Consider the following 136,532-nt stretch of genomic DNA (forward strand, 5'->3'; position numbering starts at 1 on the left):
CCGCATCTATACAAATTCATCAGTTTGTATTTTAATTTAATTTGTAAACTGCACTCTTAAAACCTAACGAAGTATTTTGAGCATACATATAACAAACTAATATACTTTTGTTATACGGAGGAATAGTTAGTAAATTACGAAGTATTTTCTTTGTAAGCTTATATGCTCAAAATACTTTGTTATACAAACTTATTTTCTTTGTAAGGCCCAAAATAGTTTGTAAGGTTTTCTCAGTGTTGCCACAGGGGTGCGGCAAACCTCCAAACTGTTTTCTGGACTTCTAGTGCAAAAGTTGTCCCCTGCTGACTCACAGTTCCTACAATATGAATTTTCACACATTCGCAGCGCATTACTGACATTCCCCTTCATTGGTTATCGAAGCGATTTGTGCGAACCTCATGCCTCTTTTTGTTGTTTCTTGAAAGGCCACTTTTAATTTCTCACGCAATGTTACTCACAATTTATTTTCGTTAATAATTTTACAAAGCAAATTGGCCATACCGTAAGCCGAGGTAATATGAGACAATTTCGGAGTAATATGAGACGCATGATTTTTATCGTTGGAATTACAATGCTCGTGGCATTTGATGACTCATCCCTGTCAAACTTCACGGCGAAAAATGGTACCATCTGGAGTAATTCGTTTTTTTTTACAGCAGTGGCTCTCTTTGTGGCCGAATAGCAGGTTCAGAGTGAATCTTACGCGAACCAAACTCCGTCTCATATTACCCTGAAATTGTCTCATATTACCCCGGCTTACGGTACTGATACAGGATCGAAAGCGAAACGTATGAGTTAAAGTTCCCTTAACATTATCCATTGTAAGTTTTTAGAGGGTGCTCCCTTAGACATCTTACAAGGAAAAGCTGTGTGCTCCATATCTTGTGGAGCAGAAACGAAAAAAAAAACACGAATCCCTGATTAGAAGAGAAACTTGCTCTCAAGTTACGAGAAATTGAACGTTGTTAGTTGCAAATCGGGCTGGACAGCCCCACTGCAAAGGCTTTGCACCATCAGAATTTCCCTCTCAATTTGGGTGCACTGGTAAAACAAAGGCATAAAAATTACGCCCTTTAGGGCATAAATACTCTTTTACGCCCTGAAAGGGCGTAAATCGTCTTGTGCCCTTGGGAAGGACGTGAATGACTTTTCAGCAAAATTTTAATGCCCTTCCAAAAGGCATTAACGATTCACACAGCTCCTGGGGCTTAAATCGTTTACGCCCTTGAACGGCATAATTTTAATGCCATTGTTTCACCAATGTGTAATTTAGTATTGCAATACGACAAACATACCGTCTGCAATCTGAATGAAATCCGACTTCTGTCCAGCAAGCCTTCTGTTCGGAGTCCCCGCACTGTCACTACTGAAGGAAGGCACTTAAGGCATGCTGAACCTTATCTTCACAGTGGACATACTATATCGTGCCATCGATAAGCTACAGAACATTGACTATCGAGTGACGTTTCATTCAACGCGTGTTGAGAATCCGGTCGAGCTGGCCAAACAGACGGTTTTGTCGTTTGTAAACCACAACGCCACAGGAGGCAGTTGAGTTTTGCTTCGACCAAAGGACAGAATCTCGTCTCCTGGCTGCTGAGACATTAAATGAATCACCACGCTTGAAAATGTCCAGTTTTGAGGCTTGGTGAGAGTTAAGGACAGTAAGGGACCTGAAGAGTGTACGATCCTCAACACATCCCACAGCATGACTACTGAGTCACGAACAAGTGCAAGTATGTGGTGCGGATGGGCAAGGGTCAAGTTTGCCTAATCACAGTGTGGTCGCCTTCGTTTTGCCAACCCACCGTCGGGTGACGTATCCTGTCCTCTATAATAGAAGATGTCTCTCTCGTCTCGACGATGTTTGCGTTATCTTTGAGACAGGTGTGCTACTGTCGCGTGCGTCAGGCGACTTGACTTCAAAGTGTCTTGAATAACCACACCATGGTTCAATAGTGTGTATGTGATAGTGGCCCCATGCGTAACCGTAGTCTGACGGCTATGACGGTCGAAGAATGAAAATTGCTGCTTCTTTTCAAATTGTCCTAGATGACAGCGACGGACCCCTTGCAGGAATATCTCTAGACACCCCATCGCCCAAGCTCTAGAATGGTGTCCCTGTTGTACTATGGCAACTTCTTTTATTTGTCTATGCACGTTGTCCTAGAATCTGCTTCTCCCCCACCATGAATGGTTTGTGTATTAAAGATGAATGTGTGAGGATGTGAATCTGTAATGCTTTTTATCTGCACTCACAATTTCCTACCGAGAAATGCCGTGCCATCGTCATACTGAGCTAATTCTCAGTACTACATCATAATACAGAGAAATTTGTTTGTAATATGAAGAAACTTATCATGAACACTTGAACATAGGTTTAATAACCTCCGCTCTGCTGTCATAATGCTACACTCTCAAGACCTTGCGAACCGATGTGTTTTTGAGCTTGCGAAAGAACCTGACTTGTTTGCAATTCAAAGAACGCATCCGTATTGCAAATCAGTAATTCGCAACTTGCGAACAATCTGTTTGTATTGCGAACCCTTGCAAACACATTGTTCACAAAACTGCGAACTATCAGTTCGTAATACAATTAAGCCAAACTCTTCGCAAGCTGCAAACCAAATGGTTTGTAATGTGAACACATTCTTCGCAAGGTTTTGAAAGTGCAAAGCCAATTTTAGATACAATGTTTCCAACCGAAATTTCGAGATCTGTCTACTTTCGCAAGTCTCTCAACCTCTTCGAGCGGATTCAAAGAACTCGGAAAACAATGTAGGGAACGCTCCGCGCGGATTTTGCAAGTCCAGCTTACTCTAGAAAAATATATCTACGAATTATATGCTTTGAAACTGCGAAGATATTTTAGAATTGCTTCGTATTGCCTCGTGTTCAGTACTTTGCTTCATAAAGCGAAGCATTTCTTCGTACATTGCCTTCATTTTTCTTTGAATTATGAAGCTATATTTCGTAGAATTTTTTCTAAGCATCCTCTCACGCGAATCGTCCCGAAATCAAAGTCGTCCACTCGTCGTGCAAAGTAACCCAAAGCCTCTCTACTGATAATAGATTAGCTTGAAGGTCGGCGCCGCGTGGCCTTGCCGGCAGGTGTCCCAACGAACAGCCCACTGCGTTGGGCTGCCGACCTTCTGGGCGCAGTGGGCAGCCGATGCGCACACTCTCAAGATCCTACTGAGCTTTCTCTTCGTGACACGTAAACAAAGCTTCCTTCCTACTATGACAATTTTCACAAGGCGTAGTAACCCCACAGTAAAAATTTGAGCGTCACTTGAAAGCAAGGCCACTTTTTTCTTTTCAAGAATGTCATCTAACTCACTGTTAGAACTAAAGCGTAACTCTATGCTTGAGTCAAGCATTAAGTTTCGCTTGAAGACGTTACGCTTGAAATGAAGCATACCCAGAAAATTCCCCCATGCATTTAGATGGGGGGAATCTTGGCGGATGAGCCTCTTGAAAACAGAGGGTAATACTACGCTTTAGTTTTACCAGTGCTTGCTGATGACGTCACGCCCATTGCAATAAGTACAGGAACTTAAAAATGTCATACATTTGCGATGAAACTGCCATCATTTTCAAGTGACGACGATATCGTCCACGGTTGATTCATCAAGTGACAAGAAATTTCCACAGTGCTGGGTCCCCCGTCACTCATGAACCTCCTCAACGACCACATTTCTCTGTATTGTGATGGATTTGGGTCGCAGACTTTACAGAGTTTAGTCAGCTGCGCCATTACAACATGGAAGTCTTTTAGGGTGCATAGTACTCCATAGCACTTTTTGATCGGGAGGGAACGGGAAGGTGTTGTGGTCCGATGTTGTCACGAACTGTGCAAAACGATTTAACCAACAGGGTGTTAATAAAAAAATGACAAATTTACATAGTCTATGAATGTAATTGGAGCTCACACGGGTCAAAAGATTAACAGAGACAGCTTTAAGTTAGCCACAAGTTCTTAAAAAAAAGAAGAAAACACCTTAACAAGTCAAAAATTCTTTAAAAAAAGAAGAGATTTCGCGAGAGATTTACATGATGATGATCAAAATAAAGATATACACATACACGTCCACAAACATGACGACGTCAAAACAAACACATTGAAAAAGTTAACGTAGCACACACTGAACTCTCGTGGACTTATCTAACGTATCAATGAACACGCAAAGGTACTTAGGTAAGCTCTGTACAATGCAAAGTATACATCATTGCGTACATCCCACGAGTCTGAGTGAAAATTTGGAATACAAAGATGCGTAATTTTGTAGAGAGCGTGTGTCTGCATGATTTTGCATGAAAACATGTTCCCAAGAGTTAAATGTGAACTGGAATAAATCCCATGAGAGGACTGAAGACGAGGGGAAGTTCACAGAGCCGCACCCAGTCAACATCAGCACGTCCACCTGTGGCAGTCCTTGGGGCAGTCCTCGCCCCTACAGTGCGCCGCGTACGCCGCCCTGAGGTCCGTGTGGCACCCCAGCCGGCACCACTCACAGTCCGCCTCCTCGGAGCAGCCGCCGCTGTTGAGCACGCGGAGGTGGAGTCGCGGGTTCCTGCCCAGGAGGCCCTCGACGGCGGCGCCGTGCAGAAGGGCGTGTCGGCACACCTCGCCGGCCGTGAACAACACCAGCATGGAGAGGCTCGACGCGGTCGCGGGGCTCACCGCCTGCAGGAAGTCCTCCAAACGGCGCGAGTGCACGATCAGCGCGAGGTCCCGCAGGGACGGGAACTTCGGCAGGGCGGCGATCACGTGCTTGGAGACGTCCTTGGAGCGAGTCAGGATGCGGAGGGACTCCAGCTGGCGAGCCGAGGGCGACGCGGCCAGGGCGACCAGCGGGGCCGAGGGCTTCGGACCGGAGCAAGGCACCGACACCTTCCGGAGGTGCGGCGCCTCGCCCAGCAGTTCCAGCGCCCCGGGAGACCCGCTCACCTCCCACGAGAAGTCCAGCGAGGCGAGGCTGGGCAGGGCCTTCAGCCCGGACACGTCCTCGGTCGGCTGCAGCTCGCAGGTCAGCGAGCGCAGCTTGGGCAGCTCTTTGAGCGCCGACACTGGGACGTGCTCCGTGTCCAGGTGCAGGTGCTCCAGGGTGGACGCGTGGGTCTCAAGCAAAGCCTCCAGCAACGTGTCCTCCGTCGACGAGGTGTAGCTCAGCCTCTTCACCGAAGGACTGCCCTCCAAGTCGGCGCAAGAAGACAGCAGCGCGGCAGACTCGAACTCGTTCTGGATTTCCAAATGCGTCAAATGGCTCACGTTGTTGACCGCCGCCAGCAGCGGGTCCAGATCGAACACGGTCCCGTAGTAGTAGTCGTTGACGAACAGGCTGAACCCGGTGAGCCCGCCGAGGGCGGACATCTTCTCCACGATGGTCGCGGCCATGGCGACGTCCCTGTCGCTCGCCACGTTCAGCGAGAGCTTGGCGACGACGCAGGCGGTGGCGGCGACCTCGGCGGCCGCGTCCGCCAGGTCGTCCGTGTCGCAGAGGTCGAGCTCGCGGAGGCACGGCGCGAGGCGCAGCGCGGCGCGCCACAGGCAGCGGCGCCTCCACCGCGTCAGGCTGACGCGGCGCCACAGGTCCGCGTGCAGGCACAGGTCGCGCAGGCGGCGGCACAGCACGCGGCAGTCTAAAAGCTGTCTCGGCGGCAGGAACGCCAGCACGGCCAGCAGCGCGTCGTCCGGCAGGGCCAGCAGCAGCTGCGGGCAAGGGACACCGCCTTGACGTCTACGATCTGGGATGGAAACCCCGTGGCGAGGCACAGAGGGTCTGAAGACCGGTGGAGGCGGCCAAAAAATCACGGTAAAAGCGGTACCTGGTTTTCCCAGGAAGCCTATGGTAGAGACATAGGTGATTTCTAGGGAGTTCCTGGGAAAACCAGGTACCGTTTTTGACGTGAGTACAAAACGCGTTTCCCCAAACGCGTTTTGTATTCACGGTAAAAACGGTACCTCCAGAGTCGCTAAATGAGACGCCAACCGAGAGTCTGACCCCACCAATGGATTCCTCGTTCCGAGAGCAATCCAATGAACGGGTCACACGCTTGTTCAAGTCACTTAGCGACTCTAGAGCCCAGTAGGACTTTTACCACCTCTACCGGACTTAACCCACTGTGCAATGTAGAAGTCAAGCCTTCTCTAGAAGAAAATTGATAACGAGGTGGCGTAACCGAGGACAAAACGTGTGGTTCGGCTCCGGGTGGCTGGCCCCACCTCCCGCAAGAACACGTTGGAGGCCATCCGTTTATAACGTTACGCAGTGTAGGTAACTTATACCCCTCCCCCTAAATGACGCGGCGTTACGCTGGCCCCTCCCACGGCGTAACATAGCAGAAAATTTCCCCTGTAAACGCTATACACCTTTACACAGGAGAACACCCTCCTCCGCAATGCAAACTGGACGTCCCCGCTTCAACAACTAACCTCTGTTCGAATAAGGGTACCGACGTGGAACGCGGAACGGAAGTCAAAGGACACCATTGGGCAGAACCTTAACTGTCTTGAGATCTTTAAGTACATCCAAGCGGTACATTTGATGTCTGAGAACACTCATGCATTGCAGACTTGTTGTACGAAGAAAAGTTCCAGGGAAGGATTGTGACCTTCGTACTCGTTACATTTCCAAGTCCGGAAATAGACTTCTTCCGCCAACATGGTGACTATTGACTTCCGGTCCAGGATCCACGAAAGCATCCTATTCTTGGAATATTCCACTTATGCTCTGACGCGAAAGTACGAACAACAAAACCGTAAACGAAGGCAGGCCTTGTTATCATGCAGCCGAGCCAGCAAATCGTAGACCATGTACCAGGCGTTCACGAAATCGTACTTCGAATTTCTGCCGTCTATCATGAGCCCGAAAGCGCCCGCGTGACGTTCACCAAGCTTTCGACGCCTCCCGAATAAGGCTCTATCTTTCGTAGTCTCTAAAAGGCCTATCTTTTGACGTCCTAAACAGGATCTATCTTTTCGACGTCTCTGAAGGCGCTTACAATTTTCGTAAACGCCTAGGCTAACTTATCAGATTTGAAGTGAGGTTATTTCGAACTCTTCCTTTGGGTTCTGCTGGTCTCCTTGTCGATGGTTGAAGTGAGCCATACCGTCATACCGAATAAACCATCATGTTGATACTAATAAATCTTTAACTTAATTCTCATAAAAGCACCCGAAAGACGACCTCGTAGTGACGTCGAACGGTAGAGCCTTTAAACGTGCAAAGATAGGCTTGAGCGCTACAGAAAAAGGTATGAGCCTTATGAGACGAACGGAAAAAGGTTTATGCGAGCCTTCTACCAAACTACGATTCGATAGGCTTTGCCCAGAAGATATGCTATATTACTTGAAATCTGAACCGGAAGAAGCAGACCTCTGCGCATGGCCGGAAACTCCCTCTTCGTCCAAACTTAGCCGAGCGAAAATATGCTCGCGAAACACATATGCACTGCAAACAAGACAAACGACGTATTTCATGTGATCTTAGAATCTTTTCGTGTCAGTTTGACTACTTCCGCCAAGGCGTCTGTGTGCTTCCCTCAGGGATCTACGAAAGTACCCTATTAACCATCTATCATTCTTTTACATCCGATCAATACAGTATTGGGATGGCCTTTTGAGTTAGTGAAGGCAAGACTTACCGGTTCGTCCATTGTAACAGCAGCACTGCGGCACCTTCCCTCGAGACGCTGAGGCGGTTCTCCGGGTCCGGTGGTCAAACCCCTCCCTAAATGGCGAACAAGCAGTCCTAGCTTGGAGACGTCCTGCTCCGAGGCCCTAGCGGCGGCAACAATGGAGCCCGATGAGAACTGAACCGAGAGAGCAAAGTGTTTTAGTGAAACGACCTAAATTACCCATAAAACGGCAAATCCGAAACGGCCTCTCGTTTAGCTGCTCGTCGATTCAACGGATGAAGGATGATAAACGCCCTGCAATGTTTTGGAGGTCTGAGCGGCTCCAGGGTAAAAACGGTACCTCCTTTTCCCGCAGGAACCCCTGCAAATCGCCTGTGTCTTTACCGTAGGCTTCCTGGCGAAACCAGGTACCGTGTTTACCGTGTACATTCAAAGTGTCTTAATTGAAACCAGAGCCATCACACTAAATTACTATAGTAATTATAGTAACTTAGTGTGTATGTTGCACTGAATTCGGCGGAAGCGTAACACAAGGCAATATCCCTTCGTATTGCGATTCTTTTCTGTATTTTCTCCGTAAAATGCAAATAGAAACCATTGAGTTATGAAAAAAACTACCGACATGCATGTTATATATGGTTGCTCCATTGTCTTCGTATAATGGGGAATTTCTACGTGAGACGTGTACACAGACCGTATAACTTCCGAGAGAAGCAAATCCCGTCTCCGACTTCTTCCAAAGCTCATTTACTCGGAGCATCAAATTCAACTTCGGCGTTCTTTCCTACTTCCGGTGGCCATATGCGTTTCGTGGGAAAGATACATTCTCACCAACTATGTTATGTTCTATTTTCTGAAGCAATTAAATAAGTTTATATTTAGTAAATACATTTTCAATCGATTTACCAAAGCTTTTGAGCGTTTTAGGCTAAACCAGCATCAACATTCGCCTGTCTTAGGGTATTCTGTGTTCACAAACTTTAACTGCGCATGTATTACTGCAGTTGCGGGCCATAGTGGCACACAGTTAAGTATGCGCTCCACACTGGAAAGTTGGTAGATATCAAACAAACTACGTCTTAGCGTAACAGATAATCGTACAGTTTCAAACAGTTGTGAATCCTGCCTTGCTTTCATTATCCGGTTCAAGATTCACTGCAATTTATTTCCAGTGCATACAATTCAATACCTATACTCTTCTAGCAGAACCCACAGTGACGAGGATCAGAGTCGTACACGCCCCTGAAGGGAATAAGCCGGAAACAGATGCCAAATATCTCTTACTTGCTGATTGATGATGAATGTTCATTGCCCATCTTAAAAGCGTATCACTACGGTCAACTATAATTTAAACATGTGAAAACCCGCGAAATCTAAATTCTACAATAATACTGCAGCGTTCCGATGTTCTTCTCACTTCTGGCCCTGCTTACAGTGTTGCGTGCGCCCATTCCCGACATAGGTTCACATTCACTTCTACGAGATGAACGAAACGACGTAGGTCCGGACTCGAGAAGCAAAAGTTTATTGGCCGTTAAAAAAGTTATATTGACACCGTTTTGGCAGCTGCCGACATTTTAAAAATTGAAGCCTATACTTGTTGATTAAGGAAAAGGACATTGTAAGATGTCCTTGCCAAATATCCATCCGCTAGATATTCATTTTTACTGTGATGCTTGTTTTAAAATAAGTTGACAAAGAAGTGTTGCTGCATAATGCTTCGACCTTGGTTGCTACGGATGAGCAGAAGTGCCACAACAAGTTCGCTATCTGCACGAGGGTGCAGGTCAAGTGCTCTCTCTTTACAGCGTAGCGTCTCCATGCAGTGCTTCTAGTTTCCTCGCATGCATCGGAAAGTTACCTTTAAGCACTCCGATTTCCGAAATGAATTTTGACTTCAGATTATCCGGGGTGCACTCATTCCTTGGAAATCCTGATTTGTTTTCGAGTTCTACCGCTAGACAGAAAATCACTTCTGTTTCGTACTGAAATGTTCACTTGTCTCCGATTAAAATAGAAGCACTCCATTGTTTCTCCCACGTTTATTCCTGTTGTTCGTGATATCCCTGAATGACCTATGAATCACGAGATGACCCAGGAGTTTAATCGGAGGTTTTACGAATGCCTAACCTCAGTTCAAAGTTTTATTACTGTATGGTAGCCATTTCCTCTTTACCAATCCCTGCAATCGGGTTCAGAATGTGAGCACCCGACCAAATGAGATTAAAGAATGTTAAAGTAGTTACGTGTTTCCGTTTCGCAAAACCACGGTCAAGGGTCACCGCTTTATCTGCAGTTGGAAAGGTAGAAGGTAGAGAAGTGAGAGCTTAAACTTGACGTGTTCTTCCCAAGCCTCACCTCTTTACAATCAGCTCGTACTTCGTTTACTTTGAAACGTTACACCCATGTGTCCGTAAGGATTCAATACCGAAGCCGAATGTCCCTTTGCCCGGTCGAAATCTGCCTTCAATTCAGAGAGCAAAGTCAAAGTCTTTTTTTATTTTACATTTACATCACTTGAAAACTATGTCTCCTCTACTCAATCACATTCGATGTCCCCTACGCATTATGACAACATGTTGCCGCAACTACTTTATGATTACTGTAAAAAGCTTAAATTGTAAACTAATTATAATTGTGAATAACTAGAAATGAAAACAAAATACGGCTGTGGTAAAACTCAGATTGTAAAAAGCATTAAGATTGTTAAAAAATAAAATAAGATCGTTAAAAACATTAAACTGTAAGTTCCATTCTACAGTAATGCAAAATAAAACTTGTAAAAAACTTACGATTGCTAAAACGTTTCTTTAAGAAAAGTTATCCGTGAAAACTCGTCAAGTGACAACCGGAAACATAACAGTGTGCCGTGCTCGGCCCGGCAGTGCCCAGTTCGGCGTGGGAGAGACAGAGAGAGAGAGAGAAAGAGAGAGAGAGACAGGCCGCTCCTTGGCAGTCCTCAAGAAGGATGGCAGCCCAGCGCGGTGTGGGCGTGTGTACCCGTCATTCGCAGTCATGCCTCCGACCGCGCTGCTCGTCCTGCTGCTGCTGGCGCCGGCGTCGCTGGCGCAGCGCGAGCCGCAGATGGCGCCGGGCCGCAACGCCATCGTGCACTTGTTCGAGTGGAAGTGGAACGACATCGCCGACGAGTGCGAGAACTTCTTGGCGCCCAAAGGCTACGGCGCGGTCCAGGTCGGTTTAGAACTCGTGATCAAAGTCTGCTAAATGGACTCACAGTGGGCCAGAAGACCGGCGCCGGCGGCCAGAGTTCCTCTGGACGCGTTTTGGGCTTCAAGATGCTAAACAGGACAGGAACCGAGCGCGTGACCTCACCAATGGATTCCTCGCCTGGAGAGCAATCGATTGGTGGGGTCACACCTTCGGTTCGAGTCCCATTTAGCAACTCTATAGCTCTAAACCCGTCCGGGATTCTAACGGCCTCTACCGATCTTCTGGCCCACTGCGACCCTCCTGTTTCAATTAATGAAAAACTTGCAGATGGTATTTTTATCACTTACAAATGATGATAATTTCATCAGAAATTGATGACATTTTTTAATCAAAGCTCCTACACATATTGCATGGGCGTGACAACAAGGTCGTCATCCGTTGTTTTGATGACATTCTTGTAAGGAACATCTGCCTTGATATTATTAAATATCAAGTGACAACCAGCACAGTGTTTGGACCCAAAGAAGGACCCAAAGGACCAGGCATTTTATGACGTCATATTGATGTCACATCTTCTGCGTGACCTTGTGATTTCCTCGCGCAAACCAAAGTTTACCCAAACACTTCTCACCGTTAGTCGACGAATGTGACGCCATTCGTCGAAATGTGAATTTTGTCTCGTTTTTGTTTTTGCAATGATGTCACTTTTGCTTGAACGTGACACGGCCGTTGAGTAAAATGTCACATTCATTCGAACCTGAATCAACATTCAAACGAATGTCACATCACGCTCTAACGAACGTGACAAAATTAACATTTCAAACGGATGTGACACCCTATTCAGACGAACGTGACAAAATTAACTTTGTCACGAATGAGACGTCACATAACGACAGTGACGACACGAATAACGCCGCACGGATGCTCTCCAGGTGTCGCCCGTGACGGAGAACGTGATAGTGTACCAGAACGGGCAGCGGCCGTGGTACGAGCGCTACCAGCCCATCTCGTACGGGCTCAACACGCGGTCCGGCACCGAGGAGGAGTTCCGGCGGATGGTGCGGCGGTGCAACAACGTCGGTGTGCGGTAAGTGCGTTGCTGAATCAAAAAGTTTTGATCAATACCCAATCTTGGGGCGAGGTTTACAAAAAACACCTAATCACCCAAATTTGGGTGAGAATTATGCTCTCACTCAAATTTGGGCGAGGAAACCTTCTTCACCCAAATTTTGCTGATAAAAGGTGTATCAACTACCTCTAGGGCCAGGGGCAGATGGTTTTCATCCAAATTAGGGTGAGGATGGTTTCCTCGTGCAATGGGTGATCAAGTAATTCTCATCCAAATTTGGCGATAAAGAATATCTCACCCAAAGTTTTTCTCGTGTTAATGACCCTTGTATCAGTGGAACCTTTCCCCCGTGGTTAGGGTCCATTCAGTATATTACGCTGTTTGCGGTTTGTCTCGCACTCACTGGCACTAGCATTGTCAGCAGAAAGACCCTTTCTTTGCCCAAATTTGGGTGCAAAATAAATCTGAATCTTCCTCAATTTAGGTGACGAAGTATGTGCCCCAAAATATGGTACTGATCAAAACTCTTTATTCTCGGTGATGCAAAATGTATCTGATCAATTTTCGCACAAGGTCACCGAGAATAAGGAAGTCATCCGGATCAAACTTTTGTGAGATTAAAAACGCACTTCCCCTCTCTGGCCATCTCCTAATTGTGCACGCGGCACCTCTGCAGGGCACCTTGTTTTGATGCGCTGCAATCAGTGTGGCAACACTTCGGTGTGTTTGTCCATTCGATGATAGCGTGTTCGAGTGGCCGAGCCATTAAACTCTTGCACCGAGTAAACAGACACTTCAGAAGACGTTCAGAAATGGAAGCGTATCAGGGCGCCACATCAGGGGAGCTGGACTTTTTCACTTCGTCACTTCATCCAATAATAAATAGTCCTGTCGCTAACGGAGTTGACAACCCTACTCTACACTGTAAACATTTGTTGCCACTTTTCGATAAACAGTGAATTTATCGCTTTAAAATGATGACAGTTTCAACCCAAATAGATGACGTTCTCATCTTCTTTCATCAGTCTTACAGTGTGATTTAAACCAAGAGAGCTAGGTTACAATGAGCTCGGTGAAGGCAAAATAGGAAACAAAATTTCTCCAAAATACGAATATTTGCAGGATTTTCATTACAAGAGACATACACAGAGAATCCCCTGTAATACGAATAAAAGACTACGTTAGTATTATGCTTATGCACAATTTCCTTCGTATAACTGGAGATTTCTTTGCAAGACACTGCAAGAAAAACCCACAACAAAAGAACAAAAATTACTGGCAAATTTTTCATCAGGACTTTATTTTACTTTCAAAGTTCAACAGTTGTTGTACATAGTACAATGGAACCGGCATGACGAGCGCTGGGCAGTCCAGGCCTCGTTGTGGTTTGTACAATTCTCGTTGTACTTTATACAATCCCTGTTGTACTTTTATGGTACAGTTTTTGTTATACTTTCGTTGTACTATTCAAACTTTTTCTTGCAGTGTCGACGTTTATAGTGAAGTGACTACCAAAATTTAGAAATTGATAACAAGGTAATACATATGCCCGCAGGACGTACGTGGACATCGTGCTGAACCACATGACCGGCGACCACGACTCCGCCGTGGGCACTGGCGGCGCCACGGCCGAGACCCACAACAAGGACTACCCTGCGGTACCCTACCACATGAGCCACTTCCACCCCACCTGCTCGCTCGACAATTACCAGGACCCCAACCAGGTACGAAGAACCGTCGCGACGCGATACAGTGCATACCTTACCATCGCACCATATTTTTTTAAGACGGAGAATCAGTTAGTATAATACAAAATGTTTTCAAAGTCATACATAAATGTATGCCGAAAATGCTCTGTAGAAACAAATGATTATCTACGAAAGCTTTTGTATGCTGAAGATGCACTACAAGCACTCTTCAAATCAAGCGTACATTGTAGGCTCTACCTGGAGCATGCCTGCTAGCACGCTCAAGCTATAGCGCATGCCTGCCAAGCATGCACACTGGTAAAACTGAAGCGTACACACAAAATCTATGTGTGTACTCAGTACACACTTCTAGGTGCGTGCTTACAAGCATGCACTTCTAGGTGTGTACTTGCCTAAGCACGCACCTAGAAGTGTGTACTTGAATGAGTACGCACTTTAAAGTGTGTACTCAGTGAGTACACACTTGCGAGGTGCATGCGCGGCATAGGGAAAACGCATGCACTTCTATGTGTGTACTCAGTGAGTACACACTTTTAAGTGTGTAGATTTTTTGTGTAGTTGTATGCTTTATTCAAGCATGCAACTACGCTTGAAGACTTTACGCTTGGCGTCAAGCGTAGATTAGAAATCCTCCCTTGCATTTAGATAGGCGGGAAAGAGGCGAAATGGAGAACTACGCTTGAAGCCGAGCGTAGTTCTACTACGCTTGAAGAGGCATAAAAGTACGCTTGAGTTCTACCAGTGCACTTACTAGTGCATACATGCCAAGTACACGCTTACTGAAGCATGCATCTAGTGCATAAGGGAAAGGTAGTTGTCTGCATCAGGAAGCGTGTACATGGCATGCACTAGTAAGTGCATGCTCGGCAGGCATGCGCTAGCTAGAGCATGATTGCAGGCATGCTTTTGGTAGAGCATACAATGTGCGCTCTTTGATTTGTAGAGCAAACAGTATTCTTTGGAAAGTCTTGCAGGTCATACAAGTAGACTCTTCATCACCAGACGTTGGTATTCTGATGGCAGGTGAAAATTGTGTTGGCAGGTCAGAAACTGCGAGGTGGTTGGTCTCAAAGACTTGGACCAGTCGCAGCAGGAGGTGCGTGACCGGCAAGTGGAGCTGCTGGACCGACTCGTGACGATGGGGGTGGCTGGCTTCCGGTGAGTAATCACGTTGGTATGAGACAAAATGTCACGTTCCTTTGAGCATTCGACAAGCGTCTAAGACGTCTTCAAGCGTGATTGTACGCCCGCCTCAAAGAAGCTTACAACTACGTATCAATTTTAACAGTGCAGACTCTGGAGGAGAGGGACGGGATACTCTTGATGAATATTCGCCGTGAATCTCAGCGCCCTCTACTATTACAAACCGTTAACGGAGACAAACCCTCTTTCTTCTTCCCACAGTGTCGACGCTGCCAAGCACATGTGGCCTGAGGACCTGAAGGCCATCTTCGGGCGCGTCAGGAATTTGAATGAAGCTCACGGCTTCGCGCCAAATTCACGAGCCTTCGTCTATCAAGAGGTTATCGATTTGGGTAAGGTGTGCTCGGATTTAAGTTCGTCTCGTCTAAAACTATGCGTGCCGAGTTCATGAAGCAGTGAATTCGTTCTTCCTTCGGCCTTGGTCCTTAAATTGCACTCGGCAGTTTTTGAGTCAGTTCCATCAGAGAAGCAACGATTGTCAAGCAGCCGGCTGAACACCTGCACAGAAAGAAATTCTCTGGTAAATTACCTGGTCAAGTTACCTGCTCAACTTCTGGTAAATGATCTGGTAATTTATTTGGAAAAATATACATTTTAAGAAAACCGGTGACTCACCCTTAGCATCACTAGCTCTTTGATGGGAGTGAAGTACGTGCGTTCTGAGTCGTTCATTAAACTCCATGGACTCGTGATTTTGTTTAATTAAGATACACTTACGATCAATAATTGGCTGACATTAAAACTAAATTCCAGTAAATTTAATTGTTGTTATCTTCCAGGTAACGAGCCAGTCTCGTACAAGGAATACCTCGACAGCGGGCGCGTCCTGGATTTCCGCTACAGTGCTGAGATCGGACGCGTTTTCGGAGGAAACGATCAACTTCGTTGGCTGGTCAATTGGGGTAAGTGTGAAATACATGTTTGCTACTTGAGAGTTTAAGGCGAATAACGAGTTCATAACGGCAGTGCACTGTAACCGTTGTTCCAGTCTCTCACCTGAAATTAATAAAATTGTGATGCCTAAGAACACCTGGGGGATAATTATGTTCGGGGACGTGGGACTCTCAGTCTTTCGGTTTTCACACCGCGTCACTGTGCAGGCCCAGCCTGGAACTTCCCCGACGGCATGGAGTCGGTCGTGTTCGTCGACAACCACGACAACCAGCGTGGCCACGGCGCAGGGGGCAGTAACATCCTCACCTACAAGAACTCCAAGAAGTACAAGGTACACCGCAACACTTCCTCATTCACTGTAAAAAAAAAATTTCGTCATTTAATGACTAAGTTGTGCATGTAATTTTCATCACTTTCTGAAAATCACAGTGTCATCACGAATTGACGCTATTTTCATCAATGCTTGTATACTTATAGCTTTGGCCAGACAACTATAGCATTGGCATGACAACAAAGTCATAAACTCTAGCATTGACATGACATCAAAGTCATGAACTCTAGCATTGGCATGACAACAAAGTCATAAACTATAGCATACACGGTAAAAGCGGTTCCTGGTTTTCCCAGGAACACCCTGGAAATCGCCTATGTCTTCGCCATAGGGCTCCTGGGAAAACCAGGTACCGTTTTCGCCGTGCAGGCATGACAACTAAGTCATGAACTGATTTAATGGTATTCTTGGAAGGAAAAAGTTAGCCTTGAAAATGTCATCAAGTGACAACCAAAATTTTGACAGTGTACGTCGGAATATGCAAACGGCAACAGCATGATGCATCTGTCTGCCTCTCTCCTCCAGATGGCCGTCGGCTTCATGCTGGCCCACCCGCACTCGCTGAAGCGCGTCATGTCTTCGTTCGCGTTCGACGACAAGGACCAGGGGCCCCCGGCCAAGTCCAACGGGGAGCTCGTCAGCCCCACCGTGAACGCGGACGACTCGTGCGGCGCGGGCTGGATCTGCGAACACCGCTGGAGGCAGATCTACAACATGGTCGGCTTCGGCAACGTGGTGGCAAGTAAGTGACCACACTCTAAATTTCTTACAATGAAATTTGACCCATGTTATTCGTATGTTACAGTTAATTCGGCGTAAGCATAATACGAAGCAATATTCCTTCGTAATACGAATCTTTTTAGCCATTTCATTGTAAGATTCGAAGGAAAATCTTCGTAATACGAAGAAAAACTACCTTCGTATTATGCTTGCGCCATTTCCTTCGTATTATGGAAAACTTCTGCGTAAAACATTTAGGGTGCACACCAAAAATTTAAAAAAAATTGCTGTGGGAATCAATTTTATTTTCTAGGCTGAATTCGATAGCTGCAATTCTGGCCGAAAATGCGCGTAGCATTATCCTCTGTTTTCAAGTGATCTGTTTACACTTGGACTCAAGCGTGGCACAATAGGGTCATCCGCTCAGATTCGATTCCTCCCATCAAAATGAAAGGGGGATTCTCAAGAAGTCCTCGATTCGTGTTCACAGTGACCCCGCTGACCAACTGGTGGGACAACGGCAGCAACCAGATCGCGTTCTGCCGCGGCACCAAGGGCTTCGTGGCCTTCAACAACGACGGCTACGACCTGGACCAGTCCCTGCAGGTACACTGTTAAAAAAAATAATCTTAAAATTCAGACAAATTTTGTAAGACCTAGAGGTCTGATTTCCGAATTAAGGCCAGAAGTATGCAAACGAAGAATCTTCGGACGAAATTCAAGACTTTCGAAGACTTTCTGAACTCTGAACACCTAACGAACTATTTTAGTTCTTACAAAGAAAAGCAGCTTGTTATAACAAAGTATTTTGAGCAAAACACAAGCTGACAAAGAAAATACTTCGTAATTCATGAACTATTTCTTCGTTGAACGAAGTATATTGGTTTGTACTATGTATATATGCTCAAAATGCTTCGTAAGGTTTTAAGAGTGGAGTTGCCAGGCAGCCAACTCAACAGTGTGTTCTCGATGTACATTCTCTTTGACGTGCAATCAAGAGTAGACTCTCATCATTTTTGAGATCACTCCTGGGCGTGTATTTAGGTGAGGCTCACAGAAACGTGCACTCATTTGAGTACACTCCCAGGAGTGCGCTCATACACTTGTTTGAAAGTGTACTCCGATGAGCAATTTATGCAGAAGTATACTCTGTTGGGAATAAAGTCAATTAAGTCCTGATAGGACTTTCCAAATAAGTCCAGATAAGGATCCAAATAAGTCCTGATAGGATTTCCTGGTACTGCACCGGCATCTGGGAGCGTACTCAATCAAATGAATACACGCTGCTGAGAGCGTACTCGTGACGCTGCAGAGAGAGAGAGAGAGAGAGAGAGAGAGAGAGAGAGAGAGAGAGAGAGAGAGGAGTTTGCTGAGCTGTGCAGGGAACTGCGCAGACCGTAACGAACTTGAAGTCAGTGCGACGGAGCACGCCGCCAGATGGCTGTTGCCAACAAACTGTCGGTCAAACAAATGTGTAAGACTTCGTACTCGTCGTGAATGTGAATTTCATCGCGTTCATTTGACGTCATATTCGTTTTGAATGTTGGCCCCACGTTCAAACGAATGTGACACCTAATTAGAGGGCGGTGTCACACTAACGAACGTGACAACGAACGTGGGTTCCAACTAAAATGCACAGAGAAAACCTTTTAGGCCTCACAAAGAAAAGCAGTTTGTTATAACAACGTATTTTGAGCATACATAAGCTTTCAAAGAAAATAATTCGCAATTTACGAACTACAAAGTAAATTAGTTTGTATTATGTATGCTGAAAATACTTCGTAAGGTCTTAAGCGTGTGACGTCACCATCTTCGAATCACAGTGCGGTTTGTCTCTGTCTCTGCCAGACCTGCCTGCCCGCGGGCACGTACTGTGACGTCATCTCGGGGAACCTGAAGGGCGGCCGCTGCCTGGGCAAGGCAGTGCAGGTGCAGGCCGACGGCACGGCCAGGATCGTCATCCGCAGCAGCGAGGAGGACGGGCTGCTCGCCATCCACGTCGACGTGAGTGTCACACTGTGGGAAAGAATCACAGTAAATCCTGTAGTGATTAGTGCAGCTGTCACTGTAGTTCAGAGTTCAGGATTTACTGTACTTTAAAACATGATCTACTGTGCTTCGTGCGGGATTTACTGTACCACAGGAGTGGAGTACGGAATATCCTGTACCAGGTATAGTAAATACTGTAGCGAGGTACAGTAAATCCTGTGTTCTGAACTATAGTATATCCCGGCAAAAAAAAAATTAACGGGATTCACTGTGTTTTTTTCGCACAGTGCGCCGTGCCGCAGCACTTGGCCAGAAGACCGGCGGAGGCGGCCTAAAAATCCCGGACGCGTTTTGAGCTCCAGAGTCGCTAAACACGACTCGAACCGGACGTGTGACTCCACCTACGGATTGCTCTCCGGACGAGGAATCTATTGGTGGGGTCACACGGTCGCTCTGAGTCCCGTTTGACGACTCTAGAGCTCGAAATGCGTCTAGCATTTTGGCCGCCTCCACCGGTCTTCTGGTTCACAGTGTTTAGGGAGCCTTGAATGTTCAAACTGGACCAGGAGCATCTTGCGCCTTCAGTTCAGTCACGCTCGCTCTTGGTCTTAAACTTGTTTCCTTTACAAAGAGCTTCACGTGGATTTGACAACAATCCGTTTTAGTCAAGGAACATTTCATGACTCTTACCGAGAAGGCCTGTCCCCTAATATGCGTGTTCTGTTTCAGGCGAAGCTGCCCAGTGCAGCACCAGGAGCTTAAGGAAATGTCTGTGATACCGGTGGCTGTCGCTATGGAGATATAGTGTAAATAAATCATTCCTCTTGTTAGTTCTTTTATATTATAAAAATATCAAACGGCAGAAAATAATTTTTTCTCTGTTGGCGAGATCCGAATGCGGTAAAGAAACATTCTCTTCGTACGATTCAGTTATCGGATAGAAACAGTCAATATCTTAGGTCTTTAGTGCAGAACTTAAATTCCTAAATTTAATCGTAAGTCGTTCTGTAATCTGCAGTCTTCATCTTCTGAATAATGCGGTCGTAGAGGACACTGCGGCCGTCTGTTGCTGTGAGGAAATCGAAGTGGCTGAAGTGCTTCAGAGGAACGAGGTAGCTGTCTTCTAGGACCGGGAGGGCCCGCTCCAAGCGGACCATATCCTTGGAAAGCAATACTCGAATTAGGCATGTATCTTTAAACATCTCAACAATTTTTTTCATGTACACGGGTGAAACTAAAGCGCAGTATTACCCTCTGTTTTCAAGCGTAATTAGTTCATGCTTGAAATCAAGCGTAATTGGCCCATCCTTCTTTTCCGCACTTCGTTTGAACATTTTCCGTGCCAAAGTGCGGATTTTTTCAAACAGTGTTCAAAGTTATAAAGAAAACACATCATGGTTTGTGATGAATTTTTTCGAGTGTCTGTGCCTTACACATGCTCTAAGTACTTTGAATGGTTATAAGCGTGCCTCTTGCCGTTTCTGTGTTGCTCAATAGAATTTTGTTACCTTTACTGCCATGGTTGCGTCAGTGGCTCCATAGTAGAGTCCGACAGGTGTGGTGATTGCTGTGAGGTTGTAATCGGGAGGAGGTTGTGGATCTCTGATTCCCTTCCCTAGAGGTCGGAACCGGCCTGAAACAACCAAGCAAATGCTGAACAGTGACGTAAATGGTAGGATTATCACCTCTTTGTTTCAAGCAGTACTTGAATTTTAAAATCTGAAGCTGCAACGCTTCGCTTCAAGCGTAGAGGTTGTGACTCCGCTCCTCTCCTGCTACTTCAAATCCATCGGAGAATTTCTTTTCTACATTTAAATGAAGTGTGCAACAATTACACTTAAGTTTCATCAGAGAAATAATTTCGTACGGATACATGGTTTTACATAGCCATCGCCCAATCAAACAACACGGGTAAAACGGTTCCTCGTTGTCCCAGTATCTCCCTGGAAATTGCCTAAGCCTTTACCATAGACTCCCTGGGAAAACCAGGAAACGATTTTACGGTGCCCTCATTCCCCAAGCAGGTTCCATCACGAATGAGGTATTGTGCATAATGACCCACAAAAATTGATCTGAAGCCATTTATTGACACAGGTAGTTACCGGTTATGCTGAATACGGCGTACTGGGTTTGGATGTTGAAAGTAGACCCTGCTGGATGAGTGGCTAATACGGATGGAATAAATTCCTGGGCAAAAAGAAAGGGATGCCTTAAAAAATGTAATTTCTAATGCAGTATAACTAAAATATCACTCCACGGAGAACCTCTTACCTTCATACGCTGAGAAGGGTGCGACTTGCCGAATATCAGCTCAAATCCCCACCAACACGTTTCGATCAGCGGTGAATTGTCTCTGCACATCAAGTCTCCCAAGTTGTGGAAAAACGCCGATCTTGGAATCAGGTTCCAGAGCTTGGTTAGGTTCATAAACGCCTGAAATTAAACAAGAGGCAAAGACAACAATTGATGTGAATAGTGATGTAAAGAAGCTTTGTTTTTGTAAAAAAGAAATATTCTGAAGCACTTCTATGAAACTTCCTAAAAGTTCTTTCATCTTAATGGATCATATTGCAGCGCCTACCACGTAAGTTTGTTACGTACTTACCCGAAGCTCATTGGAAAACACGTCGAACAGGAGGGTAGCCAGTACTTGCAGCGTGTTGCGTGGCCAAATCACTGGAGCCATGAGTGCAGCAAAACGCACCTTGGCATTATACTCCGGACGCTGTAACGTTCAATAAAATGCATACAATTTGAACGTTTAATCAAAGGCCTCTTCATTCTGGCCGGTTAAACTTATGAAATAATCTGTGCTAGTGCACTATCCGCCCATCCTTACCGTTGACAGTGCGATGAGAGTGACAGGGCATCCCATGGAGTGACTTATGAGATGCAGGGAGGGCTGTCCTGTGCGGTCAAGGATGAAATCGATGAAGGTTGGTACGTCGATGCCGCCGATGTCCTGCATACTGCACAAAAACGAAATAATAGACATCCCAGACGGCTGTTTCTGGTTTTCCCAGGTAGCCTATCTTTACCACACTCTAAATGTTGTACAGTGAGGATTCTCCATATTATGGTGAAAATGTTCCATATTATGGTAGTGCTGCTGACTTCATAACATATTATTCAGAATTCACTGCACCTTATAGATATTTTGACGAATTTCGTTGGTATTATGGAGAAAATATCCACGGTGCATCCTTTCACTGTAAGACATTTACAGTGCATAGGCTACCTGGGAAAACTAGGAACCGCTTTCACCGCCGTACGCTTATAAATGCAGGAATTACCCTCAACCCATACCAGCGAAAATTGTGCATTATCTTTTTAAATATGGGTTGGCGTGAATATCACATTCAACACCTGCCCATTGGGATTGAGTAAACAAAAGTGCCAAAAATTCTTACAAAACCCAGGTGAAGACGCAACTTGCAACTTTATGATTCAGTTCGCACAACTTGCCTGAAGTTGTAGAATGCCGGGTCTGACGAGTTCAACCGCACATGCCTCTTGGAACGAAAAGAACCACGCCAGTTGCCGAGCCAGACATCATAGCCAGCCTCGTGCAGACTTGTAGCTTATCACAAAAAATAATTGATATAATATACACAAAAGCGGGTAACACAACACTCAAAAAAAAGTACGCTCCGGACCTGCTACGAAATACAGGTGTGCAGTGTCTGTATCGACGACCGTACAAGCTTTAACCATAAAATAACACTAAAATGGAAATAAACTAGTCAAATTGAAACAGTGAAAGCACACTGAACTTAAGTATGAACTGAGTGCTCACTCAGAGCACTAAAGTGTGTACTGTGCGGTGCCCAAGCAAATATCCCCGTTTACGCGACATGGGCTCCCATATTTCGTAGCAGGTCTGGAGTGGTACCTCTCCTTTAAGTTTGCAGCCACGGACATTACAAGCATGTTGTAGCCCTCGGTGCTGTTTTCTGACAGTTCGATTGTAATAAAACAATACTTCTTTGGAGTCTTTGACGATGTCTTCTTCAAATGGGTTGTCGTGAATATCACATTCAACCCTGCCCATTGGATTGAGTAAACAAAGTGCCAAAAATTCTTACAAACCCCGTGAAGACGCAACTTGCAACTTTATGATTCAGTTCGCACAACTTGCCTGAATTGTAGAATGCCGGGTCTGACGAGTTCAACCGCACATGCCTCTTGGAACGAAAAGAACCACGCCAGTTTGCCGAGCAGACATCATAGCCAGCCTGTGCAGACTTGTAGCTTATCACAAAAAAAATTGATATATATACAAAAAGCGGGTAACACAACACTCAAAAAAAGTACGCTCGACCTGCTACGAAATACAGGTGTGCAGTGTCTGTATCGACGACCGTACAAGCTTTAACCCTAAATACACAAATGGAATAAACTAGTCAATTGAAACAGTGAAAGCACACTGAACTTAAGTATGAACTGAGTGCTCACTCAGAGCACTAAAGTGTGTACTGTGCGGTGCCCAAGCAAATATCCCCGTTTACGCGACATGGGCTCCCATATTTCGTAGCAGGTCTGGAGTGGGTACCTCTCCTCTAAGCCGCCGGCCATCGGAAACACTCTACCAAGGTTGGGTTGGTCTGTGCGCATGAGGAAGCCGTCACTCGTGCCGAAGTTGCCGTGCAACACCAGCACCGGGATCGCACCGGCGGTGGCTGGAGGGATGTGATGTAATTCCAGAATGTAGCCGTCAGGTGTTTGGACAAAGTGCGTTTCGCACGATTGCAACCTGGCCAGGCGGCACTGCTCCAACTGCAAAGCGATTTTCATTTGTTTGGACCAACGCAACATTTGGGCTGCCTCCGCGGCGTCGTTCCAAACTCTCTCGAATTCCAAGTGAGTGCCTGGTTTGACTCCACCCACAAGGTGAAAAACTCTTCATACACACCACTACAGGTAAATACTCCTTACATTATACGGGATGGTGGGGCACGAACAAACTGAAACTTTTTGGAATTTCCGCATGGTCGCCGCATATTTTGTCGTACTGTGCCACGCTACTTTGCATAGAACGCATCAATTCTAAAGTCGACCATGCACCGACTTGACTTTCTGAGAGTGGACGGTGAGGACGATGCTGAGACTTTATGCTTAGTCTTACCAAATTTGGAGGCGGCTCGGGGACAATGAAATCAACTCCTTGTCGCTGCCTCGCTATCTTAACTTGCTGCTGAAGAGAGTTGAAGAGGAGGGAAAGGATTGGCGCCATAGCTTGGCCGTTCGCAGTTGATGGGCACAGCGCGCAAGCCCTGGACCGAAGAGAGTTGGGCGGTCAACTACACTAATTGATCCAGGAAGCGGAAGAAGTGGATAACTCAATTTTGGCCATTTTTCAGGAGAAACCAAAAACTGTCAGCAGGGAAAACTAAAACAAAACAAATGAATCTTGCAGATGTTAATAATTTCAAAAAGCATTAGTAAAATTTTGGAAAAAAATCAAAAGTGTAAGGTCACTCCGTAGAGGATTTCTGCGACTTATCGCTTTCCGTTGAAATGGAAAACAGAGTCAGCTCACCTTATATTTCCTAAACAAAGAGGAATTTGGAGACAAGTCAAGTGGAACAATAGTCTGCATAAAGTGTATGTTACTCTGGTGTATTTTTTGGACTTAGCTCTTTTTTCCAAATTGAAATTTAAAATTAAGGGGGGGTTAAGATGAGTTGATTCTTTTTACACTAGATTCATAAAAATACAAGTTGAGTTATATCCTTTTGCCAATTTGTCAAACGGACTCATGTGGACTTCGGTTGAGTTATCTCCAATTTCCAATGAAATTTAGACCGTAAAAGGGGTTAAGTTGAGTTATACCCTTTTTCCATGTGGATTTTCTCCTAAACTGCTTGGAATTCAGTCAAATAATTTGGTGTAATGATGGAAACCATTCTTAGGCACAATAATAAAATAAAAACTCAATTTGGGGAGAAGTCAAGTTATTCCCTTCTTCCGCTTCTTGGATCAATTTCTTTGACAAGTCCGTCCAAGACGCAGATGCGTTTCTGATAAGCTCATCAGACATCAGCAAAGAGTTCATCTTACATTTATAGAAATGACTTTCTCTGGTCAAGAGAGATCATTGATTTCTCATGAAAATATATTCTTCTTCTAACTCTCCAGAACATTGTTCTTGGATCAAGATGTTTTCCAAGTAATGGTAATAACAATAAACTTTACGTGAAGAATAACTACTAGGCCTAGGGGACAATTATTTGAACTAACTGCTAGCTGTACTTATCCACAATGAGAGTACCTTTGGAAAAGATGGCTCCCCTAATTACTTACCCAATAATGAAAAAAGTACCTATGAAAGTTGCTATTTCCAGTGCAATCTTACCCGAAAAGAAGCAGCAGCACACTTATCCTTGCCATCTTGCCAGGTGGGTTGGCTCTGCAATTTCCAATGACACGCAGAATTAAATTTCTGTAGGACGTATATGAGTGCGGACACCATCGTAACTAAACGATCTCGACAAACTGCTGGGCTTTGGAAAAATAATAAGCGTTGAGCACTCGGGGTACACTGTGAATGGAACAAAGCGACACACTTCCCAGCTGCCGCCTCCTTTGGCGCGACCATTTTCGGGGACTCCACGCTTCAAGGCCACCCGGGTAGGCCAGGCCGCTCGGCCATCACACGTCAGAGCGCAGCCCGCCAGGCGCGCCAAACACTGCTAAATGAGTGGGTACACAACTCGGGTAGACTTTTATAATGCATTATGCACTTTTTAAGCTTAACTACACAGAGAAAACCTTACAAACTATTTTGGGCCTTTCAAAGAAAAGCAGTTTGTGTAACAAAGTATTTTGAGCATACGTAAGCTTACAAAGAAAATACCTCGTAATTTACAAACTAGTTCTTCGTATAACAAAGTATATTATTAGTTTGTTATATGTATGCTCAAAATACTTCGTAAGGTTTTAAGAGTGTATGCATGCACTGATAGATACGTGCGTAAGGTGTGTAAAAATATTGTGCATAACTTTGTTCATTTTATTCATTCATATTATCATTCATATTCAATATATTTCATATTATTCATATTATTTTTAAGCATGAAGTTAGAGGCTCCGAATAAGAGCTCAATCGGAAGTCGGGAAAACATCAACAAGAACCAAGTATGCGAAATTCGTGAGCGCCTGCGTCACAGTTCTGCCGCTTACACAGAGTTATATTCTCTTATTTTCAGTCACTATTGCTCTTCTTGATGTCCAATATGCTGCCTGTCCAACAGTTCGTCATGAAATGACAACAAGTTTGCACAATGTAAACAGTGATTCATAGGAAATTTGACCGAGGGCATTTGAGAACGCGAAGACGCGGCTGCCAGTCAGCGAGAGCACTTTAGAAGCACTGCACAGCGCGGCACAGCTCAGGACGCGGAAAAATTCACAATTGACTTTTCTCGTTTGTCTCGAACTCACCCGCAGTTCGGCGGGGACTAGGCGAGAAATCTATTCGCTTCCTCGCCTCGCGCGGTTTGAGGAAGACTGACTCCAGTTCGCTGATTAGGCTATTGCTGGCAGCGTCTATCGCGCAGAGTGGGCGACTTCTCTTTTTGCTTTGACAATCCTTTCCTGGCTGGATCACCTTCGATCCAACTGTTCCGCAGGGCAATGAGCTCGCTGATGTGGCTATCGGTGAGCAACGCTAGAGGTGCTGCAGTGTGGCCCAGAAGAAGAAAAACTAGATCGGGCGCCGAGAGAGAGACATTTTGGGAGATATGTTGGCGGTCAATGACCCCCATTCCCCATCAGCCGCGTAAATTTCTCAGACTCACTGATTTTCCAAGATGAATAACGAACAAATTTATAAATCAATGACATTTTTATTGCATTAGTAGCGCTATGAAAAAGTTAATGCATTATTAGTGCATTAATTATTGTGTTTGCATCAGCGCATTTATCGCTTTATTAGCGTAGTTATCAATTTATCACTCCAAAACTTGTGATAATCTGGGCCCAGACCGTTTATTGAGGGCTTACTTTTATATTCTTCTTCCGTTTCAAGATTCATTGGAGTACCCCATTGGATGCTGAACTACACTGTTAAAAAAAGTGCTGTAAATTAACAGCACTTATGCTGTTAAGTTTGATAGCAGCACGACTTGTTTTATTACAAGCATGTTGTAGCCCTCGGTGCTGATTTCTGACAGTTCGATTGTAATAAAACAATACCTCTTTGGAGTCTTCGACGATGTCTTCCCAACATTTGTGTTGATTTCATCGTGCTGTTATTAAACAAGACACCTGTAACCTGACAACAAAATATGTTTTAAGATTGCAAAAGGCTGTTTCTAAACATGAAACCTGTTCAACGACAACACAACTATTTTGAATGACGATTACATTGTTGTTACTTGACAAGGAAATTGTTATGAAACGAAAGTGCTGTTTCTGGATGGGTTTCCCGTTCAGACACAAAACAATACTGTTGTTTTATAACGGCATTACTGTAGGTGATTGTGTTGTAATATTACAGTGGATTTTTAACGGTGTACATTTACAAATTTAAATGTCGAAACAAAGCTAATTAGGCTTACAGTGCTCTTGCATACGCTTAAATGAAGCGTACAACTACGCTTTAGTTTTACAAGTGATGCGGCAGTACAATGGGTGGCCTACCCCGCCGGCGCTCCTGCACTGTGGCGGCCGACACGCAGCCGCTGGGACCACAGCGCAAAGTGGGCTTGACGAACTAAGTGAGACCATCCGGTTTTGCGAGCGAGGCTCAGCAAAGGCGACTTTTTGACCGCGCAGGTGCCTACACTCTCAGCCCGTCACAGACTATAGTTTTGAGAGTGATTGGCAACCGGAAATAAAACGCTCACCTGTGATAGTCTCGAAGCGACTTATGTCCCTCTGACCTGCGCTAGACCCACACTGTGACACTTCACACAAATACTTATGTAGAATTTTGTTCGTGTTACCTGGACGATCTTGTGCATATGTGGAATTTGCATAATCCTAATGCACAAACTTATGCAAATTTGAGCACAATTTTATGCAATTTGTGTTACAGGATTAAAATCATGAATCATGGCGTACAAAATTGTACATAAACATTTGGCGTGCACCACTAGGACACTTCATCCTAAATATTTATGAAGAATTTTGCTCGTGTAACTGGCATGGTTTCTGCACATGTGGAATTCGCATAAGATCATGCGTAAAAATGCATAAATTGATGAAAAATTTTGCACAATTTTATGCAGTGCGTTTAAAAGGTTTAAAGTTACGCAACACCACGTACTAAATTGTACATCTACCGTGATGAAACGATTCCCTCCATTCAAAAACTATCAGATATAGCGAAAGGTTTCATTCGATTTGGGACATTCCCAAAAACCTCAACAAGGAGGAAAGGTTACAAATCGATTCTTCTACACTGTGGCAAAAAGGTACGGAAAATTCAGTTTTTTATTTTGCCAGGATTCTCCGTAGGATCTTACAGTATTCTCCGCAGGGCCGAACAGTCTTCTCCGTAGGACCTGGAAGACTGTATCGTCCTACGGAGAATACTGTAAGAGCCTACGGACAATATTGACAAGGGGGCTACGGAGAATTACTACAAGCTGTTTACAGAATTTTCCGATGCTTTTTACCACAGTGTACCAAGACATAAGGAAAACAATTAATCTGCGAATAAAATGTTGAACTTTTTTTTCTGTGCGTACAATTTTACTTTAAATTTCGCGCGAAATTTTTTCATCCGAATTGGTACACTCAAATAGCCCAAGTATGTTCAAAATTTATAGCAAACTTGAAAACTTGAAAACGCATGCGCTATAATGTGTCAGACTATGTTGAAACATTGTGCACTGCGAGAAAAAGTACAGAAAAAGTACGGAACATTATCTGGTCAATAATTTGCCTGAACCGTCCTTACCTGACCTACTACGGAACTTCTGTATACTATTTTTCCGTACCCGGTTACATGAGTTCTTATGGAACAAGTACGGACGTTCCGTACTTTTTTCCGTACGCCGCACTATATTTGTCTGTACATTTTCCGTACAAGAACGGATTTTTTTACAGTGTGCAAAGTCTTTAGGCGCGCTTTTCACGCAGATCACTTCAAAATTTCAACCACATTCAGGTGATGCTGCGTACAAGTTTGTGCGGAAAATTTCGCGTACTCGGAGTTGTGCGAGGTCACGCACTCTGGGAAAAAATCACAGTAAATCCTGTAGTGATAAGTACAGCTGTCACTGTAGTTCAGAGTACAGGATTTACTGTACTTTTTTGACAGGATCTACTGTACTTTGTACGGGATTTACTGTACCACAGGAGTGGAGTACGGAATATCCTGTACCAGGTACAGTAAATACTGTCGCCAGGCACAGTAGATCCTGTGTTCTAAACTACAGTAAATCCAGGCAAAAAAATTAACGGCCCGGGTGGAAGGATCTGCAGTTAAAACTATAAGACAAAACAGGAGTTTTTCTGTTGTAAAATGTATTGTTTTAAGTGAAAAAAATTTAAAAAATGAAGAAGTTAAAAGTAACTTCTAAGAGAAACAAAATTGTAGTTAAACTGTAGTCAACTGCAGTAAAACTGCAGTTTAACTATGCAAAAACTACCAGTTATTTGGAACAACTATAGTTTCTCCCTCATTCTCGTGCTAGTTAAACTGCAGTCAAACTGCAGTTCAACCTTAGTTTCGAACAACTTAAAAGCCACTTGAAATAACTAGAAAGAAAGTAGTGAGGGTTCAGTTTCCGAAAAGAGAGTGAAAATTCAAAATCGAGCCTCAGTCCCGTAATCAAGTTGCCACCTTAGGTGTTTTCCACCTTGGGTGATAGTGAGTGGAGTCACGTCCTTTCGGAGATGATCACTCGTATAAAATATACAGTACTACGCATCGAGGACTGATGCACTTGGGGGCACAGCGATCGGAGCCTAACCAAACGACGACCCGTAGCCGTACGCGAGAGGAAAGTTGTACTCAATGTTATTTCCCTAATATTCCACCTATCGAGGTCAATCCTTTTGTGGTAGAGTCATAGCATCTCAAATATTTGCCCTGCACAGAGTTTGATCCAAAAATATTCCTCTGATCGGCTGCAAGGACACTTTTAACTCGAAGACGTAAATGATGCGACACTAGCGCCACCTAGCGGATGATGCACTAAGTGTCCATTTTTGCGGTAGTCAATATGTTTTGCTCCAACTGCACTCAACGAAAGTGTTATTTAATACTACTAGCATGTAATATTATGTTTATTTTTAAAAGGATATATGAAGGACTTAACAGAATTACTTTGATTTAGATTTAAATAAAAAAAATTCAAAACTAAGAATTTTTCTACATCTTTTAAACTACAAGCAATTTTAGAGTAATCCTATGTAAAGTTGTAGTCCTCTTCATGACAAACTTGCATTTTATGACCAATTTTAATGTTTAATGTCAGTATAAAAAATGTAAGCGCAAAATATTTTGGACCTTTGCGACAAGTCAGTTTACGTAAATTTGTCGCAGACTTTGGGTTACTTTGTCTCTTTAGGGAGGCTAACTTTAAAAAAGAGGAAACTTGCATAAATTTTTAAACAGCGAACAACTATACCATTTAAAGTAAAGCACAAAAACTACTTTGTGAACTGACAAAAAACTACAATTTCAACTGCAAAGTGGAATTGTATTTAGTCTTCAGTTTCTTTTTAAAACTAACTTTAGTTCGGGAACTGCAGTTTTGGTACTGTAGTTGAAACTACAGTTTAACTAAAGATCCTTCCACCCGGGGGGATTCACTGTGGTTTTTTCGCACAGTGCGTTCTAACTGGTACAAACACGTTTACTGTGCAGACAAAGCCTAGACCGGCGCTTGGGCAATGATAAGAAGCGAACCGTCTCCCCTCTCTCTCTCTCTCTCTCTCCCTCTCCCCTTTTTTTTTTTTTTTACCCCCCCTTTCTCCCTTTCTGCCCCCTCCCCTCCCTTCCCGCACACACCACACACACACACACACACACACGTGCTTGGTGACAAGAATCTCGCACGAATGTGATAGGAAATTATGCTATAAACAGATAAGAAGTTTGATAAACAAGTTTACTCTTACCCAGAAATAGAGTGGCAGGGCGCGGCGCACACAGACTAACATAACAGGAACCTACACCTTTGCAAAAAAATAAAATGGGGGAATGACGTCTTGTTATCACACATCAGTTGAGCGAGGCGGCCCGATAGAGGGTTTAATTGAGGTGCCACATGGAGTCTAGAGATAAGGCGCGTGTGTTGCGCAATGTTGAAGGCTGTGCCCACTAAGTCGTGTGTGAACCTTGTGATTTTGTGGTGGACAGCAAAAGAAACATACTTCTCGTTTTCCAAGGACTCCCCTCCCACCTAAGGTCATATGGAAGATAGGTCGGCGCAACCGAGATGCATGCTGGGAGACCGGGCAAGCCGGCAGGCAGGCTGGCAGGCAGGTAGGCGGTCCTCCGCTGCACCCGGCGACGGATTCGGGAGGGATTAGCTGCCCGGTCTCCCAGCATGCATCTCGGTTGCACCTCCATATGACCTTACTCCCACCCATTCACCTCCTGCGAGCGTGCCAAGAGTGGTGTGTCGCGCCTCTCTCAATCAGTGTGGTGCCGACCATGGCCGTGAACGGAGCGGCGGCCCTGGCCGTCCCAGAGAGCGTGGACAAGGCGTTGCGGCACATCGCCCAGGCGCGTGGCTGGAAAAATCCTAAGTGAGTAGTCAATACACTGCCAACCTGAAGGCAAGAAGATTTGTGAATACTTCTGTGTTTCAAGGGAAAAAGTGAATTCTTGCTTGAAGAAATTATATGTCTATTGCAGCAGTTGCGCTTTCAACAACAGTGCAACACGCTAAATGTTTATGTACAGTAGTGCACGTGGTGCAGCATGATTTTAAACCTGGGTTACGTTAACTGTGCTCAAATTTGCATACATTTATGCATTGTTACGCACAATATTACGCAATTTTCCACATATGAAGAAATTTGTGCAAGTTACACGGTCAAAATTCTACAAATACCTGTAGTGCGCACTCAAAAGAGTTTCGGGCGTGAAATTGGCTTTTCATTTCAGAAACTCTATTTGTATTGCAATAATGGTGCGCTTCCAGCAATGAGCAAAAGTAATCATATTTGTAAAAGTTTTATGTAAATTGTGTTGCACTGACGTCTTTTATCACTTCGACGACCTTTACCACTCCTGAATTATATTGATTTCATCAAAATGTACGCAATTCATTCTATTTAAATGAAATTGTTTCTTGAAATAGCCGTATTTGAGAAAATGTAAGGGGTTCGCATTTCGGTTCTTTTATCGCCTTTATGTAGGCAACTTTTCACATTCGAAGTGACAGAGATGACTTGACAACCGCGTGTTATTCTTAGCTCTCGTCGATTAGATGCAAAGTGCTTGTATTTACAGTGCTCTTGAAACTCAGCAATGCAAGAGTACGTTTGTTCTCCAGAAAGGCACCGATGCACATTTGGGCTATCGTAACATGCTGCTTCTTAATGTAATCGTTGATGCTAGGCAGCTCTCGTGCACGACTTTTCCATGTTACGGTGTCAACAAGCAGCAGGCTCTGAAAAAATTCCACGTTAGATGGGCACTGAAGCCGGGTCGTTCTCATTAATTCTGCTTGGCGGCACAGGTTTCACATCGAGCAGGGGTCAAACGACGGTGATGGATATCTGAGCGTGCTGTTCCGCATTGTCATACAGAACGAGGTAAGATGGCAGTGGGAGTTGCTATAATTGCTGAGCAGAGCCTATTCCGGTTGGAAGCCTGTATCTCCATCATCATATTCCCCCCCTTTGCCCGTCATCGGGCCGCTTGTGCATGAACTCGCGGCCTGTAGTGCACTACGTGTGACCCCCCCCCCTCCCTTTCCTAGAATTGTTTACTGAAACCGAAAATGTAGGTTTGCACATTATTTTTCTCGCTTAATGTTGAAAGTCACTCGAGAATTAACCTACCTCAAAGTACCGACTCTCCATCCGTTTCTGTACGAAATTGTCAAGTGTTCCCAAAACCCCAAAAAAAAGGAAAATTTTTTTTTTTAAAAGGTTTTTCCCTTTTTTTTTCCCCCCCCTTTTTTAAATTCTTTTTTGGTTTAAAAAAGGTTTCCCCTTTAAATTTTTTTGGCCCCCTTTTAAAAACCGGGAATTTTCCCGGTTTTAAAATTTTAAAACCCTTTGAAAATTTAAAGGGCCCCCGGGGGGGGGAAAAAAAATTTTTCCCCTTTTTTTTTTTTGGGGGGGGGAAAAAAAAAAACCCCAAAAAAAAGGGGGGGCCCCTTTTTGGGGGGAAAAAAAATTTTTTTTTTTTCCCCCGGGGGGGAATTTTTGGTTTTTCCCCCAAATTTTCCCCTTTCCCCAAAAAACCAAAAAAAAAAAAACCCAAAAATTTTTTTAAACCAAAAAAAAAAAAAAGGGGGGGGGAAAAAAAAAACGTTTAAAAGGGGCCCAAAGGGGGGGGGGCCCCCCCCCAAGGGGGAAAAAAAGGGAAAAAAAGGGGGGGGAAAAAAAAAAAAAAAAAAAAAAAAAAAAAAAAAAAGGGGGGGAAAATTTTTTTTAAAAAAAAAGGGGGGGGCCAAAAAACCCCCAAAAAACCAAGGGAGGGGCCCCCCCCGGGGGAAAAAAAGGAATTTTAAAAAAAAGGGCCCCAAAAATTTTTAAAAAAAAGGGGGCCCTTTTAATTTCCCTTAAAAAGGGCCCCTTTTTGGGGAAAACCCCCCGGGGGGCCCCCCCAAAAAAAAAAATTTTTTAAAAAAGGGCCAAAAAGGGGAAAAAAATTTTTTTAAAAAAATTTTTTTTCCCAAAAAGGAAAAAAAAGGGGGTTTTTTTTTTTGGGGGGGTGGGAACCAAGGGCCCCCCCTTTTTTTTTTTAAAATTTTTAAAAAAACCCCCCCCAAAACCCCCCCCCAAAGGGGGGGGGGGCCCCCCCCCCCCCCTTTTTTCCCAAAAAAACCCCCCCCCCCGGGGGGCCCCCCCCAAAAACCCCCAAACCCCCCCCGGGGGGGGGGGGGGTTTTTTTGGGGGGGAAAAAGGGGGGAAGGGGGGGGCCCCGGGGGGAGGGCCCCTTTTGGGGGCCCCCCCGGGGGGGGGGGGGAAGGGGGGGGGCCCCCCCTTGGGGCCCCCCCCCCGGGGGGCAAAGGGGGGGTTTGGGGGGGGGAAAAGGGGGGTTTTTTGGGGGGGCCCCCTTTCTTTTCCCAAAACCCCGGGGGGGGGGGGGTTTTTTCCCCCCCCCCCGGGGGGTTTTTTTCCCCTTTTTTTCCCCCTTTTTCCCCCCCGGGCCCCCCGGGGCCTTTTCCCCCCTTTTTTGGGAAGGGGCCGGTTTTTTTCCCCCCCGGGAAAAAATCCCCCGCCCTTTTCCCCTTTTTTTGGGGTTTTGGGGGGGGAAAAGGGGGGGAAAAAAAAACCCCCGGGGGGAAAATTTGGGGGGGGGGAAAAAAAGGGGCCCTTTTGGGGGGGGGGGGGGGGGGGTTTTTTTTTTTTTTTCCCCCCCTTTTTTGGGGGGGGGTTTAAAGGGGGGAAAAAAAGGTTTTTTTGGGGAAAAAAAAAAGGGCCCCGGGGGGGTTTGGAAACCCCCGGGGGGGGGGGGGAAAAAACCCCTTTTTTTTGGGGGGGGGCCCCCGGGCCCCAAATATTTTCCCCCCCCCCCCCCTTTTAAAAGGGGGGAAGGGGCCCCCCGGGGGGGGGGGGGGCCCCCCGGGGGGGGGGGGTTTTTCCCAAAAAAACCCCCCGGGGGGACCCCCCGGGGGCCCCCCCCAAAGGGGGGGGGCCCCAAAAATTTTTGGGGGGGGAAAAAATTTCCCCCCGGGCCCCCCCCCCCGGGCCCCCCCCCCCTTTTTGGGGGGGTTTTTTTGGGCCCCCGGGGGGGGGGGCCCTTTCCCGGGGGGCCCCCCCCCCCGGGGCCGGGGGGGGGGGCCCCCCCCCCGGGGCCCCCCAAAAAAAGGGGGGGGGGGATTTGGGGGGGGCCCCGGGTTTAAAAAAGGTTTTCCCCCCCCCGGGGGGGGGGGGGGGGGGGGGGCCCCCCCCCCAGAGGGGGGGAAAAAGGGGGGGGGGAAAAGGGGGGGGAAAAAAAAAAAAAGGAAAAGGGGGAAAAAGGGGGGAAAAAAGGGGGGGGGGGGAGGGAAATTTTTTTCGGGCCGGGGCCCGGGGGGGGGAAAAAAAAAACCCCGGGAAAAAAAAAGGTTTTTTTTGGGGGGGGGGTTTTTTGGGCCCCGGGGGGTTTTAACCCCCAAAAACCCCCCCCGCCTTTAAAAACCCCCCGGGGTTGGGGGCCCCCCCCGGGGCTTTTCCGGGGGGTTTTTTTTTTCAAAATTGGGCCCCAAAAATTTTTTGGGGGGGGGAAACCCCGGGGGCCCCCCCCCCTTCCCCCCCCTTTTCCCCGGGGGTTTTCGTGGGGGGGGCCCCCGGCCCCCGGGGTTTTCCCCCCCCCAAAAATTCCCCCCGGGGGGGCCCCCGGGGGGGGAAAGGCCCCCCCTTGGGGGTTTTTAAAAGGGGGGGGGCCCCCCCCCCCCCCCCCTTTTTTTTTTTTAAAAAAGGGGGGGGCCCCCCCAAAAAAAAGGGGGGCCCCCCCGGGGGGCCCCTTTTCCCCCAAAAAGGGGTTTTAAAAAAAACCCCCCCGGGGTTTTTGGATTTCCCCGGAAAGGTTCCCCGGGGGGGAAACCCCCGGGGGCCCCAAAAAAAACCCCGAAGGGGGAAAAAACCCAAGGGGGGGTTTGGGGGGGGGAAAAAAAAAGGGGGGAAAAAGGGCCCCCGGGGCCCCCAAAAAACCCCCCCCCCCCCCGGGGGGGTTTTTCGCTCCCCAAAACCCCGGGGAAATTTTAAACCCCAAACCCAAAACCCCCCTTTTAAAAACCCCGGGGGGCCCCCCTTTTTTTTTAAAAAAAAAAAGGGCCCCTTCCAAAAGAAAGAATGAGTAAAGATAAGCGGAAAAATTGGAAAGTTTGAATTTGAAGTGCGGAGCTTTCATCTCGCTTCGCTCGCAACATGGAACAGGCTTGGTGCACAAGTAATTGCCGATTCGGTCTAAGTCACAGCCTTGAAACTAATAGGAATATAGAATAGTATTGGTGGTTTGATGCGGACCTGGGTAGCTGGTTCTGCTATCGGGAAATTGTTTTAGTCTTTCATAAGAAACCTCTTCAACTAAACGCCAGTCTAAATTTGAATGGCCCATGGCTTGGGGTTTGCTTCGCTCGCAAAGTATCTGAGTTTCTCTTTGCTTTTTAGATTAAAAACTTTGGACTCTTGTTAAAATTGAGCCTCGATTTTGAGAAAGTATGAAGCTTGCGGCTCGCTACGCTCGCCGGCAATAACTACATCCATCCTTTAACCCATAAACAAGGTAGGTTTACGCCAGACCGCGTCTTGTCGTAACAGGCTTCGCGATGTCTCGCTGCCTGTTCCTCCAATCCACGCCTGGCGTACCTCCCTTTGGGCCCTGCGGCGCTAGCCTGCCTGCGGCAGGCAATGGCTTGTCCATTGTCGGTTTTTTTTTAACTTTTTGAATGCTGGGGTGCTCCGCCCCCCAGACCCCCCTACATTCTAAATAGAGTTGTTTTATCTACAGATAACACGACCTTGACCCTTGTCACTTTTTAACTTGTTAAGGCTGGGGGGCTCCGCCCTCCAGAGCCCCCTTTCTCCTAGCCAGAAGTGATCTATCTGCAGAAAGCTCGATTTTTCGCCGTTTTTTAGGTGTTTTTCGGCTATAAAAACTGAACCAGTTGAGCTAGGATGGTGAAATTTCGCGTGTGCCGAGCCAAGGACATACCCAAGAAGTGTGCAAAGTCTCACTGAGATCGGCCGAGCCGTTCAGGAGGAGTAGTGCGGACACACAGACACACAGACAGACAGACACACAGACAGACAGACAAAACTTTTCAACCCCACTGAAGTAACAGGCTTCGCTATCGCTCAGCCAACAAACCCGTAGGGTTACTTATTAGAAACCTTTCTAGATCTAATAAAACGCCACTCCTAATTTTGAAACATCAGTGGCTTGTGGCTCGCTCTGCTCTGTTGTTTTCACATAAAAACCTTAAAAAAGAACAAAAATTCAGACCAAATTTAAACAAGGTCGGTAGCTTGCGTCTCGCTTTGCTCGCCGCAAACCACGCGACTTGTATAGTTCAAAACCTGCTATCCACTCACACTTCGATTAAGAGTATTCAAATGCGTACTTTGCTGCGGGAATGGCCCACTATACTATTTTAACGGTCAATGCGGCGGAACGTCTCAATATCGGCGATCATGCCCCTGTATGTAGGCAACCTGTGATACACATCTGCCAAAAGTGCCCCCCCTAAACGGAAATCCTGGATCCGCGCCTGCTGTTTACAGAATTTTCCGTACCTTTTTGCCACAGTGCTACAACGCTAGAGCCCTCATTTATCATGCAAGAGCTAATACTTATCGGCGTGATTATTTATTTTTTGTTTTGTGACCAGAATGACTCACTTTGCCTCATGTGCAAGGCAACGTTGGCGTCCATGGAAAAGTCAAATTTCATTGAGTGTGTCTTCAAATCAGAGATCTTCGCCTACAACAGACTGCTTCCTGCCTTGGAAGAGGTAGCACACCTCAAGAACCCTCTGCCATGGCCTAGGTTGGTACCATGAACACAAAACAGAAGATGACGTCGGTTCCGAAAAGTGATGTTGCACGTTTAAGCGAACACATTGCTGAAACGTGTTTGCCCCAGCAGAATGGAACTTTTTGGGCTTCAGGGACATAAAAGGGATAATTTTTTCACGCAATGTACTTTAAATTTTCCGCTGTGCAGGGGATACCCCACGGGCTCACGCTCACAGTCACCTTGTGTCGTGATGGAGGACATGCGACCGCAGGGCTTTGGCATCTCCGAGCGAGGCACCACACTGGATGAGAAGCGGTGCCGATTGCTTGTAACACAGGTAATGGGGGGTAACTGGGTGAATGGTCAAATAAGAAAAGTACTCTAGATTCCAAAATATGAATAAAAGAGCAAAACTTGAGAAAACTCAAGTTTCGTTAAATTCACGTTTGTCTTTTTACTATCTTTGTTCATAAACCAGTGCTGTTTAGAAGGGCATTAAATTTTTTCAGCACATTAAATAACATTAACATTTGCAAAAAAAAAATTCACATTGCGTCACATGACGTTATGGCCAGCGCTTATTTTAAAGCGAGACTCCGAAAACTTCCATTCGTACTATTCCATTCATCCTTAGACACGGTTTTTGAGCATTTGAAATTTGAACACGTTCCAGCTCGCGCGGTTCCACGGGGCAGGCATGGTGTTGGACAAGCAACGCCCCGACCTCATGGCTGAACTAAAGAAGATCGTGGATGAACCCGTCTGGCTGGAGGAGTTGAAAAAAGTTTGGAGGCCGTTCTTGAAGGCTACCGTCAACACTCCCGGTGAGATTTGCCACAATGCCTGAACCTGAAGGGTGAGAATCGCGACCAAGCGAGAAATATTTCTCAACGTTTTGTGGTGAAAATCACAATTCTCACCAAATTTTGGCATGAATTGTTTATGCAAGTCATGTAACAAGTTAAGAATTTCTCACCACTTCATGGCGAGAATTCTGATTCTCACCGCTACTGAGGCGAGAACTTCGATTCTCACCTTTGAGCTCAGTGTACTGAAAATACGTGTACTTCACACGTTTGGTGTTTGGCTACATCATCAAACCCAGAGTTCTCCAGGTTTTGTTTTTCGGTGTCTTCACTTGTATCGCGAGTGAAATACTTAGTCCCCTAATAGAAACAATTGGAGTGCCGCACAGCTTCGCAACTCTATTAAGAATGTCAGTGGCTCTATCCTGTTTAAGGTCCGGGAGCGTTGGAAATCTATGAAGAGGATGCCTTCACTTTAGAATTAAAGTTTGAAATTTAGCCGTAAGAGTAACATACTGTTAAATGGATTTGGAATTAAATAAGTCACGGAGCCTTGCACAAGGGAAAGTCAAGTTTTGGCACAGGCACATGTCCTGAATTCAAGAAATCTAAACCGTTATTTCATTACAGACCTGATAAAAGACAGATTTCCGGCTTCTGTGATTGAAAAATTGCACAACATTTGCAACACGTACACCGAAGACTTTTTCGACTACCTTCTACCGGACCCGGAGGGAGGCAACACCGTTGTTCACGGAGACTGCCACGTAAACAACATCCTTTTCCAGACGAATGAGGTACGTGGTTTCTTGTACTCAATTGGACGATTGAAACCTTAAGAAGTATTTGGAGCATATATCAGGTACAACACAACATGTTAGTTTGTTAGGAAGAAATAGTTTGTAAATTAAGAAGCTTTTTCTTTGTAAGCTTATGCATGCTCTAAATATTTTGTTAGAACATGCTTGCAAGCTACATTTCTTTCAAAGGCCTAGAAAAGTTTGTGAAGTTTTGGGTATTGTGAAACGAGAGGGGATGAACTCTTAAGCCTTGAAGCAATTTTCGAAAGTGCCAATAATTATGCAGAATTCAAGCGAACGCCGAACCCCGGCTTGTAAGATACGTACACTGAAATTCCAAACGCTATGAGTATTGCACGTATGGTGCAATGCGTCGACATATCGCACCATACGTGCAATGCCTCAGACATATTGCACCTTACGTGCAATGCATCCCGAAAATGCCCTATGCTAATGCATGGGAATGGGAGGCATTGCACTTCATGTGCAATGCTTTTGCATTGCACCAATTGACGCTATACTCATAGCGTTTGGATTCTCAGTGTAACAGGAGTAAAACCTGCATCAGCTCCTGGAGTGTGCCTTTTTTCCACTTTTGATGAATTTTGTTGAGTTTGCAGCCTCAACCGAAGCCTCAACGCACACATCAAAATTCGACACGGTCGTCTGTTCCAGGTCGGAGAGGCAGAGGGCTGCTGCCTGATCGACTTCCAGGTCGTTCGGTACGCCTGGCCCGCCCCGGACCTCGCCATCATCCTGCTCACCACGACGGAGAAGAAACTGCGGGACGAGCACTGGGGGTCGCTGATGCGGCAGTACCACGACGAACTGCAGAGCACTCTGAGGGCGGGCGGCATCGAGGACCCCGACTCCGTCTACCCCTGGCACATGTTCCAGGTATGCACCGTCAACGGGGGTGACTTAAGATACCTGGGTATATTTCGAACAGGCCTGTCCTAGGGGTCTGCCACTGACTGTCACAATGAGTTTCAGTGTAGTGAGTTTCCCACTGAATTTAGCCATGCCTCAGGTCAAGTCTTTGCCTACTTACAGGCGTTTGTCTAACAAACTGCCTACATTGAGGCGTTTCTGAGGAAAAATCTTAGCGAGGGTAGACTGGCTACGTACTACAATGAGTGCAAGGCACGGCGTGGCAGACCGCTTGGGGCTCTCTATCGGCCTTCCCAGAAATCCAAGAACGCCAAACAGCTGTCCGAAGTTTATCTGTGGTCGGGGGAACCTCCGACGGGAGTGGCGTACTCAGCTTTTTATGCAGGCTGATAGGGAGGCCTGTCCTTCACCTTAGTGATCCCTCAATAGGTTCGAGTGCACATTCCAGACATGCACCAGGCAGGTTGGAGTGCACATGCCAGGCATGCTCTAGGCTGGCGTGTACTTGCCAGCAGGGATCCTTTACTTACCTCAAAAGGGCATCATAACGTTATCGTACGAGTTAAAGTTATAACCCTTAACTTCTGAATTGTTTTTAAAAGGATAAGTTATTTTTCTTGTGTCTCGAATTTGTGTGGAGATACTTTTGGAAGTACTTGCAAAAGCCCGTACCCTTAACCTTTGACGAACATGGTCTGAAGAAGTTACGTTATGAAAGCAGTGTTAGTTAAATGTTAAGCTAAGGATCCCTGCTTGCCACGCACGCTCCAAGCCGCCTGCATCATACCGGTAAAAATGTTGGGTTTCTTTGCGCAGAAACACATGCAGCGTGCGTCTCGGATGGCCATCGGCTTGGTCGCCTCCTTCGTCCACGTCTTCACCGACACCTCCGCCATCAAGGACATCCAGAACACCCTGGCGGACGTGACCAACAACGGCGAGGCGAAGAACAGCGAAGTCGGCGTCTACAAAATCAAAGATTCGCCCGAAGTGAGACGCCGCTTCGGCGACGCGGTGCAGAGCCTGGTGGACTGGGGCTGGCTGTAAAAGACTGGGCGCTCAACTTTCTACATGCCAAGTGTAGATGCTCACTTTTCCACGAGATCTCACACAACTTTGAGCATGCGTTTTTATTTTTGCGTACACATTTGTATGCAGAATCGCACAAATAGGCCCTTTCAGTCTTCGCTGAGTGAAGACCACAAATAATCATAAGGCCAGGAACGTTACAGGTTCCTGTCTTTTTGATTACGCTTGTTCTTCATTCGGCGACGACTGAGAGGGTCCATTTGTGCGATTGCTGCGTATAAACTCACACGGAAAGTACGTTGGCGCAAAATTGTGAGAGATCTCGTTCAAAAATTGTACTAGGGACGTGTGCAGTCATAATACCGACCGATTTCTCAGGGTTGAACGATTCAAAAGTATCACTCTGAGAAATTTATTCGTGTAACAAAGTGGTCAAAAGGTTACTGAGGACCTTTCCTCCATATATTACGAACTTGCCTGTGATTTCATAATAGTAGGGTAATTGTTCATATCGCGAAGAAGAAAGCTGAATAGGAATTTGGGAGTGTGATTGCCAACCGGAAATAAAATGCCCAGCTGTGATACAGTCTCATTTACGCGACCTGTCATTCATTCTCTACCCCGAGACCTTCGCCGGGCCACGACTGTCGGCGACACATGACACGCTTCCATCAACACGAAAAAAAATAGATAAGTTGTGAAAAATTCCATTAGATTTGGGACATTCAAAACCAATTGAAAGATTTCTCCGGCGTAGAAATTTTGCAAACAGACACTCCTATCGATACACTAAAGGTGATCCCACAATGGGTCGGTCGGTCGCAGACGGTCGGTCGGACGGTCGATCGGCAATAACGCTGTGGAGGCTTATGTGTCTCGGTGGCTCCGGGCGCAGAGGCAGCGGCCGCCTCGAATGAGGACTTGGATTCGAATCCCAATGACAAACTTATTTTCTTTAGCTGGCCTGGGTTCGGCTCCCAGGAGTGAATCTTTTCCTAAGTTTACTTCTTACATCCGGTACCATCACTCTAAGATTGATCGCACAGCATCTCAGTGGCTGGTTGGCTGATTTCGTAGAGGTGTCAACTGGCGGGAGGAAGTCCTGGGTTCGACTCCCAGGTGGGTGAATCTTTTTCCTCAGGTTACTTCTCAAATCCGGTACCATCACTCTAAGATAGATCGCGTTGCTTCTCAGTGGCTGGATGGTCGATATGGTAGAGGTGTCGGCCGGTGGGAGGAAGAACTGGGTTCGATTCCCAGTTGAGTGAATCTTTTCCTCAGTTTACTTCTCAACCCCGGTACCATCACTCTAAGATAGATCGCGTTGCTTCTCAGTGGCTGGATGGTCGATATGGTAGAGGTGTCGGCCGGTGGGAGGAAGAACTGGGTTCGATTCCCAGTTGAGTGAATCTTTTCCTCAGTTTACTTCTCAACCCCGGTACCATCACTCTAAGATAGGACGTGTCGGACAGGTGTGTTGTCGTAGCTCAGGTGGCAGAGCGATGGGCCGTGGAGGCTGGTTGGAGGCCATGCGGCAGCACATGTTTCCCGTTGGACCTGGTTCGCTACCAGCCAGGTCAGGTTACTAACCCTTTATGATTGCCCCTACTCCCCTCTCCTTCTGGGAGGGGGGGTAGGGGGGGTGGGAGCCGACGGCGGGAACTCTTTTGCATCCTAGAGGTGATATACAGAGAGCAGCGCCACCAAGATAGACCACCCATTTGCCACGCTGACGGAGGCTGACGGCAGGAACTCTCTTTTGCACTCTTTAAAAGCCAAAATTGTTTGGAAGATCTGGCCTTTAATTCAGTGTATGAGCCGCGCCGTCAAGGTAGGCCACCCATCTGACACGCTGCTGCAAAAGCAGCACCGCGGCGGAAAACATAAGCCATACTCTTGGCCGGGATTTGAACCCGAGTGCTTCTCTCTACGACCGACACCTCAGCCCCCTGAGCCACCGAGGCTCTCCTTAATGTGAACCAGTCTGAACTTGGGCTAATTGTACCGCATTCATGCAGTCAACTGAGAAAAATGTTTCGGCACCCGGGATTCGAATCAAAGTCTCTCAGCGCGAACACCTCCTCTGCGCTCCCAGCCACCGAGACGATGAAAATTCGCTCGCCAATCTTGGAAGTAATGGTAAGTTACCGGATTCGAGGTTCAACAGAGGAAAACATTTCTATACCTGGGATTTGAACCGAACTCCTGCGCCACCAAATCACCCGGTGTGTCTCCGCCCAAACTCAGACCCATGGTTACCTGATTCTTCAGGTTCGTGAAGTGAGGTGAACTGAGAGTTTGGGAACCAAACTCATGAAAAGATTTGGGCGACGCTCTTGCCGACCAAAGCCACCGGTTAGTGATGTTCCATGTGACCGTTCGACCGACCGTGTGCGACGGACCGACCCGTTGTGGGATCACCTTAAGAGCTCAGTTCATGTGCTGATAAAATTTAGTGGATTATTTCTCTCACATTTGTCTTCATTCTTGCGCACGCGAAATTTTCTATACAAATTGATCGCTGAAATCGCGCCAACAGGCGCGAGATTTCAAATGACTTTGAACTCAAACCAAGCATGCGCTGAAATGAGAAGGACTACGTACAAAAATCGTGCAAAGGCCTAGGGTTGTGTACGATCCCAAAGCAACCACCTCGCAACCACCTTGACCTCAAACACTGAATCTACCGTGAAAGAAACGTGCATCAACGAAGAATCTACGAGTGTCAGAGAATTTTGAGGGTCAGCCTCTCTCATCACTGTATTCCAGGCAAGCCCGAACTGCGCAAAGAATCGACAGGTGGACAGGCGGTTGAAAGGCCACCTTGGACACTAACACGTAGCCCACGATGCGGCACGTTGGCTGTCCAGTGCACTGCAGTCTTCACGATGGCGGCGCTGTGGCTGTTTGCGCTTCTTTGCAGTGGCCCCTCCATCTCCGCGGCCCCAGCCAAGTGGACCAACTCTTTCGCCGTCCGTTCTCAACTGACCCTCTCAACGACGCGCACTAACAATCTTCGATCTTGACCGATTACGTTCCGTGCCGCAGGGACCGTTCATCGCTGTTCACGGTCGCCAGTGGATGGACTGCCCCGGTGAAAACAGCTGTGGGTGATGGGTTGCCTACCTGTCCGGCGCATGCTCTAATGATGATTCCACGAGTAGACCGTGCTTTGCAATGATCCTGCTCAGCTCTGAAATTGAGACGGGGGTGGAATCCTTTGGGATGAATGACCTCAGCAACTTCATCACTTTGATCAATAGTATATTTAATTATAATACTGATATAATGTCATAATTTACAGAATATCACAAGGGTATCGATAGCACGGCATGCGATTATTTTCATCACAATTGATGCCGAAATAATATTAGACGTGGACTTCATCTGCCATGACTGGGGTACAAACCCTCCAGTCGGTGCAGCAAAAATATACTTTTTTTACCAGCATGGGGACAAACAACTTTAAGGGTGTGAACTAATGCAATGTTCAGGGCTGCAACTGTCTTCGTGCACATACAAAAGAAACAAATACTAGAAGAGGCAAATTAGTGTTTTGTATTACAATGTAACTCAAGGAACTACTTAAAGAAATTAGATGTATAATCAAACAAATTCAATGACTAGATTAGTACAATATCCTCACTTTCCTTTGCCTCATTTTTTTTTTCGTGGTTTACATTGTTAATCCAACTCAATTTCATTTGAAAATTTTAGTAAATATTCAGCGATGCTCTTAATATCCCAATCTGCCTCACATCTCTGAACAAATATTGAATGTGTACGTGTACATGACACTAAGGGCAACTAAAGGGGGAAAAAACAATACTGAACCTATTCTTTTCTAGAGCTACCGCCTATGAGGGTAGAATTCTTCTCTGGCATCTGGGATTCTTAAACATTAAAAAGTCAGAAATAAATCTTAGCTGTGTCCATTTTGAAAACGCCATGGGGCAAAAGCGTTTTGGACAGATTAAGCTCTGGCAAATAAAACTTAAGTCGTTAAGTAAAATAGGAGTACTCTAATAGCTGATTATTTAAAGTATCACATCTGTCTGGTTAAAAAACCTGAACATTGATGGGACGGTCCAACAAACAACCTCTCCTGACAATAAAATTCAATCAAAAGTGCCACTGCCACTGGCATACTTGGCATTAAAAATACTTGCACATAGCCCAATCTCCAATACATACATGAAAGCAATCTCAGATCAGAATCATAAAAAATAATTAAGCAAGCAACTAATACTTGAACTTCTTTCCTTAGCAATCATGCTAAAGTTTTTTAAAAAATAATTCACACAAAGGCAACAAATCTAAATGCAAGATGATGATTTGGATTTAAAAAAAAACTAAACATCAAAGTAGGACGACACACAATCACACAATGGAATTTCAACTTTCTCAAACCCTTTTCAGGGACAGACTTTCAATCTAAAACACAAGCAGTAACATAAATTGCAACAAAGCATGGTAGTACTGTACGTGTATTTTCTTGCAATTAACATTATGAAAACTCAGATGTTCTGAGTCACAACATTAAGAAGTTACTCACACACACAATCATTGAAAGGAAATAAATATTAAATAAATACATACAAATACACTTTTTAAAAAAAGGACAAGATCCAAACCTCTGGAAAAAAAGGTTTTAAAAGAAAGCTAGCTTTGGAAGGTACAATTGTAGGAGGATACCAACCTATTAAATATTATAAAAGTTTCCTTTTTCATAAACATTGTTCATCAACAATAACTTTAAGCTAGATGCATTGAGAAGAATATATCAAGTCATGCTCAGCAAAGGTGCTATGGCACACTTACTAGATTGACTAGAATCAATTAGAGAGTTAATGGCAAAGCGGTTCAACTACTACCTTGTTGTCGCAAAGTACTCGATTCACACAGTACCCTTTCCCAGATCAAAGCTCCATGTTTTAACATGCAACCCTGTTCAATAAGCTACAAATTCAGAAAAAAATAAACTTTTGCAACATTTTTAAAATATATAAGGCTGTCAAGTTACAAGTTATTTTCTACCCATCAAAACGGAACCACACGATGTCAGGTGTTGATATCATTTGACATGAAGAAGAAAACGGACAAGAGTGCCTTCACAGTGGTATCAACTTCTGGGACATCGAGATCAATATGCTTGTCAAAAGCAATAATTTTTGTCCCTCATTCTGCAGCAGACACAAAATAAGGCTGGAATTTGAATTATTTTCACTATACTCGGTTACAACAAATAACTTTTTTAAATAATGCTCTTGTTAGTGAAGAAAACAAGTTTACAAAAGAAAAGAAATTGTTTCACGACGAGTGCCAGCTATACAAACCAACTAAAAGGAAAATGTCAGATGATCATCAACATGAACAGTAGAATATGTAAACTATCAAGAAAAGTTTGAAATAAAACGAGTAATCAGATAACACTATGTATAAGGTTATTAGCATAAAACGATACTTTACCCGAAGTTATTGTTTAGTTTCCAGTCATACCAATAAAGGCATATACATTCCTTAACATATCTTGTATTCTCTTCTTTAGGAGATTAAAAATTAATCTAATGTAACTTTGCCAATTCTCAGGAGAAAACGGCCATTAAAATTACTCAAAAAGATAAAAAGTAGACAATCCGTAAAAAGAAGCCACTGCTTACTACACTACAGTCTGATAGGATGTAGTATAAAAGCACATGTGGATTGCTATACAAGACATAACAGTGTAAACAGTTTGAGCTCTGCTTTGATCTTTCTAGGAAAAGATAAACGTTAAGGATCCATTTAAAATATTAAACAAACAGTGCCCGCCTCATTGCACATAAAAAGCTTCTATGTAACTTTTTACATTGCTGTTTAAAGAAATAAAGCAAAACTGTGCTTGCTTCTAAGTTGATTTCTTACATCTGTTAAAATTTAATTCCTAATTTTGGCAAATGACCAAAGGCAAGATTGCTTTCAGTGAGTGCAAAACAAAATCTAAAATGAAACAAATTATGTCAATACATGGAAAATGGAAGATGATTTATCACAAAAATAATTTATCTTTTACGTGTCCTCAACATGGAAATACTGATGATTTGACTTTAGCTCTTACACCCTCTAATAAACCAAAGCTATAGATAGCAATAAGTGCACAATACCAGAGGATGGGGAACATTATCTGAGAAATATTACAGCATAGTACTTAAGATAGAGCTTATCAGAGGATACTGCAACTGAATGTCCATTGATGTTTATAAATGACATGGGACGTGTTACAAACCAAACACAGTGGAGACAGTTCTTAAATTTTCATGTAACACTTCCTCTTCCGAGCAGGCAAAATATTCGGTGCACATGACAAACATGTAAATAGCACATTAAAAAACAAATGTGCTTCAGAAAAAGTTTCCAGGCTTAATATCATATTACAATGACAGAGTTTCAAAATATACAAAATTCAACTATATAGAAGTGAAGTGCACTTCTATGGTGCATACTCAATTCTACACCTGCACAGGCTAATGGAAAACATAAGAATAGAAAGCGTCCATTTCTCACTATTTTGAATCACTTACACACAAGGTACATTACCATTGAAAAAGACCAAATTCAAGCACAGTTGAGAATGATTCGATTCAACAGCCGAATTCTGTCAAAGATCCTGAGATTAAAAAATATTGAATCAAATGTCCAGATATCAACTGAGCAACGATTTCTCATTGATGTTTGAACTTGTTGGCATACATACCATAACATAATTATAAGAAACAAGTAGCCCAAAAGAAAATTATCATACTGCATTCAATCAAAGTAAATTCTACCTAAATTGGTTCTCATTTCAGAATAATCATCACGGTATTTTCATGAATTAAAATGGAATGTCAAGTATTCTTAGTGAAGTTTGATTACATGCAAGGGCTTCAGGGAGCTTCAGGATGGATGAGTCAGTGCTTCAATTTGAGCAAACATAAAACTGAAATGAAAATTCAAACTGCAACAGAAGAGGGGGCAACATTTTGCCAATACTATAATACTTCTTAAAAAAAATAGATATTTCCTCCACTTGAACAACTAGCATACACAAATGACAAATGATTAGTGCTATGCACTGCTTCAATTCCAACCTTTGCAAAGAAATCCAAGGATTTCTTGCTACCTACATGCTTTTTTAAGATATACAATACAAATGAAATAGAGGACTAGCATGATTAAAAGATGACATTGCCATTCACTAGGAAACGTTTTTCAAAATTAGGAAGAATCCTACTGCATTGAACCATACTACAAAATAATCATAGGTAATTATTATTATTGTTATCAGTAAACTGGGTACTGCGGTAACACTGTATTAAAATTGTACAAAAGGTAAGGTGACTCAAAAGTTACTCTGTCTCCAATCAGTGCTTAACCATATGATCACTACATCACGCAAAAGTCTACAATTCTTCAACTTTGATTTTCTGTTTTCACAGTGGTTTCCTCAGTGTCGCAGACATTGTTTTGGTCCCAGCCAGAAATTAAATTTGAAACATTGAATAAATCAGTACTATTGAATAAATAAATACACATGCATTCAAAAGTAAACAAAGCAATTTAAATACCAACTCACAAATCAGGACTAATTTGAAGTTAACTACCAGTATTGGTCAAAGCATGAGCCGCTTCCAACAAGGTGGACAAATATGTTACTTTGAGACACAACATGTCAGTGCCCCACTGAAATATTTCTGACTGGGTTATGTTAAAACAAAGACTGACTTGACATGGTTACTAGTTAAAATTACTTTAACACTGAAGTCTGGCGGAATAATCCTCAGTCAGTCCCTTGACTAGTGTCCATAAAATGGTTGCGCACATCAAGGTGAGCTGCTAAATCATAGACAAGATGTGTCAGTGAAGGATGATCCAACAAGTCTCCCTCAGGCAATGGAGGCTGACAACGAGGACGAAGAGAAGAGGCCTGGGCACAGGTACAATAGATCACAAATCATGTTAACATAAACACATTTAGGTGAAAACATAGCATAATTTGAAGAAATAATTACCTTAAAAGAGCGATGGAGATGTAACACCACATCACAAAAGACATAACGAAGGAGAAGAAGTCTAAGAAAATCATCGCCAAAGAACTGTAGATAGGCTGGATCTGGAATCAGTCGGAGAAATGTAAGATTACCTTCAAACGAATTAAAGCAATGGAATAAAATAGATCAAGAAATCAAAATGGACGACATACCTATTCTACTATGTGAAAATAGTCTACTAGCTTCAGTAACAAATCGATCTATGAATGACTGACAGCGCTCCCATTGATGTATGGGAATGGTTGGAACACTACAAATGTAGCAAAAGGCAGTCAATGGTGAGTGCAAGAATAATGTGAACAGGCTGCCATTATGATGATGATCTGGAAAACAAATCATTCTTGTTAAAAATCAGAGAACTATAAGTTAAGTTGCAAGCTTCTAGAATAGTGATGTTACCTTGAAACTTCATAGGCAACTCCTGAGGTGACATTAGAATGACCAGTGGCTGATTAAAATACTGGGGAATATGCTGGAAGGCAAAACTGTTGTCTGAATCCACTATGACAAAGAATGGCTTTCTAGTGAATGGGTACAGATCACCAGGGTACATGCTGGAGAAAGAATAAAATAATTAGAAAGTGTTAAATAAAATTTTATAAAAGTACAGATGCAGACATAAGCTGTTTAGACTAGCATCATACCAATGCATTTCCTTCAGCTGTAAAGTTTTTTTGGAATGGATTATATCTTCTTTTTTGCAGCTTGTTTGGACTCCTCCCAGGTCATAACCATCTGAAAATGGAACGTAAAGCAAGTCAAATGTCATATAAAAAGAACAAGGAAAAGAAAGAGGCCAACAAGAATGTTGTTGATCGTGTGACAAAAATAATATACTAACAATCTTGAGGATGTTTTGTAGTAGGGAAGCAGCCATCAGCAGACAAATAAAGCAGCATTGCACCATTTAAGGGTAATTCTTTGAACCCTGCAAAGTCAAATTTAAAATTAGAGTCTGTTTTCACCCACCGATAAGAATGCATAGAAAATATAATTACCTGATGACAGGAACATTATAACTTGGCTAAATGTAGGTTTATAAAGTAAATATTTATGTGGATTTTCTCTTCTGAGTGGTCTGCCAGTCATTGTAGAACCATCTCCATTTTCATGAGGCATCTTACCTGGCATTGAATACTTGTCCTAAAATTAAGAATCAAAGTAATTTATTCGAGCATAACAGACTTGAATAAAACTTGCTTCACTAAGGACTGATTATAAACTTACAAAACTTGATCTGCCGGGGGCAGGCGATGAATCATAAATATGATTGAACTCATCCTGAGGTTCTCTTTCTAGGGTCTGAAGCATTCTGAACATATCCATTGTTAATTCACTAAATTTTACCTAAAAAAAATAAATTTTAAAAAAAATATATGAGGACAAAGACAGTCTGAACTAATGAATGAACCAGACAGTTGAAACAGAATTGCTACCTGATCGTTACAATTTCCTATTATTATAATTTCCTGAAGCACAAGATTCATCATAGTGGTCTTCTCACATGGAGGGGTGGTCAAAGGTCCTAGCCTGTGAATACAAAAGGTAGAGAGACATCCACAAACTAAAATATACAAGCAGAGGATGAAGAGTAAACTGAAGAGAAAATACAAATCAAAATATTAATACCTGTGTGACAGTACAACTGTGTTTGAGTCTGCATGGATAACATTTACAATACCATCAGCCTTGATGAAAGATTTGATTTCCTCTAAAACCAATGACCATTCTAATTGATCATCAGGCTCATATGTACTTGTGTAGTCTACTATTTGTTTATCCAGCTCCTGTTTGAAGCAAGATAGTCAAAGAGTAAAAACCAGCTGTTAAAACAGGAAAGGAACTAGGAACAACCTAATCTGTACAAATGAACACTTACCAGCACAAGTTCCCTCACAAGTTTCATCCTCTTCAGAAGCAGACAGACCACAATGAAACGAGCATAGTACCTCAGCTTCTTCACCATTAGGTCAGGCCTACAAAAGAACAAAGATATGTAAGCGAACGAGCCAAGGAACGAGCCCTGGTTATATTAGTTTTTGATGAGCCATAAATGGGAAATGTACCTGTTTTCTTTGGCAGCTCTAGAATAATACTGCCTGCCACGAATAGCAGCATAAAAAGAATATGCCTCATTCAAATAATTTGTCTCACTTGTTCTTAGGCTGGAAAAAAGGAAGAACAAAGTGTGTTTTCATTAGAAAAAACAATACATGACACAAATTAACATAATTATCCTGATCCGCATGTGACTTACTAGTAATGGTAGTAGAGCTGACCAATTTTTGATGCTATTTCTCCTATTTGCCATCTTTTCAATCCATATTTTGCATCTAAAACTTGCCTGCACAACAAATTTATTTATTTAGTTCAAAGTACAAAGGACGGATGTCTAGAAAAGGAAATTTTCTTTGAATGAGTCTTACCGGTGTTGCTGTTGGAATTTCCATAACTTCGTATAGATATCGAATGTTCTTCCAAAGTAGGATTGCCATTGCTTGTGACCATGTTGAGGTAGATCTCTGCACCAGAAAGACAACTCTATGTAGTTCTGATATACTGAGTACAGTATTAGGAAAAAATATTACATAGGTGTTTCTTCAGTAAAAAGATTTGAGAAAAATTATTGTTATTCCAATGTTGCAGGAAAACGGATGAGCGAACTCTTTTTTTGGACATACAATGTTGCGATTCCTACAAATTAAGAATCTAATGCAATATTCTTTCAATTTGAAGGTTAGGGGTTGTATCATCATCTTATTGGCTTATTAACTTATGGTATTAAGCCAATGAAAAAATACTCAAGACCCACCCGAAGTGGGAATAAATGTTGATGAACCAATATAATACACTGCAGTGACGTATGAAAGCAAACAGGGGTCCCAATTTAGTGGCAGAGTTAATAGTGAAAGACGAGGTTAAGGGTGGCTAGAGTTTGAGACCGAAACAGTCCAATCACGTAGTGCCGCATGAAAATATTTTAAAATCACACAACACTCTGGCCGAGGCACTGTCAAGGTCTTTCTTATTTTCGGATAAGTTGCTGTAACTGTCAAGCGAAGTTGTGATATAAAAGGAAGGGATTCTTGTCAGAGACATTTCCCGAGCTAGCAGACAATCCACTACCGAGGGGTTGTGGGGGTAAATCAGCAACTTACCTCAACCCATTGAATAGTTGTTTAGACTTTTCTAAAAGGTGCATAAACTCAATAACTACTTTTCTTTCATGTTCATCCATGCCAGCGTATATGCTCGCGCCTGCCATGACTACCATATCTACGACACTGCCACTGCAGGGGTGCAGGGTGGTGCAGGGGATGGGGGCGGGCTGTGTGGGTGGCCCTCCCTCTGGTCCCTCCCCCTTTGCGCATCCAAACACTAAACCAGTTTTGTGTTTGATGAGAAATTGCGCGCTCGGTCAACCCGTGAGTCAACTCTAGAAAAATCATCCAACGTACCCACACTATTTTTTTTACTAATATTATAAAAGATAACAAAATTTTATGTGACAAACCAATCACTGGGCTACTCCTTCACGTTGCTTTCTCGATAAATAGTCACCTTCGAAAAACATTAGCTGCTTTGTAAATTTTTCATACAACAGAAAGAGCCAGTGGGGAGCCTGTCGCATATGGCGCGGTATTTTAATTAAAGTTGAGGCGGGGAGGTGAATTTTCTCATTCTTTCACGGAACTTGGGTCTAAAGCCAGTGAGTGTCGGTTGGACAACGGCAATGAAACGTCCTGGACAGTATTTCCTAACAGTCCTAGAGTCAGTCGTTCTCCACGTCTCACTTTGTGTTCTTCTTCCAGGCAGGGGAGGAAGGGGTGGGGGCAGCGTGCGGCGTGCAGAGCAAGTGTTTTGCACGAGGCATTTGATGCGCGAGCAGTGACAAGATTTGTTATTGTTTCTGTTTTCCATAAGGTCATCATCCCTTTGATCCGCCAGTTTAATTGTACTCATTACACTGCAACTACCACAGGTTCTTTTTACTCCGAAATTATTGATAGTTATCAATGATTCCACTTTGTCAGAAAAGATGAAAGAAATTTTTGTGTTTTACAGGAAGCATGCCAAGTTACAACAAGAAGGATTCACTGAATAGTGTTGGTGATTCTTGGGCCACCATTTCGATAAGTGAAGAATCTGGAGACTTGAGTGAGCCATCACCACACAAATTGCTTCAGCCTTCAGATGACTATGATTGCGATGATACAAACTTGGATGATACCCTCCCAGTTGATGCTCTGGACGAAATGGATACTGTTGACATGCCACAACTAAAAACCGGGTGTGACTATTTGTGGCCAACTCCAATTCCACCAAAGAATATCAGAGAATTTCGGCCAGCTTTTTGCTCATCTTCAATTCATCCAGATTCAGAGATAGCAATCAGAAAAAGTGAAAGCTTTGACTTCCAACCAAAATTTTGTTCAAGCAAATTGGAGAATGACAAAGGCGCTCCGCTTCTGAGAAGACAATTCAGTCATGCTAACCCAGAAAATGAACGTTTTAAATCACCTGCCCCTATTATTCGAGAAATTGCCAGGTTGAGGCCTGGTCTCAGATCAAACTCTGACCTAAAGCAAAGCGAAAGTGAAGAATTTAAACCTCAGCGATGCTCAACTGCTCTTAGTGAGTCCGAACTGAAACTGAACAAGTGTCTTACTGATATGGGAGAAAATTCCAATTTGTTTGCTCCATTGAGATGCTCTACAGGCATTAATGAATGTTCCAACCCTGAGAAAGCAGGCCTCTTAGCAGAATTTATGCCACTTCGTACTTCCACTGGGCTACATGAAAATTCAGTAGCATTTTTACCGCTGCGATGTTCCACAGGATTAAATGAGTCTGCTACCTTTAACCCTCCAATGTCCTCGACAGCTCAGTACATAGAAGATAGCAATATTCCTGAATTCAAAAACTTAAGACTTCTCAGTGGAAGCAATCCTGTGTTGTAACTCATGAAAATCTTTCATTTTCTCTGACTCAGGTTTACGATCAATTTGACTTCAGTGACGAATTTTGAACAAAAGGAATCGCAGTTGAAATGGAAGATGGTTCTCAGAATTTTAGCTTGCTGAAGGAAAAGGTAGATAAAAGTTGCTTTTTATGGTCCGCGCAAGATTCCCCATTCGAATGAAATGAGTTCAACGTGTCCTTGCCGCCGAGCTCTTCTTTACCAACTTAATCGTTCTGATCTGACCCCCTTTTGTTGTTTAGTATTGAGAAAGCTAGCACAAACATGTAATAAACTGCCTATTCAATTTAAAAAATTGCAATGTTTTTTGGTTTTTTTTTTTAGTTTTATGAGATACTTCTTTCCCTTTATGATTGGATAATCCAGGTGTGTTGGCCAGCCTGGACCAGATCCGTATCCAGTACCACATGATGTCGGCAACCTTTGAAAGTTGCTATAAAATAATAGAGCCGTGAGATATCTTTGAAATGTAAGCGGGACGTATGAAGTCATCATTTTAAAACGGCATTTTATTGGGCGTTGACACTTTGGAAATATAACCTATGTATGTCGTAACAATGTCAGCTCATTCTTTTCGCTATTCGAGTGATGGCCAGACTGTAGAGGGTACATTGGATTAAATAGTTTGGGGCATTTTTAAGTATCAGATAGTTTCTTGAAAACATTTGAATCTCGTTGAGATAGATTAGCCGCCCACCTTTGTGTCTGATGTTTATATCTGGATCATAAGAATCCGTGGTCGACGGAGAGATGCAATGAAAATGACGTAGGGAGGGCCGAGTGCCTCTCAGATTTCCCCTTCTCTTTTCGCGAAGGGTGTGAGATTTAATCAACCTTAAAGAAGGGGTTGAACTTGTCTTTTCCGGGAGATGCAAATGAACAAATTGGTTGTGACTAAATTGATCCAGAGTATTTTCAATATAATTTAATAATAGTTCTCCTTTATTTTGAGCTTTAGGGAGGGGAGAAGTATCCAGCCAGCTGATTTTGTCAGAAAGTAGTTCGTATTATTGTAAACATGCGATCACAACAAAAAAGGAACGTAGAAGATACGTCCTCTTAAAGGGAAGTTGACTTCACCATCTTGCCCAGTTCCTAAAAATGGGACAATAACTAGTGAACGCAAGAGTCTTTCTTAAATTAAGATACATTTCACAAGGTCGACGCCTAATATCCTTGCGCGGATGTCACCGGTGGTTCGTTATCGTGTTTATTGTACCACTTCATTTATGTCAAATAATTCTCGAACCTTTTATATGATTCTTAAGGGTAAGATTATGTTAAGGGTGTGACTTTGTTACATCTTCATTCCTGCTTCTATCATACATGTTTTGCGGTTGCCCATATATTATATTGCACGGTCAAATTAACATTTTCCTGTAAGTTCGTGGAGAAACTACGACTCGAGATCTGTCGCCATTTTGTTTAGGTTATCCCGGCGATGATATTGCTAGTTAAATTACACATTTAAAACCTTAAACTCCACTGACACAATCCCACCAATTATTAAGAAGGCAGACGTCTCTCCGGTAGTGAAGTGAACCGAAGCGATCCGAGCACGGCGACTGTCACTCAAATGTGTCGGTTTTCCATTTCTAGGCTAGGTATTAGGCCAACTTGCTCGCATTACCTGCGTTTTTTGCCAAATCAATCTGGCTGCTGCAGGTACTTCGTCTCACTATCATGTCAGGTCTTTGTGACAACTGAGCTATGTTTCCATGCGTCATTGAATGAGTCTCTGGTAGTATAGTCTGCTGTGACAAGCTCTGTGGACTATTGACACATTAGTGGTATCATCTTTCTGAAATTGTACAATTTTGTGATTTGCGCTTGCTTTACATCTCGTCCGAAGCAGCCCCTTTTTTAAAATGAGGGTCTGTTCTTACCGAAAACCAAATTTTACATTGTTACTGTTGTCATAATCTTACCATTGGAAGTTGAACCAGGTCCCTCTCACTATGAACAAAAGATTCTGTAAATGTTTTGTTGCTCAGTGTGATTTTTCCTGGGTGAGGATTCTTGTTTCATTCACTTGTTATTTTTAACTTTTCGGCTTCGACATACTTGCACATTTTTGAGATAGAAATCGGGGAACTCTCAGTTGGAGGTTATAAAGGGATTATTCCCCTTGTGCAAGCATTTCAAATTTTGTTTCTACTTACTCATTACATTTAGAAATGATTTGTAAATTTCATCCTTCACTCGGATGGTTTAAGATTAACAGCCGTTATGATAAATGTTCTCTCCTGTGCGTAAGGTCTCTTAGCAAAACCCTTTTCGCCAATAGTTCATTTATTTAAAACGACAATAACTGATGTTTGTATCCCCACATCCAAGACTTTAGTTTTGTACAAAGTGAAGCTCAGTTTCTTTCCTTTCTAAATTTGTGTTTGGAAACAGTAATTTAGTCCATCACAAATATTTTACTTGGAATTAATGTCTTCAACAAATTTGGTGGGACAACTATATCAATGTGTTGCCCCTTGCGGCTTCATACAGCTTTTGTGCATATTTCAATCTCATCATTCTCTGATCAGTTTTCTTTTGTAAGGAGTGAAATTTCTGTCCCTGTCGCTTAATGCCAATTTTTTTTCCTGTTTCAGATGATTTAGTATAGTTTTTAAATTGAACCCAGATAGTCACTACTAGTGCCACCACACCAGACCAATCTCTTAGTGGGAGAACAGAGAACATTGTTCTGCCCACACTTGTGAAACATGTTTGTATTCCAAGGCACTACAATATAGATACATTATGACTATTGCTACGAGAGGACAGGGTGCTCCACCTGACACAGATGAAAGTGGGCAGTCCAGCAGTCCGGTGGGCAGCCATGTAAGTATTATTATTTTATTATTTAAAAACTTGAACCTAGTGGCAAAAACTTCACTGCACTCCTTTAATTTCTATTTAATTAAGGATCAGCCAGTTCAGGATGTGAACATGGAAGATTGTGGAATTGATGTTGAGGGAGAAGATGGCAGTGGCGAACCTGACTTCCCTCATGATTTGCTTGCCACTCTGGATGACAAAATAACCAGTCCAAGATGGGTTGTACCAGTTTTACCAGAGCAGGAATTGGAAACACTCATGCAAGCTGCCATAGACTTATCAAAGAAAGGTACTTTCTATTAATTAAACTGATTGACCTGCCAAAGATTTGTTTTTAGGCTGTGTGTTTTGACTGTGTTCATTATATTTTTCCTTCAGGATTGGACACTCGTAGTGAAGCATGTCAGCGTTTTTTTCGAGAAGGCCTCACCATATCATTTACCAAGATTTTAACTGATGATGCTGTGAACAGCTGGAAATTTAATATTCAACATTGTATTCTACAAAACTGTGAACGCTTGGTAGAGCTTTGTGTTGTCAAGCTAGCAGATGATTGGTTTCCTTTGTTAGAGCTTCTCGCCATGGTGTTCAACCCCAATAGCAAGTGAGTCCACTAAGATTCTTTATATGACTCTAGCAAAAAAACAAATATTGTGAAGAGCTTTAGTCCCATTCATGTGTTTGATGGGTTCAAGAAGGAGATGGGCCTCACCTGGTTCTAACTGGATAGGACTTCTTGTGACCTGATAAATTTGAATTACGGTATCTCAATTTTATCTCTTTGACTTAACTTTGTTTTAGATTTCATGTATTTAATGGTGCACATCCTTCCGAAACTGTTCCCCCTGGATCAAATATACCTGATGAACAGATATTTGCTAGGAGTCCACCTGATACAAGACAGCCAAGAGGGTGGCTGGTGGATTTAATCAACAAGTGAGTTGTTGAGCCAAGTCTACAATGTCTATGACGTACATCACTACCACATGTTTCATTTCATTAAAATGTGTCTTCATTGCAGGTTTGGTCATCTGGGTGGTTTCCAGATTCTGCTAGATAGATTTCAAAATGGTCAGAAACTGTCTGTGACCACAATATATGCTCTTATCAGGCCATTTGGGCTATGCCATGAACATCTTACTGCTCACACAATTACAAAATACCTCATGCCAATTGTGGTGAGTTAAGACAATGATCATTATGCTGCGCTGAGTGTTCAATTCGCCGACATGCATTATCACTATTAATTCAATTTTCAGGAAATGGTACCACAAATTCTGGATAATTTGACTGATGATGAGCTGAAAAAGGAAGCCAAACATGACACCAAGAATGATGCTATATCAGCAATAATAAAAGCATGCAAGTGCTTAGTTTCTCGTATACCAAATCAAGAAGAGATTATAAAAAATTTAGAAATCTTCCGGTTGAAGATAATCCTTAGGTACTGTACCTTTCATTTTTCTAACATGATCCTACTCTGCTTACTTCTTCTAATCTACTGATGTTTTGTTCCCCTATTGAAGGCTACTTCAAATTTCAACGTTCAACGGTAAAATGAGTGCTTTGAATGAAGTAAACAAGGTCATTGCCAGTGTGACCTACTATCCCCATAGGCACTCTGGCCCTGAAGAGGAAGAATGGCTGACCGCGGAACGCATGGCTGTAAGTAATCAAGATGCCTCGTACTTTTAAAAGGTTTCTAGACATTGGATTTTTTTCTCTAATTTTAACATTGTCTTCATTTCTTTCTTCACAGAGATGGATTAAAGACAATCATGTTCTTGAAATTGTACTCAGAGACTCAATGCATCAAATTCAGTATGTTGAGAAGTTAGAGAAAATCTTGCGGTTTGTCATTAAAGAGCGAGCCTTGACTCTCACAGACCTCGATAATATTTGGGCTGCTCAAAATGGAAAACATGAAGCTATTGTCAAAAATGTTCATGATCTGTTGGCAAAACTTGCATGGGATTTTCTGCCTGAACAACTGGATCATTTATTTGAATGTTTTCAGGTAAAACAAAATTTTAACCTGCAGATCAAATAGTTTTGAATTGAAAGTGTTAATTGTTTCTGACATGTTTGACTTCTATTTTTAGGCAAGCTGGAAAACAGCTGACAAGAAACAGCGAGAAAAGCTTTTGGAATTAATTCGGAGGTTAGCCGAAGATGACAAGGATGGTGTGATGGCTCACAAAGTTTTGACTCTATTCTGGAATTTAGCTCATGATGATGATGTACCTAATGAGATAATGGATCAAGCACTGACAGCGCATGTTAAGATCCTAGACTACAGCTGCTCTCAGGTAACATTTCAAATCCATATGATTTCGTCTCCATGTTAGTTGCTTCTCCTGTTGACTAGATTTATTCCTATTCTTTGTCTCAGGAGCGAGATGCCCAGAAAACTGTGTGGTTAGATAAATGTGTGGAGGAGCTAAAAACCAGTGACAAGTGGGTCTTACCTGCTCTGAAACAAATCAAAGAGATTTGCTGCCTGTATGAACCAACTCCAACAATGAACCACGGGCAAAGGAGTCATCATACCTCATATCGGTACGTAGTATTCAAGTAGCAATTTCTTATTAAGTAACATACATCACAGCCCTTCCTCTAATTTAAAACTATTTGATTCTATTTCTAGGCAAGAAATAATTGAACGCCTTCAACAAAACCACATGCTAGTGATATTAGTAACGAATAGTCTAACCTCCTACATGGATAAGGCAAGACAAGTAGCCAAAGGTACGAAATATGGACCAACCAAGTCAGAGAACTAATTTTTAAAAATTCTGCTCTCTAACTATCTCTTATGTGTTTCAGCAAATGTTTCTTTGGACCCCAATAACTATTTTCCGGACAAACGGTTCAATCATCTTGCGCAGGTTCAGGATAGGCTAAACTTTTTGCGCTTCCTCTTAAAGGTGAGTCATGGCCTGGGAACTGCTTTCTTTTCCCCACACATTTCTGACTTTCCCTTGAATCCCTATTGCATGATAAAGTTTAACTGTGGGCTTTTGAACCACTTTGTCACAAGACAATGAGAAGGTAGTTTACTTAGGGTGTATTGAAAAGCTTGTGCAATTGATAAAGTATTATTTAATGGTAAAATCTGGAATAGTGACTGTGATTCATGCACTGGTCATGCCTTGGGGGTAGTGAACTTCTGAGTAAACACGCCTGGTTTTACAGTATGCAATTGTATGTTAAGCAGGATGGACAACTTTGGCTTTGTGCGGACCAAGCAAAGCAAATCTGGCAGGCGTTGGCCGAGGATGCAGTTTTTCCTTCTGATAGAGAAGCATGCTTTAAATGGTTTTCTAAGCTCATGGGTGACGAACCTGATCTGGACCCAGCCATCAATAAGGACTTCTTTGAAAACAATATATTGCAACTTGATCCCACATTGCTGACTGAAAGTGGAATGAGGTATGTGCCACCAAAGTGACCCCTTCAGAAACCTTTAATTTCGGCATTGTTATTGGTATATTTTTCTAAATGTCATTTGAATTCTTATCAGGTGTTTTGAAAGATTTTTCAAAGCAGTTAACACCAAGGAAGGGAAGCTTACAGCAAAACGGAGATCATTTATGATGGATGATGTTGACCTCATTGGCACTGAATATCTATGGAGGGTAAGTTCTTGTTATTTATGACTTCAATTACTCATGTTTAGGATCTTACCCCTTTTAACTTGTGTTATTTTGATCTGCATATATAGGTGGTAACAAATAGTGCTGATGAAATAGCTAATCGTGGTATAGAACTTCTCAAAGATGTGAATACAAATTTAGGCCCACAGCTTCAAACTCAGCTAGTAAAATTTCATGAAAGTTATGTGTCAGAGTGTTTATGCCGGCTTCGTGCGCATTATGACACAATTACAATACTGAGTAGTTGTGGGGATTCAGATGAAGATCCAGTATTGGCCAGTAAAAGGTTACAAGCAGAGGCGGTTAAATTATGCCGAGTCATGAAAGTATTGCAAGAGTACATAAGTGAATGTGATAATGACTTTAATGGAGAAAGGAAAATTCTGCCTCTTCAGAGATCATGTCGGGGAAAGCACCTCATCCTTATTGTTAGGTTTTCAACACCTGGCAGACAGTCTGAAGATGTTGATGTCTATACTCACAGTAATGACACGCTTATATCACTTCGCCGTCAAGTTCTACGTCGCATCAAAGCTAGCGGTGTTAATGTGAAATTAGACCTCTTCGTCAATGGCGAAATCCTTGATCCAGCCGAAGATCACAAACTTCTCTCTCAAATTCCTCTGAGAAATAAGGCTGTTTTGACTGCAAAACTATGTCAATCCAATACAAATATGCCCAGTTCACCAGATTCAAGCTCTGATAGCTCAACCGGCTCTCCACAGCACCCTTATGATGGTCCAAATTCTGAGGCAGAAAATTGTTTGCCGGGCGTTGTAAGTTGTGCTCCTATATTGCACTAATATTGCTCTTTCCTCCCTATTCTCCTGTGCTAACTGCTTTCTATTTTCTTTCAGCTTATGTCACAACAACCAAGCTATGTTCAGTTCTTCTTTCAAGTTGCTGATCTTGGGTGTGCAATCAAAAATGCTCCTCTACGAGATGGTGCACGTATGTTGCTCAGTCTAGTCCCTCCAGATACCCTCACAGTTCAACGTCTTACAGCTCTATTTAAAAACTTTGCTGCCAACGGGGTTGAGGAAAGTGTCCCAATAGGAGGTGACCTTCCTGGTCAAACTACAACATCATTACCCTCTCCACTGTTACCACCTCCAACTATTGAACACATGTTTTTCCACCAGTCTCCCTCTCAAGTATTGTACAATTTAGAAGTGAGTATAAATCTATGTTATTTTCTGTTTTATGCTTCTTGCATTTCTTTATTGTTACTACTCTTTTAATAAATTGTAATTTATTTACTATGAATATTTCCTACTTCAGGTCATGTATGCATTGCTCATGCCTGCATTAGATACAGCTTCAGACAAAGGCTTGGAGTTTCTATACAACTTTGTGAAAAGTGGAGTTGCATCAGTTATTTTAGATATGCTAACCAGACCGAATTTTCTGCCCTCGGCAGACATTGCAACCAAGAGGTTTGTAAATTTTTCTCTTACATTTGATTTGAAGTTCCCTTTTAAGTTTTCTTTCTATCATTTAGTCATATTTTTTTCAGGTCTGCCTACTTGACTTTGCTGAAAATATGTAAATTACTTCTGACTGTGGTTGTTATTGTTGTTGCCCACATTTTGGATTTCTCACAAGACAAGCTTCAAGCTTTTCTTGAGCCTCAAAATTTATCTAGTTTAAATAATATCATATCCTCATCCCAGCATCGTATCCCCGCTCAGAATGACAAAGACATTAATGATTCAGCGGATAGGAACACTGAGGACAGTGAAACTGATAAAGATCGACAATATTTTGCTTTACTGAAACAAATAATGCATAACATACCAAATACCACTGACACCATGTTATGGACTGTCGGTGTAAAGCTTGGGACATCCATTGCAAAGCAGGTTTGTTCTGACCTTTACTTATCTGTAATGCGTACGATGTGTTGTAGTGTCAATAATGATAGTAATGCTTCCATGTTTGTAAACAATTTTATAGATGGGATCAGGAAGTGAGGAACACAGTAGGGCTAGGCCCATGTTTGTACAAGCGCTCACTGGTAAACTGCCTGACTTGAGCACAATTCAAGCGGTGATCAATTTAGCCTGGGCTGCCAGCAGTGGCAGTATTGAGATGGCTAATGCCCCACCTGACCAACTGCATGCATTACATGAAAGAAACATTGACAAATCTCTTGAACAGGACGATGTTTTAGGTAAAATGCTCAATTTTCCAATTTCTCATTCATTTCTGAAAGTTGTTTTCTAGAGTTTTCCTTACCCTGATTGTTTCTGTTTGTCTCAGTTTCCAAGGAAGCATTGGAAGTCTTATCAATGTCTCTAGTGTTAAATGTAAAAATTTTGTATAGACTATCCAAAGATGAAATGTGGCATAAGTTCATTATTGATTCAGTTCTGCTCTGCAAAAACAGGTGAGTTAGATTTTTCTGTTGGTGTGAAGTGCATCTCAAATCAGTTCAATTGTTTGCTGACATCTTACCTTTTCTTTCAGGTCTGTTAGGCTTTGCATTGTTGATCAAATTCTCACCATCCTTACCTGGTGTAATGCATCATCGCAACCCTTGCAAGATTTCATTGCTCTTCTGTTTAGTGTGCTAAACACCACTGTTGTTGAAAATGCATCCAGATCACATGAGTATTTTCAGGTATTGGTAATTTACATTTTGGGAAGGGTATAGGTCTTAAAGTTGACAATATTGATGACTAATGAGCAATTTTACTTCTTGCAGCTTCTTTGCCGATTAATAAACTGTGCATTTGTGTCCAACTGTCCCTTACCTGAAGCCGAATCCCTTCTTAATGATGAAATTGTGTGGTTGAAAAAAGTGAAGGTTAGTTTGCTTGTTTTGAGATTGAGAGCATTTAAATGTGTTTCTTTCATTTAAAATGGTTGTTTGAAAGTGGACTTGTTGTCTGTTACTTGTTGGTTCTTACCAAGTTTTTACTTTGTTAAAGGCCAATGTGAAAATGACAGGAGAGACGCAAGTGGATGAAGCAGTTTTAGAAGGCCATTTGGGTATCGCAAAGGAGTTGCTGTCTTTTATGTCTCCTGAGAAAAAATTTGAATTAGGTTCAGATGAGTCCAAGGGCATTTTACTTATTAAGGTAATGTGATTTTCTTTATTGGGCGATGCAATCCAAGAGATTTGTGTTTTGCAGGAAGGTACTAAATATCTATTTGTTCTTTATTTTTTGAAGGAGTTGGTTGAAGATTTTGTATTCCCGTCGTCACGCCTGATGTTACATCTTCAGAAAACAGGGCAGTTGTCTCAAGACCAGGCGATTCCAGTTTGTACTACCCCAGGGACCCTCACAATGGCATTTGATTTCCTTGCTGCTCTGTGTGTAGAATGTGTGCACAACATGCGCTTATTAGTGGAAATGCTCTCTGAAATGTTTTATTCAGGTGACTAACCTTTCAGGCTTTTCCTCCCTTTTAAGAAAATTTTTTTTTTTATTTATTATTTTTTTCTTTCTTTTTTTTAGAACGAGATGATCCTTTAGTTGAGTGGGACTATCTGCCTCCTGTTGGTCCAAGACCTTCCAAAGGATTTGTGGGGCTTAAGAATGCTGGTGCAACATGTTACATGAATTCAATCCTGCAGCAGCTATACATGCTTGAAAATATCCGTGTTGGAATTTTGGCTGCTGATGGTGCAGCCACAGACTTAAATGAGGACTTCAGTGGAGAGGATCGCCTGGAAGTAGAAGTGAGTTTATCTTTTATCTTATTTATCTGAACTTTGTGTCCAAAGCAGTGACTGACCCTACCTTCTCTTACAGATTAACATAGATCTGACCGACAGTGAATCTAGTGATGATAGTAAATCTGCTGAAGAAGCACGCAAAGAGTATAACATTGGTATTCTCAAACAAGTTCAAGCTATCTTTGGACACTTGGCTTATAGTAAGCTGCAGTATTACGTTCCAAAAGGCCTATGGAAACATTTTAAGTGGGTTGTTTTTTAATTTGAATATCTTGTCCTATTCTTGCATTTCAATAATTTCTGCACGACTTCTAAATATTTTAACTTATAATCTATTAAATTTTGGGTTATCTAGGTTACAAGGTGAGCCAGTTAACCTGCGAGAACAGCAAGATGCAGTTGAATTTTTCAATAGCCTTGTGGAATGTGTTGATGAAGCCCTAAAAGCCCTGAATTTGGAACAAATTATGATAAAGACTCTTGGCGGGTCTTATTCAGACCAAAAAATATGTAAAGGGTGTCCCCACAGGTATGTAGAAGGATTTAATTTACCTTTAATGTCTATTTTATGTATCAGTTCTTGACTATTGTTTCTTGTGATTTTTTTTTCAGGTATTCTAGGGAAGAATCATTTAGTGTTCTAAGTGTGGAAATTAGAAACCATCCAACTCTGTTGGATTCTTTAGAACAGTATGTTAAAGGCGAGCTTCTGGAAGGTGGAGATGCATATCACTGTGATAAATGTGACAAGAAGGTAAGGAGAAAACAAGCCTAGGCTAGATTAATTTTTGAGATTATTTTTTTCTCTTCATTGTAATTTTTAAATTTGTTTTTACAGGTTGTCACAGTCAAAAGGCTGTGTGTGAAGAAACTTCCACCTATCCTTGCCATTCAACTGAAGAGGTTTGAATATGATTATGAGAGGGTTTGCCCTATTAAATTCAATGACTATTTTGAGTTTCCTCGAGATTTAGACATGGAACCCTACACAGGTTGGTGAACATGTTATTATTGCTGCCTCTTGTTATGGTGGATATGTGATAAATGCATACTTAGATATATTTTAATTGCGTTTTAATTATTTTTTCTTTCATAGTTATGGGACTTGCAAAACAGGAGGGGGAAATGATTGACTGTGATTATGATGAGATTTCAAAGGATGTTTGCACTAAGTATCAGCTGACAGGAATTGTGGTGCACAGTGGACAAGCCAGCGGGGGACACTATTATTCTTATGTTTTGAATAGGTTTGTGAAAGCTTCTGTCTTTATGAACTTGCTTCATTACTGCTGAACTGCACTTAAATAATTTGAAATCGCTAATGATTTACAGACAGGCTGACGGAACTGCCAAGTGGTACAAATTTGATGATGGTGAAGTCACTGAATGCAAAATGGAAGATGAAGAAGAAATGAAAACGCAATGTTTTGGTGGCGATTACATGGGGGAGGTATGTGAAATTGACACTGTGGCATTAATACTGCTATTGATATTAAATAATTTTTTAAAAAAATTGAAAAATTATTCAGGTATTTGATCACATGTTGAAACGCATGAGCTTGAGACGTCAGAAGAGATGGTGGAATGCCTACATGCTTTACTACACTAGGCTGGATGTTGAAGAAAATTCACTAATGAAGAGTCTCAATGAATTGTCTCTTTGTGAGTACCTGACAATGCCAGTGGCTGCTTATATTTTTTTTGTTTTCCTTTTAATTGTATTTATTTATCTTCTTACTCTTAGCGGATACCAAGCTTGCCATAATGAAAATGCCACCGGCCATTGAAAGGAGTGTGCGCAAACAGAATATCAAGTTTATGCACAACAGAAATCAGTTCTCACCAGAGTACTTCCACTTTGTCCGTAAACTAGTCTCTTCAAATATTCCTAATAGGCAACAAAATTCTGATAAACCTGTAAGTAAACTTTTCCTGATTAAGTCCCTGAAAATCTGCCTAGTGCTTGCTGTGTTTTCTGAAATTTAAAAAAAAATTCAAATTTTGGTACCTTACAATCATTTTTATTGTTCAGAATTTAGATGCTGAGCCCCTCTCTATGCTGAGTGTCCAGTTGGCTGCTCGTTTCTTGTTTCACACCGGATTCCACACAAAGAAAACCCTGAGAGGTGCAGCCATGGATTGGTTTGATGTCTTGTGCCATCATTTAAGGGCTTTCAAGAGTGTTCGTTCGTGGTTTGCTACCAACATTCTGTTCCAGCACCCCCATAGGTAAAGAGCAGTCCTGGCCACTCTGGCCATTGTAAATTAATTTCTGAATTAATACTTATTCTTGCTTTATAGGTTTTGTGAGTACTTGTTAGCCTGTCCCAGTGCTGAAGTAAGGTCAGCATTCATGAAGATAATAGTCTTCCTAGCACACTTTTCTCTGCAAGATGGACCTTGCCGACCACCTAATCTGAATGCTCCAGGTAAGACAACCTAGTAGCTTATAAGCTTCCCAATTTCGACCAGTAATGATACTAATAATTTATAATTTGTACAGTTGTTCTGTACAAACCGAACACCACACTGAGCGACCATCTCCTTCATGCCGTGCTGCATCTGTTGGACAAGGAGGTTTCAGAACATGGGCGTAACTTGACCCACTATTTTTCCCTATTTCAAACCTATGCTTCACTTGGCATCCAAGAGCGAACTCAGCTTCTCAATGTAAGTTTTGTTTTTTGTAGTTGAAATTTTCTTGTACCAGAAAATGCTTTTATTATCTTTGTGATTGATGTGACTTTTATGATTCTAGCTGGATGTGCCAGTTAAATTTATGAGAGTTGCATTAGATGAGGGGCCTGGACCAAATATCAAGTACCAGTGTCCAGAACTCACAAAATTACATCAAGTTGTCTCTCAACTAATTCGCTGTTGTGATGTTAGCAGTAAATGTAATTCTTCACATTCTGTGAGTATTGTCTCTGAAACTGAGGGACTTTTTAGAGCTGCCTTTCAGTGTGGTTTTTCATTACTTACCTATATTCTTTCCTCTATTCAACAGGGTCAAGCACTTCTTCCCAACCCCTATGCAGAGCCTTCAAGTCAAGATTACATAATGCCCATTCGCCCTGCAGAGGCAGAGTATCTCTTCAGCCGCAAGCCGTAAGTATTTGCAGTTTGTTAGATTACTTGGTGAGCTCTCCTAGCTTTGCCTATATCCTAATTCATTTTTTACCCAATGTATTTTGTAGATATGTAAAGAAGCTCATAGAAGATGCCAATCTATCCGAGGACACTGTCAAACTTTTACACTTCTGCTGCTGGGAAAATCCTCAGTTCTCAAGAACTGTTCTCAGTGAACTGTTATGGCAGATAGCTTCCGCATACTGTCATGAACTTCATCATCATATGCAATTACTGTTAAATATGATGCTAATGGAGGACTCCTGGCAAATTCAGCGTATCAATAATGCACTTAAAGGTAAATTACATGACCTTAAGATTAGATTACTGATAGTTGACAGCCTGTGCCTGAGATAATTTACTTGTCTTTTTACCAGGTATACCTGAAGAGCAGGATGGTCTCTTTACCACAATACAGCGTAACAAGTCTCAGTATCAGAAACGATCATATCAGTGCATCAAGTGCCTTGTTGTCCTCTTCTCAAAGTGTGAAGTTGCAATGAATGAACTAAAGAAGAGTTCAGAACTCAGACGAAAGTGGGATCTCTCTGTAGCGTGGCTGCAAGATGAATTGAATCGGGTGAGTTACGCTCAGTGCAAGTTACTTGGTGTAAAAATTAAAAGTGCTTTATTTGGAGCAAAAGTTTTATTTTTTGGTTTTCTTTCAGCGCCCTTATGCTCCTAGTACTCAGTACAGCTATAAAAACTGGTCTCCTCCCACACATTCTAATGAATCAACAAATGGTTTTTTCTTGGAGCGTTCTAATAGTGCTCGAATGACATTAGACCGTGCTGTTGCAATTTGCCCTGCAGAGGTAAGTTTCTTTCATGTATTATCAGTGCATTTTTTTCTGTGGTTATTAATAGTAATAATAATTTTTTATTTAGGATGTTGTGCCGGAAGACTTAGTGGAAGATGATGAATCCTCTTCTCAGCAATTAAGCAAAGCTCAGTTACCAGTCAAATCATGGAGGAAAACTCGACCATGTTATTTTGAAGATGTATCCAATTACTCTTATGACTACAATCCTGGCCGATTTGACTTTTCACCTGTGCGAGATGTTGCCCCTCGCTCTGATGCCTCACCAGATGTTGCTCCCATTTTTGAAGTTGCACTTGTCTCTGAGGTTGGCCAAGGCGGCACACAGGTGACTGATGCTGCTCCATCAGGTGCACCAGATGTCACCTCAGCACCTAATGTATCCCCTGCCTCAAGTGTTGCATCTGACATACCACCAGACATACCTTCAGATGTAACTTTGGGTCTGGACAGCAATGCACCTGATGCATCTTTGTCCTCTGACGCAGCACCTGAATCGACAGACCTGACAACAGAATCTGATAATTCTACTGTCATTGATGTTGATCAGTCTGTACCAGCTACAAGTATCACAACTCCAAAAGGATTTAGCCCTGCTACCAAAGCACCATCGTCCATTTTTTTGAAGTCCGAGCAAGAAGAAGCTGATCCTGATGCTGTGCTCCAGTGGCAGTGGAGAGTCTTAACCAGCAATTCGACTGCACCCACTAAGAACAGTGAACAGTCTCCACCCCCCAAAATAATCAAAGGTGAGACACAAGAAGACGAACCCAAGAGGAGGAAAAGAATTTATATGAGAAAAACACTTGCTAAGAGTTTTAAAAGTAAGCCAAGTTAGTTGTTTCTGTGTTCAAGGTTTTTAAAGACTGCCTTTTAATTTCTCAGTTATGTTTTCATAGTTAAATCTGACTCTCTCAATATCCTGTTTCAACTTCTGTTAAAATTTTATGCATTACAACTTTGGCAAATTTTACTCAGTTGACAAGTTACTGTTTATGTTCATCAGCTTATTTTCACTCTCTAGCCTCAGTTATTGACTCATCATTGACTCACTATTGAAATTTCCTTTTTCTTAACCTCTAGTGGTTGTCATGTGTTTTTATCATTTCAAAAATTTTCCAGGGTCACTTCTTTCTGATTTTTTTGCCCCTTACAATTTAGCATATTTTTTGTTTTTTTTGTTTTGCAGATTGATGAATCATGATGGAGAAGATCCTGTGTTACAAACGGTGCTTTCGGCTCAACTGACTGAACCTTGTGTTTCAACTTGTGTTTCAATTGTTAAGATAGTCCACTACCTACATGTGTGATATGTTTTTTCTAAGGTTGACACTTTGTCCTCTTGGCCAAAAAAAAAAGTCAGTTTTTACATAATTTTTTTCATTTGATACATATGATGCCATAATTCAAACGTATGACGACTGTGCACTTCAAATTAGGATATGAAATTCAGTGATGCTTGGACTGATTGAGACTTGTAATTAAAATAACTTAAGTGTTCAACATATATTTGCCATTTATGGCTAAAGACTCAACCTACTGGTTGTTGCCTGTGGCTTTTGTTGACATGGCTCTGTTAAATCATTTACATCTTGTTTGGTTGGTTTAATATATGTTTATGCTGAAGTTGCAAAGTTATTTGTTGCTCATGCTGTGAGCAGCCTTCCGTGGAAGTTTTTTCGTCAGATTTGTTTTTCCTTTTTTTTGTACATTGCATTTGGGCTGTTGTTTTAATGAATCCAATGGCTTTGCTCATTTTCCTTTTATAATTTTATTATTAGCATTTGTGATTGCAAATACGTGCTGTGTTAATTTCTATCATCTGATTTGTATGTAGGATGTGATTGCACTGAGAGCAGTCAATGGCTGCTTGATTAGGAACAGACAAAACCAATTTTTATTAAAATTCTTAATTTGCTGTATCTTTGTACAGAAAAAAATTGTACCAAAATTATTTTTTGCCAAATTTTCATAACTTTGGGCTACAATTAATTTATCTCATGTTAAGGGTTTTTAATGTAAAGAATAAATTGAAGTTGTAATTTTGCTCTCAGTTTTGCCATGATGTTGTGAAGAGGAACTTGGTTATGAAGAGGAACCTAGTCTTGAAAGTTAATACTGAGGTGAAATAATTTTTTTTCGTACGAAAAAAATGGTCTGCATTTTGCAGCATTGTCACACCAATATTTATTGACTTGATTATACAGATATTTATTCATTGTTTTAAGGTGTAAGTATGCAAATAAAAAAACAACATTTGTAAACATGTAATCCTTGTCAATGAATTGTGCAAACCGTTGTTCTTTTTGAGGAGGAAACAAAGCACTTGTCTATTTATGACGCTTGCCTTTTTTTTTCTGCATGCCAATGTTTTTCAATCGTCTCTATTTTAAGATAGGCACCTGGGTACACTGAAGTTTGTTGAGGTGGGGCTGATCGACTCGGACAGAACTTATCTTTCTCTCGAGAGTCAGGGACGGGGCCCCTGCCAGGCCCGCCCCGCCGGGGCGTCCACTGATCCGTGCCATTTGAGATGGGCCGAAAGGCCCCTTATCTGCGAGCTGCGAGGTGATGGGGAAGGGGAGGCGTGCGGGGCGGGGGCTTGTCAAGTGGCCCAGCAGAATGATTCCGAGAGTCGTCTTTCTCGCTGTCTCTCTCACGCCTACACCGGCCGCGCCATGAGTGCGAGGGAGGCGGAGCACTAAACCGACCCTCGGATTGGGTCTGTTAGTTGTTAGTTAGCCCCGGCCGAGCGCGGAGGGCGGAGGCAGGCACAGGCTAGCCCAGTCAGATCCCGGTGAGGCGGCGGCCTGCGCAGTTGACTCGCTGATAGACATGGCGGACAAGCTCGTGTGCGTGGACGACTTCGAGAGGGAGGCTCGCAGCTCCCTGCCTCGCAACGCTCTGGATTACTACCGCAGCGGGGCTGACGAGGAGCTCACCCTCTCCCTGAACAAGGAGGCCCTCAAGAGGTACAGCGAAGCCTGCGAAGGCGCGCATGGCGAAGCGTAGCGTGGCTCCAACGCCGTGGCGCCAATCACTATTTTGGTGGGCTGTAATGTGGCGCTAAAAGCCCTAGGGGCTGTTGCGACGCGCTAAGAGCCCTACAGTTGCTACAGGGCTTTACGAGGCGCCCGATGGGCAGGCCATGGGCAGGCAAGGCAACCCGCATTTGCCCCTTCTCCCGCTCCAACTTGATCGTCTTTGCCTTCCGGAAAAGGGTAGTTAAAAGCGCACCCCTGACAGCATCAAGGGGAACCAGGCTGACAACCAAGCCTTATCTGCCGCTCCTTCACTCGCATGGAAACTGAGACCGAGATAACCGTGTTGTGTTTGCGCTTGCCGTCAGCTTGCCGCCACTGTCACCGTGTGTACGGTAACTGCGCAGATGCCCAGTCGCGGATCGCGTGGATACAAGGGAGCGGAGGGGTTGTCTTTCGCCCCCCTCCCCCTTCCGCCCGAACTCCGCCACTGCACAGCCGAAAAGCTCGGCGGTCTCTCAGTGTCACAGTCAAAGGAATAAAATCATGTCACACATGTCTGTGATGATTTCAAAATGTCACCTGCTCTACAAACTCAAGTATGTACTTAGTACACTCCACCTGGAGTGTACTATGTACACACTTGAGTTTGTAGAGTGTACAAGTTGTTTCCATTTCTTTATGTGTACATAAAGACACACGCACACCCATCCATGCAGGTACAACTATAAATCCATGTCGTTAGTCTGTACGAGGGACTTGACCGGGTAATGTGCTCATGGACTCGGGTATTGGTACTAGTAGTAGAGAGAAAGCCGACACCAAGTGTCTCAACCGTCAGCAGACGGATTCAGAGGGAGTCGTTTTCGTCAATCACACAGTAAATGTCTTACGGTGAAAGGCTGCACCAACATAATATGGTGGCGGTTTTCTCCATAATACCAACGAAATTCGTCAAAATCTCTATAAGGTACAGTGAATTCTCAATGGTATGTAACGAAGTCAGCTGCACCACCATAATATGGAACATTTTCACCATAATACGGAGAATCTTCACTGTACAACATTTAGAGTGCAGTCTCGCGCGCCCGTAGGGACGTCCCCTGCAGGTGCGAGAGAGACAGAGCGACGGAAACGACTCTCGGAATGACTCCCCAGGTTGCCGAGGGGGCAAAAACTCGGGATTTTCGTGTACACATGATTCGGAAAACGCAATGATTGCGCATGGTTTTAATTGATTTCATGGCTGATTTTGCCTTATTTCGCGACGCACCAGCGTGATGTTGAGCGTGATTGCGTGTGATTGTGTTCGGAAAGAAATGATTTCGGACTGATTTGGCCTGGTTTCGTGTGATTCTACCTAATTTCGGTCGATTTCAGTGATTTTGGCTGATTTCGGATTGCTTGATTTCGCGTGATTCTCAATGATTCGCGTGTGATTTCGGGGGCCGTGTACACATGATTGCGCGAGTTTTTGCCCCCTCGCAGGTTGCGCATCCGGCCTCGCATGCTGCGCGACGTGACGCACCGGTCCACTGCCACCGCTGCCCTCGGCGAAGCGGTGTCCGTCCCCTTCGGGGTGTCCCCGACGGCCATGCAGCGGATGGCGCACCCCGACGGCGAGCTGGCCAACGTCAGAGGTAATACGATGCAGGCTCCCAGCTTGCCTGGGATGATGGGGAAGTCAAGTCCCGCGCAAACCACCGGTGTTTTCACCCGAACTTTGACCTGCTCCCAACCTGCCCCAACTTGGCTGGAATGGGGAAGTCCCACGCAAACCGCCACAGCTTTCACCCCACCCCTTACTTTTCAACTTTGATCTGCTCCCAGCCGTCGCGAAGATGGGCGGAGTGTTCATCTTGAGCACCTTGTCCACGTCCAGCATTGAGGAGGTGGCCGAGGCCGCGCCGGACGCCACGAGGTGGTTCCAACTTTACATTTACAAGGACAGGTATGCCCGAAAGTCTGCTTCCGTGTTACTCTCGTCTAAACCTAACGAAGCTTTGGGATTATTTTTTTTAAAATGGACTTTCTCTTTGACAGGTCCGTGACGGAGCAGCTGGTGCGGCGCGCGGAGAAGGCGGGCTACAGGGCTCTGGTCCTAACCGTGGACGCCCCCGTCTTCGGCAACCGGCGCGCCGACGCCCGTCATAAGTTCGCCCTGCCCTCCCACCTGCGTCTCGCCAACCTCGAGGGCCTCGGCCAGGAGAAGACCAAAATGTCCAGCGCCAAGTCGGGCTCGGGGCTCAACGAGTACACCAACAAACTCTTCGACCAATCCGTTAACTGGAAGGACGTCGAGTGGCTGAAGAGGCAAGGAGGGCATTGAGTTAGCCAGTCGCGAGTTACCTGTGGCGGATCCCCAGAGTCGAGGGGGGAGGGGGGTAAAGTAGCACTTTTTGCCAATTTACAGAGGCAATTAGTGTTACTTTTTATTTCCTACCTTTCAGGTGGCTACCTGGGGTCAGGGGGGCAATTGTCCTTTCTCTCTCTCTCTCTCTCTCTCTCTCTCTCTCTCTCTCTCTCTCTCTCTCTCCTCCCCCCCCCCCGCGTGGCCTAATTCTCTTGTTTGGCGTTTCTGCAGCTTCACGACACTGCCCCTCGTGCTCAAGGGCGTTCTCACCAAGGAGGACGCTCTCATGGGGGCCGAACTCGGGGTCGCGGCCATCTTCGTGTCCAACCACGGCGCCAGGCAGCTGGACGGCGTCCCCGCCTCGGTAAGGATCCCCCCGGAACGATGCTCCGTTGTGTCCAGAAAACAGCCTAGTGAGAGACAAATGCTGGAGAGACTCCAGTCTGTCTTAGAGAGACTCATAAATCAGAGACACTCCAGTCTGCCATAGAGGGACACTTCAGTCTAGAGAGACTCTGCAGTCTCTCGTGGTGATGCGGCGTAGGCAGTGGTGGTACATGCTTCAACTAATCGTTCCGTTCTCTTATTTTTTTTATAAGATCGAAGCTCTTCCGGAGGTCGTGAGGGCTGTCAAGGGACGGTGCCAGGTTTTTGTGGACGGCGGTTTCTCCACCGGCGCTGACATCTTCAAAGCGCTCGCCCTCGGTGCCGACATGGTCAGTGTACTAGGATGGACTGAAAACTTAAGACTGTACTGAGTTAGGTCCCTATTAGGTTTTCAGTGTGGCCAGAAGTTCTATGTTATTGTGACTTATTCGATTTGTGAAAGTCGGTTGATTGTGTGGATGCGTTGCAGGTGTTCTTCGGCAGGCCGGCTCTGTGGGGATTGAGCCACAGTGGACAGACCGGTGTGGAGAGGGTGCTAAACATTCTCAAGGTCGAGCTGGACCGAACCATGGCACTCGCCGGATGCAACTCCGTCAAGGATATCGTCAAGGAGATGGTCGTCCACGACACTTACTACAGCAAATTATAATCCGGAGCTCTACTTTACCGCAGTTTTTATTGACATTTCCCGTCCCTCGATGAAACATGACGAAAACACTGGTGAAACAAAGGCATTAAAATTATGCCCTTTAAGGGCGTAAACGATTTACGCCCTTAAAGGACATAAATCGTTAATGCCTTTGGGAAGGGCATTAAAATTTTGCTTGAAATTCCTATACCAATTACGCCCTTCCCAAAAACGATTTATGCCCTTGCAAGGGCGTAAAAGAGTATTTATGCCCTAAAGGGCGTAATTTTTATGCCTTTGTTTTACCAGTGAAGCCCGTCTAGTTCATTGCCCTGTTTCTGTCGCATTTGTCACCTCAGTCCTTAACCTCCACGGCGTTGACCACAAAGCGGCACGCTTCAAATTGGGGTGGAGAAGGCGCCTCCTGTTGGCCAACACGAAAAAATGAAATGCGGTCAACGACGGGGCGTCTGTCTTTTGTATAAAACTTATACTTTGACGGTGCGAAGAAAACATACGCTTTATCAACAAAACCTTTGACTCCTCCTGATTTAGAAACGAATTATTAGTTTCGCATTTATTGTATTCTTCAAAAAATCACGTCATGTTGGTTGGTAGTAAGGAAAAGACGGCGCCACCTCTGTGCAGCTGTGACGCACTGTGACGTCGCCAGAAAACGCAAAGAGTTCAGAATTGAGTCGATCAAAAGGGATTATTACGATTACGGTGCTTAAAAAGGGCGCACTGAAAAATAATTACCAGGTGACATCGCATAGACAACTATTCAGAAAAGTGTTGGGGTTAGTCGCCTGGGAGCTCAAGAGGTTCCATGAGTGCCCACCAGAGGTAGATAGAGCGCGCTGCGCGCGGAGCTTACCTTAAGACGAGGGGCTTAAGCTTTGCTGCATTGCCTTAATTTGTAAATAACGACAACGATCGCATTTTTGCATTGATCTTATTCAAGAAAACGACAAGTTGTTTCGTGTAGATATTCCCCGACAACATACGTTATTCGACCCAGCCTAAGAATCGATTAACATCAGCCAGGGGCCTAGCAGAAACTGCGACATTTCATCCGCCATGATGGGAGACATAGACGACGACAACGACGATTTGGACGACATGGAGGCGGTAGGCGACGAAGTAGCAGTGATTGGGAAATATCACACCGAATATGAAATGGATCGTGCAAGAGAAGGACGTGCCTCATGTGCCATACATGAATGTGTGTTTCTTGACGATGCCAGGTTGCTTTGTACTTTTGCAAGAAAGTTCAACGTTGACGAACAAGACAAACATGGTAAGCGAAGATTAATTAACCTAGTATTTTTCGAACGATGTCTTCTGCTGGTTGTTTATTGTTGAGCGATTGGTCTGTTTTTCCAGCAAGTTTTTTGATATAAAGTTACTGGCATGTGTCATTACCTCCCGGATTTATGAACCATCTGTATAGTTTTGTTGTGTATAGTTTCTAAACTGATGTGTTCTACTTTTTATGTTGTTGAAATCAGTCACTTTGTTTTGGTTGCATTACAGAAGATGTTTCGTATTTTATTTTGATCAGTTCAATTGTCATTTGCATTTGCTGATACCCATCTGGTTTCCCCTTTGTTTTTGTCCTTTAATCTGTGTTCAGGTTGTCATAATAGTGTCCTGAATAGCTTTATTATTTGTGTTTAATGTTTCAGGCAATACCGCATTGCACGTGGCCTGCATGCTTGGAAAAAAAGGTATACAATGCTATATAATATTTCTTCTTAGCCAAATCCAAATTATTATCTTTCACTATGTTGTGGTGGATTCAAGAGCTTCTTTATAATTGTTCTAAGCACATTTGAATAAACCATTCCAGAGCTGGTTCATTTGCTGCTCTCTCATGGGTCTTCACCAACTATCAGGAACCTAAATGGTTGGAGTCCTTTAGCAGAAGCTATAAGTTATGGAGATCGGCAAACAAGTAAGTTTTTACCGTGTGCCTTTATATTCATCACCATTCATGCCACAATTGACCAAACTAAACTTTGCCTCCGTTACATTTGTAGTATCATCTATGTTGCGGAAAGTTAATATACTGAGCCACAATCGACGAGATTCCTTCATGCCCAAGCTTGCCAAAGTTTTAAATGGCATGGAGGATTTTTGTCTCAACTTTAAGTGGGACTTCCAAAGCTGGGGTGAGTTTTGCTCATTGTTCATTTTATTCATGTATGGCAGGCAGTGCTTAACATGCAGGCTTCTGTTTTGTGTCATCTCTTTTAGTGCCTCTTGTTTCAAGAATTCTACCATCGGACGTGTGCCGCCTTCGGAAAAAGGGTTCCAATATTCGACTTGACACAACTCTTGTAGATTTTGATGACAAGAGATGGGTTCGAGGTGATTTAAGCATATTTTTCTTTGGAGAAAAACCAACGAGCCACTCTTTGGCAATAGTTGATAATAATATGGGAGTCTTTCAGTGGATTCAGTATACTGGGGTAAGCTCCATCAACTAAACAATTTGTTTGTTTCTTTTAAAATTTTGACAATTTCATGGTTTGTATTTTGTTGGTATAGGATACAGACAGAAACCATGAGGAAGAGGTGGATTTCCTGATGAGCACTGATATAGTCAATGCACATATTTCTACAAAGCATATGCACTTCACCCGTCTTCAGAAGGGATGGCTTTTTAGAGAAGACCGATCGGTAAGAATTTGATCTATGTTTTCCTCTTCTCTTATCTGTCATTCTGTTAAAATTAAATATTTTTTTAGGAACCAGTGGGAAATTATAATTCAGACTTCTACACAATACATGGCATTACATTCAAAACTTCCAAACGACGTGAGCATCTCTCTAAGGAAGATGTTCAGAAAAATAAAATGGTGTATGACTGGTTCATGAAAGATGGCCCAGCACTTCCTGATGAATATGGAGTGGGTATCAAGAAATTTTACTAATTTACATCAATCCCCCTGAGGCTGAACATTATTTCCTAATTTATGCCCTGCACAATCTGTTTTAGCAACCACCTCCTATTAGAAAGTCGTTGCCTCCACCTCCTAAGTCAAATGTAACCTGGCGAGAATACATCTCAGCAGAACCTGGAAAGCACCCTATCTTGGGGAGACCTATTATCTGCAAAGAAACCTCCAAGGCATATAGAGCAACAGTGGCAATGGTAAGTGCCCATAGGACTCTCCTGTAAAAGTCCTCACTCTTTCATCATGTTGTTGTAATTAAATTCTTTCTCAACAGACCCCAGATTTCCCCATGTCTGTGGACATGCTCCTGAATGTGTTACAAGCCATTGCTCCATTGAAGCACTACAGCAGGCTCAGAGATATCATTGGAGTTAAACTACCCCCTGGATTCCCTGTTCAAATTGGTATATTAGATTAAAAAGTTAACTTTTTATTTGGTTTGTTATCCTTTAAAAATTCCGATCTCGTCTAACATATTTAAAATCTTGCAGATGTCCCTATCATACCAACTATTTCTGCGAAAGTTACATTCCTGGACTTTCAGTTCACTAACGATTTGAGAGAAGAAGACTTCAAGATCCCTGCTGAGTACTTAGAAGATAGAGGAAGGTTTGTGTGATGATTGTGTTGTTTGTACTTCTCTCTCTGGTTTTACGTATCTTGTGATACTGAGTTATCATTTGTGTGCAGATTCCCTAGACTATGACCACCTAGCCATCTCATAATGGTAGATGAATGTCCTGCATGGATGAGTGACGCAGGCAACCTGATGTGTTACTGTCCCCATAATATGTGTGCCCAGACGTTTGATGGTCTTGCTCTTAGTTTCCTGCTGGGACCCAGTCGTGCTACTCATTGTGTACTGCATTTAGAAGAGGGGAAAGAGGTGGAAAAGTCCTTAATGCTTTGAACTCACAGGTGCTGCCCATTGAACTTCTCAGAGCTATTTCCATCCAGATGGAATTCCATTTGATTAACCTAGTCTCTTTAGTGTGTATTTCTGCCTGTGCGAACTAGTCCTATGTTTTGTTGTTTCACAATATTTCTTTCTAGTGTGGAATGTCGTCGTACAAACAAATTGCTATGAAAGTAGCCAAATTATTATGTATCAATCATTTGTCTTAGTGCTCTGTTTTCTTACTTGAATAACTGTGCTATTCTTTCTATTTTAATCTCTTACTTTCAAGTTAGAGGTTGGTGCTTATTATTATTATTTGTTTACTATAGATTGTTATTTTTTGCGGGTTGTCCCTGGCCAAAGGGAATTTAATTGAACTGATAATATTAATTTGAGATGCAATACCGAACACACCCTCTTGTACTAATCCCATTATTCATGAAAGCAAAATTGTTCTCGTGGCCCTTGATACCAATGCTTCATTTTCATCATTGTATTCTTTATTTGAAAAGGGTACTGTAGTCAAAATCAAAGTCATTTATGCTAGCCTCTTGACTGCATTATTCCCTTTTAAACAACATGTAGAGGACATTTGAGGAATAGTTTTCGACCTTAACATATTTTCTCTCCCGATCACTCTTGCCAGACAGTATGTGTGTGCAGCATCTAAGCTACTATTATTATGATTATGATTATTTTTATTATTATTATTCTAGCTGATTATGCACAATGTGCTTAAAAAGTTTATGTTTTGACATGTAGTTTGCTCATAGTGGTTATGCATTTTAAACATGTTCTTTTTAAGAGGAAAAAAAAAACATCAGTAATGAACATGAATGAATGCATAACATATTAGATGCATGGATTGTGAAGATTGTTATAAATTGTCCTTTCATAACCTTCTGTTTTCATCCAGTTGGTGTGCCTGCCCTCCATTACGAGTGAATGTGGTAAAAACATTTTGTATCCAAAATGAATCAATGGTAATTCTTGGGCCCAATGACAAGGGGAAAAAAAATTGTTTGGCTTGTGTGTCCAGGGTTATGTCAGTTGTTATTTCTATTGTTAACTCATTGTCTTAGTTTGCTCATTCCTACATGCTGTGTGTCCTCAAAGCATTTCTGGGAACTGCAGAAAATTATCTTTATTCACTTTTTTTTCCAACTGCTCGTCACCTGCTGGGTTTACTTTCTTTCCTTTTCTAAAAAAGAAAAATTCTTGTTAGAAGAGTGTATGCCTGGGCCTGGGCCTTTAAATGATTGTGTATTTCCTTTTGTATTTCACCATTTCTAGACTTCCAGCATGAATCAGATTTGGCACAATCTCAGCGTGAATCAAATTTGACACAATCAAATTTTCATGGTCCCAAAGATTTTGCTTTCTCTTTCTTGGGCAGACAACAAGAGGAGTTTAAATGAAATTTTCTGAGTGGTTCCCTGATGTCGTTGTGGATGTATGTCTTATTGAGTGAATTCCCCTCTTGTTTGTTTTAGTGTAATCTTATTTTGTCCATGTTCATGTGATCCTAGTTTATGCAAAACTGCTTGTCTAAATAGACTCTTTAAATTTACTAGACCAGCAATACTAGTTGTGACTGAAATTTTATGTTATGGTCGAGCAATTATTATTTGTAACAGTTCATAACTCTAGAAACTCAATACTTCCCATGTCAATAATATTGTGCTCTCAATTTGATTCCTGTGTTATTGTATCCGCACACTTTGCACAAATGTTGTTCATATTAGTATACTGTTTTTGTTTGGTTAACAAAAACATACCCTACCTCTTCTATGAGTATGCTGCTTGCATAACCTGTTATGGGAATTTTGTTTTTTTAGTTCCCTGACATTCCCTTGTGGATCTTTGTCTCAATTTAGGTTCCTTTTTCAGAAATGAGCTCAGAAAGGAGAATGTGCAATTCATGAAGTTGTTGATGTCTTGAGTTTTTTTTTTCCATGATTCTTGTCTACCAAGGCTTAAATACTGATGTGTAGAAGATTTGGTGTCGCCGTATCTGACAAACAGCAGAAAAATGACTGTTCTTCATTATTTCCAAAGTACGTTTCAAGATGACACTAGTTGTGTACAACTACCCTACCCCTGTATGTTAAGTTCCTGCTTGTACCTCTTACTTTAAAAAACCTTTTGTTTTTTTTAGTCTGATTGAGGTCCTTATCAACTTTGTTGCTATGTACGACTAATGTTTAAGTTGATGGACATGTTGTTACATTTGTTGACAAATTGCAATTAATGCGAGTGTATGTTTTTTACTGCATAATTGTTACTTTTTTAAAAAAAGTTTTGAGTTGTGCATTTATTTTGAAGAGGTGTGAAGCTCCTTGTGTGCACCTTATTGAAAACTTAAGCCATTATTTCTGGTGTAAAGTTTCCATTCCTCTCATTTGCAACTCCATGAGAGATAGAGCACTCTGTAGTCAAAGATTCACGTTACAAATGTACATACTTAAGGGTGCTTTTATTTATTGCGCTCTTGACACTGTTAATCATAGGCTTTCAGATTATTTTTTCTTATGGAGGCGAGTTGCTTCCCGTTATTTAGAACATCAAATTATAGTTCGTAATTTCACATTGTAAGAGGTAGTGTCTCATTCAATAATGAATGCAGTGTGTGAATGCTTTTCTGCACTTGAGGTTCCTAACAAAATGTGAGGCTCTTTCCTAATTGTGGTTACTTGGTCAACATCATCTCATGAAAGACAACATTGACTTTTTTTTCCAGATCACGCAATTTCTTGCTGTACTGTCCCATAGCATGGAAAGTGCAGGTTTGTTACAGTGTTATCATAAGTAATTGATGCTTAAACCAAAAATTGCTTTTATTTCATATCTTTCTGTGATAAAATTGTGTATGGTATTCTAAAGTATGTTTAGTAGCTGTGTAATGTATTACTATTAGGTTAAAGTACATTGTCTGATGATACTGTACCAGATAAGAGAGTTAGAAGAGTTACAGAGGAAGTAATGTAGTGGGTCATATTTCTGTTTGATAACAGAAAGAACCTATTCTTGATAAAAATGTGAGCCTGTGGCACATATGACTGAGGAATTCAGTGTATTTTATTGTGTCGAAATGGTTGGTTATTAAATTTAGTCGTGTACAATTTATGGTTCAACCTTTTTATTTGATTGGTGTTTGAGGTAGTTCAGAACATTCTGAAGCATTTAGTGTCTGTGTTTTCTCGTTGACAATTGTCTATATGATTTTAAAACTAATCAAACAATTGTGCTTGAAACCAATCAAACAATTGTTCATTGCAAGTTAGCCCTCACTGGGGAATTCTCGCATTATTGTACCAGTCCTTTATGAATCTTTGTCTTGCTCAACCCTTTACCATTGTCTAATGCATTGATAATGACAATGATGGAACCATTAAGGCGGGTCTCATTTATTTTTAGTGCTCACAAACAGTGTGGTGTCTTTGTGTGTTTTTGTGTAACTGCCTTGTTCTTTTGGAATCAATTTGATTTTTTGATTACAACTGATTGTGATTGAGAAATTTATTTTTTTACGTTTCTCAACACACTTTGTCTAGCCATAGAGGCTTCATAAAAATTTGTCCGTGTGTGTGTATGCGTGTCGTTTGGTTGCTCCTCTATCTGACCAGTCATTTTCCTGTTTAGACAATCTAATTATTATCATTACTGTTCAATACCATACAAGCAACATCCAGACTTATTACTTTATATTTACCTTGAGTTCTTGGTCTCATTTCAGCTATTGAAGGTCCCTGTTAATTTTTGCTGTTACTCTCAATATTTAATTTTGACTTTTGACATATCAGTAAATAATTTTACTTTAGTTAAAAGTGATCCATCCCATCCTCTATTGCCCGTATTTCCAAACTTTCCATTTGATTCGTTTTTAAATAGAGAGCTGGTCCTGCATTGTAACTATTGTAGAATGGAGTTAAACCGTAATTACTGTAGGAGCTTCTATATAGATCGATCCTTTTGGAAAGATTGATTGCAATTTAAGGATAGTACTTTGTTAATTTAAGTATTTAAACAACCCAAACCAAAGTTTATGTTGTCACCTATTTTGTTGATTATTTTGTATTTTTAATTTTTTTATTTGTGTTGACTGGAGAGATACAAATGTAACTCGGAAATAAATCTTGAACCACTACGCACATTCTACTTTGTTCTGTTTTTACCCAAATTCAACTTGGATCAGTCCAATGCCAGTAGCCAATGCCAATGCTCATGGCACCGGCACTTGGGGGTCGGGACTCGATGAGGGGAACTCTTTTGCCTGCCTCGCGCGCCGCCTGGCCAGGCGTGGTGGCCACCCTTGGAACTACAAATGAGTTGTTCCTTTTGAGCGGCAAGTTTGAACTGGGTTGTGTTGAGCATTTGGCGTGGGCCGTGCTTCGTTTGACGATATTACGCTTGTCGAGGGCAAATTTTCCACATTAAAGCTAATTTCCGTGTTTCTTTTACAAGAATTGGCATTTGGTCTTACTTGTTATTACGAGCTAAGCCCACAAAGTATAAGAGCGTCAAATGAAGCACACCACAAGTTCAAACTCGCCGCTCAGGTCGCACAGCTCATGTGGGGCCGACGGTGCTTCGAACCCCATATGCCCCCCCCCCCCCCCCCACCCGCACGAGGTGGTCGGTTGCGCGGCATACAGGACATGAGCCCCGTCCCGTTTGAGCCCCGATGGTCTGAGCCCCCACTCTCATTCTAGGAACGTGACATCACGTTGAAACGAACGTGACAAAATGTCACGTTCGTTTGAGCATTGTGTCACGTTCGTTTGAATGTGAACAAGCTGTTTTTTGGACAATTCACACTCTAACGAATGTGACACAATGCTCAAACGAACGTGACATGTTGTCACGTTCGTTTCAACGTGATGTCACGTTCCTGGAATGAGAGTGCCGACCTGAGCCCCAACCTGAGCCCGGGTTGAGCCCCGACTTGAGCCCCGACCCAAGCCCCAATTTTCAGAGCCCGGATTGAGCCCCGACCTGAGCCCCGTTTGAGCCCAATTTGAGCCCCACTTGAGCCCCGTGGCAATAAATCATGCAAAAATGCCTGATTTCAGGTCGCGGGGCTCAAATGGGGCTCAAATGGGGCTCAAACGGGGCTCAAACGGGGCTCAGGTCGGGGCTCAATCCGGGCTCTGAAAATTGGGGCTTCGGTCGGGGCTCAAGTCGGGGCTCAACCCGGGCTCAAGTTGGGGCTCAGGTCGGGGCTCAGACCATCGGGGCTCAAACGGGACGGGGCTCATGTCCTGTATGCCGGTTGCGCTTTGGCTGCTGTGGAGGGCGGGGGTCTGACTAGAGAGCCTGGATACTGTGGCTCCACTCCAGGCTCTCTAGGTCTGCTCTGGGTCTGGGTCGGACTGCTGTTGCTGCTACCGCTTGGAGCCCTGCATCCGGGCTTACCTATGCGGCATTCGGCGGTCGAACAGGAGGCCTAGGGTGGCCACCCGTCAAGTCCCATCGCGAAGCCTGCGAGAGGACTCGCGAAATCCGCGGACTGCCCTCGTGGAGGCCACGTGGTGTCCGCGGTCGCAGTACGACAACTGGGGCTGGGCAGGACGGGACTTGACGGGTGGCCACCCTAGGCCTCCCGTACGCCCGCGGACTGCCGCATAGGCAAGCCCGGATGCAGGGCTCCAAGTGGGTTGCATAGTAACCATCTCACACGGGGTCCGTGATCCACCTTACAGTCTTTTTAAGGCTTTCATTCTGATTTTGACGATTTATCACCCACACCAATCCTCTGTTCAAACACGCACAAATTCACTTGTCCGCAAACTACTCTCCCTACGGGCTCGACCTATAAGGCCTCGCCTTGAGCTAGTTTGGTCTAAAAATGACATTTCCCGCAACGCCAGATGAGGCTCTGGAGCGGTGTGGAGGATGGGTTGCCGCCTACACTGTAAAAAATTCCGTACTTTTGTACGGAAATGGTACAGAAAAATATCGTACGGAGGTACGGAGAAAAGTACGGAACGTTCCGTACTTGCTCCATATGAACCCATGTAAATGGGTACGGAAAAAAGGTACGGAACGTTCCGTAGTTGGCAAAGTACGGACGGTCCAGGCAAATTATTGACCAGACATGTTCCGTACTTTTTTCTCACAGTGTACCCATGCGGCGTAGTCTCAAATACTTCCAGTTCTTCGCCAAACTTCAGAGCCAAACTGGCCCCCAACATAGTGACAGGAGCCACGAGGGAGTGTTCCGGCACGACATACGCCAATTTGGTATATTTTGTATTTTTTGTCCAAACGGAAATTTGCGCTACTGTGCAGTCCTTCCGCATAGCATAATCCCCGAGACGTGCATCCCTGGCAGTTCTGCGGGGGCGCTCGCGTGGCGGAGGCGTGCGTGAGTCTTGTTGACTATTTCCGTCCCTCATTGTGTGCGCGTGTGTGAGCACGTGAGTGCAAGTGCCGCGAGGCTTTCTTTTCTTCCGTAAATCACACCGCTCGCGCTGCTCACTCCCGCCGGTAGACTGATCCGGCGAGTCGTTTGCGTCGCTCTGTCTCTCTCGCACTCACGTGGCGTCCCGAACAGGTGCGAGAGAGACAGAGCGAGTCAGTCTGCAGTGGCGCATCTTTTGTGTGGGATTCGCCTCGCAGGGTCAATGCTTTCGCGACGCGCGTCTAAATCGGTCCGATCCGATACCACGGCCGGCGGGTAGGTCGCGGGTGGGTTAGGCCCTCTGCCTCTGCCGGGCCGCGGGCGACGACATCCAAACCCAAACCCAGACCAGACCAACCTGTCCAAGGGCAAGGACTCGGCGCGCCCCGAGTTTCTAAATTCGACCGACAAGGCTGCAGGGCTTTGCCCGGCTTTGTCCCCCCACCCCCTCCCCGGCATACTACCACTTTTCAAATGTTTATTTTCCTCCTCGTGCTTTGCGCGTGTAAAGCCCGGGAGGAGGGCTGCTGCGGCCAGCCATCCCGCCTGCCGGGCGTGCCGTGCCGGGCGTGCCGTGCCGGGCGTGCCGTGCCGGGCGTGCCGTGCCGCGTGCCGTGCGGCGTGCCGTGCGGGCGCCGTGCGGGCGTGCCGTCCGGCGTGCCGGCCGGGGGCGTGGGCGTGCCGTGCCGGGCGGCGTGCCGGGCGTGCCGTGCGGGGGGTGCGGCGTGGGGGGGCGGCGGGACGCGAGTCACGGCCACGGGGGGGGGGAGGGGAGGGGTAAGGTGAGGGTGAGGCGTGGGAGGGCGGGCGCAGCGCGGCGCATCTTGGCTGCTGCACTTGTTGGCGCGGAGGAGGGGGCAAGTCGCGCGCGGGGAAGTACGGGGAAGGCCCACGCGGCCTTGGGTTGCCTCGGGCGGGACGTGCTAACCGCGGACTGGATTTGCGACCGGCGGCTTGGCCGAGGGCTTCGCAAGCTTCGCAGTGTGCCACCCTTCTGGCCGGACATGCTGACGCCACGTCGCCGAGCCACACGCGCATCGACGGAAAGGAAATGAGGAAGTGCAGACAGTCACACTCTGATGCCAAAGCCAAGGCGAGGCCTCGCGATCGGCTGGGGGATCGGCGCGGCTACCTGCTGCCTTGCCTCGTCCGTGTCGTGTCCGCGCGTCGTCACGCCCAGATACAGTATCTCCTCCTTTTGTCCGAGAAAGACGGAAAGGCGCACGTTTAGCGAACACAGACGCGAGGTAGAAATTGGATGATAGCTGAAATCAGTGGAAGGCCGTTGGCTCGCCGTTGGCTTGCCGTTGGCCCACTGCGGCGTCCGCGTTCTCGTGCCTCTGCGCCTCCCGCCTTCCTCCTCTCTCACCTTCTCCTCCTTCTCCTTGTTCCTCCGCTTCGCGCCGCGCCGCCTTGCCGCCGCCTTGCCGCCGCCGCGTGCCTGTCTGTGTTGTTCCGCGGGTCCTCTTCATTCTTGCTGTGCGGTGGTCGCGCACGGACGCCTGTCATCGCACCGTGTTCGCAGCGTGTTGCGTCCGCGAGTCCGAGCCGCGAGCCGCGTCAGCCCGTGCGTTCGGCTGCTGTGCGACGCCGTGCGACGCTGTGCGCACCGGGGATGGACCCAGGACCTCCACTGCGAAGACAGGCCAGCCAGCCCAGCCGCCCCCACAGGACTAGGCGGTGATTGTGAGACTTGACCCGCACGCCACCGTCGCCATGCCGGCCGCCATGCTAGACACCGAGCGCGCCGACCTGGCCATGGAGTTCCTCAGGTACGAACACAAACCGCCGAAAGTGAAATTGAACTTGTTTTTGGTTCGGCGAGATGGCGTGGTTCGACGTCGTGCTCCTCGCCGGCGGCCGCGGGTCCGGTTTTCCAGCCTCGCGGCGTCACCGGCCGAGTCCGAAGCGCGCTTTTCGTCGCGGTCTCTCTCGCACTCGCGGTGCGACCCTCTGGGTGTGCGAGAGAGACCGCTGCTTGCGTATTCGCGGATCGCGAACGGGCGGCCGCGAGGAGGAGGACGCCCCGAGATCCTCGTTGCCGGGCAACTGGCTCCGGCGTGACGTCCTGGCTTCCTGTGGTCACGCGCTTACCGGCTTAGCCGGGCCAGGCGCACAGTGGGCCAGAAGACCGGCGGAGGCGGCCAAAACTCTAGACGCGTTTTGAGCTCCAGAGTCGCTAAATGGGACTCGAACCGACCGTGTGACCCCACCAATGGATTACTCTGCAAACGAGGAATCTATTGGTGGGGTCACACATTCGGTTCGAGTCCTGTTTAGCGACTCTGGAGCTCAAAACGCGTCTAGAGTTTTGGCCGCCTCCGCCGGTCTTCTGACCCACTGTGAGGCGCCCGTCGGCCCTGTGCGGCCCTCACCCACATTCAGTGACACCGACAAAAAGAACGAGACGCAACCGCCGCGTCGTTCGAGCTTTCTCTTTGAACGGTTTTATTTCCCCAGAGGACACAATCACCACACTGTCAGAAACCGAAATCGAGCTGACTGAAGTTTCATTATCGTCTTTACTACTTTTACTGCATGGAGAAAATAGTCAACACACCGGAAGAGAGCGCGTCGGACGCGCCTGACCTAGATGCATAATCAAGAAGCCATACGATACGCATGCGCGGAGTTTCTAGAAAATCCGCCGGCTGCTTGAAAAAAAAAAAAAAAAACCCGCGGGTAGGCTGCCAAAACGGAAGGCGTTTTCTCCTGGGGTCCTGGGACAAACCAAACTTGTGCGCCGGCCAATTTTTGGATGCTTTCCGAACGGGAGCCGGCGGCGTCAAGTTCGGTTCGAGTTCCATTTGGCAAAACCTGGAGGCCCAACCCCTCTAGAGGTTTTGGCCCCGACGATGGGAAACCGAACTTGTTGACCGCACCAATGGATTGCTCTCCAACCCCGAATTTTTGGTGTGGTCACACTGGTTCGAGTTCCATTTGGCGCTCTGGACCACGTTTGGTTTTTCAGTGCGCCTCCACCGGTCTTCTGGCCCACTGTGTGGCGGCGGCGGCGGCTTTTCCCCACCGGAGGGAAGGAATGATTGCGGAGGCGCTCTCGCTCTGTCCCTCTCGCACGCTATCGCAGGCCTGCGGGACGCCCCACGCGCGCGAGCACTGTGAGAAAAAATCACAGTAAATCCTGTGGTGATTAGTACAGCTGTCACTGTAGTTCAGAGTACAGGATTTACTGTACCTTTTTTACAGGATCCACTGTACTTTGTACGGGATTTACTGTACCACAGGAGTGGAGTACGGAATATCCTGTACCAGGTACAGTAAATACTGTAGCCAGGCACAGTAAATCCTGTGTTCTGGACTACAGTAAATCCCGGCAAAAAAATTAACAGGATTCACTGTGGTTTTTTCGCACAGTGAGAGGGACAGAGCGACGACACCGCTGTTTGGAAACAGCCAGGCCTGCTGGCTCCCCCACTCGCTTGCCATTTTTATGGATTAATAGTAATAACCGGAATATCAAAAACCCGGGGGCGGCGATCAAAGATTCCTTGCGAGTAACTCGCGAAGCCAGGACGCACAGTGGGCCAGAAGACCGGCGGAGGCGGCCAAAACTCTGGACACGTTTTGAGCTCCAGTGCCGCTAAATGGGACTCGAACCAAGCGTGATCCCACCATTGGATACCTCTCCGAACGAGGAATCCATTGGTGGAGTCACACGTTCGGTTCGAGGCCCATTTAGCGACTCTGGAGTCTGGAGCTCAAAACGTGTCTAGAGTTTTGGCCGCCTCCGCCGGTCCTCTGGCCCACTGTGGGACGCCATTTTCATTTCAAAGCGTAGCGCAGCACCGGATGACAACGATGACAATGCTACCCGCGGGTGGCCGCGGGGCGGGGACGCGTCGAGCAGAGAGAATTCCGAACCAGCGGCCCAGCGGGGCCGGCGGGCCCTACTAAGTAACTCCGCTTTTATTTTCCGCGAGTCTCGTTATCTGCCGCAGACTTGCAAGTGCCATAAAATAGCGTCGTGACCCACTTTTACTGTTCAATTTATGTTTTTGTTTAAAACACGGGCACTGACCATGAGTCACTGCTCACCGCGGCAAAGGTGTTCTAGATGGGACACAACTATTGTCAACAGTTGTGTACTTACAATGTCGCGTCAGTTGACAGATTTTGTCGAGGAAAGGTAGCAGCGTGTGTGGGTGGACAAGGGCAATAGCCTATTGCACGCCACTTTGATAATGAAAGATGTCAATGGCCAAATTTTACACCTGTAGTACAGTGTGGTACTAAACACGCGAGTGAATCAACTCAACGCGCTCGTCATGCAGTGTCTCGGTCATGTCTGACACGTGCTGGATGTCTGATACGACTTCCATGGTGCAACGGAGCGTGCCGTCCTATCTCGCGGCGACTTTCAGTCTCAAACAAATTAACGGATTAGCGCCAGGCCTCGCCCCCACTGCTAACCCTTTCCGCCCTGTCTCCGTCTGTCTCTCTCGCGCCCTCACGGGACGCCGCCTGAATGGTGGAGGACCACCGCACAGTGGGCCAGAAGACCGGTGGAGCGGCCAAAATTCGAGACGCGTTTTGAGCTCCAGAGTCGCTAAATGGGTTTCGAACCGAACGAGTGACCCCACCAATGGATTGCTCTCCGAACGAGGAAACCATTGGTGGGGTCACACGGTCGGTTCGAGTCCCATATAGCGACTCTGGAGCTCAAAACGCGTCTCGAATTTTGGCCGCTCCACCGGTCTTCTGGCCCACTGTGCACCGGGCGAGAAAGCAATGATGCGGTGATGTGGCCAGCAAGTCACTCGAGGAGTATCGACTGGGTCACGCCTTTCGCGGCCGGGACACGGACCGATTGACGCTACCTGGTGAACAGAAGCATTGTCGCTACCCCGCGTTCGAGAGGCTGCCCGTACTGGCGGCGTTGAGAGTCTCTTGGGTTAGGGGTAGCGACGCACCATCGTCAACAATGCTCAATGCAGCGCCCCGTTTGAACACTATCCGCCAGCAGGCGGGCCACTGTGGGCCAGAAGACCGGTGGAGGTGGCCAAAACTCTAGACGAGTTTTCAGCCCCAGGGTCGCTAAAAAGGGCTCGAAACGAACGTGTGACCCCACCAATGGATTCCTCGTTCGGAGAGCGATCCATTGGTGGGGTCACACGTTCGGTTCGAGCCCCTTTTCGCGACTCTAGAGCTCAAAACGCGTCTCGGGTTTTGGCCGCCTCCACCGGTCATCTGGCCCACTGTGGGGCCTCAAAGTGGTCTTCCTGGGCTGCGATTCCGAACACTGACCGCGTCGCTTTGTCTCTCTCGCACCGTCGGGGCGGTCCCTTGGGGGTGCGAGGGAGACGGGGCGACCGTTACAGACGGCCTTGCCGCTGATTGGCCTCCGCGAAATGGGGCTACTGTAATGACTGCGGCCGACTGGAGGACCTGTAGGGCCGGCAACACACACGGGGGCGCCCGTAAACCGGCTGGGGTAGGTCAGTGTGCGGCCCGCCGATACTCCGCGCGCCGCACGCGGCCCATTTGACGGGAACTGAAAAGTCTCTTTGGCACAGAGTATCGCCGTCTCTCCTTTGCCGACTGCCAGGCGGAAGGAAGCAGCCAATCTCGACTGTCTTCTTATCGACGCGCTGCTGCCGACTGCTGCAGCAACAGCTTGATTCGGAAAAGTGCCGCCGCGCTGCTCTGTCTCTCTCGCACTCGTGGGACGTCCTTGGGAGCGAGAGAGGCAGAGTCATGTTTTTTTCCGAGGTCTCGATTCCTCACCGGTCTTCTTATCGCGGGTTTGCGACAGGTCCTCCGTCGGCATGAAGGCGCGCAACAAGGTGTCCCCGTGGGCGGCGCAGGGGCAGGCCGAGAAGGCAGTGGAGGAGAAGTCACCGGGCGCCGGGCCGCCCGGCCAGCCAGGGGCCCCACCGCCAGGCCCGCCGCCCGGACAGCCCGACCAGCCCTGGCGAGAGGACGCCGACTATGACCCCTTGGCCGAGAGGGTGGTGCGACTGCCGTACTCGTGAGTATGACCACGCCGTTGGCCTCTGCGTAACATGGTTGGACTTGGTGCACTCGGGCTGCACGGTAAATCGCACCTCTTGCTATGCTCATCACCGCAGTGTTACAGGAACGTCGGCGCGCTAGCCCATCTGCTGAAGGGCGCCATGGGCGCCGGGCTGCTGGCCATCTCGCTGGGCTTCAAGATGAGCGGGCTGGCCGTCGGCGTCCTCAGCGGCGTCGTCATCGCCGTGGCCTGCACGCACTGCTGCACGCTGCTGGTACTCACTCTACACAGCTCTACCTACAGTGGCTCTCGCTCGGCAGTGACACGTGTGACTGTGACGCAGGTAAACAACTCGCGCGTTCTCTGCAAGCGGCTGCGCGTCCCCAGCCTGGACTTCCCCAGCACCGTGGAGGCCGCCTTCCTGACGGGCCACTCCCGCATCCGGCGGTACGCGCGCGCCTGCCGCTTCATGGTCAACTTCATGCTCTGCTTCACGTACCTGGGGCTGCCCATCATTTTCATCGTCGTCATCTCGACGTCGGTGCAACAGGTTAGTCTGGGGTTCGTTCGGTTCGCTCGGGTTCGCCCTCCTCGCGGCGTGGGGTAGCGCTGCGGGGCGCGCGCTCTCAGGCGGACATACTCCGCGCGCGCAGGGACGCTGAGCGTGGGGTATTTCCTGGCCGATGAGCTCGTGGTGGCAGCGGTAGCAGCTCGGTCCGGGCATTTGACAGCCGCTCAGGTTGGCGGCAAAATGCACGAGGGAGGCGGGCGTCTGGGGCAGTCACACCTCTGGAAAAACAAAGCAAGACGAAAGAAAAACGTGGCCAAATAGAAGGATGACCCGCAAGAGGGTGCGATAGTGATAGGACCAGACAGATGGTCCACGATGCAGCAGTGTTAGTGGTGCATGGGTCTCCTACCTCAGCCCACCGACAGACTACAGGCCATTCTGTTTCGCTCTCATTCCTTTCCTTCACACTGCACAAGCCACGCTCGAAAATTGGGCGTAGCTTTACCCATTCTCCCGCGTATTTTAATTCGGCCCGACAATATCCGGGCCTGCAAACAGCGCCCGTGATTACAGGAGTCTCGGGGCCCCGGGCCTTTCCTCGACGGCGTGCCTCTTGACAGGGCGGCGAGTGAGAGAGGCACCGACGCCGCCAGGCCGCCAGCGGAACCAGAGAGAGAAGGACGCCGAAATCACTCTAGTGCAAACCGAGGGAGAGGAGCGCGGAATCACGCGGCTGTCTCTCTAACGAAGGCTTCGCTCGTAAAAACCTCGACCAATAAACGCGATCCTGCAGAGGAGCCCGGCGGCGGCACCGCGAGCGAGGGAGAGAGAGCGAGGGAGAGAGAGAGAGAGAGAGGAGGAGAGAGAGGGGGGGAGAGAGAGAGAGAGAAAAGAGAGAGAGAAGAGGAAGAGAGAGAGAGAGAGAGAGAGAGAGAGAGAGAGAGAGAGAGAGAGAGAGAGAGAGAGAGGACGTAGAGCGACTGGAGGGGCTGGAGAGACAGAGAGAGACACCTGTTCCGCCGCGTGTTCTTCGTGCGGGTGGTTTGTCAAAGGGGCATTCAGCACAGCGCCTCGCGGTGCCTCGCGGTGCCACGCCCACCTCTCCACCAAGAGGGAGAGGAAGATGCAGAGGAGAGAGAAGGAGAGAGAAAGAGAGAGGGAAGAGGGAGCACTTTCCTAGATCACGACCATTGAGGACCGCTGTAGCGGAAGGACGAGCCGGGACGAGCCGGGCGCAACCAGCGGCAATCCTCCCCTCCCCTCCCCCTTCCACCCCGCCGCCTACCCCAGCCAGCCGGCCTACCCGCAGACGACACAGACACCTTCTCGCTCACTCACACCCACACACCTGCGCGTCGACACACCAACACACACGAACGAGCGCACGCACGCGTAAACACAGCCTCCTCGTCTCCCCTGCGCGGCCTACGCTGCGCTTGCAAGCGAAACTTTTCCCGGCTTCCGCGATGCGCTCACCACGCCACGCCACGCCACGCCACGCCACGCCACGCCACGCCACGCCACGCCACGCCACGCCACGCCACGCCCGCCACGCCACGCCACGCCACGCCACGCCACGCCACGCCACGCCACGCCACGCCGCGCCACGCCACGCCACGCCGCGCCGCACGCCACGCCACGCCACGCCACGCCACGCCACGCCACGCCACGCCACGCCACGCCACGCTGCTGCCGCCGCGCCGCGAAAAGGTCTGCAAAAGCAAAATAACTCCACTTCTCTCGATGCAGCCTGCAGGCTGACTGCCACCGAAGTTCGCTCTCGTCGCTCTGTCTCTCTCGCACCCACGCGGGGCGCTCCACGAGTGCGAGAGAGACAGAGCGACGAGAGCACTCCGCCGCATGAAGGGCCGCCGTGCTACGCCGTGTTACGCTGTGCTGGTGGCGCGTTCCGCTCCGGCAGCGTTTCCAGTCCCAGCGCCGCCGAGGCTGCCGCGCTGCAGTGCAGTGTAGGGCTGCATTCGCTTCAGCCAAAGTTGCGCAATTGTTGGCGAGTTTAAAATTTCGCTGCCACTCGGTGTGGCTGCCTTCCCGGCTGCCTTCCCGGATGCCTTCCCGGATGCCTCCGCGCCGGGCCTTTCCGAACAGTGGCTCTGTCCCTGTCGCACCCCGACGGCGCGCCCCATGAGCACCCATCAGCGCGAGAGAGACAGAGCGACCGCTTTGCGACTCGCAGCGCTGCCCCCGCACTGCAGACTCATTCCGAGAGTCGTTTTCGTCGCTCTGTCTCTCTCGTACCTCTAGGGGACGCCCCATGAGTGCGAGAGAGGCAGAGCGACGAAAAAGACTCTCGGAATCGGCGTGCTGCACCCAACTTGGGCCCCATTCATGAAGTTACGGACCGACAAGGGGGCAGAAAGAAAAGGGAGGGAAAAAAAGAGGAGGCGGGAGTTGAACCCGGACTTTCCGGCCTTCCCCCGGATCAACGTTAATCCCCGGGGTGGGTCGAGGCGGCACTGCCGGAGCGGGGATGACAGCAAACCCTTCGCCATTTTCTCGATTTTTGGAGAGTCTTGGTGACTGAAGCAATGCATTCGAAAAAAAGTGATACACTCGTTACTCTTGTATTTGGGTCCATTCATGCATCCATTCATGCATTCATGCATCAATTCATGCATTCATGCAGCCATTCATTCATCATTCATTCATCATTCATTCATTCATTCATTCATTCATTCATTCATTCATTCATTCATCATTTCATTCATTCATTCATTCATTCATTCATTCATCATTCATTCATTCATTCATTCATTCATTCATTCATTCATTCATCATTCATCTTCATTCATTCATTCATTCATTCATTCATTCATTCATTCATTCATTCATTCATTCATTCATTCATTCATTCATTCATTCCCTGTTGCAGCTGGTGCAGCACTACACCGAGTACGAGCTCAACGTGCGCTTCTACATCCTGATGCTGGTGCCCTTCGTGATGGCCATGGGGATGATCCGCGACCTCAAGTGGCTGGTGCCGCTGTCGCACGCCAGCAACTCGCTCTTCCTGACGGGGCTCAGCATCACCATGTACTACGTGCTCAAGGACGCCCCCAGCCCCCTGACGGTGCGCCAGTACGGCTCCGTCAGCGACTACCCACTCTACCTCAGCGCTATGATCTACGGCATGGAGAACATCGGCGTGGTGGGTAGTCTTCTGGTCTACTGTGCATCGGTCTGTCGCGAAGGTGCGGGAGAGACAGCCGCGAACCACACGTTGCCGCTGCTGTTGCAGATCCTGCCCGTGGAGAACACGATGCGGCACCCACAGCACCTGGTGGCGGGCAGGAACGTGCTGGTCTGGTCCATGGCCATCATCGCCTTCTTCTACATCTTCATCGGCGCGGCCGGCTTCGTCGCGTTCGGCGAGGCCACGCGGGAGAACATCATCCTCAACCTGCCCATCGCCGAGCCGTGAGCAAACAACTGACAAAAACAGTAAAAACCAATGGTGAGGCCGGTATTCGAACCCGTGCCCTTTGTGTCGCCGCAGGGCGGCGCAGGCCGTGAAGGTGGTGATCCCGCTGGGCGTGCTGCTGTCGTACGGGCTGCAGCTGTACGTGGTGCCCGTCACCCTGTGGAGCGGCCTGCACCACCGCGTGCCGGACGCGCGGAAGGACGCCGCCTACAACCTGCTGCGCGCCGGCACCGTGCTGTTCACGGGTCAGTACGCCACTTCTTCTTCTTCTTCTTCTTCTTTCTTCTTCTTCTTCTTCTTCTTCTTCTTCTTCTTCTTCTTCTTCTTCTTGTTGTTGTTGTTGTTGTTGTTGTTGTTGTTGTTGTTGACTTACCCACGTGACTTACAGTGGTGGTGGCGCTGGTGGTGCCCAACCTGCGGCCGGTGCTGGCGCTGGTGGGGGCCGTGGGCTTCTCCTCGCTGGGACTGCTGTTCCCCGCCACGGTGGACCTGGTGGTGTCCTGGCCCGGCGCGTCGGCGCTGCGCGTCGCCAAGAACGTCCTCATCGTGCTGTTCTGGCTCGTGGCGCTGCTGTCGGGCACGTACAGCGCCCTGCTGGAGATCAGGGACACGTACTTCACCGAGTCGCAGCCGTTATGACACCTGTGCTCCTTTTCTACTCGTTCTTACCGCTTAAATATAGGTCTATTTTTTAGTAACGCGTCAACCGACTCGATTTGTTTCCTCTCTTATTTTCCCCTCACACGCAGTCCGACCGCAGTGAAGTCCGTGCGTGCATGTTGCGCCGTGTAAACATTTACTCCGAGATGTGCTTCGGTGCGCTGACCAACATGATGCACACTCTAAATGTTCTACAGTGAAGATTTTCCATGGTGAAAATGTTCCATTTTATGGTGGTGCAGCTGACTTCGTAACATAGAATTGAGAATCCACTGTGCCTTATAGATATTGTGATGAATTTTGTTGGTATTATGGAGAAAATATCCACCACAATATGTTGGTGCAGCCTTTCACCGTAAGACATTTACTGTGCATGGACGCGGTTTCGACTGACCCGGTCAAACGTTCTCGTGACTGTCCCCGCATTAAAGGTGCAGAGGTCTTCGCCTCCCTTGACCTGCGATGCAGTTTCGATCCATTCTTCCTCTTCATTTTTTAAAAACGCCACCCCGGCGGCGCGGCGAGCGCGGCGAGCGCTGCACGGCGATGTGAACCCTGACCCACTTGGAGGTGCACCGCTTGCACCGCTCCTTGCAAGGCTGCGGCTCGCCGTTTAGAAGGCCATGAGGCACCGAGTCTTCATCCATCAGACCGCTTCCGGTCTCCCTCCGGGCCTCCAAGCTCGTCCTGCGGTGTGGGCCCGTCACCACACCGTTCACACATTACACATTTGTCGACATTTTGAAGCACCTCGCCAAGCGACTTCTCTCAAACTAAAGTGTGATCAACGCGTCACCGTCAAGGCATAGAAAATTGGGGTCCGAACGCCCGCTCTAATGTGGTCGGAAAGCTTCATGTGACCTCTTCCGTCCCGAATTCACCAAAATCTCCAACACGTGCTCCCCGCGCGGCTTTGAGAAGTATGTCGGCCCACCGTGATTGCCAACTCGATTTCCAGTGTACGCGGCCCTCTTCACCCGCCACTGCATATAGTGGCTTCCTCTTGTCTGCGAATAATTAGGGGGAACCTATACAACCCTTCACCCCCACCCCTGCACCCTCTTCAACTTCCTGCCGGGATTGCAGGACGATATGGCCGATGGGTTGCGGGCGAGGGAGAGAGCGTGGTTTGTGTGTGTGTGTGTGTGTGTGTGTGAGAGAGAGAGAGAGAGAGAGAGAGAGAGAGAGACAGAGAGAGAGTGAGTGATCGCAAAAAGGGGGATGGGATTGGGGGCGGGGGTTTCTGCTGACGGCCTCTACGAGGAGCAGCAGGGTCGGAGGAGGTGGCAAAGGACGAGGAGAAGGATGGAGAGGGAGAGGGGGGAGAGAGAGAGAGAGAGAGAGAGAGAGAAGCGGTGCAGCAGTAGCAGGGGGAAGGAGGAGAGGGCGAGAGGGAGAGCGCTCGGCAAGTGAAGGGTTGTGTGTTTTAAGGGGCGCTTCGCTCGCTTCGCCGCGACACTCTGGCCAGGTCATACCAAGGAGACCTCCACCGCGCGCCGCCCCGCGCCGCGCCGCCACCCGTACCGTTTTAATCAGGTCAATGCGTGCATTAATACTCAAAGAGGCCGGCAGGCAGCGTGGGGAGTGGGGAACGTACGGGAACGTATGCAAAGTGGATCCCCGGCGAGGCGGGGCGGGGCTAGGCGGGGCGGGGCGGGGTGGGGTTGCCGGGACGAGATGGCGACGGCGAGGAGATGGATCCCGCCGGTAATTTCATCATGGCCAGCTAAATTTAAGCGCCCTGCCGGCAGCTCCGTCTCTCTCGCACTCTCGGGCCGTGCCGTAGCGGTGCGAGAGAGACAGAGCGACGCAACGCTGTTCGGAATCAGTCTGCGCTGGCGGGGCCCTGGCCGCCCCAGAGTTGATTCCCGCCTTTGACGGCGAGCCTTTGCCGCCCCGGCCCGCACCGCAGAGGACGCAGAGGGCCCCAGCCAGCCCCGGACTTGGAGAGGCGCGGGTTGGCCGGCGGAGTGCACGGCGCGAGGCGCGACTGAGCTGCGCTGCTGCGCGGCGGAACGCTTTACGGACTTTACGGAACGCCCGCGCGGTAGGCAACCCGAACGCTCGGCCGCGCGGCGGGGGGAGGGAAGCCTACCTGCCGGGCGGCCTGCGGTCTGTCCGCGCCAGCAGCGCCAGCAGCGCCAGCAGCGCACAGTGGGCCAGAAGACCGGCGGAGGCGGCCAAAACTCTAGACGCGTTTTGAGCTCCAGAGTCGCTAAATGGGACTCCAACCGAACGTGTGACCCCACCAATGGATTCCTCGTTCGGAGAGCAATCCATTGGTGGGGTCACAGGTTCAGTTCGAGGCCTATTTAGCGACTCTGGAGCTCGAAACGCGTCTAGAGTTTTGGCCGCCTCCGCCGGTCTTCTGGCCCACTGTGCAGCGCCAGCAGGCCGACCCCGAGCGGGCGCCGTCTCTCTGTCTCTGTCGCACTCACGGAGCGTCCCGTGGCGGTGCGACAAAGACAGAGCGGCAGGGGCGGAGGCGTGGCTGGACCGGGCGTTGTCTGTGGCCATTATGGGGTCACCTTGCGGACGTCCCCCTGGGGGGCCGGGCCGGCCGGTTCCACCGTGGCTCCACCGCAACAACCAATCACACGGTTGGCGACGCATCCCCGGCCCCTCCAACTGCCCCGTGATTGATGTTGTCATCGCCGTGCTGCCGAGCGATTCTCGCTTCTCTCTCGCACCCTGACGGAGAGTCCCGTGAGTGCGAGAGAGACAGAGCGACGGTACGACTCTTCTGAATGGCTCGGGTGCCGCCGCGTGCCGCACAGTGGGCCAGAAGACCGGTGGAGGCGGCCAAAACCCTTGACGAGTTTTCAGCCCCAGGGTCGCTAAAAAGGACTTGAAACCGAACGTGTGACCCCACCAATGGATTCCTCGTTCGAAGACCAATCCATTGGTGGGATCACACGCTCGGTTCGAGTTCCTCTTAGCGACTCTGGAGCTCAAAACGCGTCTAGAGCTTTGGCCGTCTCCACCGGTCTTCTGGCCAACTGTCTGCCACCGCGTGCCGCCCGACCGAAATGGCGGCGGTCTCGTTGGCGGCGCGCCGCATCAAAGCGAACGCGCCACACGCGTGACAACGGCCGGCCTCATCGCGCGCCGTGCAGCCGTCTCTCTCGCACCTCTGCGTGACCGCATGGCGCCGCGTGGCCGCGCCGGACGCAAAGGCGGGACGGCGCGCGAGTGCGAGAGAGAGAGAGAGAGAGAGAGAGAGAGAGAGAGAGAGAGAGAGAGAGAGAGAGAGAGAGAGAGAGAGAGAGGCGGCGCGAGGGTTGGCGCACCGCAGGCTGCACCGCGGCGCCGGAACGGGAACGGGAACGGACGCCGAAAACGGCATTGGGACTTGACCAATTATTCAGATTTATTCAAGTGGATTCCAGCTGATTCCATTTAATCTCAATATTCCGCCTATTCTCTGACAAGGTCGTCAATAATGCGGGACTTGGATCGCGCCAATCAGGGCTCGTTAGATCTGCATAAGTTGGGCACGGGTGCACAACACGCGGGACCTACTTGAATTCGACCCGGGTCCTTTTCTGGAGGTCCGGGGGGCTAAATTTAAGAAAAAGAAAAACGCGGTCTTGTGCACGGAGGTGGGGCTTGGTGGGGCTCGGGAGGGACAGCCGGGGACTGCCGGACAGACGGACGGACCGACGGACGGACGGACGGACAGAAGGACGGACAAGCGTGGATTACCGCTGGGCTAAACTTTCCGCCGCGGCGCCACCTCTCACTTCCGCCTTTCTGCTTTTCATTTGTTTCCGCCTCGGCGACCTAAGGTGCCCCTTTCGCCTTCCGTCCTTCTCCCTCTCTCTCTCTCGCTCTCTCTCTCTCTCTCTCTCCTTCCTCTCTCCTTCTCCCCCTCTCCTTCTCTCTCCTCTCTCTTCTCTCTCTCTCTCTCCCTCTCTCTCTCTCTCTCTCTCTCTCTCTCTCTTCCGAGGAGCGTCTCTGTCTCTGTCGCTCCCTGGAAGCACCTCCCGAGAGCGACAGAGACAGAGACGTCCTTCGGAATCGCTTTGCTGGTGCGGTGCGCCGCAAGGACACGGCCAGGCAGGCAGCCAGCCTGCACGCCGGGATTGGCCTAATCCTGACACCTGGGGTGCTTGCCGGGACACGACGAGGAGAGGGCTCTTGCAGGCAGTGAGGCGAGCATGCGTGAGTGATGCGCCAGAGGATGGATCCAACCTCATGCGGAGCAGATTTTCTGAAAATTCGCCGCTGACTGGTGGTGGATGAGATAGTACCCCGGTCCTGGCGCACGGCGTGGAGCCCGGACTGATGAAAGCCAGGTGAAAAGGGGAACAGTACAGGAAGCATTGAAAGTCACCTGAGCGCGGAGCTGTCACGCCTGGCTAATTTCTTTCATGAGTACTGCTGAATTTTTCATAATTTACACACGCACATTACTCCGGGTGCGCCCCTAAGGAAGGCCGTTACCGTGCCGAGAAGCTCTCCGTCCGCTGCCGAGGCGGCCGGGGCACAGTGGGCCAGAAGACCGGTGGAGGCGGCCGAAACTCTGGACGCGTTTTGAGCTCCAGAGTCGGTAAATGGGACTTGACCCGAGCGTGTGACCCCACCAATGGATTCCTCGTTCGTAGAGCAATCCATTGGTGGGGTCACACGTTCGGTTCGAGTCCCAATTAGCGACTCTGGAGCTCAAAACGCGTCCGGGATTTTGGCCGCCACCAGCCTTCTGGCCCACTGTGCGGGGCCCTCAACGCCAACCTCCAACGTCGTGCCTTCGCGTCGGCCCTTATTTTTTGAGGCCGGAGGGCCGGAGGGTGATTGACGTTTATGCCTGCAGCCAGCCTTCCAGTGGCGTGGCTTCCAGTGGCGTGCCCGCCAGTCCGCCGGCCTCGCTCAACTTGCCTTTTTAACCTGCAGCTTTCGAGCCTCGCGAGTGCGCGCGCGGCCATGGCGCGGCCATGGCGCGGCCACGGCGCGGCCACGGCGCGGCCGACCGACCCTGGAAGTAACTCCAGGCCGCCGCCAAAGTTTACCCCAACACGAGTCCCAAACCTCGAGGCCGCGCCGTGGCAGAGCAGAGGCGACTTGTTCTTCTTCTTCTTCGGGCGCCATTTTTATTTTATTAACGTCGGCGCGCCGCGAGGACGGGCCGACGGGCCGGCCCGCATGGCGTCGGATTTCTGGCTAACTTTAAAAGGCTTGCGGGCAGGTGGGCAGGCGGACGGACAGACAGACGGACAGACAGACCAACGGACACGCCAGCAGGACAGCAGGACAGCGTTGCAACGCGCCTAAAATCATGATTTCGAACAGTCCTTCGCTGCGGCCACGGTGCTCCGGCCCTGCATGCGGCACTCCTGGGCATCCGTGGCGGAGCGACAGAGACAGAGCGACCGGCCTGCGGCCTGGAGGCACGCTGGAGGCACGCTGGAGGCACGCTGGAGGCACGCTGGAGGCACGCTGGAGGCACGCTGGAGGCACGCTGGAGGCACGCTGGAGGCACGCTGGAGGCACGCTGGAGGCACGCTGGAGGCACGCTGGAGGCACGCTGGAGGCACGCTGGAGGCACGCTGGAGGCTAGTGGCGGGAAGGCCCCGCTCATACGTAATGCATGCGGCGAGTGATTTATAATGTCGGCGGCTCGGCTAAACGGAACACGCGGTGCCGGGCGGTGCGCGGCGAGATAGTGGTGTCGCCTCTCGACACGTGTCCTTGCAAGTGTCCGCGTCGCGTGTCGCCAGTGGGGCCGCGCCTTCGCCTCGGCCGTCTCATGCATTTTGGAGTACCAAGACCACTTTACACTGTCGTCGCGAGCATACCGTTTCCGCCGCGGGAACACCTTTGCGGTGCCTCGCGAGATTCGTAAGGTCTCTTTACATTTTCAGTGATTGATGAGGTGTTGATGACTACATGCGCCCTCACTGCGAGATGTAGTGCCGCCTTCTCCAGCCGCCCCACCTCGCGCTCCAACCTCGGCGAGAGGTGGGTAACCTTATTTTCTCCATTCCCGATGCATGGAGTGGGGAAATCCATCCTCGCGGCCGCCTGGCCGCTCCGCTCCGACGACGGGGGATGGGTACCCTCCACACTTAACTACACGGCGCCACGGGGTGTGACGAGTTGCCTTTACCACCGCCGGGGACATCCCCCCACCCCCACCCCTCACTGCACTCCCGCCCTCGAGCTGCCGTCACTGCTCACCCACAAACCCCTTGGTCGGAACGGTCGGGGCCTCCCCCACCCCTCACACCACCCCCTCGTGCCCCACCCCGCCCCGCCCCCCCCGCCCCGCCCCGCCCCGCCCCGCCCCGCCCCGCCGCGAATGAGGGCAGGGGGTCAGTGACCTGAGTTAGGGAACCGCCCCCCTCCCACCGCCACGCCGCCCGGCCCGCAGCCCCACACATCACTCCTCCATTCCCCGCCTCTACCGCGTTCGTGTCTTTCGTGTCCACCTTTCAGAGTCGCTTAGAACACCACCGAAACCCCGCCGCCCGCCGCTCCCTGAAAAAAAAAAAATTTAAAAACATAAACCAATGAGATAATCACGAAACAAAACAGTTTTAAGTAAAAAATGGAGAAACAGCGAGGCCGCCGCGGTCGTTAATGGCCGCTGAAAAAGCAATTAGTTGGCACCTTCCCGCGGGAGCGAGGGGAGCGAGAACGGAATGCCGCCGAGGCAGCGAGGGCGGCGGGTAAGCAGTGTCGGAGAGAGCATAGCGCCACGCCCCGCCGCGACGACGCTCACTCTCCAACGGCCCTCCACCGTAAACGCCGCAGAGCGCCCGATAGTGCGATGCAAGTGCGATGCAAGTGCGATTTCAGTCGATGCCAATACCCCATGTACAGGTGAGATTTCTCAAAAATGTAAAATTTGAAAGATTAAAATTTGGTTCACCAAATTTATAATTCGACCAATGCATCGAAACGACTAAGTTACAAAATTGGTGAAATTTAATTGGCCTTCGTACCCGAGAGCACCCAGTGCCCTTGGGGCAGGCGATCAGTCGGGGGGTCGCGGGTTTGGATTCGTGTTTAGCCGGGAAAGGGTTGCGGCGGACCTTCCCAAATTCCTCGGATTGCCGCCCAAGGCTGTCATGGTGGCCCCCGTTACATTGGATCTCACGGCTGTCTTTGCGAGGGTGGGAGGATTCCAGCGGATACTTCCGCGAGGTAAGTGGCATCCGCGAGTACTGCTGTCCCCGACCCCCCTCACAGGCCTGCCACCCTCAGTGGCACCGGGTGCCTCCTTGTAGGCGAAAATCGAAATCAAAACACAATTATCTCCGTTCTACGTTTGCGCCCATATTCATTGTGAAAATGGTCCCCTTTGGGATGCCAAACTGCCTGCAAATATTGGGCACATTGAGAAAACTCACCCTGTATGCAAAGGGATGCAGCGCGGGTCGATGTGGCTGGCTGGCGGCCCGAGTGCCCCAGGGCGGCTGGCCCAGCAGGCCTATTCCCAGGGTTGGCTTTTGCAGCACCTTAGGCAATGGAGTGGTGCGAGAGAGACAGGAGCGACGGGAAGAACGGTGCGAAGGCAGCCGTTGCGTGCCGCTCGTCCCGCTGCCTGCCTAGCTGCACCAATTCATTAATTTCGCTAAGCGCGATGCATATTCACAACGCCAATCTGTTCGATGAATGAATGAATGAATGAATGAATGAATGAATGAATGAATGAATGAATGAATGAATGAATGAATGAATGAATGAATGAATGAATGAATGAATGAATGAATGAAATGAATGGAATGAAGGTGGAGGGCGGCAGTGGTCTTCACGTCGTCTTCCTCTCGCGGCTTGGCTCGGCAGCCCTTAATGGCAATGGTAATGGAGCGCCGTGAGGGTAGGCCACGCCGCGCACAGCCGCGCGTCGCAGCGCGGTGGCTGCCTACCTCCGGGCGTTCCCCGCGCCCTGACGCGCCGCGCCTTAGCCGCGCCGCCTGGTGGCAGCGTCGCCTCGTCGTCGCAGAGTCGCAGCGTGGCGGCCAATGGCGGCAGCTCGCGGCACTCGGACAAACTTCGCCGCCGGCGAGGGACTTTGCAAAGTAACGCGGTAACGCGCGCCAATGGCCGAGCTCCCCCCGGAATGTGCTGGGATTGCTCGGCTTGCTTGGCTTAGGCCGCCGTGCCGTGCGCGTTGCCGGCACTGCCAATAATTAGGTCATGATCAACGGACAGCCCCCGCCTGCTGCTTGGCCCTGGTGGAGGCCCTGCTCGTCAGCGTGATCCAGGGCCTCTCCCCTGGGTGGCCCCGGGCCCTCGGGGCTGGGCCGCGGGCTGGGCCCTCGACGAGGACGTCATGCAAGCGCTCCACCCCGCCGCGCCCCGCCCCTCGCTGCACAGTCCAGGCCATCCCCCCTCCGCTCCTCTCCGGCCGGGGCCCAGGGCCCGGGGCTGAGGCTATGCCGCCGCGCCGCGCTGGGGTCCCGGGGCCCTAGTTCCCGCCGCCGCCGAGCCACGGTGAGGGCGCTGTTGGAGCAGGCTTGGGTGAGCGCGGCGCGGTGCCGCGGTCGGGGTGGGTCGGGGTGGCACACCGTGGGCACACCTGGTCGTCCGTCGCGAGGCTATACACTACACACCCCCGTGCGCCCCGTGACAGGCCCTCTTCACTGTGTGAGTGCACCGTCGTGAACTTGTTGATGTGCTCGGGAACGTGCGTCCGAGGCCGAGTGCGTCCGCGCGCCCCCCTGTGCCCTCGCAGAGAGGCCCTCTCTCTCCCCCTCTCGCCATGATCCCGTTCCTGACGACGTGGTGCCTGGGAGGCCGCGGCCGCTGGACAGTGGTGACGCCCGCCGACGTCACCATCATCCCCCTCCAGGTAGGCGTCGACGCGGTCGCGGCCGCCAGCGCCGCCAGCGCGACCAGCGCTGCGGTTCTTGCGGTTTTAGGTTAAGGGGCGTCCACGTGGAGGGGCGGCGGGGGGCGGGGGCAGGCAGGGGCGGGTCCCCCCGCCTCACTTGTTGCAGTGTAGGCTCTGGCCCCGTTTCGCTGCCCAGGGCGCCCAGGGGCTGTCGGGGGCCGCGCGGAAAGCACGTCGAGGGGCTGGCGGACGGCCCCTCGGGGTGACGACGTCGACGACGTGGAGGGGTGGGCGGCGCAGCGGGGCACTCCGCCAGCGGCAAGCCAGCAGCGCCGGCACGGTATTCCAGGAGGAGGTGCGGTGCGCGCCGCTGCGTCCCCCGCCTGGAGGACCAACTCCAAACACCGCGGCCCCGGCCCGGCCGGCCCGCCCGAGGCCCGGCCACCCTCTCGCCCCGCCGCGCCCCGCCCCGCCTCGGCCCGCCTCGCCCCGCCCTGCCTCGCCCCGCCCTGCCTCGCCCCGCCGGCACCACTTAGCGAAATCACTCCCGGCGCCGCCGTGCCGCCGTTCCAGCGCGAATAAACGACTAAAAAGCAAACGCCGTTTTACACTTTTGCAAAGGCGGCAAAGGCGAAGGCGCCTCGACCCACATAATCAAAGAGGGCGAGCAATAATGACTTTATCGCCGCGGGCCGCCTGTCTGCGCTTGTCTCTCTCTCTCTCTCTCTCTCTCTCTCTCTCTCTCTCTCTCTCTCTCTCTCGTCCCCCCCTCTCTCTCTCGCACTCATGGGGCGACTTTAGTCTTGTTGAGCTAGAGAGAGAGAGAGACAGAGAGACGTTCGAAAGCAGCCAGCCGGCTGCCCGCCTGCCCGCCACTTTGCAGAGATTATTTTTCTCTTTCTCACCTCGCTGCCCCGCCCCGCAGGCTCTAGCCCCGCCCACTCACTCCGACGGCAGCGGATGAAAACGCTGTCTGAATAAAATCCCGCGACAGATGTCTCGCGGAACCGGACCGGGTCCTCGGCGAGGCGAGGCGAGGCGCGGCGGAGGTGGCGGTAGAGACGGCGCCAGCAGTGGCGGTGACAGCGGCGGCGGCAGCTAAAGGTTGCCGAGGCCCGATCCCGGCATCCCAGCAGCGGTCGCGGCTTCCATTTGGCGGAGGAGGGTACGGTGTGGTGGCGAGGAGTGGCGAGGAGTGGCGAGCGCGCCGGAAATTGTCATTTGGCGGTTTCGCCTCGGAGTTTCCGGCCGCACCGCCGCTGCCGCCCGATGGCCGCGCCTTTCAGACTGACAATAAAGTGGGAGGCAAGCGCCACGGAATAAATAGAAACACAGATTTTTCCTCCCGAGACATTTCCAAATAAATTAACGAGATGGACCGCTTTTCCATTTCTACTCCCGCTCCGCACAGTGGGCCAGAAGATCGGTGGGGGCGGCCGAAACCCTCGACGCGTTTTGAGCTCCAGAGTCGCTGAATGGGGCTCGAGCCGAACGTGTGACCCCACCAATGGATAGCTCTCCGAACGAGGAATCCATTGGTGGGGTCTCACGCTCGGTTCGAGCGCCTTTCAGCGACTCTGGAGCTCAAAACGCGTTTAGAGTTTTGGCCGCCGACGCCGATCTTCTGGCCCACTGTGCTCCTCCTGCCCTGCCGCCGCTTTTCCTCTGGAAGCGTGAAAACGCGTTGCAAAGCCGCGGGTAAACAAGGAAACCCGGTAATGGCTGTAATTCGAGTTCGAACGCGGCGAGCCCTCCTATGATTCCATGATAATGACGCGGCCCTAATTTAGGCCAGGTGTGTTCGGAGTAAGCCAGGCCGCGCCGGGCCGCGCCGGAGAAGGGTCGCCCCCCATAATTCCCAGTAACGAGATGAAATATTTCACCGGCGAGCTGATAGGGCGTTATTAGTGGAAAGGCCACGCGGAGTTATGTCCCTGAGGTACCCTTGAGGTAGGTAACGACACTGTCAAAAAGGTTTGATTGAATTGAGAGAAGGCGTTAAAAACTCTCAAACCAATGAACTGAATCCCGCAGCAGCAGCCCCATTCACTCAAAATTTCTGACATTTCTGACAGAGCCCCATTCTCACGACCTTCATGCACTTATTTCCTACTCACTTCAAATCGCACTCTCAAGCCTTTCACTCCAGCCCACACTTTTAGGTCACAACCCGTCCAGTTTTTTCTCCTCTCAGTATGCTCAGCTCGAGCTTCGTCGTTCATTCCAAGAGGAAAGGCCGGGCAATTAGCCATGCATAAAAAGAACTGGCAAGGCCGCCGGCAGAGGGCAGAAGGCAGAGCGACTTACCCAAGTTTCACATTTTAAGGGCCTCCCAAAGTCGAGCGCGCCTCGCAGTTAGTTTGAGGTGTGCGGGCCGTGCGGCACCGTGCGGCACCGTGCGGCGCGACCTCGTTTTGAAAGTCCACTCCGTATACACGGCTTGCTGCCCTCGCCGTCCACCAGATGGGCTCTTTGAAAAAAGGAAATAGTGAGCCTGGCTGCGGGGTGGGAGCGAGAGGGCCGGCTGCCAGCTCCGTCTGGGCGGCCCGCAGTGGCCCGCAGGGCCGCACAGTGGGCCAGAAAGACCGTGGAGGCGGCCAAAACTCTAGACGCGATTTGAGCTCCAGAGTCCCTAAATGGGACTTGAATCGAACGTGTGACCCCACCAATGGGTTCCTCTTTCGGAGAGCAATCCATTGGTGGGGTCACACGTTCTATTCGAGGCCCATTGAGCGACTCAGGAGATCAAAACGCGTCGAGAGTTTTGGCCGCCTCCATGGAGGTGCACCGGTGCACCGGTCTTCTGGCCCACTGTGGGCCGCAGGCAGCCCGGCAGGGTAGGCAGCGCGCTCCACGTGGGTGTCTGGCGGGCAGGCCTGCCCTCGCGGCGCTCCCATCTCTCTCTCTCTCTCTCTCTCTCTCTCCCTTCGCTGCAGTGCCGCCATCTTACCGCCGCCAGGTGCAGGCGACGCAGGCGACGCCGCAGTGCATTGCCTATCTTTGCCTGGAGGGGCGCGCCCCCGTAAACACGGCTCTGGCCGCTCCTGTCAAGATCTCGCGGCAGCACCGACTAAAAGGAAATGGCAAATAAGTTTTTTTCAGGAAATGAAATTAGGAAACAAATTGATGGAGAAAACTATATAAAGGAAGACAGCCAATAAAAATGAAGTAAGAATAGAAATCAAAGTTAAGAAGCTAGATCCTAGAAGTTAGAATTCCTTCTCGCTGCGGTGGGGGCGGTGTGTGTGCGATTTTCCCGCTTCGACTAATCAAAGTCGACTAATCGAAGCCGATTCGATTCATCGTTCCGCCGTAATGCGGCGCGACACGGTGCGGGGGATTACCGGTGGCCTAGCCTCGCTTGCCAAGTGTTGTTCCCGTATGCATATTCAGTTAGCGAGACAATTACCGAAAACCCCTTTGCTTGCCCTGCTGGGGCTCCATGTCACCCCCAACCTCTGCGGCGTGGCGGGGCGGGGCGGGGCGTGGCGGTGCGGGGCGAGGCGGGGCGACGGGCGTGCTTTGCGGAGGGAGGCTTCAAACTCCCTCAAACTCGCTATGAAGTTTGCAGACCACAGCGGCGCAGCGGCGCAGCACACCCCAGCCTAGCGGTCCTAGTGGTGCATCCTCGTCTTCCTTTCTGCTAGTTGGCGCAAACAAACGCAACTCGATAGAGGGCGCCGCGGCGCTGCGGCGCGTCGCGCGGAGTTTCAAAACACTGCTGATTGGCCGGGCACTAAATAAACCAGACGGCACGGCAGGTACAGCCAGAGAGATATACTGGCGTGGAGTGTGCGAGAGAGAGAGAGAGAGAGAGAGAGAGAGAGAGAGAGAGAGAGAGAGAAGAGAGAGAGAGAGAAAGAGACTGAGAACGAGGGTGAGGGACTGAGAAAGGAGGAGAGACTGCGAAGGGGTGAGAGATTGGAAGAGAGCCACAAGCGAGATGGACTGAGAAAGACCGAGGGAGCGAGAGAGAGAGGGCGTGAGGGTGGCGCCACACGTCGATTTGTTGGTGTTGAAAATGTATAAACAATCGTTTGTTTGAAGGGGTGATAATGCTATCGGTCGATTTATCGCTTTTATGGTCGGAAGTGCAGTGGTTGGAGTGCTGCGAGGCGCGGAGTGGCGCGGAGTGACGCAGGTGGAAGAGATTGGGCGCCGATTTAGGGAAACGGAACATCCACGCGTGTTTGTCTTTCTAAAGAACCAATACCGGCGATCCCTCGTATCGCTCTGTCCCAGTCGCACTCATGGGGCGTCCCGGAGGGACACGGCCATCAAACGACCACCTCTGAGAGCTGAGAGAACGCAGTAGATCCAAATGGTTCAGGGAGTGAAAACAGTTGCACACGGGTTACTCTTTTAATTCTGTGGCTGCCGCTGCTCCGTCGCCTATTCCGTGTGAGCGTCTGTGTGCGTCGGTGTGTGTCTCTGTGTCTCTGTGTGCGTGCCCACGTCTAACAGCCGCGATTATCGGGTCGGCCAAAGTTAAGAAAACTGGCGAGACAGGACGCGACGCTCTTATTGGGTTACCAGCAATAAGGTTTTTATTTGGAGCAGCAGCAGACGGTCCGAGCGGGAATCACGCACACAGGCGCAAACGCACGCACACAGACGCGGCGCGGAGTCACACACACACACACACACACGCACATACACAGACACATAGACACACACACACACACACACACACACACACACACACACACACACAAGCGTCCCGTCCCCGCGCTCCACGGGACAGGGGCGTGGCTCCGAAAACGGCGCGCAAACGCCAAAGTTGGCAGTTCCACGTTCCGCGTCCCTCGGCGCCAACCCCGTCGTCGTGCTGGCCGGCCCAGGTGTACGGATGACCCGCAATCTATCAAACAAAGGGCAGAGAGAGAGAGAGAGAGAGAGAGAGAGAGAGAGAGAGAGAGAGAGAGAGAGAGAGAGAGAAGCCCGGAGCTGTCCAGGGAGAGGGGTTGGAGTGGAGACTCAGCGGTGACGGTCTTGGTGATGGCGGTCGCACCGGGGGCCCGGCCGCCGCCTGTTTTCGGTTGATTCCGAACAAGAGTCTCTCTGTTTCTCTCGCTCCTCCACATAGCCCGCCCGCGAGTGCGAGAGAGACAGAGCGGCGAAAGCCCTGTCCGGGGCGGATCAGCCAAAGACCCAGGAGAAAAGTCTGGGAAGGGGCGCGGCAATCCCAGAGTAGGGTAACTCGATAACAGTGCAGTCCATTATGGCAGACGTATTCAAATCCAAGCAGAAAGCACGGCGAAAGCGAAGCAAAGCGAAGCGAGGCCACCCGGGAGTCTCTGTTTATTCCGAAACCGACCGCCGGCAAACAGGTCTGCCCCGTCTCGATCTCGCGCCCGATTTGCTGCCCGGTGGCGTATGAGAAACGGGGAAGGTGGAAAATGAAAAATTGCGTTGGCGGGTGGAGCAGGCTGTGCTGGACGGGCTGGAGGGTCTAGAACACGGTGGAAAGGGGGGGGGGGGAAGCAGCCGCTCCTTTGGTCCTGTGGACTACGCCGGTAGGGCCGGCAGGGTCGCTTCACTAATAATAGATGATCAAAGACGACAGCGACGCGGTAGGCCAGAGGACGATGTGCGCTGCATTTATAGAGGACGCCCGCCTCTCTCTCTCTCTCTCTTGTTTGTGACCTCAACAAAACTTGTTGTTCGTTACTATGTTCTCGTGTTTGTTGGAGGCGCTGATGTTTATCCTGTACGTCGCGCTGCTCTCGTTCTTGTTCACGTTCTCGCTTTTGTTCAGGTCGTTTGTCCGCTTTGTTGTTGACTTGTTGTTGTTGTTGGCCCGCCCCTGCAGGGCGAGGGCACCGGAGGGCACTCCAACATCGTGCCGAGCCAAGCGTTGACCTTCGTGCCTTCGGCAATGGGACTGGGTCGCAGCGCCCAGGGCGGCCCCAGGGCGGCCCCAGGGCGGCCCCAGGGCGGCCCCAGGGCGGCCCCAGGCGGCCCCAGGGCGGCCCAGGGCGGCCCCAGGGCGGCCCAGGGCGGCCCCAGGGCGGCCCCAGGGCGGCGGGCCCCAGGGCGGCCCACAGGGCGGCCCAGGGCGGCCCCAGGGCGGCGGCCAGGGCGGCCCCAGGGCGGCCCACGGGCCGCCGGAGACGGAGTGCGGAGCAGAGGACGGAGTCCGGTCGAGCAGCGAGTGCGAGAGAGAGCGAGGCATCCCTTTGAGCTGCAGCAGCCGGCAGCAGCGGCCCGACCCGGGACTTGACTCCCTCGGCTCGGTCGGGTTGACGTTGCACTTATCGGGGCCCTCGTCCATGACCGAGTCCATGCCGCCCTGAACGCTGGCGGTACTGGGCGACCACCGCACCGCACAGTGGGCCAGAAGACCGGTGGAGGCGGCCAAAACTCCAGACGCGTTTTGAGCTCCAGAGTCGCTAAGCTGGACTCGAATCGAACGTGTGACCCCACCAATGGATTCCCCGTTGGGAGAGCAATCCATTGATGGGGTCACACGTTCGGTTCGAGTCCTATTTAGCGACTCTGGAGCTCGAAGCGCGTCTGGAGTTTTGGCCGCCTCCACTGGTCTTCTGGCCCACTGTGCACCGCTCCGATCCGCGAATACGGTGGAATGGATGTCGTTATTTCTAGTGGAGGCGCGGTCTGCTTTGCTTGCTGGCCTACAGTGGTGTGCCGCCTTCATTATTCGTATCATCATTCCCTTGAAACGGAATTCAGTCCGCGGCAGACGCCAAAGGAGAAACTTGAAAACTCGCGCGCACCGCTCCCCTTTCTTGTTATTTTCTTATTTATGTTTAACCTTTTTATTCTGCTCGTTACTCTGCCTCCGTGTGGGTGCGCTCGGCGATGTGTCTGCATGTGGCCGCGCCGTCGACGACCACGACCACGACGGCGGGCACGCGTTAATTGGGAAAGCAGGAACACAAGTTTTGTTCCTCACATTTCTTTTCACCTTTTTCCTCGGCGCGGTGTAAACTTGCATGAAAGGCGTCGTCAGAGAGTTAAGGGAGGGGCGTTGGGAGCGGGTGGGGGAAGCAAAGGGGTTAGCCAGCAGGCCAGCGACCGGAAGTACGAAAAAGGAGCCGAAACCGGAGTAACTCAAGACGCGCGCGCTATATTCAAACTCCGGCGGAACACCTCGACGGCGGGCGAGCTCGCGAGCCGACAACAAAATGCCGGACTCGAGCCGGAATCTCATTAGCGGTGGAAGTGCGGCCAGGGAGTAACTTCATTCATTCAATCCAAAATCGGACTTCCCATTTATACTTTTGCCCTCCGTCGGCTTTACCTGCAGTGCTTCGAGCACAGCCCCCAACCCCTGCGTCCAATCCAAGCAGGAAACCGTGCTCCCTCAAGCTCAAGCTCTGCACGCGTCTCGAATTTTGGCCGCTCCACCGGTCTTCTGGCCCACTGTGCACCGTATGCCCCACAGTGTCGTGTCCGGAAGTTGGCCGCCAGAAGCCAGAGGTGGTAATCATTTTCTCCGCTTCCGATGTATCGATCTCCGAGAACTCGCCCTTCTTTTCCGCCGTCTGAGGTGCGCTGTGCCGCTTCGAGGAAGTCCACTCTTTCTTCATCCCTTTCAGCGCTGATCTTCGGAGAGAGAGAGAGAGAGAGAGAGAGAGAGAGAGAGAGAGAGAGAGAGAGAGAGAGAGAGAGAGAGAGAGAGGACGACGAGGAGGACGCCTTGACCCGCGGCGCTGCGAGATGACTCGCCGAAAGCCCAAAGCCGAAAGCCCCGGCGAATCGGCAAACGGCTTAGGCCAAGCGCCCCCCAAATGGACGGAAAGCCCCACCTGAAAAGCACGAGAGGTATTTAATTAGGCGAGCTTTACGGATAATCCCGGGAGAGGACGACGCGCTACTAAATCCACACATCGTGCCCCTTTCGTTATAGTCGCTCTCTCGCTGTGACTGTGTTGGTGTGTGTGGTCGGGCCGGGCCGAGCTGGACCGCCAGGGCCCCCCGGAGGAAATGGCCAAAGCCGGGTGGTACACGTCCGTATACGTCAGTGGCTCAAGGAGAAAAAGAGATTACGGCTGGATCGAAGGGAAAAGGGATGGGAACTGTTTCTGGCCGCGTGGCGAGTCAGCGGTCGCGTTTTACAACGTCGGAACCGCTCGCCGGGTGGCCGCGTGGCAAGGGGGAAACGACTTCGGTTATCCGATGTACAGCTAATTGGTTATCCGCTATCCGGATAACCAGAAATTTCGAAGTAATCCGGGTAAATTCTGAGGTGATCCGGGGTAATCCGTCGTAATCCAATGGTAATCCTGGAAATTTTTCGATGTAATCCGGAGGTAGTCCGCGGGTTATCCGGGGTTATCCCTATCCGATGTACACAAAATTTCTCAGTCGCTTCCCCCTCGCCGCGTGGTCTTCGACGTCGTTTACTGAATGAAAAGTTCGAGGTTCGATCCGCCATTTGCGCGAGAGTCTGGCCGGCCAGTTAAGCCGCACGGGCGGTCTAGACCAGTGGTTCTCAACCTTAGGGTCGCGACCCCAAGCGGGGTCACGAAATTTTTTTAAGGGGTCGCGGCGATGCTGGGGTCGTGTTTTAGGCCGATTTTAAGCAGCCACTGCGTCTGATCCGAGGCGGGCATTTTGCTCCCTCAACGGGCAATCGGTCTTTGGACCTTCCTTTAGCATGCCTTTGTTACGGAGTGCAATTATCAGTCTTAGTTTGGGAGCAGTATTGTCTCAAAGTTGGCCGAAACGCTCAGAAATGTCTATGAAAAATCGTGTTTTGGGCCGATTTTAAGCAGCCACTGCGTCTGATCCGAGGCGGGCATTTTGCTCCCTCAACGGGCAATTGGTCTTTGGACCTTCCTTAAGCATGACTTTGTTACGGAGTGCGATTGTCAGTCTTAGTTTGGGAGCAGTATTGTCTCAAAGTCGATCAAAACGGTCGCAAGTGTCTTTGAAAAATCGTTGTGACTATTTTGGTCAACTTTGAGACAATACTGCTCCCAAACTAAGACTGATAATCGCACTCCGTAACAAAGGCATGCTAAAGGAAGGTCCAAAGACCAATTGCCCGTTGAGGGAGCAAAATGCCCGCCTCGGATCAGACGCAGTGGCTGCTTAAAATCGGCCCAAAACACGATTTTTTATAGACATTTCTGAGCGTTTCGGCCAACTTTGAGACAATACTGCTCTCAAACTAAGACTGATAATTGCACTCCGTAACAAAGGCATGCTAAAGGAAGGTCCAAAGACCAACTGCCCGTTGAGGGAGCAAAATGCCCGCCTCGGATCAGACGCAGTGGCTGCTTAAAATCGGCCCAAAACACGATTTTTCAAAGACCCTGCTGACCGTTTCGGCCAACTTTGAGACAATACTGCTCCCAAACTAAGACTGATAATTGCACTCCGTAACAAAGGCATGCTAAAGGAAGGTCCAAAGACCGATTGCCCGTTGAGGGAGCAAAATGCCCGCCTCGGATCAGACGCCGTGGCATATTAAAGGAGGGGTCCCGTGCGGTCGCGAAATTTTTCCTGGGGGTCGCGGAAATTTTTGGCTTCAAATTTGGGGTCGCGAGCCGAGAAAGGTTGAGAACCGCTGGTCTAGACCTGTCCCTAAGGGAGGGAGGGATGCAACGAAGAAAGTCTTGGCCCCAAGAGCAGCCCGACCTGCCCACACCCGCCAATAGGGATCACCGCACTGTGGTCCAAGGTCCGGCTGCACCCAAGAAAGCCGTTTCTTGAACGAAGATAGTATACTTGCATCAAGCGAAATTTCGGCGAATTTACTTAGAATGTTTCAAGTAAATTTCCTGACCGCAAGTCGATCTTCTTGGTTCAAGAAGCGGCTCTTTAGGGAGGGTCTGGGTGGTCTGGGCCGCTTCCAGAAATTGTTTGCCCGAGCATTATAAGCATTAGAGAAATCGTTATTGGAAATGGAAGTCCACTGGCTGGAAAAATGGGTCCAGAGCAAGCAGACTCGGAATCCCCGTCCGCCGTTGTACAAAACGATTTCTGTCTTTCCGTTTACTTTCTGCCTGTAGCGAGGATTGCACTTTCACGGACGTCTTCTTGACTTTCAAGTCAAAACACTCCGATTCTTTTTCGTTTCGGTCAGGTAGTGGAGGGCGGGCATCAGACTGATAGCGATCAAATGGGCCGATTAATTTGAAAGCATTTCTTTTCCTTCTCGCGTCGGGAGTGGAGTCTCATCCACGACAAAGCATTGCCAGCTTGAGGCCGCTTCTCCACCAACTACGTACATCGCTGCCGCCGCCTCCACCACCATCACCACCACCATCACCACCACCACCACCACCACCGAAGTGGCCGCGAGCTACGCGGTGGAGGATGGGAGGCACTGCGAGGCACTGCGAGGGACACACTCAATCATCAAAGTAGAGCGCAAAGGAAAAAGGCCTTATTGGCAGCCGTGCGTCTATTCGCAGACACTTGTTGTTGTTGTTGTTGCTGCTGCTGTTCGCTTGTTTGGTGCTCACTCAGTGAAATTGCCTCTTTGCGCTCAGTGGAAAACGCTTCTCGGCAAACACAAAGCAGCACCAGTCGCAGCGGAGAGGAATTGTGTTGTGCGGTGGTCGCTCCCGCCGCGCCCCTCTCTCACACACACACACACACACACACACACACACACACACACACACACACACACACACACACACACACACACACACAGAGGCACAAAGACACACGCGCGTCCACACAACACACACGCGCCAATCCCACCTCCAGGGTTTCCAGACTCCACCTGCTCCCCCAGCAGGGCGGCGGCGCGGCGCCGTTGTGGAGATTTGGCGCCAAATCTGATTTGGCAACACTGGGCGGGGCTGGCGGGCTGGCGGGGGCGGCGGGGCATCGAAAATGACAGTATTGGGAGGCGCGAGGGCGGACACACTGTACAACGGAGTATACGGCGCGGAGATGGGGAATATATGCGGCAGATTGGCTATTGGCCGGGCGGGGCGGGGCGGGGCGGGGCGGGGTGGCGCCACCAAAGGTGCGGGGCGACGCGCGAGAAGATTGACTCGCAGGATGGGGCTTTGACGGCTTTTATTGCCATTTCGTTGTTTTATTTTCGTCTTTTTTGTTGTCATGTTGCCCTCATTCGCCGCGTTTGTCGCAGGTTGGTACCCCCGCCGTGACGTGACCTCAGGGTGACGTCACAGTGACGTCACGGCGCAGCCCAAGTGGCCCAATCATCGTCGGTGCAGCGTCCCGGTCCAAGTCTGCCAGTCTCCGGGCGCGGCGGTCGCCGAGGTGTCTCGCCTCCGTGCCTCGCGTCCGGGGAGCCAGTCGCCAAGGACCGTCTGTCTCCCTCTGCACAGGTGAGTTCAGAATGATGAGCTTCGGTTCTCGATTCAGTTCGTTTCACTGTTCTCGGTAGACGGCACTTGCCTTGCGAACGCCCCACCGACTGTACTCTCTGCGCGTAGTAGTACACTCCGCAACCGCAACTGGAGCACACCACGCTGATAGCTGCTGCCACTTAACTTGAGTCCTTAGAGATCTATTCAGCGTACCGCACCGTGCACCTGCAATCCACAGCACGCTCCTCTGAGACCAGCCGAGCGCCCGGACCCAGCAGAACAGGTGGTCAACATCACATCACAATGGCACGCTCTCAAGTCGGATTTCGACTTCGGCAGATTCGTCCCTCGCTCCTCCAGTGTAGTCGGACTGCTTCTCCAGGGAAGTCGGCCGGGGGTTCAGGGGCAAAAAAGAGGAGGGGGAGGGGTTGTCCGGCGGGTCCCCCGGCTCGTTTCAACCCGTTCCGAGCCCCGGGGGCGCCCTCGCCTTGCCCTGCGTCGCCCTGCCTCGCCCTCGAAGACCCTGTTGCGACCCATCTGCAGCCTGCGAAGCCTGAGAATCGAATTGAACGCTGTGCCGTGGCGTGCCGTGCCGTGCCGTGGCGTGCCGTGCCGGCCGTCGCGTGCGGCGCGGCCGGGCTCGCGGTCGGGCTCGCGCCGCGGACCCCGGTCGGGCCGGGCGACGGCAGCGCGCCCTGGCGGCCGAGCGGCGCAGCGGCGCACGAGGCGCGGAGGCAGCGCGCAGGCGCGAGGCGCCGGGGCGGGCGGGCTGCCCGGCTGCTCGGTCTGGCCGCCGGGCCGCGAGGGAGAGGGAGCGAGCGAAAGGCTTGGCCCGCGGAGCCCGGCGGAGCCCGGCGGAGCCCGGCGGAGCCGCGCGGAGTGAGAGAGACAGAGACGGGGCGCCCCTCTCACCCTCTCGCGCGCGGTGCGCGGTGCGCGGTTCGCGCCGCTCTACGGCTTGGCCCACAGATGTCAGCTCTAGCCCAGGCTGCTGCTGCTGCCGCCGCCCCGGCGAGCTGGCAGGCAGGCAGGCCGGCAACGCGGCCCGTCCGCGGCGGCCGAGTGAAGGGAGTTCAGTACGCTGTGCCGCGCTGTGCGAGACAGCGAGAGCAACGGGCAGAGCTTCGCGTCTCCGCGCCGCCCAGTCGGTTACGCCCGCCCAGGAGCGCCGTAGCGCCGCGGTGGTGTCCCTAACCTCGCAACGCGGCGCATCGCGGCGCATCGCGGCGCATCGCATCGCGCAAACCGCGGAGGGCGAAGCGGCCAAGCGCGAGCCGCCGGGGCACCGCGCCGTGCCGCAGCCAGCCAAAGGTGTGTGCCTGTGTGCGTGCGTGTGTGTGTGTGTGCGTGTGGCGCCAGCGGGCGTGCGTGAGAGTGTCCAGCAGGTGTCCGCTGGGCGACAGCTGGCGGCTGCGCTTGAGCGGGCCGCGGTTCGCTTGCGTTAAGTCACGCCCGTGCGGTCCGTGCGGGCAGGGCCACGCGGTGTGCCTGTGTGTGTGAGTGTGTGCGTGACGGCCGCGAGTGGGGCGTCACTGCACACTGGCGAGTGGAATTAGAGGGCCGTCGGTAAAAGCACGTGCGACCGCACGGCGCCGCACAGCGCGCGCCCCTACAGGTGTGTCCAGCCGCACGGCCTGTGTGGCGTGCAGCGTGCAGCAGCCTGTGGAGCAGCCTGTGCAGCAGCCTGTGCAGCAGCCTGTGCAGCAGCCTGTGCAGCAGCCTGTGCAGCAGCCTGTGCAGCAGCCTGTGCAGCAGCCTGTGCAGCAGCCTGTGCAGCAGCCTGTGCAGCAGCCTGTGCAGCAGCCTGTGCAGCAGCCTGTGCAGCAGCCCGCGGTGCAGCCGACTGGCCGAACACGCTGGAGCTGAGAGTGCGGGACCGCCGCTGCAGCGAACGGTGTAGACACACTGCAGGCGGCCACAGCTGCGGTGGGCGAAGGCTGCTGCAGCTGCAGTCGGCAGCACTCTGCATCTCTGACTGCAGCGGCTTAGGAGGCCTCGGGGCACGGCGGTCCTGGTGCTGCACTGGCGATATCCAGGACGCCGTCGTAGTTTCTCCAGGTGGAAATGGAGGCAGGAGCGGCCGGTGACCCCGTTCCGTTTTGGCGCGCCCTACACCGTAGTGCAACACGACCTGGACTGCATGGGCCTGGCTGCGCGGGCTGCGCGTCGCCGCGCGCGCTGGCTGTGACGGCGGGCCGCGAGGTGGGCGTCAGGGCCAGGGCCGCCGCCAGGGCCGCCGCCAGCCTCGATCCGAACGGCGTTTTCGTCGCTCTGTCTCGCTCGCACTCATGCGGCGTCCCGTAGGGCCCGTAGGGGTGCGAGAGAGAAGGGGCGACGAAGCGCTGTGCGGAATCGGTCGCCAGGGCCGCGATTAGCTGGTATGTGGGTCGCGGACGTCGCGGACGTCGCGGACCTGGCCGATGGCCTGGGCTGCCTTGGCTGCTTTGGCTGCCTGGGCCCGGCCCGGCCTGGCCGATGGCGCTATGCCTGATCTCTATTTTGACCAAGGCTTTTTGACAGGCAGGACGCCGCGCGCCCGCGACGGTACTGCACTACGCGGACACGGCCAGTGCAATCGGCCGCGACCGTAGGGGGCGCCGTGGCACAGTGGGCCAGAAGACCGGTATGGAGGCGGCCACGCGGTGCCGCTGCGGTAGAGGTGTGGTGGTCTTAATGCTGTGGCGACGATGCGGTAGAGGACTCGGGGCTCAAACGAAGTGAACGACACCCTCACCTACTCTTGAGAAAAACGCTCGCGGACTCTCTAGAGTCGCTAGATAGCCGCTAGAGTCGCTAGAGCCACCTCGACGCGGTTCGACATCCACTCCACGTGTTAAGAAAACTCGGATCCGGATTTCATTATCTCCCCTCTCCTTCTTATTTGTCTCACCTAACTAGCATCAGGCGCTATCTGCCTACGCTGGCGCGAACTTGATTTACGGTAACTTGAGATAAGGAAGGCGCGAAGCAGGGGAGGGGGACGGGAGGGGGGAGGGGAGGGGGAGGGGAGGGGCAATTGTGGCATAAAGTGGTCTAGGGGAGCAGCAGCTTTGCGGCTCAGCAGATTACTACCTGAGGCCAAAGAAGTAGAGTCTGAGTACGCGCACGGGTGTGTCTCCCTGTGTGTGTGTGTGTGTGTGTGTGTTTTGTGTGTGCGTGCGTGGGTGTGTGCGTGTGAGTGTCCGGGGGGGGCAGTGAGTGTGTGTTTGTTATAATTCTTACACGCGTCTCCCCGATCGGGCAGCGCGACGCAGCGCGACGCAGCGCGGCTCTCGTGCCGTCGTAGTCGTAGTGTCGCTCGGTGACTGCCAGACAGTGTCCCCGCCTGACGCCGCCTCGCCTCCTCGCCTTGATCCCGGCCACGCTCGGCCTGCCGCGGCCCGCCTCGGCAGCGACACACTGCAAAAACGCCATGAAGAGGACGTCGAAGAACGATTGCGCGACCGCTCGCGGGATTTCGAACCCCCGCAGTGCATTTCCGTGCGCGTTCGTGTGTGTGTGTGTGTGTGTGTCAGTCTCTCTCTCTCTCTCTCTCTCTCTCTCTCTCTCTCTCTCTCTCTCTCTGTGTCTCTCTGTGTGTGTGTGTGTGGCGGGCTAGGTGCGGGGGCAGACTTGTTGCACACTGCAGCATAATACCCCACATTATTTTACCCTAGGGGGGCTACTGGGACTTAGGGCACTGACGCTGCTCGCGCCTCGCGCGCGAAACCGTTGCCCCCCTCGCTGCCCGGATTTGTGCACAAGACGAGAAAACATCCGCCTACCGGCCTCTCGCACCGGCTATGGCAAAACACACGCATACTCGCTCACTCACGCTCGGACACACACACATGGATGCCGCTTTGGACGAGGGAAATCCCTCCACGCTGCTTCTAACCGCCAATTTATGGTGGAATCAGTTTAGTAGTAGTGCTTGTTGTGGCCGCTGAGCCCGTACGCTCTCTCTCTTCTCTCTCTCTCTCTCTCTCTCTCTCTCTCTCTCTCTCCTCTCTCTCCTCTCTCTCTCTCTCTCTCTCTCTCTCTCTGTGTGTGTCTGCGTGTGTGACCGTGTGTATGTGTGTGCGCGTGCGTGTGTGTCAGTGGTAATGGCAGCTGCACTTGCGGACTATTTTCGTGTGAAGTGTTCATTGACCTACTTCTGTTTTGGCGGTATGGCGCGGTGGTGGGACGCGGCTGGGCAAACAGTCTCTGTGAACGGTCAAATATGAGTATGTTTAGTCTGCTCCGCACCGCGGTCTACCGACAGTCCCGCCAGCGAGTCAAAAAGGAAAACGGAAAAAGGGGTTGGGGGCATCATGATGTGCTGAACCCTTTCCATCAGCAGGTGTCTGTCTGTTTGTCTGTGTCTGTCTGTCTGTCTTTGTCAGTCTGTCTGCGTCCGTTGGCCTCCCATGTCCGTCGTGTCCGTCGTGTCTTTGAGGACCGTCTCTCCCTCCATCCTCCTTCCTACTTCTCGTCTGTCTCTCTCTTCTCTCTCTCTCTTTCTCTTCTCCCTCTCTCTCTCTCTCTCTCTCTCTCTCTCTCTCTCTCCTCTCCTCGTCTCTCTCTCTCGTTCTCTCTCTCTCCCTCTTCACGCTGCATTGGCCCAACGAGACACATCCGTTTGCCCCGGCTTTACACACACATTGCTTTACGGTGCACAAATCGCTTCCAATTGCATTTCCTATTGCATAAATTACTGAAAGAGCTTTCTGTGCGCACGCGTGCTGTGTGTGTGAGTGTGTGTGGGGGGGGGGAGTTCAAATACCGCCACCACGCCTTTCTAGATACTCGAGCGCGCCTTCGCCGCCGGGTGCATACTCAAGCCGTCATCTGAAATTCGGATTGGGGCGCCCCTCCGGCCCTCCGGCCCCCGGCCCGGTTCTATGAATGGCCCTGCTGCCGCCCCGCGGATGTGCATGTGTGTGTGAGTGTGTGTGTGTGTGTGCGCGCGTAAGCAACTGCGTGAAAGCGTCGAGGCGTGCTGCACTGTACCAGGACGCCGCGGCCGCCGCCGCGCCTTCGCGGTGTTTGGGCAACGCCCCGCCACGCCCCGCCACGCCCCGCCACGCCCCGCCACGGGTTGGTGGATGTATGCATGCAGCTGTGGCAGAGGTCGATGACCCCGCAGCTGCCGAGCCGAGCCGAGTTGAGCCGAGCCGAGCCGGTCGGCGCCGAGCCGAGCCGAGCCGAGCCGGAATCGATAAGGGATACCGTTCATGTCGGCACTGCGACACTTAATTAATTTACCCGGCCGAGCCAAGAGGATCCGCGCCAAAGCCAAAGGGGAGGCGCCGCTGGCGCTGGGGTTCGCGTTTTGGCGCGGGACGTCGCCGCCGTCGCCGTCCCGATTGCACCGCACTCCAGGCCAAGCCCAGCGCACGTCAGTGTGTCTCCCTCGCACCCACGGGCCGTCGCCGAGGTGGGCGAGGGAGACATAGCGACGCACAGTGGGCCAGAAGACCGGTGGAGGCGGACAAAACTCAGGACGCGATTTGAGCTCCAGCGTCGCTAAATGGGACTCGAACCGAACGTGTGACCCCACCAATGGGTTGCTCTCCGAACGAGGAATCCATTGGTGGGGTCACACGTTCGGTTCGAGTCCTGTTTAGCGACGCTGGAGCTGAAAACGCGTCTGGCTGCCTCCACCGGTCTTCTGGCCCACTGTGTGCCGCCAGCGGCCGCCAGCCCTCGGGGCCTCGCTTTGCCCTGTCTTGTCGCTCCTTCTCTGTCGCACACCCGCGGCGCGCCTCGCGAGTCGAGAGAGACAGAGCGAGGGACGACTTGTGAATCGCACGGCTGCCCGGCGTCCCGCTGCGCCCCGCTGCGCCGCGATCCCGGGCCCGTCCGTGCAGGCCGGCAACGTCTCCATGACAAAACGGAGCCCTGGCCGGAGGGAAGGACCGAAGCGCTGCCGCGGACACTCACAGTGGGCCAGAAGACCGGTGGAGGCGGCCAAAACTCTAGACGCGTTTTGAGCTCCAGAGTCGCTGAACAGGCCTCGAACCGAACGTGTGACCCCACCAATGGATTGCTCTCCGAACGAGGAATCCATTAGTGGGGTCACACGTTCGATTCGAGTCCCATTTAGCGACTCTGGAGCCCGAAACGCGTCGAGAGTTTTGGCCGCCTCCATTGGTCTTCTGGCCCACTGTGACACTCCTCCATGGGAAGCACCCCCTCCCCCGGGGCTGCCAACTTATTTCACTTGCCTGTCTTTTCCAAGTCCAGCCGCCCCGCGCCGTCCGCCGTCCCGTCCTGCCTTTGATACAGTAGATTTTCCATCAAGCCTTGGGGCTGCGGGCCGATGCTGCGGCCCGATGCCCGATCCGCCCCTCTCTCCACTTTACCGTCTCTGCAGTCCAGTTGGTATTCATTGGGGCGGAACTCGGGAACTCGCCGTGCAGCGCTGTGCCTCGGCTGTGCCTCGGCTGTGCCTCGGCTGTGCCACACACGCGACGGGACACTCCCTCTTCGTCTTCTTCTTTTCCCGTCTCTCTCTCTCTCGCTCTCCTTGATCTTTGTACTTCCTTTTCCTTCCCTCATTTCACTCCGACTCTTTTGTTTCACCCTGTTTTCTTTAGGTGTTTGTCGTTCTCGTTCTTTCTCTTTCGCTCCTCGTGGTTTTCCTCTCTCTCTCTCTCTCTCTCTCTCTCTCTCTCTCTCTCTCTCTCTCTCTCTCCCTCCTCTCTCTCTCTCTCTCTTTCTTTCTCTCTCTTCGTGGTTTTCCTCTTCCTTGTATCTTCCTTCCTACCTCGCGGCCGGTAATGTTCCGCCCGATCCTCCCGGTCGTCCCGGTCACAGCACCGCCGCCGTGCCGCCGTGCCGCCCTCCTCCTATTGGCCTGTTTCCACCCGGGAGCCACCCTGCGGGCCCTGGCCTGGCCTGGCCTGGCCTGCGCCGTGCACTCCAAGGCGCCACTCAGACTGGGGCCTCCCCCTCCCCCCTCCCCTCCCCGCCTTTTTCGCCATCTCTGCAGCTTGCTTCAGCGCTCCAGCCTGCCTCAGCCCGACCCTGCCAAGTCCTCCAGCCCTTAGCCCTTGTCATTTCGGCTCTCAGAACGCCCCGCCCCGCCCTCCTGCTCCAACCCTTCCCCGGCCCTTCTCACCGCCGCTTCAACCCCCCCTCCCCCTCCCCCCCTCCCCCCCCCCTCCGCCCCTCCCCTTCCGTTCGGCCCTCCATCGGTCCTCCACTGCGGTCCTTCGGTCCTTCGGTCCTTCGGCCCTTGAGCGCTCCGGTGCAGCAGGGCGCAAGGGCACTGCACCGGACAATTATTCCCGGCCCCCTTCACTCCCCTTCACTCCCCCCTCCCCTTGCCGACCCTCTCCAACGAGCTGCGGCTTCTCCGAATGGCACCCAAATAGCCCATAAGGCGGCGTTCTCCCAAATGAACCGCGCTTTGCTCAGGGTGCTGGGGGTCCCGCTCGCCCAGTGCTGCCACGTAAGTGGGCGAAACTTGCCGCGAAGCGCCAGTCGAAAGGGTTGCCAACCTCGCAGCCCAACTGCCTGGCAATGTAAAAGGCTTTGCCGTACGCTGAGCCTTTCCCCGATGATGCATTCTGGAAGTTTTGGCCGCTCGTGTGGCGAGGCAGGGTGAGGCAGGGCGAGGCAGGGCGAGGCAGGGCGAGGCAGGGCGAGGCAGGGCGAGGCGGGGCGAGGCAGGGCGAGGCAGGGCGAGCCAGGGCGAGGCGGGGCGAGGCAGGGCGAGGCAGGGCGAGGCAGGGCGAGGCAGAGCGAGGCGGGGCGAGGCAGGGCGAGGCAGGGCGAGGCAGGGCGAGGCAGAGCGAGGCGGGGCGAGGCAGGGCGAGGCAGGGCGGGCAGGGCGAGGCAGGGCGAGGCGGGGCGAGGCAGGGCGAGGCAGGGCGAGGCAGGCGAGGCAGGGCGAGGCAGGGCGAGGCAGGGCGAGGCAGGGCGAGGCAGGGCGAGCAGGGCGAGGCGGGCGAGGCGGGGCGAGGCAGGGCGAGGCGGGCGAGGCAGGGCGAGGCAGGGCGAGGCGCGAGGGGCGAGGCAGGGCGAGGCAGGGCGAGGCAGGGCGAGGCAGGCGAGGCGGGGCGAGGCAGGGCGAGGCGGGCGAGGCAGGGCGAGGCGGGCGAGGCAGGGCGAGGCAGGGCGAGGCAGGGCGAGGCGGGGCGAGGCAGGGCGAGGCGGGCGAGGCAGGGCGAGGCAGGGCGAGGCAGGGCGAGGCGGGGCGAGGCAGGGCGAGGCGGGGCGAGGCAGGGGCGGGAGGCAGGGCGAGGCAGGGCGAGGCGGGGCGAGGCAGGGCGAGGCGGGCGAGGCAGGGCGAGGCGGGGCGAGGCAGGGCGAGGCGGGGCGAGGCAGGGCGAGGCACCGTCTGGGTCTGAGGGGGATCGTTTCACTCGGCAGAGTCCCTCGGGCACCTCGCGGGACGCCGCGCCATGGCCGCGCGGCTGGAACCGGCCGAACACGCTTCTGCACGCGCTGCACGCCGGCGAGCAGCGCCGGCTTCCTGAGGGACTGCTTGGCCTCGTCTCGAGCAGCGCAGCAGCGCGCCGAGGCGGGCTGTCGGGGCGGGGCGGGGCGGGGCGGGTGGCTGGGCGGGACGAGGCAGGCCACGGCGGGATGCGAGAGCTTTGGCGACTAGGTGTGCAGCTCGTCACGCCAGCGCTACGCACTCCACCCCCGGCACCGCCCCGGCACCGCCCCCTCCCCCGCCACCCCCAGGCCCCCGCCGCCCGCGCCGCTCCCGGCCCCCGCCGGCCCCCGGGCCCCCGGCCGGCCGGGAAGAGCCAGGCTGGGCGAGCGGATCGATGTTCATACCGAGCCTGGATTGGGCGTGGCGGGGCGTGGCGGGGCGTGGCGGGGCGGGGGTGGCGGCGGGTGCTGGGTGTAGGCGCACGGCCGGCCGGATGGCCCAGCAGCATCTCTGGGCATATCAAACCGCCACCCCGGCGGGGCGAAGCACGCAGAGCACGCGGGGCACGCCAAGCAGCACGCCAAGCAGCACGCCAAGCAGGCCGAGCACGCAAGGCGCGGCCCGGCGTGGCCCCCAGGCCCCAGCACCTGGCCGCCACCCCATCTGCTCCATCTGCCCCCTGCACCTGCCACGCCGGGGCTCAACGAGGCCCGCCCATCTGCCGCAGCCTTGGCAAGCCTTGGCCGCAGCTGGTCCATTGACGCGCGCGTCACAGAGTCGTCACCGAGTCGTCACCGCGTCTCGGCGGCCGTATCCCCCCAGGCCGGCGCACAGTGGGCCAGAAGACCGGTGGAGGTGGCCAAAACTCTAGACGCGTTTTGAGCTCCAGAGTTGCTAAACATGACTCGAACTGAACGTGTGACCCCACCAATGGATTCCTCGTTCGGAGAGCAATCCATCATTGGTGGGGTCACACGTTTGGTTCGAGTCCCATTTAGCGACTCTGGTGCTCAAAACGCGTCTAAAGTTTTGGCTGCCTCCACCGGTCTTCTGGCCCACTGTGCGGCAGGCAGGTGGTGCGGTCTTCGGGTCACGACCGTCACGACTGGGCGCGCCATCTGCGAGCTCGCTTCGGGACGGTGCACTGCGAGACGCGGCGAGACGCCCCGCTCCACGGCCCCGTGATGAAATGATAGAGCCAGTGACTGCTCCCCCCCTCTCTTTCTCTCTCTCTCTCTCTCTCTCTCTCTCTCTCTCTCTCTCTCTCTCTCTCTCTCTCTCTCTCTCTCTCTCTGGGGCCGCCGCCACCCCGGGCAACGCAATACACCCCAAGTGGGCGGAGGGAGGGGGTGGAGGATTCTTCTCCAGGCATTCGCCTCTCTATGCAAATGACGGGGGAACCGCAAAATCGTGCCCAATCCAGAGTCTGCAGAGGGCGGCTCGGCACAAAGAATCCCGAAGCACCCCGACCAGGCCGGCAGCCAGGCCGCGGGCACAGAGACATCTGTAGCGGCGCTGCTGCTGCGTCTGCCCGCCCGTCGACCCCGCCCGACCCCCTGGAGGCCGCCACCGTCGCAACGGCCGCACAGTGGGCCAGAAGACCGGTGGAGGCGGCCAAAACTCTAGACGTGTTTTCAGCTCCACAGTCGCTAAATGGGATTATCGCTGGGTACATTTATCGCGGCGGGGGGTGCAACCATCGCGCGCGATAGATGTACCTCCCCGGTCTACCTCCCCTCCACCGGTCTTCTGGCCCACTGTGTGCCGCAACGGCCACAGCCACCGCCGGGCTGGATAGGCAACCCGCCGGCATGGCCGCGCTGCGCTGCCGCGGCTGCCTACCTTCCAGGCGCTCCCCAGCCGCCGTCGCCGCCGCCGTGGCCGCGTCGGCAAAAGCTGGGCTCCTCACTTGAGCAGCCTCCCCAGCCCCCTTCCCAGCAGCCAGGGTCGGGCGCGGCACGGTCAGAGCACCCGATGCGAGTCTTCCCACGGCCCATTCATCATTTACAGTTGGACCTTTCCGAGCGCGCTTCTGTCTCGGGAGAGGAAGGAGGAAGAAGAAGGAGAGAGGAAGAGGGGTGAGAGGAGGGGGGGGCAGACGGAGACCCAGCGGTTTATCGCCTCCCTCAACTGAGTCAGTCGCCGTGGCGGGGCGGGGCGGGGCCTGGTTAGAGTCCCAGAGCAGAGCAGCGTCCGGCCTTGTGAGCTCGCACGCGGCGGGGCGCGCGATTTGCCATACTTCCTCGAAACCGCGACCCTTTCTCCGCGTCGGCAGCGGATCGACTCCGACAGTGTATGACCAGGAAGTGCGCAGTCCGCCTGGGCGCGCCTCCCCGGGCCCACAGTGGGCCAGAAGACCGGCGGAGGCGGCCAAAACTCTAGACGCGTGCAGAGCTCCAGAGTTGCTAAACATGACTCGAACTGAACGTGTGACCCCACCAATGGATTCCTCGTTCGGAGAGCAATCCATCATTGGTGGGGTCACACGTTTGGTTCGAGTCCCATTTAGCGACTCTGGAGCTCAAAACGCGTCGAGAGTTTTGGCCGCCTCCACCGGTCTTCTGGCCCACTGTGGGGCCGGTGGCTTCGGTATGGCGAATTGCGCGTTCGGATCGTCGGAATGGCGGTCCGCGCTTCTCGCCTCCGTTGGACCGTGTTGGACGCTGGGCGTGGCGGGCCGCTCCTCTGTGTCGCAGGGCCGCAGCAGCCCCGCCCCGCCCCGCCCCGCCCCGCCCCGCCTCGCCACGCCCCGCTTCTTTCGCTCCCACAGGACGCCCCGGACAGCGCCTTTGCCAAGATTAATGGCCCAAGAACTCGCATCGGCCGGGGCGTGACTGGCCGGGCCGCGGCGTCGTGTGGCGTGGCGTGGCGGGGCGGGGCGGGGCGGGGCAGGGCGTGCGTAGGTCACAGCGGGGCCAGGTAGCTCAAGTCGCGTGACGAGGTCGTCACGCGTCTGTGACTGTGGCAAGTTTGTGTCTCGTTCGTCACCAGATGTTGATTCGCTGCAATCATGCTATGGCTATGACTGGTGACTCGTTGAGGCATTTGCGACGAGAAGTTGACGCCTTTGGCTCTTTGCAACTTGCCTGCGCGAGACTCATCGACCCACAGTGGACCAGAAAACCGGTGGCGGAGGCGGTCAATATTCTAGACGCGTAGCTCCAGAGTCACTAAAAGGGACTCGAACCGAACGTGTGACCCCGCCAATGGATTCCTCGTTCGGAGAGCAATCCATTGGTGGGGTCACACGTTCGGTTCGAGTCCTGTTGAGTGACTCTGGAGCTCAAAACGCGTCAACAATTTCAGCCGCCGCCACCCATCTTCTGGCCCACTGTGAGACCATGCCCTTGCCTCGACCTCGGCTCCGACAGACCACTCTTCCCCTTACTAAGTCATGACTAGCGCGGCCGGGAAGCCTGCCCGAGGCCGCAGTTCACTCCTGGAGGGAGATTTCCCACGTCGCAGCGCGCGGACACAAAGTCCCGCCTGCTTTCAACTTTTCGTTTTTAGCGCGCGCATGCATGCTGGCCGCACCACCGGTTGAGCGCCGTTGAACAACTAGTTGCTGCGGGCGCTCCGCGGTCTAGTCCGCGCCCTGAATTCTTTATTAAACGAGCCATTAAAACTGCGTGGAAGTCCGCAGAGAACTACCCCCTCCTATGCTGCCCTCCTCCCCGGGGCCATCCCCTCATCAAGGTGGAGGGTCGTCCCGGCGGTCTCGGTGGGCGTGGGCTGCGTGGCCGCACGGCGCTGCTCGGCCGGCCGAACCGTTCCCAACTCAAGTCGAGTCACGGCAGGGCGGAGGCAAGGCACTCGGTCAGCCTGCGAGGTAGGCACTCGCAACACACCCACGCACGCCGGCTGGAGTTGCTGCCTACCTCCCAGGCTGAGGCGCGCGGCGCCGCACCACAGTGGGCCAGAAGACCGGTGGAGGCGGCCAAAACTCTAGACGCATTGTGAGCTCCAGAGTAGCTAAATAGGACCCGAACCGAACGAGTGACCCCACCAATGGATTGCTCTCCGAACGAGGAATCCATTGGTGGGGTCACACGTTCGGTCTTTGCTCGCGACACTGGTGCAATTTTTGCCTACGTCTGTGGCGACACTGCTATGTTTCCACTCTTGTTGTTGTTGTTGCTGCGTGTGTTCTAACAATGCGTTCTCTTCCGCAGGCCCCCGCTGCGCGTGCTGCGCGTGCTGCGCGTGCCGCGCCATGGCGACGTGACGCCCTCTCCCCGCGCGCCGTGCTGCCGTGATGTGACCAGCCAGAGTCCGGCGCGAGCGTGCGTGCGCGTGCGTGCGTGTGTGTGACTGGAGGATGTGTGGGTGAGGCGCGGCGGACGATGAAGCAGTGCTAGGCCGAGGCCCCGGCCGACATGTGACGCCCGGGAGCGGCAGCGAGGCGAGCGAGGCCGTGGCCGAGGCCGTGGCCGAGGCCGGCCGAACAGGTCGCCAGGCGCGCCAGGCGCGGCGCCAGCCCGCCAAGGAGTGCGCCGACGACGCGGCCGACGATGCCCCAGTGGTCCCTGTGCTGCGGCTGGCGCTCGCACCGCTCGCCAGGGTGGCGGGGGTAGACTGCGGCTGTGACGGCGGCTGCCGGGGGCGCCGGGGCTGGGGGCGGCGCTGGGGCCGGGGCCGCGGGGAGGCGGGGGGCGGGGGCGGCGAGGCGCTGGGCGAGGCGATGAGCGGCACTTGCGGGCTGTGCTCCCTCATCGGTGACGTCTTCCGGAGGCTCATGTGCATCGGGGGATCCCGCCGAGGCTCCGGCGAGTCCTGCTACCAGGAGCTGCCCGACGAGGAGGTGGCCGTGGCCGTGGTGAGTACGCAGCACCTAAGCAATGCTTGTCCTTGGTTTCTGTGCTTTGGGCTGACTTTAGGCGGCCACTGCATCCGATCCAAGGTGGGAAATCGTTCTCCCTCAACGCACTTCTTAACCTAACCGTCTACTAAGTACACACTTACAAACGCATGCTTGACGCCGTATAACTCCAACTACACACTTACAAATGCATGCTTGCAAGTACACACTTACAAACGCATGCTTGACGCCGTATAACTCCAACTACACACTTACAAATGCATGCTTGCAAGTACACACTTACAAACGCATGCTTGACGCCGTATAACTCCATGCGTCAAGCATGCGTTTGTAAGTGTGTACTTGGCCAAGCATGCATTTGTAAGTGTGTACTTAGTAGACAGTTAGGTTTGTAGTGCGGGTGAGTGGTTGTGGTCTTTGGCCCTTTCTTTAGGGACTGCCTTTTTTTACAGAGTGCCATTTCCCGCCTTGGCTTGGGAGCGGTCGTGGTCCAAAGTTGGTCAAAACTCTGACAAATGTGTTGAAATCTTGGTTTGTCCCTTCGACTGACTAAACCTGTGCTGCATGAAAATTGTATTTCTTTCTTTCACGTGGGCTGCATGATTTGTATACGTTATACCTGTAAACGTAATCTGCGTGGGAAAAGAGAAGACGGATATTTAGAGAAAACAACAACACACAATTTGGAAAACCACTCGAGAATAAACGGCGATCACGCGGCTTTTGTCTTCGGCAAACAGTCTGGGCGTTGAATAAACGAAACATGAACTACTTTGGGGCACGCCGCCCAGCCGCCCGGCCCCGCCCCGCCCCGCCCCGTCCCGCCCCGTCCCCGCCCCTCGAACTTCCTTGTATTGATCTTGGTGACCCGGGCGGTGGGTCATTAGAAGGCCCAGGCCCAGGCCGATGATGGAGTCTAATTCGGACCAACACCCGAAACACGAAACACGCAGAAAAGTTGAACGCGGGTTTCACCGTGTCGGTCCTTTTATTACGTTATTATTTACCCTTTTTATTTTCCCCCCGCTCGTCCTCCCACACGGCGCGGTCCTCACACACACACACACACACACACCACACACACACACACACACACACACACACACACACCTATACACACACACACACACACACACACACCAGACACCAGGCACAGCAGGCACGTCACGGCGTGTCAGTCAGTGTGACGGCGCTGTCTGGAGCTGCCTGCCGGGCCGCCCGGCCGCCCGGTCACCAAACCCCAGGAGGTTATATTTAACCCCCTGCCGCGCCGCTCCAACAGGCGTGCAGCTGCACGTACCTCACACTCTCTCTCACACACACACACATATGCACATGCACACAGACACAGACAGACTGAGAGGGCCGGCGTCTTCGAGCCCTCTCGCCAGCCCTCTCCTCCGCCGTGCTGCTGGTGTGGGCTCGTGTGTCCACAAAATGCTGTTCGTCCTGCTGGCGGCGCGTTTAATGTTTTCCCCCCGCATGCTGTGTGCTTTTATACACCTGGTCATTTTCCCTGGGCCTCCCTGCCCCCCTCTTCCTCCTGCGCGGCCAGCGCGGCACAGTGGGCCAGAAGACCGGCGGAGGCGGCCAAAACTCTAGACGCGTTTTGAGCTCCAGAGTCGCTGAACAGGCCTCGAACCGAACGTGTGACCCCATCAATGGATTCCTCGTTCGGAGAGCAGTCCATTGGTGGGGTCACAGGTTCAGTTCGAGTCCCATTTAGCGACTCTGGAGCTCAAAACGCGTCTAGAGTTTTGGCCGCCTCCGCCGGTCTTCTGGCCCACTGTGCGCGGCCAGCGCGGCCAGGAGCACCCCTCCCCCGCCGGGCCGGCCGCCGGCCCCGCTCAGCGTGTCACATCCATCCTTTTAATCATCCTGGAGAGCCCCGGCATGCCGGACATCCCCGGCGGCGCGGCCAGCGCGAAAAGCGACGCATAAAAAACGCACCTTGTTGTTGTTTTTGTTTTGCGTTATAATTATTTTTCTTTATCCGAGTTTCTCCTTGTTCTTCCGCCCTTCCGTCCGCGTGGTGCGCGGTGTGCCGCGGGCCCCGCGCTGCTCGCCGCTGTCCGTGCAGCCACTCGCCCCGGTCATATTTTGGCGTCGTTTCATACCTGCCGCGTGGAGGCCGCAGGGGCGGGAAGGTCGACCTAAGCACGTCCCGGGTGGAAGGGGGTTGGCCAGCGTGGCCAGCGTGTCGCGGACAATGCCCCCCCCCCTTGCCCCCCGGTTGGCGAGCGGGAAACGCTGCTCAGCGGCAAAAGCGACGTCTCATGTCGGTCCCATGCTCGTGGCAATGTAATCAAAGTGTAACCAGCAGCTTTCATCCCCCCTTTTTTCGGGGGCAGACCATTGGGCGGGCAGACCACGCGCCTGCGCCTACACTTTACCCTCTGTGGGTGTGTGGGTGTGTGTGTGTGCGCTTATGTGTAGGTGTGTGTGTGTGTGTGTGTGTGTGTGTTAAAAAGAGAGGGGTAACTTTACAGAAGTGGAGTGGCGGTAGGGGGTCGCGAGGAAGCGCCAGAAAATAAAAGGAAGCGGGATGGCGTCGTTGCTAGCGGTGGCGATGGAGGGCAAAGAGTAGGCGAAGCAACAATAACAACAACAACAACAGCCGCGATGAACGCAAGCCCTACTCCTCGCGCCACGCCGCGCCGCCGCGTGCCGTACCGTACCGCGTGGCGGTGCTCCGGACAGGTTTCGGCTTTCCTAGCGAGAGCCCCGGCAGCCCCCGGCAGCCCCGGCAGCCCTGGCCCAGTGGCGCGAGCGCTTTTAGGGGCTTTTGTGTGCGGCGTGCCGCGCCTGCCGCGGTGGCGCCCCGTGCATCGCCATTGTTCGGCGGGGAAGCGAAACTTAATTAAAAGAGAACGACGACGACGCGCCGCCCGCCGCGCCAGCCTCCAACCACACGGTGGAGCGCCGTGCCGTGCCTTGCCGTGCCGTGCCGCGTCCCGCGAACGGTGTCCCTGAACAAAAGGGGGCGCCCCAAATGACTGAGCCTGGTCGGACGGGCGGACACACACTCTCACACACACACACACACACACACACACACACGAGCAGCCCGGCAGTCTGCACATATCTGTGTGCATCGCCTTCATTCCGCCAAGTAAGCAAGCAAGGACTCATTGTACGCCAGGGCCTGCCGGGGCTGCTGGGGACTGCCGGGGCCCCGCGGGTGGATTCAGAACAGCTCTCCGTCCCTCTCGCACTCGAGGGGCACCACGTACGACAGAGAGAGAGAGAGAGAGAGAGAGAGAGAGAGAGAGAGAGAGAGAGAGAGAGAGAGAGAGAGAGACGCGGAACCACACGGCAGGAACAGGAAGCTGCGAGGCCCGCAGAGGCTGCAGTGCAGAGAGGCCCGCAGGGCTTGGCGTCCGCAGCGTTCGCGCTTCGAGAGAGGAGATGCATTCATCCAACGCGCCGCGACGCGCGCAAACAAGTGCTGTTGTTGTTGTTGTCGCTGGTTTCTAACCGAAAGAAGATAAAGAAAGAAAGAGAGCGAAAACGTGTTGGCCGCCGTCGAACCGCCGTGTGCACAGGGCTCCCTATGATCGGCACCAACTACTCTATTATCCCCAGCCTTGCGGCGAGAGGCTAAACGAGAGGCTTAATAATGATAATAATAGTATCGGGAGAAAGAGAGGGAGAGAGGGCGGGAGAGAGAAAGAGAGAGGGGGGTGGGGTGGGGGGTGCCAAGGCGAACCCCCCTTCCCCCGGCCCAAGCTGTGCACACCATACTCGACAGTTATTATTATGTATTTGTTTGCGACGCGATTCAAGGCGCACGACCAACCAATGAGGTCGACCGGGAGGGAGAGAGAGAGAGGGAGAGAGGGGAGAGAGAGAGAGAGAGAGGGAGAGAGAGAGAGAGAGAGAGAGGAGAGAGAGAGAGAGAGGGGGGGGGGGAGAAAGAGGCTGCAGCGACGTCGACCATGACCGTGGCTGCTGGGTGCCGCTGGGTGTCGTATGGTGGTGCCGTGGTTGGTGTCCCGGCGGCTTTGTACCGACTGATAAATGGCTTTGGTCGGGTGTATATCACAGGACCTACTCATTTTTGACCTACCGGCCTTTTTCCAAGGTAGGGCAAGTCGGTAGGTCAAAACATGTCCTACTTATTTTTCCTCCGATGAGTAGGGCAAATCCTGCCCCGGAACATGCCCTACAGGCCGGCCGCCTCTGACCTACCACGTAGACCTACTCTTCCCCCTGCTCTGACCTACCATGTAGACCTACTACTCCCCCCGCACCCCCAACTGCTGTCCCATCAATTTCTCATACCCTTACGGCTGAGCAACATCCATAGCCTCTAGGTGGGCATCCTCCCTGTGACCGACGGCGGAATCCAAGGGGTAAACGGCGCTACCAACGTAAACAGGAATGCATCACTCCAATCACTCTAGAACCCAAACGGTGCTTCTAAGGCAGTGGTTCTCAACCTTGGGGTCGCAACCCCAAATGGGGTCGCGAAAAAATTTCGAGGGGTCGCGGCGAGGTGGCTGGGGTCACCTGGGGTCGCGGTGGTTTCCCACGGTGATCACAAATGTCTGTGAAAAATCGTGTTTCGGGCCGACTTTAAGCATCCACTGCGTCTGATCCGAGGCGGTATTTCGTCCTCCCTCGACGGTCAATTGGTCTTTGAGCCTTCCTTTAGCATGCCTTTGTTACGGAGTGCGATTATCTGCCTTAGTTTGGGAGCAGTATTGCCGCAAAGTTGATCAAAACGGTCATAAATGTCTGAAAAATCGTGTTTTGATCAACTTTGCGGCAATATTGCTCCCAAACTGAGGCAGATAATCGCACTCCGTAACAAAGGCATGCTAAAGGAAGGTCCAAAGACCAATTGACCGTTGAGAAAGTACGAAGGCCCGCCTCGGATTGGACGCAGTGGCTGCTTAAAGTCGGCCCAAAACACGACTTTTGAAGCAGTTTCCGCGAATTATTGTTCCCGGCTCGGCCTGTAGGCCAGCCGGGAAACCACTGCGACCCCAGGCGACCCCAGCCACTTCACCGCGACCCCTCAAAATTTTTTCGCGACCCCAAGGTTGAGAACCACTGCCTTAGAAGCACCGTTTGGGTTCTAGAGTGATTGGAGTGATGCATTCCTGTTTACGTTGGTAGCGCCGTTTACCCCTTGGATTCCGCCGTCGGTCACAGGGAGGATGCCCACCTAGAGGCTATGGATGTTGCTCAGCCGTAAGGGTATGAGAAATTGATGGGACAGCAGTTGGGGGTGCGGGGGGAGTAGTAGGTCTACATGGTAGGTCAGAGCAGGGGGAAGAGTAGGTCTACGTGGTAGGTCAGAGGCGGCCGGCCTGTAGGGCATGTTTCGGGGCAGGATTTGCCCTACTCATCGGAGGAAAAATAAGTAGGACATGTTTTGACCTACCGACTTGCCCTACCTTGGAAAAAGGCCGGTAGGTCAAAAATGAGTAGGTCCTGTGATATACACCCCTTTGGTCGGCGATCTACGTACTCGCAGACTCCCTTGCACTTTTCGCGACGGCTCGGCGATTTTTAGCTGCAGCCGTGCCGGTGCGGTGCGCGGCCCGGTGGCATCTGAAAGTCAAAACGGCGCCAGGGCGACTTCCGCACCGCCGTGCGCGTCCGAGGAGCTGCGTTCGGCGTGGAGTGTGGCGTGTGCGGGTAGATGTGTGGATTGGTGTCGTCTTGGCGCTATATGGGAGTCAAAAGGTGGAACGCGTGATTTAATTGATTGGTTTTGAACTGCTCGCAGTGCTTTCCCCGAAGGCCGCGCGCCCGGTCTGCAGGAGCTACCGCGGACCGATTCGAATTTTCGGCCGTCTTGACTCTGTCGCGACGGTGCGGCGCTCATCGTAACGCCGCCACCACACTGTGCGGGACAGGACCGACAGGACCCCGTCGCGACGTGACTTTTAGTATTCATTCCGCGTTGCAGTTCCCAAGGCGTCGCGACGACGTGTGCCGTGCCACGCGGTGCCACGCCGTGCCACGCCGTGCCGTGCCGTGCCCTGCCGTGCCGTGCCGCGCTGGCGGAGGTCCCGCTGCGACGCCATCAAGTGCAGCGGACGCCCGGCAGCGTCCTCGGCGTCCCCCCGCCCAAAGTCCGCGCGGCTCGCCGTCGAAGTACTTACCAGTGCGCCATCCTTGAGTCCCCTCGGCGCCTTCAGCGCGCTCACTAAACGTCCGCGGACGACGCGTTACTAAACCTGGCGACGATGACAACACAGCCAGTAAGAAATTAATCACAAACTGCTTGTAAGTTTGTCAACAGGATGTTTCCAGCCACAAACAAAAATTGTGTGATGCCTCCACCAAAAGGTGTAGGATGGTTCCGGGAAGGGTTTGGGCACCACACCGTGAACCACTGTTCCCCATCCAACACGTGCACGCACTGCATGCATGCTGGCGCTCTCGTGCCGGGGGAAAGAAAGACAACGGCTGGGGGGCCCAAGAAGGCGCCCCCATCCCCATTGTTCACCCCCAGGTGTGCCGAGGTGGAGCAAGGAAGGCGAGGCGAGCACAGTAAAAAAAGATTCGCTGTTTTGGTGGTCGTTCTATATCCAATCTCACCGAAACGGGTACCCCTACAAACACGGCGACGGTCTGTCACCAAAACGGTGACCTGCGTCACCAGGTGGTGTTCCGCCAGAGAGGTTAGGATGACCACAACAACTGTTTTTGAGCTGTTTGTGCATATTTGTGCGTGCCCGCCGGCAACGTTACGCTTTGATGAGTCACGCGAATGATTACTGACAGCCCCTGACTTGTTTTGTGTCCTATTTCATATTAATACGACGATTAAAAGTCGCTGGCGGGAGGGTGACTGCAGTGCCGTTCTGGTGAGGTGGCCGCTCCGGAACGGTCCGAGCGCCACCGAAACTAGACCGAGCGTCGCCGAAACGAACAGAGGGCCGCCAGAACAGTTTGAGGGTGTTGCTGTTCTTGTAATATTCTCGTTTTGGCGCCCAGACGTCACCGAATCGGCGAATCTTTTTTTACTGTGAGGCGGAAAGTGTTTTCGATGAGCCTTATGTTTGTTTCCCTTCGATTCGCCGATTCGCCCCGCCAGGCCGCCAGCGCGACGGGATCAAAAGGAGATTGGGAAATGCAATTCGCGAACCGCTTGCCAGCGCCCTTGTCTCGCCCGCACCGGGGTCGGCTCGCACCGGGGTCGGCTCGCACCGGGGTCGGCTCGCACCGGGGTCGGCTCGCACCGGGGTCGGCCCGCACCGGAGTCGGCCCGCACCGGAGTCGGCTCGCCAGAGGAGCCAAGGGGTAGCCAATTCAAGATTTTCATGTACACTGATTGTAATTAGAGTATGATAACATGTGATTTCTTTTGATTATTTTATTATTTTTCCCTGATTATAGGAGGTTATTATGTTGATTATTGGGATTATTTGAGACCCGACTCCGGAGAGCTGTCAAAGTGTCGGAAATTCCTCGTTCGGAGAGCCACCCATTGGTGGGGTCACACGTTCGGTTCGAGTCCCATTTAGCGACTCTGGAGCTCAAAACGCGTCTGGAGTTTTGTCCGCCTCCACCGGTCTTCTGGCCCACTGTGAAACTGGGCGACGAAAGCACTGGTTGGCCCGCTGGCAGCAGCAGGGCGCCAATGACACAACTCCCGATGACGTCACTTTGTCCCTTTCGCCGCCGGAGGTCGGCCGAGCCGAAGGTGTCAGAGAAATTGGGGGCGGGAAGCGCTAATGTCTTTCCCGCTTGCTGCGCTGCGAATGCGCCGTGTGTTCTTTTCGTTGTTCCACACTCGGGCGTTGCTAACTCTGCTCTCTGTTTCTATGGTTGCAGGTAAGCGAGATGATGAGGAGGCGAGGCGAGAGACTTGATAAGCGTAAAGCGTGAGTAGCAGGCTGGCTGTCGGCGGACGACGATCCATGCCGCGTGAAGAAGAGGCCGTTTGCTGTAAATTGAAAAAAAAACCGCAACAACAACAAAGCAGTGGGCAGCCCGGAAATAAATTTGTTTGTGACGCAGCCTCTTTGGAAATCCACCGCCACAATGATTCAAATCGTTTTCTTCCCATGGGTGCGTTTTGTTCCCCGAAAACGGTGCTTTTGTCTCCTGGCGTGAAATCTGAATGTGAATCTGAATGTGAACAC

At 50.0% G+C, this 136,532-nt stretch overlaps 11 protein-coding genes across 33 annotated transcripts in view; 7 read left to right on the forward strand and 4 right to left on the reverse strand.

Annotated features, from left to right (window-relative positions):
* Positions 1 to 1,445, reverse strand: part of LOC117639997 (nose resistant to fluoxetine protein 6-like) — an 11,393-nt gene extending 9,948 nt beyond the window's left edge. The window contains exons 1-2 of the mRNA XM_034376137.1: positions 1,296 to 1,445; positions 1 to 6 (exon numbers count right to left, since the gene is read on the reverse strand). The exon at positions 1 to 6 is cut by the window's left edge and continues 232 nt beyond it. Of these exons, the coding sequence (XP_034232028.1) occupies positions 1 to 6 (6 nt within the window). The 5' untranslated portion in view covers positions 1,296 to 1,445. The remainder of the gene's footprint in view (positions 7 to 1,295) is intronic.
* Positions 1,446 to 3,899: 2,454 nt separating this feature from the next.
* Positions 3,900 to 9,903, reverse strand: LOC117640611. 18 transcript variants are annotated; one of them, XM_034377229.1, is made up of 4 exons: positions 8,026 to 8,219; positions 7,861 to 7,935; positions 7,648 to 7,783; positions 3,900 to 5,713 (listed from the first exon to the last, which is right to left on the reverse strand). In XM_034377229.1, the coding sequence occupies exons 3-4, from the start codon at positions 7,657 to 7,659 to the stop codon at positions 4,412 to 4,414; spliced, it is 1,314 nt and encodes a 437-aa protein (XP_034233120.1). In that variant the 5' UTR covers positions 7,660 to 7,783; positions 7,861 to 7,935; positions 8,026 to 8,219; the 3' UTR covers positions 3,900 to 4,411. The 18 variants fall into 18 exon arrangements, with proteins under 18 accessions (XP_034233120.1, XP_034233118.1, XP_034233109.1 ...); XM_034377227.1 differs by lacking the exons at positions 7,861 to 7,935; positions 8,026 to 8,219 and adding an exon at positions 9,503 to 9,903 and having other exon boundaries at positions 7,648 to 7,815; XM_034377218.1 differs by lacking the exons at positions 7,861 to 7,935; positions 8,026 to 8,219 and adding an exon at positions 9,075 to 9,189 and having other exon boundaries at positions 7,648 to 7,815.
* A 737-nt stretch (positions 9,904 to 10,640) lies between these two features.
* LOC117640610 (alpha-amylase B-like) lies at positions 10,641 to 19,984 on the forward strand. Of its 2 annotated transcripts, XM_034377214.1 has the most exons (12): positions 10,641 to 10,833; positions 11,745 to 11,899; positions 13,437 to 13,605; positions 14,633 to 14,748; positions 14,995 to 15,125; positions 15,573 to 15,695; positions 15,894 to 16,018; positions 16,544 to 16,760; positions 17,229 to 17,344; positions 18,587 to 18,742; positions 19,457 to 19,533; positions 19,746 to 19,984. In XM_034377214.1, exons 1-11 carry the CDS (start codon positions 10,657 to 10,659, stop codon positions 19,487 to 19,489), a joined length of 1,518 nt encoding a protein of 505 aa, XP_034233105.1. In that variant the 5' UTR covers positions 10,641 to 10,656; the 3' UTR covers positions 19,490 to 19,533; positions 19,746 to 19,984. The 2 variants fall into 2 exon arrangements, with proteins under 2 accessions (XP_034233105.1, XP_034233104.1); XM_034377213.1 differs by lacking the exon at positions 19,746 to 19,984 and having other exon boundaries at positions 19,457 to 19,559.
* On the reverse strand, positions 19,561 to 26,938 carry LOC117640614 (lipase 3-like). The gene is made up of 11 exons (XM_034377236.1): positions 26,924 to 26,938; positions 25,083 to 25,136; positions 23,853 to 24,000; positions 23,317 to 23,503; positions 22,193 to 22,307; positions 21,567 to 21,696; positions 21,333 to 21,452; positions 20,999 to 21,160; positions 20,830 to 20,914; positions 20,236 to 20,360; positions 19,561 to 19,887 (listed from the first exon to the last, which is right to left on the reverse strand). Exons 2-11 carry the CDS (start codon positions 25,115 to 25,117, stop codon positions 19,717 to 19,719), a joined length of 1,278 nt encoding a protein of 425 aa, XP_034233127.1. The 5' UTR covers positions 25,118 to 25,136; positions 26,924 to 26,938; the 3' UTR covers positions 19,561 to 19,716.
* Positions 26,939 to 31,261: 4,323 nt separating this feature from the next.
* LOC117640613 lies at positions 31,262 to 41,435 on the forward strand. Its single transcript, XM_034377235.1, has 8 exons — positions 31,262 to 31,438; positions 32,377 to 32,452; positions 37,186 to 37,343; positions 37,521 to 37,650; positions 37,987 to 38,137; positions 38,750 to 38,916; positions 39,595 to 39,816; positions 40,627 to 41,435. The coding sequence occupies exons 1-8, from the start codon at positions 31,344 to 31,346 to the stop codon at positions 40,855 to 40,857; spliced, it is 1,230 nt and encodes a 409-aa protein (XP_034233126.1). The 5' UTR covers positions 31,262 to 31,343; the 3' UTR covers positions 40,858 to 41,435.
* A 7,202-nt stretch (positions 41,436 to 48,637) lies between these two features.
* Positions 48,638 to 52,242, reverse strand: LOC117640089 (protein SCAI). The gene is made up of 15 exons (XM_034376321.1): positions 52,067 to 52,242; positions 51,335 to 51,430; positions 51,166 to 51,252; positions 50,975 to 51,073; positions 50,788 to 50,884; positions 50,538 to 50,695; positions 50,345 to 50,438; positions 50,136 to 50,255; positions 49,907 to 50,051; positions 49,750 to 49,836; positions 49,553 to 49,643; positions 49,308 to 49,462; positions 49,061 to 49,231; positions 48,870 to 48,970; positions 48,638 to 48,784 (listed from the first exon to the last, which is right to left on the reverse strand). Exons 1-15 carry the CDS (start codon positions 52,180 to 52,182, stop codon positions 48,638 to 48,640), a joined length of 1,764 nt encoding a protein of 587 aa, XP_034232212.1. The 5' UTR covers positions 52,183 to 52,242.
* A 484-nt stretch (positions 52,243 to 52,726) lies between these two features.
* LOC117639998 lies at positions 52,727 to 54,190 on the forward strand. Its single transcript, XM_034376138.1, has 2 exons — positions 52,727 to 52,890; positions 52,974 to 54,190. Exon 2 carries the CDS (start codon positions 52,979 to 52,981, stop codon positions 53,867 to 53,869), a length of 891 nt encoding a protein of 296 aa, XP_034232029.1. The 5' UTR covers positions 52,727 to 52,890; positions 52,974 to 52,978; the 3' UTR covers positions 53,870 to 54,190.
* A 577-nt stretch (positions 54,191 to 54,767) lies between these two features.
* LOC117639886 (probable ubiquitin carboxyl-terminal hydrolase FAF-X) lies at positions 54,768 to 70,352 on the forward strand. 3 transcript variants are annotated; one of them, XM_034375838.1, is made up of 44 exons: positions 54,768 to 55,158; positions 56,493 to 56,724; positions 56,809 to 57,010; positions 57,100 to 57,325; positions 57,523 to 57,657; positions 57,743 to 57,899; positions 57,981 to 58,165; positions 58,248 to 58,386; positions 58,481 to 58,738; positions 58,824 to 59,030; positions 59,114 to 59,280; positions 59,369 to 59,469; positions 59,548 to 59,648; positions 59,936 to 60,153; positions 60,245 to 60,359; positions 60,446 to 61,153; positions 61,235 to 61,549; positions 61,659 to 61,813; positions 61,894 to 62,239; positions 62,334 to 62,550; positions 62,640 to 62,766; positions 62,847 to 63,000; positions 63,085 to 63,186; positions 63,311 to 63,460; positions 63,554 to 63,761; positions 63,842 to 64,065; positions 64,139 to 64,308; positions 64,418 to 64,591; positions 64,675 to 64,816; positions 64,901 to 65,054; positions 65,159 to 65,309; positions 65,395 to 65,512; positions 65,592 to 65,724; positions 65,807 to 65,979; positions 66,095 to 66,291; positions 66,364 to 66,491; positions 66,566 to 66,732; positions 66,821 to 66,976; positions 67,070 to 67,170; positions 67,260 to 67,489; positions 67,569 to 67,771; positions 67,860 to 68,006; positions 68,080 to 68,761; positions 69,202 to 70,352. In XM_034375838.1, exons 2-44 carry the CDS (start codon positions 56,644 to 56,646, stop codon positions 69,204 to 69,206), a joined length of 8,229 nt encoding a protein of 2,742 aa, XP_034231729.1. In that variant the 5' UTR covers positions 54,768 to 55,158; positions 56,493 to 56,643; the 3' UTR covers positions 69,207 to 70,352. The 3 variants fall into 3 exon arrangements, with proteins under 3 accessions (XP_034231729.1, XP_034231731.1, XP_034231730.1); XM_034375840.1 differs by having other exon boundaries at positions 59,939 to 60,153; XM_034375839.1 differs by lacking the exon at positions 54,768 to 55,158 and adding an exon at positions 55,415 to 55,554.
* Positions 70,353 to 70,847: 495 nt separating this feature from the next.
* LOC117639887 (hydroxyacid oxidase 1) lies at positions 70,848 to 74,396 on the forward strand. Of its 2 annotated transcripts, XM_034375842.1 has the most exons (8): positions 70,853 to 70,984; positions 71,362 to 72,151; positions 72,482 to 72,633; positions 72,824 to 72,944; positions 73,037 to 73,306; positions 73,578 to 73,710; positions 73,946 to 74,062; positions 74,203 to 74,396. In XM_034375842.1, the coding sequence occupies exons 3-8, from the start codon at positions 72,501 to 72,503 to the stop codon at positions 74,380 to 74,382; spliced, it is 954 nt and encodes a 317-aa protein (XP_034231733.1). In that variant the 5' UTR covers positions 70,853 to 70,984; positions 71,362 to 72,151; positions 72,482 to 72,500; the 3' UTR covers positions 74,383 to 74,396. The 2 variants fall into 2 exon arrangements, with proteins under 2 accessions (XP_034231732.1, XP_034231733.1); XM_034375841.1 differs by lacking the exon at positions 71,362 to 72,151 and having other exon boundaries at positions 70,848 to 70,984.
* Positions 74,397 to 74,826: 430 nt separating this feature from the next.
* Positions 74,827 to 82,375, forward strand: LOC117640099 (ankyrin repeat domain-containing protein 13C-like). Its single transcript, XM_034376336.1, has 11 exons — positions 74,827 to 75,661; positions 76,050 to 76,091; positions 76,214 to 76,318; positions 76,404 to 76,535; positions 76,621 to 76,835; positions 76,915 to 77,046; positions 77,115 to 77,276; positions 77,366 to 77,521; positions 77,599 to 77,728; positions 77,816 to 77,933; positions 78,015 to 82,375. The coding sequence occupies exons 1-11, from the start codon at positions 75,442 to 75,444 to the stop codon at positions 78,028 to 78,030; spliced, it is 1,428 nt and encodes a 475-aa protein (XP_034232227.1). The 5' UTR covers positions 74,827 to 75,441; the 3' UTR covers positions 78,031 to 82,375.
* Positions 82,376 to 86,091: 3,716 nt separating this feature from the next.
* LOC117640367 (proton-coupled amino acid transporter-like protein pathetic) lies at positions 86,092 to 95,259 on the forward strand. Of its 2 annotated transcripts, XM_034376832.1 has the most exons (8): positions 86,092 to 86,397; positions 90,399 to 90,614; positions 90,723 to 90,873; positions 90,943 to 91,149; positions 94,001 to 94,276; positions 94,367 to 94,545; positions 94,625 to 94,794; positions 94,938 to 95,259. In XM_034376832.1, exons 1-8 carry the CDS (start codon positions 86,342 to 86,344, stop codon positions 95,186 to 95,188), a joined length of 1,506 nt encoding a protein of 501 aa, XP_034232723.1. In that variant the 5' UTR covers positions 86,092 to 86,341; the 3' UTR covers positions 95,189 to 95,259. The 2 variants fall into 2 exon arrangements, with proteins under 2 accessions (XP_034232723.1, XP_034232724.1); XM_034376833.1 differs by lacking the exon at positions 86,092 to 86,397 and having other exon boundaries at positions 90,491 to 90,614; positions 90,715 to 90,873.
* The last annotated feature ends 41,273 nt before the right edge of the window (positions 95,260 to 136,532 follow it).

This window comes from Thrips palmi, unplaced genomic scaffold (genome assembly GCF_012932325.1).
Source record: "Thrips palmi isolate BJ-2018 unplaced genomic scaffold, TpBJ-2018v1 HiC_scaffold_12, whole genome shotgun sequence".
Lineage (NCBI taxonomy): Eukaryota > Metazoa > Arthropoda > Insecta > Thysanoptera > Thripidae > Thrips > Thrips palmi.

Excerpts from the sequence above, each read along its gene's own strand:
- LOC117640611 (XM_034377215.1), bottom strand. The coding sequence starts at position 8,401 with ATGCTCCGAGTAAATGAGCTTTGGAAGAAGTCGGAGACGGGATTTGCT. Across the intron at positions 7,816-8,335 it reads CTTCTCTCGGAAGTTATACG|TTCTCATCGGGCTCCATTGT; the intron begins GTCTGTGTACAC and ends CTCTCGGTTCAG. Across the intron at positions 5,714-7,647 it reads CTGTTACAATGGACGAACCG|CTGCTGCTGGCCCTGCCGGA; the intron begins GTAAGTCTTGCC and ends CCTTGCCCGCAG.
- LOC117640089 (XM_034376321.1), bottom strand. The coding sequence starts at position 52,182 with ATGGTAGTCATGGCAGGCGCGAGCATATACGCTGGCATGGATGAACAT. Across the intron at positions 51,431-52,066 it reads CAACTATTCAATGGGTTGAG|AGATCTACCTCAACATGGTC; the intron begins GTAAGTTGCTGA and ends TTTCTGGTGCAG. Across the intron at positions 49,463-49,552 it reads CAGCTGAAGGAAATGCATTG|CATGTACCCTGGTGATCTGT; the intron begins GTATGATGCTAG and ends TTCTTTCTCCAG.
- LOC117640367 (XM_034376832.1), top strand. The coding sequence starts at position 86,342 with ATGCCGGCCGCCATGCTAGACACCGAGCGCGCCGACCTGGCCATGGAG. Across the intron at positions 91,150-94,000 it reads TCTCGACGTCGGTGCAACAG|CTGGTGCAGCACTACACCGA; the intron begins GTTAGTCTGGGG and ends TCCCTGTTGCAG. Across the intron at positions 94,795-94,937 it reads CGGCACCGTGCTGTTCACGG|TGGTGGTGGCGCTGGTGGTG; the intron begins GTCAGTACGCCA and ends CGTGACTTACAG.
- LOC117639886 (XM_034375838.1), top strand. The coding sequence starts at position 56,644 with ATGACTATTGCTACGAGAGGACAGGGTGCTCCACCTGACACAGATGAA. Across the intron at positions 65,310-65,394 it reads TATTCTTATGTTTTGAATAG|ACAGGCTGACGGAACTGCCA; the intron begins GTTTGTGAAAGC and ends AATGATTTACAG. Across the intron at positions 67,772-67,859 it reads TGCAAGATGAATTGAATCGG|CGCCCTTATGCTCCTAGTAC; the intron begins GTGAGTTACGCT and ends GTTTTCTTTCAG.
- LOC117640610 (XM_034377214.1), top strand. The coding sequence starts at position 10,657 with ATGCCTCCGACCGCGCTGCTCGTCCTGCTGCTGCTGGCGCCGGCGTCG. Across the intron at positions 15,126-15,572 it reads TCAAGAGGTTATCGATTTGG|GTAACGAGCCAGTCTCGTAC; the intron begins GTAAGGTGTGCT and ends GTTATCTTCCAG. Across the intron at positions 15,696-15,893 it reads TCGTTGGCTGGTCAATTGGG|GCCCAGCCTGGAACTTCCCC; the intron begins GTAAGTGTGAAA and ends GTCACTGTGCAG.
- LOC117640613 (XM_034377235.1), top strand. The coding sequence starts at position 31,344 with ATGGCCGTGAACGGAGCGGCGGCCCTGGCCGTCCCAGAGAGCGTGGAC. Across the intron at positions 32,453-37,185 it reads GCATTGTCATACAGAACGAG|AATGACTCACTTTGCCTCAT; the intron begins GTAAGATGGCAG and ends TTTTGTGACCAG. Across the intron at positions 38,917-39,594 it reads TCCTTTTCCAGACGAATGAG|GTCGGAGAGGCAGAGGGCTG; the intron begins GTACGTGGTTTC and ends CGTCTGTTCCAG.
- LOC117639887 (XM_034375841.1), top strand. The coding sequence starts at position 70,848 with ATGGCGGACAAGCTCGTGTGCGTGGACGACTTCGAGAGGGAGGCTCGC. Across the intron at positions 70,985-72,481 it reads AACAAGGAGGCCCTCAAGAG|GTTGCGCATCCGGCCTCGCA; the intron begins GTACAGCGAAGC and ends GCCCCCTCGCAG. Across the intron at positions 72,634-72,823 it reads CGAGCTGGCCAACGTCAGAG|CCGTCGCGAAGATGGGCGGA; the intron begins GTAATACGATGC and ends ATCTGCTCCCAG.
- LOC117640099 (XM_034376336.1), top strand. The coding sequence starts at position 75,442 with ATGATGGGAGACATAGACGACGACAACGACGATTTGGACGACATGGAG. Across the intron at positions 76,536-76,620 it reads GTGGGACTTCCAAAGCTGGG|TGCCTCTTGTTTCAAGAATT; the intron begins GTGAGTTTTGCT and ends CATCTCTTTTAG. Across the intron at positions 77,047-77,114 it reads TTTTTAGAGAAGACCGATCG|GAACCAGTGGGAAATTATAA; the intron begins GTAAGAATTTGA and ends ATATTTTTTTAG.
- LOC117639998 (XM_034376138.1), top strand. The coding sequence starts at position 52,979 with ATGCCAAGTTACAACAAGAAGGATTCACTGAATAGTGTTGGTGATTCT.
- LOC117640614 (XM_034377236.1), bottom strand. The coding sequence starts at position 25,117 with ATGGCAAGGATAAGTGTGCTGCTGCTTCTTTTCGG. Across the intron at positions 24,001-25,082 it reads GTGCTGCTGCTTCTTTTCGG|GGCTTGCGCGCTGTGCCCAT; the intron begins GTAAGATTGCAC and ends TCTTCGGTCCAG. Across the intron at positions 23,504-23,852 it reads CCGAGCCGCCTCCAAATTTG|TTGGAGCAGTGCCGCCTGGC; the intron begins GTAAGACTAAGC and ends ATCGCTTTGCAG.